The sequence below is a fragment of the Marmota flaviventris genome, chromosome 1 (assembly GCF_047511675.1).
Source record: "Marmota flaviventris isolate mMarFla1 chromosome 1, mMarFla1.hap1, whole genome shotgun sequence".
NCBI lineage: Eukaryota > Metazoa > Chordata > Mammalia > Rodentia > Sciuridae > Marmota > Marmota flaviventris.
This window is the reverse complement of record NC_092498.1, coordinates 202,959,345-203,084,851: the sequence shown is the minus strand read 5'-3', so window position 1 is coordinate 203,084,851 and position 125,507 is coordinate 202,959,345. Positions and strand designations below refer to the sequence as shown.

The 125,507-nt window shown below is 44.2% G+C and overlaps 5 protein-coding genes, 1 long non-coding RNA gene and 1 pseudogene across 16 annotated transcripts in view; 3 read left to right on the top strand and 4 right to left on the bottom strand.

Annotated features, from left to right (window-relative positions):
• Window positions 1-3,860: 3,860 nt before the first annotated feature.
• On the bottom strand, window positions 3,861-6,278 carry Cripto (cripto, EGF-CFC family member). Its single transcript, XM_027932210.2, has 5 exons — window positions 6,233-6,278; window positions 5,898-6,032; window positions 5,405-5,519; window positions 5,207-5,316; window positions 3,861-3,976 (listed from the first exon to the last, which is right to left on the bottom strand). Exons 1-5 carry the CDS (start codon window positions 6,270-6,272, stop codon window positions 3,861-3,863), a joined length of 516 nt encoding a protein of 171 aa, XP_027788011.1. The 5' UTR covers window positions 6,273-6,278.
• Window positions 6,279-17,740: 11,462 nt separating this feature from the next.
• Lrrc2 (leucine rich repeat containing 2) lies at window positions 17,741-39,681 on the top strand. The gene is made up of 9 exons (XM_027932619.2): window positions 17,741-17,816; window positions 21,946-22,089; window positions 25,896-26,103; window positions 27,410-27,566; window positions 29,256-29,392; window positions 30,998-31,143; window positions 32,806-32,961; window positions 34,339-34,475; window positions 37,818-39,681. The coding sequence occupies exons 2-9, from the start codon at window positions 21,965-21,967 to the stop codon at window positions 37,865-37,867; spliced, it is 1,116 nt and encodes a 371-aa protein (XP_027788420.1). The 5' UTR covers window positions 17,741-17,816; window positions 21,946-21,964; the 3' UTR covers window positions 37,868-39,681.
• A 3,094-nt stretch (window positions 39,682-42,775) lies between these two features.
• On the bottom strand, window positions 42,776-68,010 carry Rtp3 (receptor transporter protein 3). Of its 5 annotated transcripts, none has more exons than XM_071600462.1 (3): window positions 67,675-68,010; window positions 49,468-49,770; window positions 42,776-46,697 (listed from the first exon to the last, which is right to left on the bottom strand). In XM_071600462.1, the coding sequence occupies exons 2-3, from the start codon at window positions 49,632-49,634 to the stop codon at window positions 45,530-45,532; spliced, it is 1,335 nt and encodes a 444-aa protein (XP_071456563.1). In that variant the 5' UTR covers window positions 49,635-49,770; window positions 67,675-68,010; the 3' UTR covers window positions 42,776-45,529. The 5 variants fall into 5 exon arrangements, 4 of the variants coding, with proteins under 4 accessions (XP_071456563.1, XP_027788191.2, XP_027788192.2 ...); XM_027932390.2 differs by lacking the exon at window positions 67,675-68,010 and adding an exon at window positions 60,415-60,772 and having other exon boundaries at window positions 49,468-49,868; XM_027932391.2 differs by lacking the exon at window positions 67,675-68,010 and adding an exon at window positions 60,415-60,772.
• On the top strand, window positions 56,135-60,421 carry LOC139701532 (uncharacterized). Of its 3 annotated transcripts, XR_011704057.1 has the most exons (4): window positions 56,135-57,165; window positions 57,437-57,518; window positions 58,404-59,696; window positions 60,328-60,421. It is a non-coding gene; the product is annotated as an uncharacterized lncRNA (long non-coding RNA). The 3 variants fall into 3 exon arrangements; XR_011704058.1 differs by having other exon boundaries at window positions 56,135-57,518; window positions 59,565-59,696; XR_011704055.1 differs by having other exon boundaries at window positions 56,135-57,518.
• Window positions 68,011-80,533: 12,523 nt separating the features above from the next.
• Ltf (lactotransferrin) lies at window positions 80,534-109,316 on the top strand. Its single transcript, XM_027932252.2, has 17 exons — window positions 80,534-80,634; window positions 84,511-84,677; window positions 86,711-86,819; window positions 87,094-87,276; window positions 87,643-87,790; window positions 88,651-88,706; window positions 91,817-91,995; window positions 92,438-92,612; window positions 93,500-93,654; window positions 95,165-95,255; window positions 96,434-96,481; window positions 97,708-97,863; window positions 99,988-100,129; window positions 104,261-104,328; window positions 106,588-106,772; window positions 107,619-107,808; window positions 109,097-109,316. Exons 1-17 carry the CDS (start codon window positions 80,592-80,594, stop codon window positions 109,129-109,131), a joined length of 2,130 nt encoding a protein of 709 aa, XP_027788053.1. The 5' UTR covers window positions 80,534-80,591; the 3' UTR covers window positions 109,132-109,316.
• Window positions 109,317-117,498: 8,182 nt separating this feature from the next.
• On the bottom strand, window positions 117,499-120,033 carry LOC114090300 (ATP-binding cassette sub-family F member 1 pseudogene; annotated as a pseudogene).
• A 4,590-nt stretch (window positions 120,034-124,623) lies between these two features.
• Window positions 124,624-125,507, bottom strand: part of Ccrl2 (C-C motif chemokine receptor like 2) — a 2,143-nt gene continuing 1,259 nt past the window's right edge. For 4 of the 5 annotated variants that reach the window (XM_027932477.2, XM_027932476.3, XM_027932478.2 and 1 more), the window contains one exon: window positions 124,624-125,507. This exon is cut by the window's right edge and continues 255 nt beyond it. In XM_027932477.2, the coding sequence (XP_027788278.2) occupies window positions 124,677-125,507 (831 nt within the window). In that variant the 3' untranslated portion in view covers window positions 124,624-124,676. The other variant, XR_003582324.2, reaches the window with a different exon arrangement.

The following is a 125,507-nucleotide window of genomic DNA, read 5'->3' as shown; positions in this document are numbered from 1 at the left end:
TAAAATACAAAATAGGGTTGAGGATGTGGCTCACTGGTCACCTGCTCCTGAGTTCAATCCCCTGTACCCCCCCCCAAAAAAAAAAAGGAAAAGAATAAACTATGTAGTAAATCAATTGTGATAAATCAATAATAATGATTTAAATAATTAATAATAAAACCTTATTAATGGCTGTGTATTCATAAGTTTTACAGTAGGCGACGGAGCTCAGCTAATCACTATTTTTGCAGATCTCTGTAATTGTTCCGTAATATCCTCTGTAAAATCCATCTTGTTATTCTTCACAAATATGGTTAAAGATATACCTAGTTCTTGCAAGGGAAAATTAGTTATTTTGCTGTAACAGTACATTAGCTTATGGTTTGGGGTTACCCAAACATGTATCCATTAAAAAAAAAAAAAAGACATAAAGATAAAGGAGACATAAAAAGATGAAAAAGATGACATTACTTGTAAAACATCTTTCTGTAGAACAGCCAACATGGAAAAATCACTTCATTATAGTGAGGCTTGATGGCCTCTCTCAACTTTATGCTTTAATGCATTTATTCTGGAAACTACAAGGTCTTTAAAGTCTGTGGCAGATGACTACCTAGTTCTTTAGATGTAGGCAACATATATGGTGTTTTAGGCATTACATTTCTAAAGTTCATGACCGCTTAAGGCCTACTGACAGCTATGACAGCTTTTGAAATGTGGGCAAGGCCTGGAGTGACCAGTGTGTGGCCAGCGGGGACCAGGATACTTTCCCATTGAACATCATGAACTGACTGATTAAATTGGGGTTCAAAACAATTTCCTCCTGACCTCTCAGATGTATTAACTGTGGGTAGTATTCTTCTGGAAGCTTCTTCCACCTTCAAGATTGTTCTGTAGTTCTGATCTTGTCCCTGTCCTTTCCTTAGCAGAGTTTATGGGGACCCGATCTCTGAGCTGCTTTGCCTGGCCTTTACCTCTGTGCTGCCCTACCAAGGCACCAAGGCACCAGGGCTCCATCTCTGTCCCTGTTTCTTCTGTCTTCTCTTTAATGAGCAATGAGTCTTTTATTCTTTTCTTTCTTTCATTCCTTTTTTTTTAAAATTAGGGAGTGCAAACTGGGCACGATGTCACATAGCTATAATCCCAGCAACCCAGGAGGCTGAGTCAGGAGAATCACAACATGAAGTCCAGCCTGGGCAACTTAGGGAGACCCTGTCTGAAAAAAAAATTAATGCTGGGGATATTGGCACATGCCTGTAATCCCAGTGGCTCAAGAGGCAGAGACAGGAGGATCGTAAGTTCAAAGCTAGCTTCAGAATCTTACTGAGGCCCTAAGTAACTTAGCAAGACCCTGTATCAAAATTTAAAAAATAAAAAGGGCTGGGGATATGGCTCAGTGGCTAAGCACCCCTGGGTTCAATCCTTGGTACCAAAAAAAGAAGAAAAGAAAAATTAAAACAAGGCTTGGGGATGTAGCTCAGGGGTAAAGCACCTCTGGATTCAGTTCCCAGTACCACAAAACATCTTAAAAATACAAAAATTAAATTAAGGAATGCATATACACAGTTTCCACCTGGAAAGCCATCTTCAGCCCCCACTGTCTGGTAGTCTGAGGTGGCCTGAGCCACTTCTTCCTCTTGCCCCCTTTCCAGAGGGGAGGAGCCAGATCTGGACTCTCCACTCACACACTTCAGGGCTTTGTGGGTAGGAGGTGTTCTGGCAGGGGCGTGTGGGTCCAGAAGAAGAATAGTGACAAATAAATGGGAATAGCTCATGGTTCCTTGAATACTGCCAACTATGTGCTGAGCTGATCTGTGAATGACACATCCGGTTTCATTTAAAAAAAAAATGTAATCTAGAAGGATCAGTACTTATGCACCAGGGGAGTTGTAAGGATGCCAATCAAGCAGCATGAGCTGGGCGGTGCATATGGAAGGCAGTGGGTCTGGAGCATGAGGGTGCACAGGCAGGGATGGTCCCCTGGGGATGGAGCAGGGTTGGCTGCTGATGGTTTCTGTTATCTCTATGGGAACTGCCATTGGCTGAAGGGAATTGATGTGGCCAACTGTGGGGAGCCATTCTCACACGTGACTGGGCAACTCCCGGTTTGGGTCTGAGGCGCTCTGGCTAAACTGTGTCGGAGCTTTCCCGACCCCCTCCTGGTGCGAGAGCCTGTCCGTGTGGGGGTGTGACTTGACCACTGACCCTGGGGCCAATCACTGATCCTGACCTTGGAGTGCGGGCCCCCCTCAACCTTCATTGGATGAAATTCTCCCCTAAATTTCTTGTTCCCCAATAAAAGGCTACTCCCTGGTGTGCTCCCTTTCTCTCTCTCCTGCTAGCCCTGAGTAATCCTTGCTGCCCTACTGGGTGGTTCGAGGTGGGAGCCAGAGGGGGAGCCGTCTCGGACCTGGTCATAGAAAAAGGTAACTGAGTCTGTGTGTTTATGACGATCTCACTAGCTAACTTTTATGCCAAGAACCTCTTTAATGAAACCAGTGCGCTGGTCGCATGGTGGAATTGCCAACGAGATACATCCTCCCCAGGGAAAAACCCCTAGTGACTAGCTGCTGCTATAGGAGTGCAAGGGGTCAGCCCAGGTTCCAACTTGATGGTCAATGGGAAAACAGCCTGAAAAGAGCATGGGGATCAGGGGCTGAGACCCTGGAGGGATGAGGGTCTGGTCAACCTGCCAGTTAAGCCATATATATATATATTCTATTATTTAATAATAATTCTATTATTAAAAGCAATTCTATTGTGAAAGTCAGGGCAAAGTTTTGAATAAATTAAAGTCAATTAAGACAGTAATGTTATTTTTACCTTTTTTCTTGTTGTTTACCAGGGATTGAACCCAGGGGCACTTAACCACTGAGCTACATCTCCAGCCCTTTTTATTTATTTATTTTTTTATTCTAGACAGGGCCTTGCTAAGTTGCCTAGGGCCTCACTAAGTTGCTGAGGCTGGCTTTGAACTTGCAATTCTCTTGCCTCAGCCTCCAGAGCCACTGTGATTACAGGCCTGTGCGACCATGCCCAGCAAGACAGTCATTTTAAATGAAAGAAAAGAAAGCCTCTGAGCATGATGGTGCATGCCTGTAATCCCAGCAGCTTGGGAGGCTGAGGCAGGAGGATAACGAGTTCAAAGCCAGCCTCGGCAAAATCAAGGCGCTAAGCAACTGAGTTTGACCTTGTTTCTAAATATAATACAAAATACGCTGGGAATGTGGCTCAGTGGCTGAGGGCCCCTGAGTTCAATCACCAGTGCCCCACCACTAAAGAAAAGAAAACAGACTCTTTAAAGAAAGGCAATGGAGGTCAAGAGAGGCAAGCACTGGAGAGATAGAAGTGATGTGTGTGCCAAGGAGAAAACAGGAAGCAAAGGGGAGCGATGGACTGGAATAAAGAAAATGGATTATTTGATGGATGTTTAGATGGTTGTAGAGAAGCAAGTTAAAAAGCTCAGGTTGTAGCTCAGTGGTAGAGCACTTGCCTGGCACATATGAGGCTCTGAGTTCAATTCTCAGTACCCCATATAAATAAATTTTAAAAGTAGAATCCAACTATTTAAAATCAAGTATGTTTTAATAAGACTTTATAGAATAATACAAATTGAGAAACACAGGACTTGGGCACACGGTCAATAGGGATAACAATTATTATTTTTTTAAAGTAGCTTTCACAGAGACAGCAGAGCAAAGGTAAAAAGTACTGGGTGCTTTAAGGATGTATTAGGAATCAGAACAGAAACATGTGCATTATTTTAAGGCAAATAACAAATAATTAGACATTTAGTTAGGACATCGGAGCATTATAGTTTTTACTAATCATGAAATTCACATGTAACTAAACTTATATTTCCAGAAAAAGGCAAGTGTCAATTAACAGTAACTTTGTATAGAAAGACAGAGGCCAGCTAGCATGAGAGTGGTCCACGCAGACGGGGCTAATTCTGGAGTCCTAGAAACTGCAAGGTGCTCTTCCATCACGCGGCTCTCTAAAAGGAAGAGACACTTGGTCATTAAAGAAAATCCCTCTGGCAGTTCATCCTGCTGCCCACACATAAGACATATCTGCACGAGCCACAAATTAGTCAGGGCCCAACATTTGACGAGGACAATGTGCTTATAGGATCAGCAGCGCAGACTACATGAAATTCACACTTCCTGAAAAATTTTAAGTTGCCCCAGGCCGACTGTTAATTTGCCCTTCCCTGGATACTTCTCACCCCTGGTCCCTACTGCAGGGGAGACAGCTTCATTTGCAGGGATGGGATAGAATTTGGTTAAATGCTGATAAGCAGGCACATTTGGGGCCCCAGATTCTAGAAAGAAAACATGGTCCCGGTTCATCCAATTATAAACCCACACTTGCGGAACACCTACCCCAGGCCTGACACCCAGAATGTAAATGACAAAGACAGGATCCCTGTGCGGATGGTCCCACATTTTACTTGCTTTCAGGACTTGGAAATATTAAATTCCTGACATCTATAGGTCAGAACAAGATGCTGGGGGTGTAGCCTCACTGGTAGAACACTTGTCTAGCATGTGTAAGGCCATGTTCCATTCCTAGCACCATTTAAAAAAAAAATTTACAGGTTAGAATTAGGAGAGTCCTCTGAACTGGGTTGGCCCTAAAAACCCAGCTCAGGCAGAGGGGGAAACTATCCACTCTTCCTGTCTTTCTCTTGGTCCTGTCTTTCTTTCTATTGTCTTCTTCAAATCAGTAAGGTGAAGGCTACTGAGAGCAATCACCAGGGCCCTTTAAGGACCTAGGGAAAAGTTCCTAATGGACAAGAACAGAATCAAAGTGCTGTCAGGAATTCACCATCAAGGTGGGTTCTAACTGCGTGGCCTTCCTGGAGATTGTTGGGTCCCTTCCCAAAGGACAGGACACCAGAGAGTAGTACCTCCTGGTGTTTAAGGCACAGCCTTGTTCTATTTATTGAATGCCCTTTATAATAGAAGTTCACAGACTATCAGACTTGAAAGAATTCTGCTCCTGAAAGGCAGCAGGACCGCCATCCCAGGGAGCACCTCTCAAGGATGCTGGGGCAGCTCCCACCGGGAGCCCTGGATGCCCACAACTGCATTGGACGCTTTGATCAGCACAACTTTGGCTGTCAGCCTCTAGCAGGCCAGGATGTAGGAGAAGACACCAGGTAAGCTAAGCACCCCATGAGCAACTGAGCACCCCGAAAGGGAAAAAGAGAGAACACCCTTACCACAACCAGAGATAAAGGCCTGAGGAAAGCAGCGGAGCTGGCCGTGCCAGCATTTGCACAGGGAACACTTCTTGGGCAGCCAAGCGCCATGAGACAGGGATCCGCAGTTCCTAGGAAGAAACAGATGATGCCTACTTTAAGGTCTCACATTTCCTTCTCTCTCCTCTGCACCCGCTTCCTGCCCCTTTCACAGCTTACTCTTTTCGCACATCATGCTCACAATTCCGTCCATAGAAGGAAGCGGGGCAGGCACAAAAGGACCCCAGGATGCAGGTGCCCCCATTCAGACAGCAAGTTTTGTTTAGCTCCTTACCTGAAATGTAAGAGGAGAGACTGAAAAACCTGAGGACACTTCCTGCAAACCCAGTGCTTCATCTCCCCCAAATGTTTACAGATGTCCGAAAACCGTCAGCCTCACAAGTGGGACTCTGCTTTCCACAGTTCCTTTTTCGAGCTCTTCTTTTGAGCTGGGAAATCACTTTCAGGCACTTGACAGTGCCGGTTCTCAGGGACCCCAGTGTGAAGTGGAATCAGGGGAGGGAAACTGCATACCAGGGAAGTGAAATATGCCATGCCAGTCTCACCAACCCAACCCATCCACCCACCCACCCAGCATCACGTGCCCACCCCCTTAGGTAAAAGTCCACAAGATGGACCAGGTCAGGGGTGATCTAAGGCAGGTAGCTCTTACTGTCCTGTATTCCTATGGATGGCACAAACTGGAAAGACCGGGAACGAACTGCAGGTTTCTCCTGGGACTGAATGCTTCCATCTCTAAAGCCTGGGTCTCCCAGAGATGCATGTGCAAATTCATGGTGGCCCAACCCTTAATGATAAAAATCAATCCAGGAGTCTGTATTTTAGGCCACATAGAAATAGTTGGTGATCAAAAGAACAAAACAGTGAAGGATGGGGTGTGCTTGGAGATACAGCACTTGCCTAGCATGCGCAAGAACTTGGGTTCCATCCCTAGGACTACAAAAAAGGGGGAAAATTTGGTGATTAAAAGAACAAAAGCTTTCTCACCAGCAACTAATCCCAGTTCAAACATGTTGGAAATGGCCATGATGAAAATCACCCTAGGAAGAGGAAATAGGGACATCCCGTTAGCAAATCAAAGCAAATAAAACCCTTGGAATTAACACTTGGGTCCTCTCAACACAGAGCCAAGACCACAGACCACTAAAGAGGAATTACAGAATCTCACCTTTCTTCTTTATTTATTTATAGCTAACTCAGGCTAACAAAGAAAATGTTGAAAATATCAACAATATCCAACTCTTCATTATTTCTTAGGGCCTAACCTCACAAGCACATGAGTTAAAGAGGGAATAAATCTTATCTATTTCACAAAACCTACATTTTTTTTCTCTCTTGCAGAGTTTTCATATAAAAATTTTAAAATGGTTGGTTACAGTGGCACACACATATAATCCCAGCAACTCAGGAAGCTGAGACAGGAGGATCACAAGTTCAAGGCCAGCTTCAGCAACATAGTAAGAAAGACCAGCAACTTAGTGAGACCTTGTCTCAAAACAAAAAAAGTAAAAAGGGCTGGGGATGTAATGTTGCTCAGTGGTAAAGCACCCCAGGTTCAATTCTCAGCGCGCGCGCGTGCGCGCGTGCGCGACACACACACACACACACACACACACACACTCACGAATTTAAAAAATGACATTCTGTGTTATCAAATTACATTTCACAAACTATTTCAATTAAACCTGTAATTGGAAAGTTTTTCAGGTTAATTTTTTTTTTTTTTGCTGTCGTTCTTAACAGTTTTGCAAGTATAAAATCAGTCTCTCTATATATTTGACCTTTTCAGAAGCAGATTTTTAATTTGGCTATAATATTGGTATTCCTTATAAAAGAGTAGGAAAACATTTCATCAGCAGCATGATTAGAAATGTCAAAAGCCCATGGCAAAGTAGACTGTAAGTCTGAAGTACCAGGTTTTTCAGGAAAAACAGCAGGGCTGTTGGAAAGTTTTTAAGGTTCGATTAAGACAAAATCAGAGAGGTATAGAAAAATGATTTCCTAAGCTGGCAATCTCTAGCCATCCAGTCCACAGTTTAAGATTAGCTCCTACCTGGAAGAGAAGTGCTCCATCTTCCTGCAGTCCACAGCTCTTAAAAATTTAGGGGGCTGGGGATGTAAGCAGTGGCTTTAACTCATAAAGTCATTGCCAAAATACTTAAAGGAAAAACCTTAATTTTCAGAAGTGAAAAATGACAATTTAAAAAGTATCCCGGATGAAAAAGAAGCTTGTCCCAGGTCTTAGGAGAAGCAGGAGCTGGGATGTCCTGGAAGCTGGGGTATTCTAGTGAATACAATCTAATGAATGTTTTGACCTTGAGCAAGGAACTTCCGGGGGATCCTCCTTCCTTCAGGTGGCAAAAAGGACCCTCATGTGGGCGGGGAGGCAGGAGGCTCAGCCCCCTTAGAATGCCCTAATGCTGCAGGGCTGGGAAGTGAACTGCAAGACGCCTGAAAAGAAAGGAAAGGAAAAGAAAGTGACCATCCCTGAGGTCGGTTATCCTCAGTTACCCGTGAAAAATACCAGATTTACTCTCCCCCCACCCCCGCTCCCCGGGGGTGGAGATGGGGGCAACTCGATTATTCTATCAAGTTGTTGATCCCAACTTGAAGTGATGGAGAACCATTGTTTTATTAAGAAAAACCCAAACACCACGTATGGGAGTGTCTAAAGACCTTTGCATTTTATTCTCAAATTTTATTTCTAGAAAGTAGATTTCATCTTTGTTTTTTCCAAAAAAGGTTGTTGAGACCCGTGCTCCGCCCTAGGGAAGCTCGGGTGGTCTAGCAAAGGTGTGCCCCCTGCCTTCAGGAGTTAGGTGGGTGAGGGGTAAGACCAAGGTCGGAAGGGGATATGCAGGTGCTGGGCTTGGGAGAGCGAGCCAGCCTTGCCGGTGGAGGCCGGCGAGCAGCTGGCCGGTGGGATTGTGCAGCCCGGACCCAGGCAGAGAGCTCCAGAAAAATCTTTAGGAGCACTTCGGCCTTCCCCCTGGGTTTTCTCTGCATTTTTATCTTGATCTCCCTGTGCCCTTGCCCAACTCTTGTACCCGGGGCTGCATCTGAGACCACGTCAGCATCAGGGCCTCTGTGGGTGAATACCAGGATTCTATAGAAGCTAAGAGCCCTTTTTTACTTTTACACTTGACCTTGGTAGAATTAAAATTGAAATTACTTTTTTTGGGGGGAAGTGGAGATCCTTCTCAGCAATGGTAGGACACAGCTACATTTCCACCTCAACCACAGTTAGCAATTCAATTCCTGTTGCTACTTCAACTCCTCAGGTCTTCAGAGCTTCGGGTCACAGGCTGCGATTGGTGGAGGACCAACCACCAACCGGGGAACTTGGCCCTGAACTCTAGGAGGTCGGAGGTGGGGCCCAACTCCGCAAAAAAAAAAAAGGCCTTGTAGCTGCCGGGAGGCTCAAAGACATTACTTTCTGCAGCAAATTTTGTAGGGCACCTGTGCATCACGGTCCACCGCGGTCCAGTGTGCTAAGTAGGTAAACTACATGGACGTTATTAATATCAGATTATGAATAAGACAACTAATCGCTTTTGGGAGCTTAAATGTCTTTTTCTCCCCAGAGACTGGGCCGGTTTGTGTTAAAACAGGTAACAGAACATACCTGGGTGGTGCTTCTTTATCTGAAGGTGCTATTGTGGATCTTTTAGAGCTGAACTGAGGCCACAAGGCTGGCCCAAGGACAGTGAGTGCTGTGTTTAAAGTATAAAACCAGCATTTGATCTAAAACCAACAAAAGCATCATAATCAACGGACATACTTTCAAGTGTCCTTTTAAAATTCGGGGAAGATACTAAGAAATGAAATTGGCCAGATTTTGTGACGTGTATGTATGTAGAAATGTATCACAGTGAGTCCCTCTATTCTGTATAATTATAATACACCAATAAAAATGAATTATAAGCAATAAAATAACATTTGAGGAGGAAAACAAATCTAGAGTATAGGATAGATTTTAGCTTTAAAAAGTCAGCTTGACCTAGTTTCACTGGTTGAACACACATAGAATTAAATCCCAACTAAAGGGTTCATGAAAAGAACACCATTTCTGCTGCACAGTCACAGGATAGGAAAGGGAAAGTTCCAAGGAGCACTTTCTGATGCAGTCCTCGGAATATTCCATTTCGCCAGGCCACTAGATGTACAGAAGGGGTGGGGGAGGTGGCTCAGGGAATTCTGGGGCCCCTCTAATCCCATCAAGGCCAGATCCAACAGCTTCTGATAGCCCCTGAGAAGCACTGTGGCTGCTATCCACCCAGCAGGCCCTGGCCAACTCATTAACAAGTTAATACTTTCTGTTTTCACTGGAGAATTTAACAAATAACAACTGGGAAACTATTCAACATTTGCCACAAGTTTCTGTGCCGGCTTTAAGAGGATAGATTCCTGCATACATAAATCTGCAAACTCAAACAATAAATGGTAAAGAAGGAATGGGGAAGGATTTAGAAGAGGACACTTTTTTTTTGGGGGGGGGGGGTGGTATTAGGGCTGGGCTTTACCATTGAGCTTCACCCCCAGTCCTTTTTTTATTTTGAGATAGGGTCTCACTTATGTTCCCCAGGCTGATGTGGGATCCTCCTGCTGAAGCCAGATTTAAAGTTAGGTAGTCAGTGTAGTTAGGTAAATCGGGTCTAATACCGAGTGAAATCTAAAATGGAGGCCATGCTGGCAATGATTCCGGGAAATGCAGGACAACTCATGGAATGTTAATGAAGTCCTGAAAAGGCCCTAGGCCAAAGTCCACCTCAAAGAAATGTCAATGAACAGCCTCCAGCAAAAAGGTGCTGACTCAGAAGTCCTTCCTGACCAGATTACTTCTTTGGCCCACCTGTGTCCCACCCCTCGGGCCTTCCCACCTACATTCCATCACTGAAAGAACTATAAAAAGGGGAGACAACATCCCTTCCACGGATTCCACCTCTTGGGTCCCCTTCTTCCTCCGGGAGAAGTCTTTTCTGCTGTCCTTTAATAAACTTCTAATTTCTACTCTGACCTTGCCTCGGCGTGCTTCTTTGGTGTTATTCTTCAACATTGGGAAAGCAAGAACTCGTCACCGGTCAACAGCGGTAACACTGCCTCAGGCTCCCTAGTTGCTGGAATTATAGGAGTACACCACCGCTCCTAGTGAGGACCCCATTTTTCCCTTCCTATTTCCGTATGTGAAAAATAGTATTTTGTTTTCATTTGGACTTGCCTGGTTCCCTGTGTTTACTTGATGTTTGTATTTCGTTTTCTGTGACCTGCTGGTAATTTTCACTGTCCCTCACAGTGAAAATTTACTGGGGCTTGAACCCAGGGGTGGGTTCAAGCTACATCCCCAGCTCTATTTATTTATTATTTATTTGGAAACAGAGTCTCTTGTTAAGTTGCTTAGAGCCTTGCAAAGTTGCTGAGGGTGGCCTTGAACTTGTGATCCTCTGGCCTTAGCCTCCCAAGTAGCTGGAATTACCAATGTGTGCCAATGTACAGCCCTGGCTGGTAACTGTCACTGGACAGGGGTCCAAGGAAGCTGCCACATGGTGTAGGTCTTTGAATCTGGTAACATTTAAATCGATGGTGTGTTTGTTCTTAGTTGATCTCATATAAGCATACGTCAGAGGTTTTGTTCATCAAACTAAAAAGACAAGCAGGGCTGGTCATGCTCATAGATCCAGGTCTCCATCTAGTGAGGGGCTCTTTTTCTCTCTCTCTCAGAGCTCATCACTTGGACTGACTTCTTTGATTCTCAGGCTATATGCCATTGCCCTGGGAAGCACTTGCTGATACTGTCCTCCCTATGTGGGCTTCCAAATGTGGAGCTGAGAGCCTGTTCTGGCACCCATAGCCCAGCCCTGGAATTTACCTTATCACTCAACATTGTGTTGTAAAAGGCTTGTTTTTCTGTCTTTCAGGAACCCTCCCCCATCTCTTAAAACCCACCCCCCACCAGGAGGTCCAGAAACATGGACTTTCAGAAATCTCAGCTTCCCAAACTCTGCAGCATCTGCCTGTGCTGATAAACTTTTGGCTAAATCTTAGTCCATCTGCCACATCTCTGGCAGACAGGACTGGAAGTCTCAGCCCTATTTTCTGAAATGGGGATGGGACCAGGGTAAGGTTTTTAAGAAGTGCCACAGGAAAGCAACTTGTTTCTCCAAATGGGAGAGAGAACAATGCATGCTGCCCTCTCCAACTAGGAAGGAAAGAAAGGCAAATCCTAAATGCTTCAAGCCATTATTCATATGCAGAATTTTGGGTGATTTATTCACCATATAGAAGTTTTTTTTTTTTTTTTGTTTTTTTTTTTTTTTTTTTTTTTTTTTAACCAGGAATTGAATCCAGGGCACTGAGTTATATTCCCAGCACTTTTTATTTTAAGACAGGGGCTCACCTAGTTGTCCAGACTGGACTAAAATTTTCAATCCTCTTGCTTCAGCCTTCCCAGATGCTGGGATTACAGGAGTGTACGATCATGCCCCGCTGGACAAGATAATTTTGATGCATTTACTGGGAACCGTGGTTGATGAGGGAAAGTCTGAGTTAGACTTTAGGAATAAATATGACATGGAATTTAGAATATGATTTAAAAATTTTTTCTTTCCCATCAAATTCAACAACTAAAATGGGCATGGTGGCACACTCCTGTAATCCCAGCAGGAGAGTTAAGGATAGCAAGTTTGAGGTCAGTCTGGGCAGTTTAACCAGAACCTGTCTCAGAATAAAATGTAAACAAGGTGCAATGGTATACATCTGTAATCCCAGCGACTCAGGAGGCTGAGGCAGGAAGATGGCAAGCTCAGAGCCAGCCTCAGCAACTTTGTGAGGCCCTAAGCAATTTTTCAGATCCTGTCTCAAAATAAAAATAAAATAAAATAAAAAGGACTGGGGATTTAGCTCAATGTTTAAGCACCCCTGGGTTCAATCCCCAGAACCAAAAAATAAAATAATATAAATTTAAAAAGGCTGGGGATGTAGTTCAATGATAGAGTGCCCCAGGTTTAATCCCTACTACCAAAATGCACCAACAAAACAAACAAACAAAAACCCCCAAACCAACAACCAACAAACTCAACAGTTGAGGTGTCACAGAAGAGATGTCTCTGGAGAAGGATCCAAGGAGTTCCAGAGGGAAGGGGACTTGAACTCAGGGCCAGTGGGGTTCTTGGCATAAGAAGTGATGGAAAAGAATTTCAGCATGAGCCAGACAGAGGCATAGACAGAGGCTTATTTAGGAAGGTAGATTCAAGGGAGAACCCGGCTATCTAGCCTTTATAGAAGGGCTATAAGGGGGACCTAACTGGAGGTGGAGCCAGGTTGGAGCTGCACAATTTCATGTCCATTTTTCCTGGGCTTGTGAATTCCCCTCATTATACAAGGGCATGAGCCAAGGGCCTGTTGTTCAAGATTTACAACTGTGCTTTGTGCATCTCAAGAGCTCATAGACGTTTCCTTTCGGACTGAGTATATCTCTTTATCCTAAATCCCTATGTCATACTGACCAGCTATTCTGTGCTGAGCAATGAAAGAGCCAGAGATTTCCAAGGTTGGGCTCCAGCCCTCCTCTTAGACAAGCCCAATAATCTAAACCAAGTGCTTGTTTTAGTGTGATCCAAACACTGCTGATAGAGAAGGTGTGATCACTTCCTGATTCCCCACTGACCAGGTCAAGGCCAACTGGCCCCAGCAGACAGATGGGCAGACAAGCTGCTAAGAGTTACACTAGGAGGGCAAGCTGAGGTCCATTTGTTTTTCACAAGACCTGGCCCATCTCATTTAAAAGTGTTTCTTAAGTGGATTTTGTGCTTCATTACATTCGGGCATTCTTCACAGCTCTTAATGGTTTTGAAATAGATTAAATGCAAGTGGAGGGTGGGAGGCTGGGGCACAATGCCCAAACTGCTTTCAGAAATGGATTAAAGTTCTCTAGTGAAGAGATATCCTGTGCACAAATGACCTGGGTACTTTGTAATGTACCCACTGATGGGATTTCTGACCCATGGAAACCAAGGTGGTGAGTGGGTATTGAATAAGCCATTAAATTTGTAAGAATTTGTTCCGCAGAAATATAATGAATATAAATACTTTTAAACTTTTTTTTTTTTTTTTGAGGTGCTGGGGTTTGAACCCAGGCCCTTGGAATACTAAACAAGTGCTTTATCACTAAGCTACATCCTCAGCCCAGTGTGATACTATTTTCATAAGGAACAAATTGTTCCTGTTTTTCTATGTCATACTTACTTAGATGTTCCATTGGTCTATTTGTCTCTTATACTAATGCCAGACTGTAGCTTTTTAATAGTTCTGACATTTGGCCTAATAAGTCCTCTCTCTCTCTCTATCATTTTAAAAGAAAACTTGGTGCATTATAGTTGTACATAGTGATGAGGTGTTTTTTGTTGCATATTCGTACAAGCACACAATATCACAGTACAATGTGGCCAGTATCACTCCCCAGCACTTCCTGTCTCTATCCCACCTCCCACCCCTTGATCTCTTTCCTCTCCTGATCTCCCTTTGATTTTCATGAAACCCCTCCACAATTTTTCTTTTCCTTTCTCCTTTCTAGCTTCCACATATGAGAGAAAACAGATGACTTATTTCACTTAAACATGATGGTCTCTCGTTCCATTTATTTTCTTGCAAATGACACAATTTCATTTTTCTTTATGGCCGAATAAAACTCCATTGTGGATATACCGCATTTTCTTTTCCCATTCCTCCGTTGTTGGTGGACACCTAGGCTGGTTCCATAGTTTGGCTGCTGTGAATTGTGCTGCTGTAAACCTGGGTATGCAGGTGTCACTGTAGTATGATGGGACCAGCTGCTCTTGATCATTTGTTTGGCTGAATGGGAGTGAACAAAGTGCCACTGGGTTTCCTCATAGATCTGGGCCATTGGCAAAGTCTTCCTCCTGCAGGGGGTGACACTGAGCATTATGTTCCTATTGTTGGTGTACCAGGTGGATATGAGGTCAGCTTTCAGAGAGACACATCCATTTATCATCCCAACTCACAGGGATGAACTGACTCAGCTCTGAATTCTGGCCTCTGCCAGTTGAATAAAATTGTGTTGGTTAAGAAGTTTGGCTTTTTTTTTTTCCTCCAGAGAAAAACTAAATAAAATATGAATCTTAGAACAAATGACAGAGCGTTCTGTTCTGAACCAGGATTTATTTATTTATTTATTTATTGGTACCGGGAATTGAACTAAGGAGCACTTAACCACCAAGCCACATCCCCAGCCCTATTTTGTATTTTATTTAGAGACAGTGTCTCACTGAGTTGCGTGCTCCTCGCTAAATTGCTGAGGCTGGCTTTGAACTTGCGATCCTCTTGCCTCAACCTCCCTAGCTGCTGGGATTACAGGCATGTGCCACCGCACCTGGCTATGAAAACCATATTTCTACATGTACACAATATAATAATGTAATTTAGCTAAAATAATTTCCCAGTTTTCCTCTCCCCCCTTTCCTCTAATGATCTTCCTTTGATTTTTAGGAAACTCTCACCACCCCTCTTTTCCTTTTTCCTCTTGAGCTTTCACATATGAGGGAGAAAACATATGACCCTTGACTTTCTGAGAGTGGCTTATTTTGCTTAACAATGTTCTCATCCATTTTCTTTTCTTTTCTTTTTTTTTTTTTTTTAAGATTCTAAACAGGAAGGCAAATCCTTTTTCCTTTTTTCTTTTTTAAATGTTTATTTTTTAGTTTTAGATGGACACAATATCTTTCTTTTTATGTGGTGCTGAGGATCCAACCCAGTGCCTCACGCATGCCAGGCAAGTGCGCTACCACTTGAGCCACATCCCGAGCCCTCATCCATTTTCTTGAAAATGACATAATTTATTGCTGGGAGCCATTAGCCAAGTAGGTATGACAATTTCCTTGCCAGCGTACCCCATGTTGCTTAGTGGAAGGACTCGTGGAAATAGGACATTTTGCAGTGACATTGCATGTAGGTGACCTTGCTCAAGGACCAGGGCGGATCCGGGTTTAGGGCGTTCCCGGTTTAGGACAATCCGGGTTTAGGGTGGTTCCAGGTTTAAGGTTATTCCTGCTGGGAATAGGGTGTATCCTGCTGCTGGAGTTCCCCTTGAGTTCTCACGGGATTCAGACAGTATTTTTTGGGAGACAGAAGCCCAGTGGGTGTGGATTTGGGCAGAGAACGTGGATTTCCCCAGAACGTGATTGTAGACGGCTGGTGTGAGTTCGGGAATAAAGAGTTGCTGTTTGAATCTACAAGCTGTGTGGTGGCTCGTGATTTTGTGCCCAGCCAGACTGCGGCAATTTATTCTTCTTTATGGCTGAATATTTTGTTTATCCATTCATCCATTGATGGACACCTAGGCTTCCATAGTTTGGCTGTTGTGAATTGTGATATATGTATACACACACATACATGGGTATGTGTTTAGTCAACTGTGGGCTCATGGTTTCAGATGTCTCAGTTCATAGATAGCTGGCTCCATTCCTCTGGGCTCAAGGGGAGGCAGAACATCATGACAGAAGAATCTGTTGGAGGAAAGTAACAGGGGAAATGCCACTAGGAAGCAGAGAAGGAGAGGGAGAGGGAGAGGGAGAGGGAGAGGGAGAGGGAGAGAGAGAGAGAGAGAGAGAGAGAGAGAGAGAGAGCGCGAGAGCTGGCACAGTGCTTTACTCAACAAGGACAAAACATAAACCTGAAGGCACACTCCCAATGATCTACCTCCTCCAGCCACACTCAACCTGCCTATAGTTGGCACTCGGTTTATTCATTCAAGTGGATTAATTAATGCACTGATTTGGTTAAAGCTCTTATAATCCAATCAGTTCATCTCTGAAATTTCTTGCATTGTCTCACACATGAACTTTTGGGGGACACCTAAAATCTAACCATAACAGTATGCATGTACTATTATAGTAAGCTGACTTTAATTCTTTATTACATTATTTAGCAAGAGAGAAAAATAATTTTAATATTCTACTCTAAGTAATATAAAGCACATCCCTGCTGGGGGGATATAACTCATTTGGTAGAGTGCTTGCCTTACATGCACAAGGCCATGGGTTCAATCCCCAGCACCACAAAAAAAAAAAAAAAAAAAAAAAAAAAAAAAAAAATCCAACACATTAGTGGTGAGATTTAATATAGTTGCAAAGATTTATTTGTGCCCCATCAATAACTTAGTATACAATTAAAAATAATTGTTATTAATGTCAAAAATTTTATATTCAGCAAATAGAATATATTCCATATAGAAAATAATTTAAAAATAAAACTTTGTAATTATAACTATGATGTATACATGACATAAAAGCTGTGGTTTTCAGTTTTAAGGCAAAGGTATATTAGGAACCATTGCTGTTACAGGCAGGAAGGGGTTGAATTCTTGGGAGCAGCAAGGAGTTCCATGACTAATTATTACCTTATTGTTGCATGTCATATTGGATAAGACAAATTTGCCCAATTAATAAATTCTCTAAAGAGAACCTAAATTCATGAAGGTCTAAAGCTCTGTCCTTGTCCCCAGTGCCAATCCAATTAACCAGCACATGGTTTTGATAAAAAGGAAAAAGATTTATTGCTTTGCTAGCAAAGGAGAAACACAGGGGACTGCTATCCCAGAGGCTGTGGTTCTGCCCATTAGCAGGAACCCGCGTGTGTGTGTGTGTGTGTGTGTGTGTGTGTGTAGGGGGGGTGGTGGTTAAAGAGGTGATTCAAAGGCTACATTCCATGTGTTCTCTGTTGGAATTTTAATTAACTTGTTAATTTGGGAGATAGTCATCTCTGAGATCTTCTGGTGCCATCCCTGAAGTCTGGATTACTACATTCCTATGGTGGGTGACTGCTCAAGGACAGATAATTCCGCCTAGGATGGGGAAGAAATGTAATCTTGTTTCTCCTGAGATTAGGGAGGGGGCGAGATCAGGGAGGAGCAAGGGAACGGGGGGGGGAGGGAGAGAGAGAGAGAGAGAAAGAAACTTGTCCATTTAAAAAATAAATTGTAGTAACAGAGCAGCAAGTTCTATATTCAAAGCATAAAGTGGACCATTGCTATGTTAGGAAATTAAAAAGAAAAATATGAAAGGATGAAATCAAGACCTTCCACTTGGCCTCAAACACTGAAAAAACTTTTACATTGCCATGTGTTTTAATCCTGCTTCTTGTTGGGTTCCTAGACTAGAGTGCCAAGAACATGCGACCCTTTCTCCTTTCTGACCTTATTTTGCTTGTTCCACTTCGGGATTTCTAAAGTGAAAAGGTCTGGTGCTTTCGGAGGCGTGCCGACAATCTTGCTCTGGGGCTCAAACTGGCGGGCTGGTGCCCTTTGCCAAGCCCTCCCCTACCAAATCTGTTTTGTCTCCTGCTGGGCTGAGTCACATAGAATAGATAGATAGTTTATCAGCACATGTCCTCCAGATCATATTATCTGCTTACAAATATAGCCTGTTAGCGCACAGGCCCGGGAGGCTCCGGGAAGCGCGGCCCTTCCACTGCGGGTGTTGCTCGCGGGTGTAAACAGCCTTGAAGCCGGATCGGCCCTGCGGCCAGACCGCAGACTGTCTGCGCCACCCGCACCAGGGAGGTGAGTGGCGGCCGGTCTCTGTGGCGGCGGCAGAGGGATGTTAGAGGAGCAGGTGGGTGGGCTGTCCTGCTGCGAGGGGAGAGGCGTGTACCCTGCTGGATGGTTGCCGGTGGCCGCGCGCTTAGTGGCTCCGGTCTCCCCGGTGCACGGTGAGCTCAGCCAGATTGCTGAGGGGACATCATCCCCCCAAACACTGCGGAGGTAGTCATCCATGTCTATTTTAGTTCAAAAACTAAAATTGAGTTGGGCACTGGGAGAGCGAATGGGGCTCGTAGGTGCCATCCGTGGGGCCCATCCGTGGGGCTGCTCCCGTGGCAGGGTCCCCACGAACCCTGCTCCTGGATGATGGGTTACTCTGAGCGCACTGCCCTAATGTCCAAGGCTGAGCTCAATCTGCTCCAAAGTTCTGTCCAGGAGTGATAAATCAAATTTGTTTGTGTCTTTTTCAGGGCTTTGAGAAGTATGATTGACACCTGATGGGAGCGGGGGTGGGGAGGCCGGGCAGTCTTTCCTTCCGGAAAGCTTCTCCCGCCCTCTGGCAGGGGGCGCGGAAGGGGTGGGGCGAGGGTGAAAAGTGATCCCAGGAGATTTAAGCAGCCCTGATGTGCCCACTGCTCTGCCGGGGTCTACCTACCAATCTCGTCTTGAAACTCACTAACCACGCAGGGTGAGAAAGCCCTGGATGGATGCCTATGGACCTTTAGGCTTTTATCGTACATTTGATTACTAAAGGTCTGTTATAATTTCTTTTCTTTAAATAATTGACCTTCCTGGTGCTAGACACCATCTAAAGCATTGAACTCAAATGATCACAGTTAGCTCTCTCACTAATTCTGTGAGCTGATGCTGTTGTTCCATTGTGTCCACATCAGAACGGGGAGGACAAGTCCTCAGGGACAGGCGACCAATAAGCCAGAGGCAGAATTCCAACCCAGGCAGTCTGACTCAGACTTGGTCTTCTTAATCCCATCTGTTCCCTGGCCTCCCCTGGCTTGAAACTCTAGTTTAACAAATTACCATCAAAATAATCTGGTGTTTTTTGGGGAAATTTGGATCCTGTAGCATAAAAGTTCATTCAATTCAGAATGTGGCTGCATTGTTTTGACTCTACTGACCTCACTTGGGTGTCATGTCCTGTCCCCCGCCCCCTTCGCCCTGCCTGTCACTTACTCCACTGTTTCACTTTTTCTTTTTTCTTTTTTGGTATTGAGGATTGAACTCAGGGGCATACGACCACTGAGCCACATCCCCAGCCCTATTTTAATAGTATTTTATTTAGAGACGGGTCTTTAGTACCTCCCCGTTGCTGAGGCTGGCTTTGAACTCGTGATCCTCCTGCCTCAGCCTCCTGAGCAGCTGGGATTACAAACGTGCGCTTCAGTGTCCAGCGCACTGTTTCTATGAGGAGCACATTCTGCCATCCAACTCTGGGGTCCAGGCAGTGGCTGTGTGTGAGGGAATGGAATTTGTGAGTTACACAAGCTCCTCTTATGGTCCCTGTTACACCTTGGTGTCCCTAGCAATTCCTGGAGGCTACAGTCATTCTCTTGAGCTCAGCCAGGCTGTTGACGGGGTCTTCTCCATATGCAGGACACCCCTGAAAGGATGCTGTCGAAGGGCTGGAGCTGCTCAGCCTGAGGGAAGTGGGGAGAGGTGCTGAGGGCACCAAGGGACAGGTGGGTGGGGAGGTGCCTGGTTCAGGTGAACCCTGGTACCTGCTTTGTCTCCCTCCCTTCCTTTCTTTGCTCTTTTCTCTTTCTCAGCTTCACATAGGGAGCACCAAAAAAAATGGTAGACTTGGTTGAGTCTCCTGTCAGACTCCCCCAGATTTTTCCTGTGCTGTCTGAGGTGCTAGCCTGACACCCACTCCGCACCCTTCCCCCCTGCAGCCCAGTCTGTCATTGGACAGAAAGCCTCCCCCTTCCCCTGGCATATGACCTCTGAGTGAAGATCACAGATCTGGTGCCAGGGGACATATTTTTCCAGTCATGCCCTCTGGCTCCAGAGTGCAGATGGCTCTGTAGGCAATTCTGATATAACTCAACTGGGGAGGTGGGCAGGAAAGTCCTTCAACCAAACTTGTATGGATGGCCCTTTCCCCTTCCTGCTGGGTCTCTCTGGACCTCTCCTGTCCCCCACCACAGGGCATTGCTCTTCTGGCTCCTGCAGCAGTTGGTTCAGCCTCTGATGTCTAATCAGCATTTGGAGCTGAAATATTCCCTAGTGCACATATTCTCCCTAGATTGGGAACTTGGTCCTGTGGATGGACCTGCGCTCGTCTTTCTGCATTGACATACATGTCAGTTACTGAGGGTTCCCAGGAATGGAAGGACAGAAACACACACCAAGTCACTGGCTCAGTGCATGTGTCTCTGTACTGAGGTTCAGAAACAGGAGCCTGGCATCTGCAGCCCTTGTAGGGCTCAAGCCTCCCTCCCCTCCTGGTCTTCCTATCTGCTGCTGGGTGATCTGCTTGGTGTTGACAGGGGACTCCTGTCAGTGAGCTGTGGTTTTTCTATGGTTTGGTTCATGGACAGATAAAACGTAACAACACCCACAAAAATCAAATAATTTGCATTAAGTTCTGTGAAGTAAATAAATAACAGATGGAGAAAATAAGAGGAGACTCTCTCCTTGAAATGGGGAGGCCGGGAAGGCCAGACTGAGGAGAGATCCCCAAAGTTTAGAGGGTGTGTGGAGGAAGCCATGTGTGTAGGGAAGGGTGTGGGGAAGGGCATCCGAAGCTGAGGGGACCTTGTAAACAGGGAGGAATGGAGGAAGTGTGGGGAGGACCAGCACTTCCAGCGCCTGTCTACCTGCCAGCTGCGCCTTGTGCAGACTGAGCCCCGTGCTGGTTGCCATCTACACACTGGAGACTGTTGTTGGCAACTGCCAGGCAACGAACAATGAAATCTCAGCTCAGGAGTTGGGACTTAGGAGGTGACCTTGCCTCCAGCCAGCTGTCCAACTTGATTGAGATGCCTGGAGGGGAGATCACATGGTCACCTACCTGGAGGTCAATGGGGCAGAGGGTGGGAACTGACAGCAGCAGACATCCTCCAACCCCCTCCCCACCTCTCTGCCCACCAGGTCTGCCAAGGCTTTCCCCACAGGGCTCACTGCCCCTGTCCTGAGAATGTCTCTAGCAGGTGGCAATTGGCGGTCACATGTCTAGAACTGGAGTCCTGAGAGTGTGGAACAAACCGTCATTGCTGTTTCCCTCTGCAGCCCTTTTGATGCTTCTCCTCAGAACAGGTTTTCTGGCTGGAGGACTGAAAAAGGGAGGTCCAGGAATCTGGAAAGCATCAGAGAGAAAACGGAGCCAGGAAAAAGCAATTTTGTAAGGTTGTTTATGAACTCCTGGGCTGCTCATGAACCTGAACAGGAAGCAGGTCACCGCCCACATTCCAGACTGGTCACTGGATGGTGCACACGGAATTTAGCTGAGTGCATTGCCAAGACTGAAAGTGAAGGGACATGGGAATCACAGGAGGCAGATTGGAATTGTGCCTTCACTCAAGTATATTCATTTATTTGGTACCGGAGGCTGAACCCAGGGATGCTTAACCACTGAGTCACGTCCCAACCCTTTTTGTTTTAAGACAAAATTAAATTGCTGTGGTTGGCTTTGAACTTGGGATCCTCCTGCTTCGGCTTCCCAAAAGCCTTTTTTCTTATGGAGGTTTAATATAACTAAGGAGTTACATCTACTATTCTACTGAAGAGACTATGTCTGTGTGTGCGCATGTGTTTGTGTGTGCTGTGATTAATTCATTTAACTTATCGTATAGTATATGACAATCTGATGGAAAGATTAGATGCATATACCAGAAAGTTCCATAGAGTGTGGAGCCATGGGGCTTGGAGAATGCCCGAGGGGCTTTGGGAAGCCAGCTGAGGTGTAGGGGACAGATGTGATGCCCTAGAGGAGCTGGCTTAGGGTGAGTGTTGAATTATGACTTGTGTACAAAGAGTATTAACTGATCATAAGAAACTGCCATTCTGGAAGTCCTAGGGCATGCCATCATTATTTAAGGCAGGCAATTTCATTCATATTTCATTTTTAAAGTTCACGTTAAAATTATTTTCTTCTGTGTGCCTGACATATGTATTTTTTTTTTTCAAATAGGTAATTTCATGCTGCCACAATGGGACATAAAGTGGTGGTGTTTGACATTTCTGTTGTCAGAGCCTTGTGGGAAACTCGTGTCAAGAAGCACAAAGCTTGGCAGAAGAAGGAGGCGGAAAGGCTCGAGAAAAGCGCCTTGGAAAAGTATGTGTTTTTGTGCCTGTTGTTCTTGCTTGTTTAGTGAATGACTTTCAGGCAGGCCACTGTCGCCTTGGAGGAAGATGCTTTTCCTCTGGGATTTCTCCCTGTCTGCAATACTTTCCTCGTTGAACTTCAGAACCCTGATGCTGTTGCTGAACACATGCACACTCAGCTTCTTAACAGAAACACCCATAATTGCAAGAACCTACATATAATCCAAGCACCATGTTAGACCAGGGGAGACAGGGATGCCCTGGCCATTCCTCTACTGCCAAATGCCATAGACGGTGCTTAGCCAGCCTTCACTGAGCTCACTCACGTAGCTCTCTGATGCTCTCGGCTCTAGCTATGTCTACTGGTGCCCCTGGGGCATCTAGCTCTCTGTCATGCCTCACCTGTTGAGCTGGATCTAGGTAAGATTCATTTGGCACATTTACTTAAATTGAAGTGATGCAATCGGATGAACTTTCATATAAACTCCTAAAGTATGAGTCAAAGAAAATTATGGACACAAAAACTAAGTTGAGTTAGTGTTTTGGAAAAAGTGCATTCATGGAAGATATGAATTTATGGTGTTGTAGGGACAGATGAGGCAAGGCACCGAAGATAGCAGGAAACAGTTTTATTTGGCTGTAGCCAGGTTCAGAGGGCACAGCTTTTGCTGTAATCAATCAGTCCCCTGAACCCTTAGTTCAGGTGGTTTCAGAATTTTATACCCAGCATGTAAGGGGAGGGGCTCAGAAGTTCACAGTCTGCAGAAGTTCACATAAAAGCAGCTTTTTCTGTCACTGTTTTGGGCAAGTTAACCATTCAAGGTAAACACTTGAGAAGGGGAGAGCTTCTTCTCCCCTTTCTTTCCTCCCCCTGCCAGCTGTTACCGTGGAGCCCAATTTGTATCTTCTCTTATCTTAAAAATGTAGACATCTCTGTGAAGCCCAGCTCAAGGCCAGAGGCCTTGTTTACACATTTCTACAAACTACTATACTGGATACAAGTTTGTGAAAAACCAGTAAGGGGGTGTCCAGCACCTGGAGTGTTGATTTCTTCCGGCCGGTGGCCAAGTAAAACAGGGCGACATGAAAATAGGAAGTTTATCCACGTTGAACTCTTTTGCAGTCAATCCCAAAATCAGCCATGGTGAAGATTTCTGGAGAATCCCATTTAAGACTTTTCTGTGAAGGAAGGGGGTGCCACTACAATGGTAGATTATATAGTGCCAATTAGCAGCGTACAAGATTGATAAATGTATGAGAAGGCGAAAGGTGACTTTGCATATGTGTATAACTTTTATTCTGTGAAGAAATCCAAACCAGAACTCTCGGATGAGGCACTGTGGGTGTGGTTAAGGTGAAATGAGATTCTGATTGGTTGACTAGTTCTCAAAGAAGTCCAGACTCACATCTAGTTGGCAAATGGTGGTATATTTGTCCTCCTTAAGTAAGTGACAAAAGGTATAAACACCTCTACACAGTTCACACAGGTAGGATTGACTCTGAATTAGGCTCAGTGTCATTTGGTTTGTGCTGTGCCTCATTTCAATCTAAGACAAAAACCTTCTTGGGGATTTTTAGGCTTTTCCAGCTCAAGGTAAGAAGAGCAGCCCCGAAGTTGGTGGGGCAGGTGAAGAGGAACATGGTGTAGGAGTGTGGAGGGAAATGGGATGTTCAAGAAAGAAATTTTTAGTTTCACAGAACCTTTAGCAACGGTGGAAATAAATTTCTCTTCTTTATAGTTGTATTTGTGTTTCTATAATATAATTCATGATTGTTAGTACTATTTGAAAGTTAACTTAGTTTTTTCTTAGAGTCTGTTTCCTGTACAGAAATTAATATATTAAAAACACTGATAAACAGGGCGCGGGGGTGCACACCTGTAATCCCAGTGGCTCTGGAGGCTAAGGCAGGAGGATCTCAAGTTCAAAGCCAGCCTCAGCAGTGGTGCTTTGCAACTCAGTGAGACCCTGTCCCTAAATAAAATTCAAAATAGGGCTGGGGATGTGGTTCAGTGGTTAGTGCCCCTGAGTTCAGTCCCCAGTATCAAAAAACAAAAACAAACAAAAACCCCCAAAACACAACAACAATAAACTGATGAATGCCTGATCGTAAAAGGCAATTAACTTGTTAGCTTAAATTTACTAAAATATGTAAAATCCTCCAACTTGTTCTGCTACTTCTCTTCAGAGTATTTATTTCATTTTATACTGCTGTATTTGTCTCATGAATTACATATCAACTCTTAAAAGTTGTAGAGATAAAGTACAGAAAACCACTCCATCTAAATGAAACTTAATCATTTAGAGGGAGAAATAAAAGAGCTATTGCCAGGTTCTGAGTGAAGAATTTTTTAGCCAATGAGGGCATTTGCCAGCGGGGCTTGGATCGTGGGCTCATTTCCTAAGGAAAAAAATATTTCAATACACATTTATTGATTTAATGAGTAGAGCTTGCTGGATGCAGGGGCCATAATCCCAGACACTTGGCTGGCTGAAGCAGGAGGATTGAAAATTCGAGGGAAACCTCAGCAACTTGGCCAGGCCTTGTCACAACATAAAAAATTAAAAGAACCACATCCCCAGCCCTATTTTACATTTTATTTTATTTAGATTGTTGGTGCTCAGTGGTAGAGCACCCCTGGGTTTAATCTCCAGTATCAAAAATTTAAAAATAAACAAATAAATAAAAATTAGTAGAACACTCTAATGGCATTTGTTTTGTAAATTTATCTCAAATTTGAAGTTCTATGAAAATTAATTCTGGAGAAGATTTCAGATTCAATTATATGGGTGATAAAGCATAAACTTAATGACATTTTATTTATTTTAATTACTCAAGGAAGAGAATGGAAATTTAAGAAATAGTTTATATTCTCATCGTGACTTTTCTTTCATTAGGTTTCAGAAGCAATAAGACAAAACATTTCAAAAAGAAACACAAAGTGTATTTGGTATATAATCCATTCTGAATGGGGTTTGTCTAATTTCCCTTTCTCCATTTGCATTGGCTATACAAAATCTGTGAAATATTTATATCAATTTGCAATTAGTGACATAGGAAAGATGTATTATATAGGGCTTAACAGCCGCCATCTCATTCCATTGCCAAAATTTACCTTAAAGTTCGGTTTAACACAACAGACACTAGTATGGCAATATGTAAATCAATGGATGTGTAACTGATGTGATTCTGCAATCTGTATATGGGGTAAAAATGGGAGTTCATAACCCACTTGAATCAAAGTGTGAAATATGATATATCAAGAAATTTGTAATGTTTTGAACAACCAACAATAAAAAAATTAAAAATAAAATAAAAATAAAAAAAAAAAGTTCGGTTTAAGAAACAAGGCAAGAAAAGTTAGAGACATGAATCGAGAAGAGTTCTGTGAATACAGCAATTTACAGTGGTGGTGCTATTGGTCATTAACATTTTGGAGGGATCACTTTTTTTTTTTGTATTGGGAATTGAACCCAGTGCTTAACCATTGAGCCACATTCCCAGCCATTTTTTTTTTTTTTTTTTTGGTGGTGCTGGGAATTGAACTCAGGGCTTTGTGCATGCAAGGCAAGCACTCTACCAACTAAGCTCTATCCCCAGCCCACCAGCCATTTTTTGTATAATATTTAGAAGCAGGGTGTCGCTGAGGGCCTTGCTGAATTGCTGAGGCTGGCTTTGAACTTGTGATCTTTCTACCTCAGCCTCCTAAACTGCTGGGATTATAGGCATGAACCACTGCTCCAGGCCCAAATTGCTTCTCAAGACTGTGGTGGCCATTCCCCCAGAGAGTGACTGTGGCCTCTGCTCCTGTTTCAGGATAAAGGAGGAGTGGAACTTCGTTGCCGAGTGCAGGAGGAAGGGCATCCCCCAGGCTCAGTACTGTAAGAATGGCTTCATAGACACCAGCGTGAGGCTTCTGGAGAAGATCGAGAGGAACTCGCTCTCCAGGCCGAGCTTACTTGCCAAGGACAAAGGCAAGCAGAGCAACCCATTTGTGTTTGAACTTTCGGGGGAGCACTGGAAGGTGAGTGCAGCCCACTGTCTGCAGGAAGTGGGAGTAACCTGAGCCCCAGGCCTTGGCCTTTAGACAGCTTTCCAGTGGGTAAGCAGGAGCCCATTACCTGCTGTGGACTGGGTTTGCCCATCTTTTCCTCTGAGAAATGGCAGCATAGAAAAGAACAGCAGGATCCTCTTGGACCTCTCTAAGGCTGGGCAGCTGGGACCTTGTGGCCCTCCCTAGGTCAGCATAGTCCATATTTAAAAATTTTTTTTTTTTTTTTTTAGTACTAGAGATTGAACCTCATGGTGCTTAACCACTGTTCCACATCCCCAGCTCCCCCAGTTTTAAAAAATTATTTATGTATTTATTTTACAGCAGAGTACATTTTGACATATTGTACACAAAAGGAGCACAGTTTCTCATTCCTCTGGTTGTACATGGTTCAGGTTCATTTGGCTTGTGTAATCATACATGTGTATAGGGAAATAATGTCTGTCTCCTTCTACTGTCCTTCCCATCCCCTGACTCCCTCTGTACAATCCAAAGTTCCTTCATTCTTCCCTTATCCCCACCCCCCTTGTCCCTGCCTCCACCAAATGTTTTCTGATAAACTGATGTCCCTGGATCAGCATCAGTTTATCAGAAAACATTTGGTCTTTGGTTTTTTTGGGATTGGCTTATTTCACTTAGCATGATATTCTCTAGTTCCATCCATTTACCTGTAAATGCCATAATTTCATTTTTCTTTAAGACTGAGTAATATTCCATTGTGTATAGGTACCACATTTTCTTTATCCATTCATCCATTGAAGGACATCTAGTTTGGTTCCATAGTTTCGCTATTGTGAATTGAGCTGCTATAAATATTGATGTGACTGTGTCATTGTAGTATGTTGATTTTAAGTCCTTTGGGTATAAGCAGAGGAGTGGGATAGCTGGGTCAAATGGTGGTTCCATTCCAAGTTTTCTGAGGTATCTCCATAGTGCTTTCCACAGTGGTTGTACAAATTTGCAGTCCCACCAACAATGTGTGAATGTACCTTTTCCTCCACATCCTCACCAACACTTATTATTGCTTGTATTCTTCATAATTGTCCCCAGCACTTTTTATTTAGACAAGGGTCTCTCTGTGTTGCTTAGGACCTTGCTAAGTTGCTGAGACTTTGACTTTGACTTTGTGATCCTCCAGCCTCAGCCTCCTGGGTGGCTGGGATTACAGGCCTTGTGCCACCGTGCCCAGCATCGCTTTTTGTTCTTTAAATAAGAACTGGTTTCAGGGGCTTTGTGCACACCGAGGACTGGTTCTGATCTACGTCTTTCATTCTCTTAGGAGCTGCCCGACTCGTTGAAGGAGCAGACACACCTGAAAGAATGGCACATTTGCAATACCCTGATTCAAATCATTCCTACATACATTGAGCTGTTTCAAGCAATGAGAATTCTGGATCTGCCAAAAAACCAAATCTCATGTCTTCCAGCTGAAATTGGTATGTGTAGCAGGAAACTCCAGCGCTCTTGTCTGTGGTAAGCAGGAAGCTATTGGGCAGGTGACACTGTGCTAATACTGGGTTTCCTCCTCTAAGTGCTTAAGTATGTCACTTAAGTATGTCATTGGGCTATTCCAGGGGTCTCAGAGCTTTGTGTTCACAGTGTCCCCATGGGCTTCCGTGCTGTGATCTCACCTGCACCACTAAGCTCATAGAGATGTTGGCCAATTGCTCAGAAGGTAGAGGTCTCATAAGTGAACAGAGATTTGCTTAGGAAACTTTTGTTTATCTTCTTTTAGTTTTAGAAATACAAATGTACAGAATTGTGGTTATTGTATAAAGAATTTAAATGTATTTTTTCGATATAAATTTAGTTTAGATGATGATGATGATGATGATTCTGGGAATTGAACCCAGGGGTGCTTTACCACTGAGCTACATCCCTGGGCTCTTTTATTTTATTTTTTTCTTTTGAGACAGAAATCTTGCTAAGTTATTGAGGGTCTCACTAAGTTGCTGTGACTGGCCTCCAAGTTGCAATCTTCCTGCCTCAGCCTCCATTGTCATTGGGATTACAGGCATGTGCCACGTGTCCGGCATTATTGTGTCTTTTTGATAGGTTAGAATTTTATAATTCTCAATAATTTCATTGCTCAGTTGCATTATCTTCAAATGAAGACAACAGTGATCATTTTTGCCCATCTTTCTCCTGGCGTGTGAGAAGCAAAGGTCTCGGGGCTACACTCTCACAATCCACACTGTAGGCCCAGTGAAGTGACATGGTCACCTGAAAATTTGTTGGAAACGAAGACAGAATGGGTCAGAGGTGGCTTTTCAGGCCTCTGGTGTTTGCACATACCTTACCAGGTGTGTCAAGACCACAAGGCCCCTGAACACCCTCTTACCCAGCCTGATCTCAGGATTATTTATGCTGCTGCTAACTTTGAAGGATGAGGTGACGTCTCCCCCAGAGAGCAGGCTTGCTGTCTGCTTGCTGTAAAAGCCCTGTGTTTCCTGAGCTTGGTGTTCTTTAGTGTTACGTGTGCAGAATCTTCCTGGGTCATCTGTATCACCCTGGGTGGGCTTGATTATAAAGGGAACCCACGTGCGTGTGCTGTCTCTTCTACTAGTGATCCACAAAGCAGGGGAATAGTGTGAAGTCAAAGTCAAGACAAGGCAAGATCAATGCCTCTATTCCTTACCTGGTTTCTGGAAAGGCAGACAGGAGCTTAGAAGTTTTAGTGCTGAAAAGTTCTAACTTTGACATAAAGGGCCGTTTATCTCCTGCCCCTTCATCTTATAGATTGGAGAAAGCAAGTTCTAGGGAGGTCAGATGACTTGGCCACCATCACTCAGCTTTTGACTTGAGGACTTCTTGAGAGCCTAGTCCAGAGGCCAGATTTTACTATTTCCAGCTCATTTGGGGTCAGGCTCACAGTGCTTATTAGTGACTTAATATAGTTCTTTTTTTTTTTTTTTTGGTGGTGGTAGGGCACTTATCCACTGAGCCACATCCCCACCCCTTTTTAATTGATTTATTTTGAGACAGTTGCCCAGGATGCCCTGGATCCTCCTGCCTCAGCCTCCTGTCTCTGGGATTACAGGCGGGTGCCAACAAGCCTGGCTTGCTTTTGTTCTTAAAGACCCTGAAGGACTGACTCACGGGAGCTTATTTTTTTCTGATGCCAGGTCGTTTGAAGAACCTGAAAGAACTCAATGTGAGTTTCAACCATCTGAAGAGCATTCCTCCAGAACTAGGGGACTGTGAAAATCTAGAAAGACTGGACTGTTCTGGAAATCTGGAATTAATGGAGCTCCCATTTGAAGTAAGATGCAAACATTTCTGCTTTATGATTTAAATTTCATTCAGTTCTCCATAGGAATGGTCCATGGTGTGGGCAAGAATATTTAGAAGATAAAATCCATCACATTTTTCTGACATTTCAATTACTTTATGCCCATAATCATAACATCTTTAAAAATGTTATGAAACTAACCCAGGGCCTACATTTAAGTTTAGAAATGCTATTTTCACACAAGCTATTTTAATTTTATGCCTATTTAATATCTGATGCCTGTCGTCTCTGATGCAGATCCTGATTTATTTCTCCACCACGGCTAAACTGCAGATAAATCCAGGGGTAAAACAATTTTTCATATGCTCCTAGCTGAACTTGTAGATGTCTAGAATTGTCATAGGATTCAAGAAATGTACAGAATTTTAAAAAAGATTCATTTATTTCTTTTGGTCTGTGTTCAGGGAGAAATGATTTTGAATAATTTTTTGATAAAATGGAGAAGATAAAAGTATACAGGTTTTAATTGTCAAATAAAACTCAATGAGTTTCCTGTGCTGAAACGGTGAAAGGGTCATACAATTCTGCCAGTGAGGAATGGGCTAAAAATGATTATTACTAGTGAGGTCCTGACAGCCCAGCCACCCAGGAAGCGTGTTATTTCCTTTCCTGGGTGGGAGGACGTGGCTGCTTCTGCTGTTAGTACCCATCTCAGTCCAGACAATGTCTGATGCGTGTCCCTGTGAGGGTGCAGAGTTTTGGATTCCCTGCACAGATCTGCTTATCCTCTAGTCTTCCCCAATCCAGGAATGGCTCATTCTTCACTTGGATGTTCTGGCTAAGTACATCAATTCATCCTTGATCTCTCTTGCTCCCATGAGCCATGTATAATCTAAACAAATCCCGTCCAGCCGATCCTTCAGAGTATATCATGTCTGACCACTGCTCATTCATAACCTTTCCCCTAGCACCCTGATCCACCCCAGAGCTGTCTATCATCTGGACTGGGGCAATACCCTGGTAGGCTGCTGTCTCCACCCCTTCTTCTACTCCCCACCCCCCTTCATTGAGGTATGATGTACATGTCATAAAATTTACCCATCCTAAGTGTATAGTTCACCATGATTCAGTTTTAGGATATTTCCTTCACCTATCCCCAAATTTTCCTTTTGCCTACTTGCTATTATTCCCTGCTCTGCCCTCAGCAGTAGGCAACCACAAATCTGTTCATATTTCTGTGAAGCTTATCTTTTCTGGAAATTTCCTAGAAATGGAAATCATGCTGTAGTTTTCTGAGTCTGACTTCTTTCCCTTAGCATGATATTTTTGAAGTTCTTCATTCATGTTATAGCACATATGGATTGAGGGAAGGGTCTAGATTTTGTTTTGTTCCCACCCCTCCTTTTTTTATTTATGAAAGTAGAAGCTCCCTGAGGGCAACCACAGTGCGTCGTTTATCTTGGAAACCCAGGAAAAGATCCATAGGAGATGCTTCAAAATACATACTGGATTGGTCTGCTTTGCATCGATTCCTGGAGATGCCTTTGAAAAAGAAATGTCAATCTAAAAATTATCAATCGAACTTAATTCCCACTCTTATAACGGTAATTAGAATATTTTGTTATTCCTTTCTAGCTAAGTAATTTGAAGCAAGTTACATTTGTAGATATCTCAGCAAACAAGTTTTCCAGTGTCCCGATCTGTGTCCTGAGGATGTCTAATTTGCAGTGGCTGGATATCAGCAACAATAACCTGAATGACCTGCCACAAGATATAGACAGGTAGCTACTTGCCTGCCGAAGGTGAGGTATATGAATCAGTTACTAACGCCTTAACGCTGTGAACATTGTTAAGATGCATGACACTTGAATATGCTTTGAATCAATTAATTAATCATTTAATCAATCAATCAATTAATTTTTCAGAGTGTATTGCTCCTAGGAAATTATAGAATAAAACAATTTCTAATTGGCATCACACATGTATATGGATACATGCATTTGAGTACCTCTTCACTGTCTTGGCGAACTGTAATTTGCTTCATTCTTTCATAAAACAACACCATTACCTTTCCATTACTCCATAGAAGTAGAAAATGATTACATATAAAATAGAAACCTATCACTCTATATTTAGAATATTAGTGAGGACAATATTTATTATTTTCATTTACTGATTTTTTTATATACAATCTTTCAAACAACCAGTATGCTTGTTTTCAAACTGTATCCTTGTAGTTATTTCATGTTCACAAAATAATTATTATACTAAAATATATAAGACTGATTGATTGATCGATTAATTTCACCAATATTATCAGGCTCCCATGAGTGGGCTGTGTTTAAAGTGCTAAATGGAACACAATCTCTGGCCTCCTGAATCTACAATCTTATTTTTCAAGAGACAGAAGTAAGCTCTTAGGACAGAGGCCAGCAATGGCTGGGGCCTGAGTGCCACCCCAGATGACATTTCCTACTCCTGTACATACAATGTGTAGAATGCTGTCTATGGCATGAGAAGACAGAGCTCAGAGAATTTTTGATGAGAATAACTGGGGACAGTCTAAGTTTGAAACATGAGAGGAACTTTGTGAAATATTTGTGGGATTAGTCACGACTTTGCAAATGAATGAAAGAAAAATCCAGGCAACAGGATTTCTGGACAAATGGAGGGAGGGTCAGTGAGTTAGAATAAAATGGAAAACAGTTAAATATATTTGGAAAATATTTTGCTCATTTCCTTTTCACTCTGCGGTTGTCTTTCCATTTTAGTGTGAGAATATAATGGTGGGAGAAGAGTAACCATGCTTCTAAACTGTGCGAAAGGAAATCTGTTTCCAAAATCTGTTTGTTCTCATTCTAACACTCGTGTGATTTCTTTCCTGTGCTTTGTTGGCCCTTGGAAATCCAGGAGACACGGAGAGGAAGGGATATACTGTTTTTTGAGGCCCCATGGTGACCTACTGTGAATTGTACAATGTATTTATCCTGCTTTTTATTCATTTATTTTTTGGGTACCAGGGATTGAACCCAGGGGTGCTTTACCACTGAGCCACATCTCCAGTCCTTTTTCATATTTTATTTAGACACAGGGTCTCACTGAGTGGCTCAGGCCTTGCTAAGTTGCTGAGGTTGGCTTTGAACTTGTGATCCTCCTGCTTTAGCCTCCCAAGCAGCTGGGATTACAGGGGTGCACTACCATGCCCAGCTACCTTGCTGCTTTATCTGTGTCTTCCACTGGTGATTAAGTCAGCAAAAACTTAAAAAAAACAAATCATGTTATCTGGTGTGGTTTTATTTATTTATTTATTTAAAATGTAAAGTTTAGCTTGTTCTCATATCCATCACATAGATGGAATCCGCTCAGTAGGGGTTGCCTTCTGGAATCTGTAATTGGCTAGGAGGCCAAGCCCTTGTGTTCTGATCCTGTCTACTTCTCCTCAGGCTGGAAGAACTGCAGAGCTTTCTCTTGTATAAGAACAAGTTGACCTACCTCCCGTACTGCATGCTGAACCTCAAGAAGCTCACCTTGCTGGTCGTCAGTGGGGACCATTTGGTGGAGCTCCCAACTGCCCTTTGTGACTCCTCCACGCCATTGAAGTGAGTAGACCAGAGATCCTGGTAGACACAGTCAGACACAGGGAGAGAGCAAAGAGTCTCCAGAGCCTGGGAGCCTGTCTCCAGAACCAGATTAGATGGTTCTCCTCCCTAGAGAACCTGATCCCAGTTTGCTTTTCACTGGATTTGGAAGTTTGGTGCACATGGCATGAGAAGATAGAGCTCAGGGAACCAGGGAACAGGATTTCTGGACAAATGCTACTTGCTGATTGAAGGCATTGGGAAACGGATGCCAGGAGCCTCCTGTTGCTCAGCACAGACACGGCTGTTGTCCCTGCGGGGTCTAGCCACTGTTCACGAAACCCTCCCTGGGTGCCTTGTCCTTTTGATTCCCTAAACGAACCCATAAACCACCCCAAGCTAAGATAAATCATCCATGCAAATGTGATACAAACAGACTGGGATCTGGGGGAGACATAGTCTTTCTTATCCTGGTCGTGGAAGCCCCAGCTCCATCATTCCCTCAAATGACTCTGAGATACCTGGTGTGACTCCCTGGAGCACATCCTGCCAAAATTTGGAGCTGAGGGGTTTCCCCTATCACTTCTACCCTGAGACCATTTTGGAGCCTTAGCAGCTTGGAGCCTTTCCCGAACCTTCACCCGGGGAAGCTCTGGCGAGAACCACCTTCTCTCTGTGTCCAGAGACCCATCTTCTGTGAAGGCCACAGGTTCTCTCTCACTGGTAAATGCTCACTATCAAGTAGAGTTAAGTCTTCCTTATCTCTCTGTCACTGCAGTAAGACATGTGGCAAACAAATACAGAGGTTTAACTACTAGGAAGTGAGAGACCCGTTTCATGTCTGTGTAAATGCAAGATTAGTAGAGGTACAAGACATTCCCCACCTGTTCCCTTCTATTCCTTCCCCTGGAATAGGTCTTCCAGGGTCCTCCTCCACTATGTTAGGAATGTTGTTTGGGGAGAAGATCACTGGTGAGACAGGTAGGAGGATCCAACCCATTTGGGCACCAGGGAACAGTCTTGGCAACTTTGCATCCGAGAGAAGTCAGGGTAAAACCATCGCATCACTGAAATAACTTCCAATAGTGTAGTTGTAGGATTTGGCAATCTCAGAATAATGGATGAAAGCTCTTTGAATTGACGAATGTTCAATAAAAAGATTAGATACAGGCTGGGCATGGTGGCACACACCTATAATCCCAGCAATTTGGGAGGTTGATAAAGGAGCATTGCTGAGGCTGGCTTTGAACTTGTGATCCTCCTGTCTCAGCCTCCCGAGCTGCTGGGATTATAGGTGTGAATCACTGCTCTCTGCAAAGGTTGGCTTCTAACGTTAGGAATTTTTTGCTTAAACATGAACAGTTGGAAATGTGGTATTTTCCATGCTTTCTTGAATAGATTCATAAGTCTGATGGATAATCCTATTGATAAGGCCCAGGGTCAAGATGGTGATGAGATAATGGAAAGTGAACAGGAACGGCAACATTTTGATAAAGAATTTATGAAAGCCTATATTGAGGATCTTAAAGAAAGAGGTGAGTTGCTCATATTTAAAATTATCTAAAACAAATATGAAGAATTCCACTGATCATACAATATATTTATTAACATAAATCATATTGACAAAAAGTTCATTGATGAGGGAGTCAGGTTACTCTGTAACCATTTACTCCTCACCAAAGAACCCAAATGATAAATTTCCTTAAAAATCATCCTTGAATGATGGGCACATCATCAAGTACTGGGCAGAGAGGCTGAGAAACATACACTCGAGATGTAAGGGCTCTATTATTAACTATTTGTGGGTTTTAAACTAAATCATATTTGCAAAACAACATTCTATGCTAATGGGAAAATAAATGATTCCATTTCAAAAGTCTGCTTACATTTTTGGAAAAAGTTATATCATCTAAATCAATAAATACCTGTGTAAAGAACACAAAAAGAGCCAGGCACGGTGGTGCATGCCTGTAATCCCAGTGGCTCAGGAGATTGAAGTAGGAGGATGGTGAGTTCAAAGCCAGCCTCAGCAATGGTGAGGAGCTAAGCAACTCAGTGAAACTCTTGTCTCTAAATAAAATACAAAACAGGGCTGGGGATGAAGCTCAGTGATTGAATGTCCCTGAGTTCAATCCTCACTACCCACCCCCCACCAAACAACAACAACAAAACAAACTCACACAAGGAAAAATGCAAGATGCCTAATAATCACTGCTTAATTTTCCAGTTCTTTAATAGTCCAGGTGCAAGCCTCACAGAATTTAGGGAGGAGTTTGTGTGGACTCCACTGCCTTTGGGGATGGGCACTGTGGGCAGGTTGCCCTAGCCCCCCTCAGGAGACACCATGAATGTGAGCACTCTTCCCCCTCATTAGCAGGTGTCTGAATAATTAGTCATTCATACACTCAGAGATTTCATTGACATTAATGAAAAATGCCATTTATTTGGCAAACTAAAAAACTTTAACAAAATGAAGATAATTTCTATTGCTACCTCTAATCTATTTCTATTGCTACCTCTAATCTGGCTCTTCCTAATCTCAAGTGCTGAATTATTCTGAAATAAAGTAGAAATTTATGCAAAATATGAAACCTAAGCCCAGCACAATGGTGCACACCAGTAATCCCAGTGATTCAGGAGACTGGAGAGGGATGATTCCAAATTTGAGGCCAGATTCTGCTGGTGAGCCCTGTCACTAAAAAAAAAAAATTATATATATATATATATATATATATATATATATATATATATATATATATATATATATAGGCTGGACCAGGCTGGGGTTGTATCTCAGTGCACATGTGAGGCAGTAGGTTCAATCCTCAGCACCACATTAAAATAAATAAAATAAAGGTATTGTATCTATCTACAGCTGGACAAAAAGGGGTGTGGGGGGTGGTGATACTGGGGGTGTGGCTCAGTGGTTAAGGGCCTGTGGGTTCAATCCCTGGTACCAAAACAAAACAAAAAAACTTTATTGTTATCTTTATTATTACTTTATTCATTTTTTATATTTAGTGCTATTATGTAAAAATACAAGAAAGAACTAGAGGATATGGATATGAAGTTTTGAATCTATGAGAATAGAAATAATAATTCACTTCTAAAGTCAATCAGTTAAAACTTATTTATTATTCAGTAGTTATTAATAGTGACAAAAATATAGAAATGTATTTACTTAAATGAAATACCTTATTTATGGGGCTGGGGATGTGGCCCAAGCGGTAGTGCGCTCGCCTGGCATGCGTGCAGCCCAGGTTCGATCCTCAGCACCACATACAAACAAAGATGTTGTGCCCGCCGATAACTAAAAAATAAATATTAAAAAAAATTTTCTCTCTCTACCTCTCTCTCTCTTTAAAAAAAAAAAAAGAAATACCTAATTTATGAAAGATACTTGTTTTTTAAAATTACCTTTAGTGATGATGAGTTTTGATCCATTCACTTATTTCTGAACAATTGTAATAATTTGATCCTTTGTAAATATATTCATATTAGGTTGAATCAAATGATATTGCTAATATTCAGCTAGCTTTGACCTACGGAAATGGCAATTTCTTTTTCTTTTCTTTTTTTTTTTTTTTTGGTGGTGCTGGGGATTGAACCCAGGGCCTTTTGCATGTGAAGCAAGCACTCTGTTGACTGAGTTATATCCCCCCAACCCAAGAAATGGCAATTTCTTAAAGTCCAGTTAGATATGGTAATGTGTGTGCTTTGAATTTTTAAAAATTCTTTTGCATTCATTCATTCGTTTATTTTGGTACCAGGGATTTGATCTAGGGGTACTTAACCACTGAGCTACATCCTCAGCCCTTTTTAATATTTTATTTAGAGATAGGGTCTCCCTGAGTTACTTTGAGCCTTGCTAAGTTGCTAGAGTGGCTTTGAACTTGAAATCTTCCTGCCTCAGCCTCCCAAGCTGCTGGGATTACAGGCATGTGCCACCGCACCCCAACTGTTTGCTTTTCTTTATCTCAGTCTTCCCTTTTTTCTCTCCTTCCCCATCAGTCATAGAATCCATGTCTATCAGCAGAAAACACTAGAGTCTGCCAGTCCACCTGGACCTACAACCTCTGTGGTCTGAGGTTGATGAGGAGCTTGAAGCCCTCACTGTTCCTTGAACTCTAGAGGACCTTACACTGGAGTTTGGACTCTGGCTCTGTGGTGGGGTCTGCACAGGAGCATTTCTAACAAGCTCCCGGGTCGTGTTGGTGCCTTCGGTCTGAGACAACCCACATTTCTGAGAACCATTGGTACAGAACATCCTTGGACAAAATTTCGCTGTGAAGACCGAGGGATGGGGCAGTAACTAGTGGAAAGAGCAAGGCAGAGAGAAGGTGCACTTATTAAGGTCATGCTTGGATTAGGGATAGCCCAAATTTCTCTCATAAACCAGCCTTCCTTCCACCTGATACCTGTAGTCCCTGGTCTTTGCCCATCTATTTCGATTTTTATTATTTCAACTTTTATTATTATAGGGCTATATACTTTCTAAATCCTTGACACAGCTGTGTTAGTTGTTTGGAATGATTGCCAAGGACAAGATTTTTTTTTTTTTATATTTTATTTTTTAGTTTTTGACGGACACAACATCTTTGTTTGTATGTGGTGCTGAGGATCGAACCCAGGCCGCACGCATGCCAGGCGAGCGCGCTACCGCTTGAGCCACATCCCCAGCCCCAAGGACAAGATTTAATGATTTCATCTTACATGTAAACATTCCTAAGCTTGGCTACCCATTAGTGATGGTTAACTTAATGGTGATGGATTCATTATTCACCACTTAGACATTATCTATGCTTAAAATATTAAGTAGCAATAATAATAAAAGGGTGAATGACTAATGAAGTATTTATTTATTTTTCTCCTCATAGAATCTGTGCCCAGCTATACCACCAAGGTATCTTTTAGCCTTCAACTTTAACATCATCCATCAGAAGACTGCAAAATCTCACCATCCTGTGGAGCTTTACAACTTTGTGCATAGGTCATGTCACATAGAAATCATGGCTTGTGTTTTAGGACAAAGTCTATTAACCACTGTCATAGTCATTAAGAAAAATAATTTTCAAATTTCAAGTATATGAATATCTTCCTCTATGGGCTCAAGAATTGATAAATTAGTTTATATATTGGTATTTATAGGTTCATTTGCATACAATTGTTTCTAAATAATGCACATTTAATATTATAGAAGGTTTTTTTGTAAAATTATAACTTAATGACCAAATTCTGACACTGAATGCATTGTTTTCAGAAATCAAGGGGTAAAGGATCGTGAAAAGAGCCTTCATATTGGACGAGTCAGATCATAGTTTTGTTATTTGAAAATGTTTAATACATTTTTTCTTTTACTGAGAGTAATTAACGTTCCTTGGATTTAAATGAACTGTTACTTCCATGATGTTTTAAATTATATTTTGGCAAGAATATTTGGAGCTCTGTTTTGGCTCTCAGAAGAGACCCAGGGTGTGACTTGGGCCTTAGGGGTGGGAAAGCTGCCCATGCACGGGGTTCCAGACACTCAGATGGGGTGTGGCTGTCCCTCAAGGAAGAAGTGTGAGCCCTGCTGGGGTGGAAAGTTTTGAATGGCCTGCCTGGACAGCAACCATCCTTTCCTGAGTGCCACCTTGGGGGTCCTGGGAGCTACCTGAGTACAGAAAGCAGAAGCAGTGCCCTCAGGGGGTCTTTCCTCCCAGGGGTCCACTTAGAGTCTGGAGACCAACTGCATACACTGCTGAGTTCATCCTGGGCAAGGCTTCCCTGTGGGTACTGCAGGAAAACGCCACCCACAGTGACCATGGCCCAGGAGGCCCATGGGACTGTATGTTATAGCATAAAAGGTGGGATTCACTTCAGGACTTTGTGATCTTAGGTCACATCACATGATTTGGATAAATCTTACAAAGTTCCTATTTTTATACAATTGTCTTAGATTAAGATAAACAAGATGTGACTGATTGTCTTGAAGAAATGCTTAACTAGCTTTTGTGATTAAGAAGGAAAATGTGCACACATTCACTTTTATGGTCTAGCCTGGTGATGTCCAATAGTAGCTTTCAGCAGTGAAAGAAATGTTCTGTATCTTTGTCATCTAGCACAGTAACTGCCAGACACAGGGTTCTTGAACACTTGAACAGTGGTTGATGTGATTCAAGGACTGTATTTTAAGTGGAATTTAATTCAAATAGCCACAAGTAGTTGCCCTATGTGACAACAAGGTATAGCCAATTGGAGGTTTTGGAAGTTAATCACTTTTCATTTCTGAAAGGTGATTTTTATTTTTCTTATCCGAAGAGCTAATCTGTTCTCAGAGGCATGCAGTTCAAAAAGGTTACTTTTAACACCCCAGGTTTTTGTTCAAGTCAATATTTTGAACAAGTTCAAATATTTAATCCTCATCAGATAGAAAATAAGCAGACCATTCTAAAACCACCTGGTAATGCTTCAATAAAGGGTTGTTCCAACTTGAAAACAAACTCTTGAGAAGTTTAAAAGATAAAAGGAGTAGGAAAATGAAAAACCGCTTTCATTAACACTTTAAAAATATAATCAAGATTATTGGTTGCACTACTTGAAAGATTTTGAAGTTTTATCTCATGCCATCTATAGCCAAATGGAAACTATAAGTGAAAAGGGGAGTGGGTTTTCACACAGAGAGGCTGTCTGTAATTTATATCATTTTATTTCATTCACTAAAACCAGTTGTCTCAGTGTCACATATAAATAAGTGAAAAAAACTGCATTTACATATATTTCATGTTATATAATACTCTGAAAAGAAGCATGTTATTTGAATATGTTTATTAAAATACTACTTAATTATATAAGTATAAAAATGCAGAAAGTTCCAAAAGTAGAAAGTGCTTCTTAGTGGAAATATCCTAGAGATTTAAAATAAAAAATTTTACATGATCCATATGGACCCATGTATTATTATTATTATTATTATAAATTATTATTATTATTTTCGGGGCTGGTGATTGAACCCAGGGCCTCACACATGCTTGGCAAGTGCTCTGCCATTGAGCTCCAGCCCCAGGCCTTTTAAAAAATTTAATTTTGAGATAGAGTCTTACTAAATTGCTAAGGCTGGCCTGTAACTTGCTATCCTCCTGCTTCAGCTTCCAGAGACAGCTGGGATTATAGGTATGCACCACCATGCCTGGCCGCTGATGCCTAATTTGGAAAAGTTATTTACATAATAGAATATTTGTAGGAACATTAAAGGAATGAGAGAAGAATAAAATATTTCTTAGAAGAAAGGTCTTCTGGTTTCAAAATGGACAACAACATCCATTTTTTTCTATGAAGGAAATGTAGGAGAGGAAAGATTTCCTTTCTCATCCATTGCTAGGTTCATGGCTGAGACTTTGATAACAAAAGACAAATTAACAAGAAAAACACATTTAATGTAAGTTTTACATGATACGGGAGCCTTCAGAAATGAAGATCCAGCGGGGTGCGGTGGCGCATGCCTGTAATCCCAGTGGCTCAGAAGGCTAAGGCAGGAGGATCATGAGTTCAAAGCCAGCCTCAGCAATTTAGCAAGACCCTAAATAACTCACTGAGACCCTGTCTCTAAATAAAATATAAAAAAAAGGGCTGGGGATGTGGCTTAGTGGTTAAGTGCCCCTAGGTTCAATCCCCAGTGCCCCACCTCCCAAAAAATGAAGATCCAAAGAAACAGGTAAGCTTTTTTTTTTTTTTTGTAAGTTTGATAAAGAAGTAGATAGTTGTAGAGACATGATTGGAGGACCAAAGGGAATGACTAGTGGTGATAGACTTGGGGAATTTAGCAAGGCCTGTTCAGAAGCTTCTTGGCATCTCTATTGTTGTGAAGAAGAGTTTTCCTTTTTTTTTTTGCATATGGTGGGGATACTCTGGGATAAGGATGTTATAAACTACTTCAGAGAGGAAAAGATTCTTTCCTGGCCTGCTGCAGGAGAAGAGTCCCCAAAGGTTCATGTGTTACGTGGCTTGGTCCTCATCTTGGCACTATTGAGAGGTGATGAAAACTTTTTTTTTTTTTTAACTGGGGATTGAACCCAGGGGTGCTTTCCCACTGACCTACATCTGCAGCTCTTTTTTTGTTTGTTTGTTTGTTTCTTTTCTTTTAAGTTTTGAGACAGGGTCTCACTAAGTTTTTTAGGGCCTCGCTGAGTTGCTGAGGCTGGCCTCTAACTTGCCATCCTCCTGCCTCAGCTTCTTGAGCCACAGGGAATACAGTCCAGTGTCACCGTGCCTGGCAGTGGGTCTCATTGAGAGGTCTTTGGGTCACTGGGGAATGTGTTCTTGAAGGATATTGTGGGACCCAGATCTTTCCCTCGCTCTCATTCTCTTCCTGGGCATCAGGGGAGTGGCTTTGCTGTCCATGTGCTGCTCTGATGATGTGCTGCCTTGCCACAGATCCTAAAGCGACAGGCCAACCAGCTATGGACTGAAACCTCCACAATTGACCCAAAATAACCCTTTCTATCCACAAATTGCTCTTCTCAGGTATTTCTTATGGTGTGCTAGAAAGGTGACCACTGCATAAATCAGGAGAGAAGTTACGCTCTGTAAGAGTTGAAGTGGAGTGGAGGTTCCAGAACTTTATTTATTCATTTTAGTTTAATTAACTCACCCCTTGCAGGGGTCTAGTCTTCCTAAAATATATGCCATGTCTGTGGAGAGTCCTTTGTGGCTCTTATGAATTAGCCTTTGCTGGATTTGTGTGCAGTCAAGAATGTTGGAACTGAAGGCACAACACAGAGCCCTGTTCTGCCAAGTCCTGTGCAGAATCCTCCAGGTCCTTGCCAAACGGTATTCCTTGCAGCACAGGCTTAGTATGTTTGGGTGGCAATGTAATTAGAGCCCCAAAGAATTCTAATTATTTGTTAGAGGAGTTATTTCAAAATTGCCAGTGAGAAGCACTTGGTATTTAAAATTGAAAAAAATAAAATTGTACAGAGCAAACACTTCTCTTCAAGCTGCTTTTTCCAATATTCATGAGGCTAAGAAAAATGTCCATCCTGTAAAGGGAAATATTAACCTCATGGAGTGAGCTGGAAGAGACTTCTGATTCTTTAGGGCATCTCTCCTGGGATTCCTCAGCCAGCATGTTGCTGTAGGAGATATAGTGGTCAGGACAAAAGTGACTTATGTCTAAATCAGAATGTACCTGGTTTGAACAACAAGGACATCAGAAGCATTCCTGGTGCTGATGGTGACAGTGTCCAGTTCTAAAGCTCCACATGCCACTCTAATGGTTTTGTTTATTTATAGCATACTGGAAACTATGTAGGGGGAAACAGACCAGGGTTATTTGGGGGCAATCATAGAGTTTATGAGTCAAGATATTCTGCAGTTGGGTTGAGCTGGATCCCTTCAGTATCTGTCTTGTCTCATATAAGATTTTAAGTTTCTGGAGTTTGGCTAATACATTTAGACTGTGCTCAAAAGTTTGATGACAAATAGCGAATCTACAGAGAATTTGCACCTGCATTTTTGCTATTTTCCCAACAGTTACTTCCAATAGATATATCAATATTATTTATGATATTGCCTCAAAAGTATGAATGTGCACCACAAAAATTGCATTTTCTAGAAATGCAAATCAAAACCACAATGAGATATCACTTCACACCTGTTAGTATGGCCATGATAAACAAAAATCAAGAAAGAAATATTAGTAAGGATGGGGAGGAATTGGAACCCTTATGAACTGCTAGTGGGATTGTCAAATGGTGTAGACAATACGGTGGTTTCTTAAAAACTTAGAAATAGAATTTCCACAGGATCCAGCAATCACACTTGTAGGTGTCTATCCAAAATACGTGAAAGCAGGGTCTTAAGGAGATGTGCACACTTTTATTTTCACAGCAGCACAATTTACAATGACCAATAAAATATACATTGATAGATGAATAAACAAAATGTGGTATATACGCACAATAGAATAGCATTGAGCCTTGGGAAGGAAGAAGATTCTGACACGTGATACAACCTGGATGAACTTGATTGGGTGTGGTGTGGACATTGAACCCAAGGCCTGAATGCTCTACCACTGAGATCCATGCTCAGCCCTCATGGATGCACCTTGAGGACAATTATGCTAATTGAAATAAGCCAATCACAAAAAGACTAATACTGTATGATTCCACTTCTGTGAGGTATTTAATCAAGTTCATGGAAAGAGAGTAGAATGGTGATTTTTCAGGGGCTGGAGGGGAAGGAGAAAGAGAAAATTATTATCATTTTTTTTATGGTGTTGGGGATTGAACCCAGGGCTTTGTGCATGAGAGGCAAACACTCTACCAACTAAGCTATAGCCGTAGCCCAAAGGTTATTTTTTAAATGGGTGTAGAGTTCTGAAGATCTGTTTCACAACAATGTGAAAGTAACTATGTGATTCTATACTTTAAAGTGGTTAACATAGTCAATTTTATGTGTGTGTGTGTGTGTGTGTGTGTGTGTGTATCACCACAATTAAAAATAATTACATTTTGTTTTGTAAACTCCAATGTCAAGTCTGGCTTACAGTTACCTCTTCTGTGAATCAAAGCTCTCTGAAGTCTTGTGCTGAGTTTCTGTTCTTCAATAATCCTTTCCAGTTAACTTCTTGTTATCGTCACCTTTGCCAGTTTTACTCTAAAAACACTCTCATTATAGAACAGAGGACATAATGATCATTAACTAACACTGAAATTAAGGTGACATCATAATTTAGGTAATTAGAGTCTTGCAGAAGCCAAATTCTCTGGGGCTGAGAAATGACATCGGGGAAACTCTGTATGTAGTAATTTAATCTGACAAATTAAAATAGCACTCCTCCACAGGAGACTTCTGTTAGTGCACAGCTCCCACTTCTATATCTGAAGTTCCTCATAACCAGATGTTTCTTATTTGTTTAGGAACAATTTGCTGGATTCAAGGTCATCAGTCCAGCTTGCCATTCCCCCTCCTTGGTTCTAGGGGGGCTTTCCTATGACATTTCCCACTTGTGCCACTATTTTCAACATTTCTACTGAATAAACCTTTAGGAAAGAGCAGTCAGAAGCTTAGATTGTGACCCAAGAGGGGGCCAAGAGATTGTCCATTAGGACAATAAAGGACACAATACCTTTATTTTATGTATTTATTTTTATGTGGTGCTGAGGATCAGACCCAGGGCCTTGCATGTGCTAGGCGAGTACTCTACCACTTTGAGCCACAACCCCAGCCCTTAATAAGTGTTTTTAGAATAACTGGATAACCTAGCCAAAAGATAAAAGATAAAATTAGAGCTAGTCTTCAAACCATATATCAGAATAAATTCCAAATACATTAGAGATCTAAATGTAAATAAAACCTTACAAGTATTAGAAGAAATTATGGGTGAATTCCTCCATGATATGGCCTCAAAATGTCCACATCCAATCCCCAGCATCTGTGACTATGTACCCTATATGGCATGATATGGTTAAAGTTAAGGTGGTGAGATTATCCTTGGTTATCTTGGATCTCAGCTGGGTCCAATATAATCACGTGAGTCCCTACAAATGGACAATTTCCCTGGTTCTTATCAGAGAGACATGACTACAGAAAGGGGTCAGAGGTGTATCACTGCTGGCTTTGAAGATGGAGGAAAGAGGTTGGGAGCCTAAAAGAACAGGGATGGCTTCCAGAAGCTGGAAAATTCAAGGAAACAGATTTCCTCCTAAAGCCTGCAGGAAGAAACACAGGGTTGCTGAAACCAGTTTCTCCACTTCTGCTGGAAGGTGGGGTCTGCATAAGCTGCTGCCCTCTGCAGCCAAGAAAAACCCCATTTTAGTGTTAGCAGCTAATCAAGGCAAGAGATGCCTGAAGGCATCAGCTCCCAGGATTGAAGCCAGCAAAGCCAGACTCTTCTCCACATATTACTGAGTGGCATGTTGCAGCTCTTAATGGTGGGCTATGCCCTCCAGTGAGTGTCACAGCAGACCCCAGAAGCTCGCTACCAACTTCTTTCCAGGTTCTTATCTCAAGCAAAAGTGAAAAGAGTAGGATTTATTCAAGTGGGAAAAAGAGACAGAACTCTTAAAGGGTGAGAGGGGACCCAATAGCAGTTTGCTGCTTGAGTGTGCTAGTGTCCACTTGGGTCAATGCTATTGATCCAAATTTATATTAATCAGGTCTTGAAAGTCTTAATGCTATTGGTTGGTCCTGCCATCTCCATTTGGGTCTGCCCCATTTGTTTTCCTGCCGTGCCTTAGGACATGGGATAAGGATGGTGGATTGTGGCTGCTTGGAGTGCTGGACTGCCATGATGTGTGGAGGGACATCCACACCAGGTTGGGTCAGCTGCCTTGGGTGCGACAGGTTGGTGCACCTGGCTTGCCTTGGCCCTCGCTCACCATGCCTCAGACCTGCACCGGCATGGTGAGCTCCATGCCTGTGCTTCAGGCCACCCGGCTGCATCTCCTGGGACTAGGGATTGGATTCCCTGTCAGTGCCCTGATTTTAGCCCAGTGAGAACTATATTGGACTTCTGGCATACAGGATTGTAATATAAGACCTTTTTATTTTAAGCCAACAAATTTGTTGTTATTTGTTAGAACAACAATAGGCAATTAATACATCCTGCTCAGAAAGTATTTTTTACCATAATCATTGTGACAACGACAACAATGATTAGAAGGAGACAACAGCAAGAAGTGCTTAAGCGCCCTGGTACGCAATTCTGGAATGGGCTGGAATAGAAATGCCCCCTGCTGGAATAGAAATGCCCACTTTCAGGGTAGATCTGGATTCTACTCTCCATCTGGCAAGTGGCGTTTGCTTCTGGGCTCCAAGAAGTGGGGAGGTTTGTAGTGCTTGTGGGCATAGCAAGCAAGGAGGAGGAGGGTAATGGATTTCCTGTCTTTGGTCTGGTGACCCTGGCTGCTGCATCTGTTGCTGTATTGTTTGTGGGAGAAGGCATTCGAGTGGCCCGCATAGGGGGAAGTGAGCTTCTTGGTGGCACCTGCTGGGTTGGAAATCTTGGAGCAGTTGGTGGTTTTGAGCTGTGTCTGACATTGGGGTCAGCCTTGGGAGAGTCAGGGACTTTGGGATTCACTGTGGACCTGGGTGACACCTGTGGGGTTAGAAATCTTGGAGCAGTTGGTGGTTCTGAGCTGTGTCTGACCTTGGGGTCAGCCTTGGGAGGGTTAGAGATTTGGGGGCTCACTGTTGACATGGGTGGCACCTGTGGGATTACAATTCTTGGAGCAGTTGGTGGTTCTGAGCTGTGTATGACCTTGGGGTCAGCCTTGGGAGGGTTAGAGACTTTGAGGCTCACTGCTGGTGTAAGGATCTTGTCCACTCTAGAGGCTGATTGTGAGCAGGGGAGATTGGTACCAGTAGCAGTTAGCCTGGGTTCCCCAGCATCCTTGGAGGGTGTGGGCACTGGTGACTCCTTGGCCAGGCCCAACCCACTCTGAGCACAGGATCCCTGCAGACATGCCTCACAGTTTTTACTGTCATGTGGCCCTTGAAGACAGATATCCTTGATTGCAGGAATCTCCTCTACAATCTTAAATCCTTCTCTGTAGCATTTCTTCAGAATTCGGATCACCAGGTTATTCAGGACCCTTGAGATGTTCTCCTGTGTGAACTCAGGGACCTCAAATGGAGGCTGGGGACACTTCTTACATCTCTGGGCAAAGACCCTCATCTTCACCTGGCCCCTGTGCTTCTTCTCACTCCAGTGCATGTGGAAAAGGACCTGGACATGGGCAGAGGCCCAACTGCGAGAGCAGGAAGAACACTGGAACCTGTGGAGATAGAAGATGGGAGCTTCAGCCAGATTATGGGCTGCTGCTGAGGGAGGAAGGAGTCACTGAACACAACAGAGACATGATTGGGTTGGGGTCATGGACTAGCAATGGGAGAAACCACTGAGCTCCTTGTTGTCATCTCCAGTGCACAGGTGCTGTGATCAAAATAGTCTATCACAAACTGTCTGGGCTGGGAATGGGACCTTGGGCACCTTCTAAGTCCAATGTGCCCTGATTAGAGATGAGGGCACCTCTGGGAGCTCCATGCTCTAGAGCCCAGTGGAATACAAGAGGCTGGACTGGAGCTCCAGTCTCTTGACCCTGAGCCAAGGATCCTTCAAATAGATTCGAACAGGTCAAAGGCTACCAGAGATAGATAACCCAAGATCCCTCTGCTGAAGTCCACGAGTGACAACAGTGGGTATTGGTTAGGTCACAAAGCTACAGATAGATCAGGGAGAGAGACTGAAAAGTCCTTGTCCTAGAGAGAAGCTTTGCCGGCCCTTGGTTGCCCAGGGCCACTGATCTACAGCATCAGGGGAGATCACTGTCTGCAACACTGTCTTCTTTTGCTCCCCTCAACCCCATTCCTTTGCTCAAGGTAGTCTGGAGAATGTTGCCTTGGCCTCCAACAGGGTTCAAGGAAACAACACCGTGTCTCAGCAAGGAGGGTAATTTTCGGAGTTAAGATATTTGCACAAGTACCTCTTAGGACTGGGAGAGAAAGAAGGCAGGAAGCACATGGTACACCCATGACAGGAATTACAGGACAGGCAGAGGGCCACAGCATGGCAGAGACATCTGTGCTCACCCTCCCACTTCCAGCCCCGCTTGCAGTTAGGTTGGGGCCATGGGACCAGATGGTCCATGGAGTACGGGCAGCAGTGATGTGCTCTTTCTAACTCTTCAGCTCTCCCCTCAGGGAACTTGGGAGCCATGTGCAAGGTTAAATCTAGGTGTATTGTCACAGCAGCTGAGCCTAGCTTTGCTGGCCTTGATGCAGGGGTGCCGGCAGTCTGAGATGGGGAATTAGAGGGGAATGAGCAGCATAAGTTAGTGTGGACTCTCCCACACCTCTATTCTAACCTGCCCTCTCGGAATGGACCTGAGGATGAGCCAGGGGGAAGACTCCTAGAAGCTCTGAGCCTTGTGATGTCCACAAGCTGGAAGTCAGCATGGGTTGGCCTTGCACAGGGGACTGGGCCACCTTGAGCTGCCCGTTCACTGCCTTGGCCTGGTCATGGTGTTCTGGCTTCACTTCACAATGTGCCAGCCCAGAGTTCCAAGTTCTTCCAAATAAACAGATTGAAAGTTTGGTCAGGGGCTCCCCATGCCTGCTCTGGCCTGGAGAAGCTCCGCCTCCTCTGCTTGGACCCTCCCAGAGAGGGCAGGAGGCAGGATTTATCCCAGGACTCCACTCCTTGTGTAGTGGGCAGGGCCCTTCTCCCCTCCCCCCAGGTCTTGGGGCTCCATTTTCCCATCTATAAAAGAAAGGGTGAAATGTTGGGTGATTTCCCAGAGTCCTATTTTTAAAAGATTCTATCAGCATAGAGTAGAGGGGGGGCAGGATTGATGTGAGTTGCTCAGTACCCTGCTCCTCTGGATTCTCCCTGAGGGGTCTCCTTGGTGCAGTCCACTAAACCCAGGTGGGCCCACAGTCTCCCAAGGTAGGGAACAAGTGTCACATCCCTTTAGTGAAACAGCTGCCATTCCTCCTCCCAGCTCCCATCTCCCATCTCCCCTGCCACCTCTGCAGACTGAATTCTTTATCTGAACATTAGCCCAAACCAGTGCTGAGGCCTGAAATTATATAAAGAAAAATGATTTTTGGTGTGTGTGGGGGGGTGGTACTAGGGATTGAATCCACAGAGCCACATTCCCAGCCCTTTTTATTTTTTATTTTGAGACAGGGTCTCACTAAGTCACTCAGGCTGGCCTTGAACTCATGATCCTCCTGCCTTGGTTTCCGGAGTTTCTGGGATTACGGCATGCACCACTATGCCTGATGGGAAAGAAGATATTTCATGAAGTCAAAACTTGATGGATGGACTTCTTTCTTTCTAGTCTTTAATGTGCAAGCGAGATAGGATAGAATAAAGAAAAAAATAAACAGAAGGAAAAAGAGATTAACACTTCAAATCTAAGAAGGTCCACGAATACCCTCACTTTTGCTCCCCAGGCCAGAATTCTTTAAAATCCCCTGATTCTTAGAGTATTAATGCCTACATACATTGCTAGCTTATACAACCTCTTTTTTTTTTTAGACTAAACAAAGACAAAGGAAAAATAATGTTAGAGACCTATGATATAAGTACAAATTCTATTAACCAGATATCAACCAGATGTCAAGAAGATGAGAACTAGACCACCACCAACTGCCCTCTTCTCTGTAATTAGAAGAACTGAGCTCACTCCTATATACTTCTCACATTCATACAGTTTCCTTTGAAAGAAGAGTCTTAGACCCCCAAAGCAAGTCTTATTCTTGAGACAGCCTGTACTCTTTCTCTCTCCCTGTGTATCCCTTATTTTCTTAATCAAATCTCACTTGGGTCTCTTTCTGATTCATCCTCAAATTCTTTTCTGTGATGTAGGTCAAGAACCCGCCAGGGTGGATTTGAGATCGTCCTCTCTCTTCTGGGGGACCTCCTTGGACCTCTATCAAGTGACACAATTTTGAGGTGGAACCAGAAGAGCGACAAGTGTGCACAGTCAGAAACAAGCAAGGATTTTTTCTGGCACATGTACCACAGCATTCCCCTCTCACCTGGCGAAAGTCCACAGCTGGTATTGCATCCAGCCCGGCTGCAGGACGTTGGGAAGAAGGCCCTTGTCTGCTGTGAGGGTCCATTTGTGCCATGGTTTCACCTCCTGAATTAACGTCTGGAATACTTGCCTCCATGCTTCTATGTCCTGACCCTTCTTGTCCCCCATGGTGTGCCTGAACGGGTTGGGGTCTCCGGAGTCCTGACCAGGTGTGTGGCAGGAGGCGAGGTTGTCCACTTCAGAGAATGAGGGCTCCGAATGTCTCTCCCTGTGAAGACCTAGATTGGGACCATGGGACAGATCTCTGCCCCAGGGGCAAAGGTCAGTTGAGTCAGTTTCCAAGTTCAGAGATTGGCAGCAGGTTCCACAGGGCATTTCAGGACACAGAATTCATGGCTTTATCTATCAAAATATGACCAAAGAAGACAGCTCTGGAATCAGTCTCAGTCTGTCTCTGTTGCCTACCTACCTTTCACCTGGAATGCACCTTTTTACCTCTGGAGTCCCTGTAATGGCAGAGGGAGGTCACAGTTGCTCTTCTCTGTCCTAATATTTGAAAATCCTTAAACACTGGGATGATGTGTTCATGCTCCAGGAGGAGAGACACAGAGAAGAAGGACACGGCCATTGTGGGACCTCGCAGGGATCCCAGCGTCATTGTTCCATGCCCTCTAGGTCCTCACTCATGACTAGTCACAGTTTAAGGGTGTTTTGCAGACACTCAGTGGCCTCCAGTTTCCTAGCATGAGTGGGAGAATGGAGATCCCAGGCCCGATCTTTCACCCTTTGGCAATCAAAGCTGATGTTGTTCCAGGAGATGAGGTGACAATTCTCCAGGTGGGTGAGAGGCCACTGGTTCCAGACCAACCAGAAGCCACCACCCTCTTCCCAGAGGTGCTCTGCTATCACCCCACTTCCTCCAGAAGAGGCAGAGGAGGAGGAAGGAGGGGTGGGCAGAGTAGGGGGCCAGCGCCAGAGTGGCAACAGCCCAGGGAAGGTGGACGAGATTCCTGGAGGCCACACTTCAAGGCATTGTCTATGAACATGGTGGTTCTTCCTGTAATGCAGCCACTGACCTGTGTCCTTGGCTATCTCCCAAGAGGAAAGCTGTACTCTTGGCTGGGAGGAAAGGAAGGAAAAGAGGAGGGGGAGGAGAAGGAAACTTTCTGAGGTCCAGCTGCCCACTGCCTCTGCCCGGATGCAGCTCCTCCCGGGGAAGGCTCACACGGTGGCAGTCTCCCCTCCTCCCTCACCAGTTTTGTTTCCCAACATTATTTGCTCAGTTATAAACTAACTAGATTTGGGAAGCCCTTTCGATTTCTCTCTTTTGATCTTCTTCCCTCTTCAGTCTCTTTCTCTGTGCTACACTTTGCCTGATTATTTCAGCTTTTACTAAAAAAGTGTTCTTTTTGAGGTCCATTTTGCCATGTTCATATTTTTTGGGCATTTCACGGGGGACTTCGCTGTTTCAAACAGCTCCCAAACAGGCTGTTGAAGTGCCATGTACTGTTCCTAACAGCAAGAAGCCTGCAGTACTCCTTACAGAGAAATGCAAGTGGTGGGTAAGCTTCATTCAGCCCTGAGATATAATACCGTTGGTTGTGAGTTCAATGTTAACGAATCAACAATATATACTAAATAAAATGTCTTTAGACAGTAAAAACACAAGGTCATGCATCAATCAGATTACCAAAATGTTGTGGCCAGTGGTTCTCAGGAATCCAATTCTACATTTCCCTCAGGAGCGCCAGGTAAGAGCCCAGAATGACCAAATAACAAGAAGCAACTGTCTTCTCCTTTGTCTACCTAGTGATTTGCCTTCTCCCTCATTTCTATGGGTAGAATTGGGGTGTTGAATTTAAGTCTCTGCTGTTACCCAGTTTTTGTTCAGAAGGTTACTAACTCCTAGTGTCATTAGTGAACAGTCCTAGATCCCACAGAATCCCTGGGCCTCTGCTGTCCTCTGTCTCAAGTCTATGTCCCCAAGACCAAAGTCCACAGTTGCACTCTTTCACCAGCCAGTCTCCTAAACTTATGGTTAAGAACTGCTATCAGCCTTCTCAAAGAGGGTGCCGTGGGTTGAAATGTAGCACCCCAAGAGACATGTCCACCTGCGAGTGTGTATTTGGAGACAAGGACCTTTGCAGATGTAATTAAGGATCCGGAGAGGAGATCTATTGTGGAAGATTTGAAGTTTCTTTTGATGATAGAACATGACACAATGATATGAAGATCGATGGAAGGCAGAACTTTTTAGTATTTACAGCTCTGAACTAGAGAAGCCTGTGAGATGGGCCACACTGGGTGTCTGGAGATAGGGTACAGCGAGGAGAACTCATGTGTGGCAAGTGCCCTGGAGTTAGGTAGGTCTCATGGGCTCCCTGTGGATTGGCTAATTTGAATAATTTCAAGGGTTCTGGGGACACATGGGTTCTCCCCAGTCACCTGGTATCTGGCCCTGGAGCTGTTAGGGCAAGTGTACAGTGGTCTGGAGTGTGGGCTTCATCTGCTCAAGAAGGGAAATGGATCTACCGTCAGCCAGGGCCTCAAAACTGGGTTAAGAACTCATCAGGCAAAACTAAACACAACAAGTAAACTATATTACCAGATCATCCCAGACATAGGGTAGGCCCTAAACCCAAGGACAGGTATTCTTATAAGGGAGAGGCAGAGGGACATCTGAGACACAGAGGCATAGGAGAGGGCCACATGCACATGGAGACAGAAGCAGAGACTGGCTTAAGGCTGCCACAAGCTGAGGAAAGTCTGGTACCCATAGAAGCTCTGAGAGGCAGGAAAGGATTCTCCCGAGAGCCTTTAGAGGAAACGTGGTATTGTACTGCTGACCCTTCCAGAAATGTAAAAGAATAGGTTTATTACGTTTTTTTTTTTTTTTTTTTTTTACAGCAGCCCTAGGAAATAAAACCTCCTGGGCCTTACCAGCTGTCCTGAAGGCTGGACTCCCCTGCCTGCTTCTCCATCAGGTGCAGGGGACAGGAGGAGACCTCAGCACATGCCTAAACTCATGTGGCCTTCTTTCTCCTACTTACTATCCCTTCCATGTGTTCAGAGCCTTACTATTTGTTGATTGAACAATTTTCTTAATTCCTTAGTTCATGTTCTTCCCTTCTCTCTTAAAAACCATGCTTTACAGAGTTGCTGAAGAATTCCTCCAAAAATTCAAATGCCACCGTTGGCTCTGGTGGCCTCTTTTCCCTAAACACGATCTGCTGGAATGTTGCTCATATTATCTCTTCTAAGTCCCTCAAATATCCTTATTAGACAGGACTTCTTTAATTTCCTTAAATAAAATAATAATCCTTCCTCTTAGCCTCCCCCCACTCTCTTATCTTCTCACTATCCTGTTTTTTCATTTATTTGCTTTTAAATCACTTCTTGCCTTAGTTCCTAGGAAACTGCCAGTTCTAAGACAGAAAAGGAGGGAATTCTGATTTATCTGAATAGTGCTTGGGTATTTAGTAATTGCTTGATTAAGTGCTGAATGAATTCTGTCCCAAACTGTATTATGGCTCCGTAGAACTATGCCAGCTTGGGGTCTGGACGTGGGAAGAGAGAAGTGGGGTGGGATGGTCTTGCAGTTGTCTTATAGCTTTTAGGAAGGCAACTGTCCATGGTTTTCTGGGTCTGGGCTTTGGAATTATCTCCATTTTCCTCTGATAACTGGCCTCTTTTTCTGCTGAGTCTTTCTTGGACTTGGCATCATCCATGATCTAGTCATACTAACATAGTTCTCTCAGATTCCCAACTTTGAGTTTATTCGAGGTAAGTGTATTCAAGGTAAATCTCTTTCCCTTTCAAACTTGGTCAATCTTAACCTCTATGATCTTCTTATTGCTAAGCTGTTTAATAAATATGGCTTCCCCTGTTTTTCTTTCATTTTCCACTGTCCCTGTGCTGAATGCAAGAGCAAAACAAAAGAACAACAACAAAAATCATTGACCCAAACTCACCAACCACCTGAGAGAAGATTCACAGCCCAGGCCACGGCTTATGTAATGAGCAATTCAGAACCAATAGGAAGCCATGTGATTTCAGAACCTGTGGACTCTCCTGCCACCATCCAGCAGGTGCACCTGTGACATCTCGACCAGATACACAGGTCAGGAGGCCAAAAGGGTCTGAGGTCATGGAGCTCAGGGGCCCTGGTTCTGAACACCTCCAGCCTCGCTGCTCTGAGGCTTAGTGTTTTTTGAAGCCTTTTCTTCTTGTGTGTTTCAAGCTTGTTTTCACAATTCTGTTGTAAATGGTGAAGAAAGTCTAAATATAAATAATTGTTATTAAATGTTCTTGGTCCAGCACAACCCCCGCCCCTGGGGGTGCCAGGAAAGTTGTCTCTGAAGGAGAGTCCAAGTAGTTTCTAGGGAGAAGGGGGAACTGACAACTAATGATGATGGATTTTCAGCATGCTCCAGTCAAAGGCATAGACAGAGGTTTATTTATGAAAGTAGATACATACTCAAGGGAGAATGGGGCTATCACCAGGGGAAAAGACAGCAATTCCTTCCTGTGGGGTGTTAATACTTATGGAGGGCTGTTTCTAGGTTCTGGACTAGAGGTAGAGCCAGGGTGGAGCTTAATTTGGGGCTAGTTGAGACTTGGGAATGAGTCAAGGGCACGTGCTCGTGCTCGTGCGTTCCAGTTGTTCCTGGCTGTGTTGGTTCATCGGTGTTTCCCCTGGGACTCAGTATTTCTACCTTTATCCCCCAGTTCCTAATTCTGGCAAACAGTCAGCAGCTCCTGGGGCTGCCTCAGGGCGGGGGCTGGCGGGGGGCTGCAGAATCACAGCTGCATTTGAACTTCCTCATCAGTGAACTTCCAATTCGATCTTAGTACAAGTACCCTAAAGTCAGTATCATCTACTAATAGTTTGTTCCTGGCGTTATCTGAAATGCGAATTTAACTGGGCATCCTGGATTTTATCTTTTGCTAAATACCCTGGTCCGGGTGCCTGAATGCTCTGCCGTCTGCCCTCTGCCCAGCCAGACGCTGCAGGGCCCCTGGCTTCTGAACTAGCATCCCCTACTATGAAGGTTCGAAAACCAGCAGCATCAGCTATAGTGGTGTCTATGCCAAATATTGTAAATCTCGCGAGAACGCTTAGGGACCGGAAGTGTGGCCTGTGTCCCGGAAGTGTGGCAGGCGTGCCAGAATTATGGCCAATGGCTGGCGTGCCTCTGCACCATCTGGACGACAGTTCCTGGGTCTGAATCTAGGGCCAAGTCCTCATTTGGGGGCCTGAAGTGAGAAGAGTTAGGCTCCCTCTGCCCGAACTGTGTGTGCATGAGTTTACAAACTACATTACAGAACCTTCACAAATGATTCTCTAAATTATTCAAGTTTTATGTTTTATATCCTCCTACCCCACAAAATATACCTCAAGCCCTGGTGAAGGGAAAGGGAGAAAGTAGCGGCGAGGTGACCTGCAGAGGGGAGACTGGCCTGGGCTGGCTGTGCTGCCCTAGGTCCCTGGGAGTCTCACTGATGAAAGACCCAAGTGAGCCAAACCCTGGCTTAAAACTCTATGTTAATCCCACCCTTGCCTGAGCCGGATCCTCCTCAGTCCCAGTGTATTGTCTAGAAGTACAGTAGACTTCCTGAATAAAGAGTTATGCACAAAACCAGCAAACGCTTTTTCACAGACACTATACACTATGCAGAGACAGTGGAGGGCATTTTAAAACGTTTAATTAGGGAACTATTGAGTGCTGGCCCAGGGTCTCACCACAGACACCCCTGCTTCATCTGTTACTGACTCCTGGAAGGACTTCCAGCTTACTCTTTGATGTATTTCCTTAAGTTTTTTTTTTGAACCTGCAGCTATTCTGATAACCCTAAGTACGGCTCAAATATTTAGGCCACATTAAAAAAAAATAGACATAAGTACACATCTGTTTCTCTTTCATATCTGTTTATCCTGGTTTTAAGATCTTGAACTTTGATGTTTTATTGTAAATGCCATATACCTATAGAATAGCAGGTAAAACACATATGCTTATTGTCAGCCGAATTATAAAGCAATTACTCATATAAATACCATTAGGTTCAAGAAATAGAATATTGCAATCATTGTAGAAGTCCTCAAGTGTCCCCCCGCTCCCCTCATCAAAAATGCTTCCTCATCTCTAGAAGGAAACCATTTTTCTAAGTGTTGGGGTATGAACTGATAAATACAGTCAATAAGAGTGTAAGTTATAGGTTATAGATTAGTAAAAAATTTAGAGATATAAGATTTTGATAAGTGAGATAATTATTAAGCAAGAACTGTCATATACTGGCCCAAGACTCCATTTTGCTGCCTCCTATAAAAAACTGTTCCAAGAGCTCTTTCTGAGAAACTGAAATGAAGGCTATTTTCTTATAATATATTGTTTTCTGTACTTTGTACCTCACAAAATGTACTCAACCCAGGATATGGTGGTCTTGGTGACCCAAGACTTTGAAGTAAATTCTCGTCCCTGCTAACCACCTGCTTGAACTCAGGATACAGTTGTCTAACACTTGCTCAAACCCAAGATGCATGCGATTGTCTTGAGTTGCTGTGCTAATTGCTGTCTTAGCTTCCATGGTTGGCTTGCTTGCATGATGCTAAGGAAAGTCCCTGAGCTGTGGTTTTTGTCCTTAAATTCCCAAGCCACAGGCCAGGAAATTGCTGTTCTCTTACATAGCTTCAGTCTCTATGGGTGGGTGACAGTCCCTGGCTAGGTAAATATAGCTCTCTTTGATTTGAATTCTGACATAGAGTGTTTTCTGAAGCAGCTCCCAATAACCTCTTGGGGGCCTGTTCGGGATGAAAGAGATATTTCTCTTCTCAGAAATGGGAGAATGCTCAGAAACACCCAAGAGACCTGGTGAGTCAGAGACTAGCTGGGGAAGGCCTCTGAGGAGAATTCCCCAGCCCTGGGTCCTCTCCTCATTGGCTCCTGCCAAACCTGCAAACTGCCTATTTGAGAGCATTTGCAGTTTGCACCTGCGACTTAGTTCTCCTGGGAAAGGTAAGCTTGAAACTTGGAACTTGATTTGAGTGGCTCCACAGTCTGGGGTCGTCAGGTAAGGCTGGATGCAGCACATACTTCCCGGTCCAGGGCAGTGTCGAGATGTTGCTCTCTGGCCCATCTGGGTTTAAAAATTGGGGGGTGGGGTGGGGTGGGGTGGTGGAAACTCCATCTAAATCTCTGGTCAACTAGGTTTGTTTATGGCACCTTGTCTGTTGTGTGTCTCACTGTTGGTCTCAGTCTCATTATGGGTCAAAATCCGTCCACTTCATGTTCGTTTTGTAAACCCCTTAAATGTTTTTTGTCTAACTTTAAAGAGTTTTCAAAGAGAATAACTAATGATAAAACATCATGTAATGCTTCCTCTCTCAGAAAACTTTGTGAATTAGACTGGTCAGGCTTTAAGTCGGATGGCCCCCAGAAGGGATCACCGGCCTCTCCACCGCCTATCAAGTTCATAGTCATCTCCGGGTGGCCTGGCCATCCAGATCAGTTGCCCTATATACAGATTTGGATTGAAATCCTCCTAGAAGAGCCAAGATGGTTAAGATTTTGCCTTACAGGAACAGCTAAAAAACCAAAACCAAAACTTGTCTTGCTAACAAAACCTTCCTCCCTGAAGAAGAGTCCAACAAGAGAGCTCCTAGGACCTGGATCTTCCTCCTCTGGATCCCTCTGTTCCTCAGGTGCCTAGTACCCACTCGATGCCCAAGCCTTCCCATCCTATACCCAAACTCCGGTCCCTATACTTCCCCTCTGTCAGGCTCCCCCTTCCACATCGGGAGAAAGAGGAAACCCTTTCATAATATATGTTCCTTTTTCTACTAATAATTTCTCTGTTAAAATCAAAAGAAAAGCCCCCAAACTACTCTCTCGGCATTGATGGCCAACCCTCTGATGATCCAGCTCATGTGGAACTCATTTTCCCTTCAATTCGTCCCAATTGGACAAACACAGGTATGGAGGTGACTGATCAGTATGCCAGGCTCCACTGAGAGAGATCAAAGCAGCCAGTAGAAACCCCACCAATTTGGCAAAGGTAAGTGAGATATTTCAAGGACCAGATGAACCCCTGGCTGCTTTCCTGGAGTGCCTTCTCAAGGCTTATCATGTGTACACACCCATAGACCCAGAGGTTCCAGAGAATAGAAGGGCTCTTAATATTGCTTTTGTAACATAATCGGCCCCAGATATTAGGAAAAAGTTACAGAGACAGGAAGGATTTAAGGGAAAGATGCTGTCAAAATGGGTGGAAATAGCCCAAAGGGTCTACAATAGCAGAGATCCCCCAACAAAGAAAAACAGGCTAAAAGGTTGACAAGAGTCACGGTGATGGCTATGTCAGAGTCTCAAGGCACCTTAAGGCCTCAAGCCCCTGGACAACAACCCCCAAGGGCTCCACTCCCTAAACAACAATAGCCCCCAGGAATGGAAAGTAAGGGGCCAATTTCTAATGAGAACTGACTTAAAAAAGGGAGGATAACTCACTTGTTCCTTGTGAGGCACAGCCAACCTGTCATTAAAAGGGCCAGAAGCTTTTATATGCATATATATGTATACAACACACACACACACACACACACACACACACACACACACACATACTTGTCCAATTGAGGAAGAATACCTGCTCTTAACAAAAGACCCCTGTACCCCACCTTCTGATGTCCTCACCAGATTCCAAAAAAAAAAAAAAAAAAAATCCCAGGGGTTTGGGCAGAATCCAATTCTCCTGGCTTAGCGGAGCACCTGCCACCTAGTATAGTGCAGCTAAACAGCACTGCCACTCCTGTGCAGATCCGCCAGTATCCTATCAGACTGGAAGCTAAAAAAGTCATAGCCATTCATATCCACAGGTTGCGGGGAAGCTACTATCCTGATCCCCTGTCAATCAGCCTAAAACACGCCATTGCTGCCTGTCCAGAAACCTGAGACAAAAGACTACGGACTGGAACAGGACCTAAAAGAAGTCAACAGGATGGAAAGCATTCATCCCATAGTACCAAATCCCTACACTCTTCTCAGTTCATTGCCTCCTTTTCCCCAAGTGTACACTCTCCTGGATCTCAGAGATGCCTTCTTCAACTTGCCATCAGCTAAGCTAAGCCAACCAATTTTTACTTCTAAATAGTCAGATCCAGAAGGGAGATTTTTAGGACAATTGACTTGGACACAGTTGCCATAAGGATTTAAAAACTCTCCAACTCTATTTGATGAGGCCCTAAGCTGGGACCTCACAGCTTACAGGCAGCAACACCCTGAGACTGAACTTTTACAATATGTAAATGAACTCCTGACAGCAACCCAAACTATGACTAAATGTGAACAGGCCACCAACAACTTGTTAAAAACCTTAGGGTACCGGGTGTCAGCTAGAAAGGCCCAATTGTGCACCTCAACAGCCACCTACTTGGGCTACCACCTGAAAGAAGGAAAAAGGACTCTGTCGCAGGACAGAATTAAAGCAATCATGCAGATTCCTCGCCCCAAGACTAAGTGTCAGGTACGAGAATTCCTCGGGGCCATTAGGTATTGCCACCTTTAGATCCTTGGTTTTGCTGAACTAGCCCAGCCCCTGTATGTTAGTACAGGGGGAAAAAAGGACTCTCTGACTTGGACTGAAAAAACAAAAACAAACAAACAGACAAACAAAAACAAGAGACATTTGACAAACTGAAGCAAGCCCTAGTCTCTGCTCCTGCATTGGACCTCTCAGATGTTCTGAAGCCATTTCAGCTGTTTGTACATGAAATCAGGGGAATAGCCAAAGGATGCAAACTCAGACTTTGGGGCCATGGAAACATATCTATCCAAAAGACTGGACTATGTTGGGGCAGGATGGCCAAACTGCCTCTGAGCCATCGCTGCCACAGCAATCCTGGTTAAGGAGGCAGATAAGCTTACGTTGGGGCAAGATTTATAGGTGGTAGCTCCACATGTGGAAATCTTACTCTGGAGCCCTCCAGAGCACTGGCTCTCCAACGCTCGTACCACCCAATACCAGGCCCTTCTTCTAGACCAGCCCAGAAAAAAAATTCCTAAAAACTTCAGCTTTTCACCCTCATCCTGATGATGATCCCTCTAGGCCACTGCACGACTGCCAGGAAATCTTGGAGTCACTCCAGAATGTCCAGTGGGACCTGATGGACACCCTGTGGCCAGACCCAGATGAGACATGCTACTCTGATGGCAATAGCTACGTCCAAAATGGAATCAGGTATGTGGGGACAGCTGTAGTTACTTTAAATGAAATTGTCTCGGCTCAGCCTCTGGGACATGGAACTTCTGCACAAAAGGCAGAGCTAATTGCACTTACCTAGGCTCTCAGACCCGGCAAAGGAAAATCTGTTAATATCTACACTGACAGTAGGTATGGTTTTGCTACTGTTCATGTACAGGGAGATCTCTATAAAGAATTTACAGGAACAGACTACAAAGAAAAACACCAAGAGAAAAATAAGAAGTGGACTTCACTAAAGTAAAACCCAGACAATATGGTTATAAATATTTGCTGATATATGTGGACACTTATTCAGGAGATAATTCCTCAATTTGGCCTCCCAATAGCCATGGGGTCCGATATGGCCCAGCTTTCATAGCTAAGATAACTCAAAATTTATCTAAAATCTTTAGAATTAAATGGGACGTACATTGTATATAGGCCTTAGAGTTTAAGACAAGTAAAAAGGATAAATAGAAATCTAAAAGACACCCTTACTAATTACACTTGGAGATTGGCATAGACTGGACGGGTCTTCTTTTTCCCTTTGTTCTAAGACCACCCCTGCTGGTTCCCAGACTAAAAGATAAAAAAACTAGCTGAAATAAGTGACCACTCATTTCTTAAGTCCTTACAGGCTCTCCAGCAAGCCTCCCACAGACTCAGGCTTTAACAAAGAGTCCGGCAGCTAGCTGCAGGAGAGAACTTCACTCACCTATTCCAGCTGAGCCATTATCTATTCACCTTGGAACCTTGCGGGCACAGACCCTTTCCAGCCATCCTGACCACTTCTACTGCTGTAAAAGTCACTGGAAAACAACATTGGATTCATCACTCCCAAATCAAGAAGCCAGCTCCAACAGAAGATACAGCCGAGGACAACCGACGATGAACAGTACCCTAGATTTTTACTTTCTGTTTTTGTTTCCCTTTCAGACATGCACACTGCACACAGCTGTACTTGGAAATTCTTGAGGCCAGAAAAAGACAGGAAGCCTGCTTCTAAAGATTAGACTGCTGGTCCTTGAAAAATATGATTATGACATGGTCAACTTAGATAACACGAAACTTAAATAAACAATGATTTGATTTAGTCTCATAAAACCAGTGGGGAATGTTGTGGTGTGAACTGATAAGTACAATCAATAAGAGTGTAAGTTATAGGTTCTAGATTAGTAAAAAATATAGATTAGAGATATAAGATTTTGTTAAGTGAGATAAGACAATTATTAAGCAAGAGCTGTCATAGACAGCCCTAAGACTCCATTGTGCTGCCTTCTATAAAACACTGTTACAAGAGCTGTTTCTGAGAAACTGAAATAAAGGCTGTTTTCTTATAATGTATTGTTTTCTGTACTTAGTACCCTACAAAATGTATTCAACCCAGGATATAGTGGCCTTGGTGATCCAAGACTTTGCACTAGATTCTCGCCCCCTACTAACCACCTGCTTAAACTCAGGATATGGTTGTCTAACACTTGCTCAAGTCCAAGATGCGATTGTCTTGAGTTGCTGTGCTAATTGCTATCTTAGCTTCTATGATTGACTTGCTTGCATGATGCTAAGGAAAGTCCCTGAGCTGTGGTTTTTGTCCTAAAATTCCCAAGCCACAGGCCAGGAAATTGCTGTTCTCTTACATAGTTTCAATCTCTATGGGTGGGTGACAGTCCCTGGCCAGGTAAATAAAGATCTCTTTGATTTGAATTCGGACTTAGAGTGTTTTCTGAGGCAGCTCTCCATAACACTAAGCTTGATGTAATGGTGTAAACAATACAGTTTCACTTTGTCTTTTAAAAATGCTGCATAAATAAAATCAAATCACATGCATCATTTTGTCTTGCTTCTTCAACAGTATAAATATGTGAGATTCACCCAGGTTGCTCCACATAACAGTAATTTATGCATTCTCTATTCCTCAAATTCCATTGAATTAATATTACAATATATTTATCTATACTATTGTAATTAAGCATGTGTATTGCTTTCAGTGTTTGCCTGTTGTAATACTGCAAATTCTTAGATGTGTCTTCCAAGAGATTTGTCAGTTTTTGAAAGTGGTACCAATCTACTTTTCCTCCTGTATTGTATGAGCATTTCAATTGCTCTGCATTGTCACCAACAGTTATATTACTATTCTTTAACATTTAGCCTTTCTAGGGGGGGCATGTAGAGATTATCTCATCATTGTTTAAATTTATGTTTCCCTGATTAATGTTGAGGTTTAACATCTATTCATGGTGACTACCTTTTGTTGATGCTTTATTGTATAGTATCAAGTCTTTTCTGGGGATCTTTACAACAATAAATTTGGAAATATAGAGGAAAAGGATAGCTTTCTAATAAGTAGAACTTATTGAAGAGAATTTAACATCTGAACAGTCCTATAATTATTAAAGAAAACTACAGAGAATGGTAGTAGGTTCTGTGTTCTAGATTCTTCTACAAAGTATTCTAATACTTTGATAATTCCAATCTTACATAATTTCTCCCTCCATGTGTCATAGAAAGAATATCACAGTTGGTAAATAATTTTTATTGGGCTAGTATAACTTTGATCCTAAAAGCAACCTAGAAAACAAATTACCAATATCCTCTAACAAGTTAAGTCATTAAACAAGACAAAACAAATTGGCAAAATGACTCTAGCTATATACTTAAAAATATTTCTTGATCAAGTTAAATTTTTGCAAGGAATGCAAAAATATTTAAACGTTGAAAATTATATTATTGCAATTCATCATACTAATCTGTAATGTTCAAAACTGTTGGGAAAAAAAAGCTTTTCAGTAAAATCCAAAGTCCATGTAAACCCAAAATCAAACAAACCTCCCCTACCGAAACCAAAAAAAGCAAACTTAGCAAACTAGGAATAGAAGGGAATTACTTAGTCTGATAAAGAGTCCCTAATAAAAACCAATAGCAAAACCATTCCAAAAGGTGAAATAGTAGAAGCTTATTTATCCCTTTAAAATAAGAAGGGAGTCAAGGGTAGACATCATTATTTAGCTAAACTATTCAACCTTAGAGTCCTAGCCAGCCCAATTAGTTGTTAAAAGAAAGATTATAGAGAAGAATTTAAAAGTGCTACTATTCACAGAGAACATGATTACTTACTAGAAGAAAACTCCCAAAAGAATCTAAAGAGAAGTGAGGAAAATTTATAAAAGTTCAAGTTATAAGAGGCATATACCAAAGCCATGTGCATATTTATATACTGACAACAATTAGAAAATGAAAGATATTTTAAATGACATTCACAATAACAGTTACAAAAAAAAAGGACCTAAGAGTAAATCTAACAAAAAATGTTGAAAAAAATTCAGGGAAAAATTATTTAACTTATAATAGACATTAACTAATAAGATCCAAATCTTTCCCCAAAGAAGAGCTGTACTGTGTCCATGGGCCAGATGATTAAACATCACTAAAATGTTGATTTTTTTCAAACATAGGTTCAATACTCCAACATATGGGGGCAGGCAATGACTTTCTCAATAGACCCCTAAAGCTCAGGAGATAAAGCCAAGAGTTAATAAATGGAATGGCATCAAATTAAAAAGCTGATGCACAGCAAAGGAAACAGTTAAGACTGTGAAGAACCCATAGAATGGGAGACAATCTTCACTAGCTACTCTTCTGACAGAGGATTAATATCCAGAATGAAAGGAAAGTGACCAAGACACTCAGAGCGACCAAGAGATCTTTATTGCAGTGGTGTCTGATCGACAGGGAAAAGAGAGAGAGAGAGAGAGAGGGAGAGAGAGAGAGATGAAAGAGTGAGAGAGAGTGAGGGGGGCCCGGCAGGAGAGAGTTTTTATAGCCAAAATCTAATGGGGTCTCTGGGTCTGCAAGCTGCCTTGTTGGTGTACAATGATTGGATCATACAGTAGTTGCTAAGGGTGTCATCTTCTGTCCTCAGGCTGACCGGGCAGATGTTGGTCGTGGGTTCCGTTGCACCAGGCGGGTGGGAGTTGAGTGTTCAGCCTTGAGTGGGGTTGAGTGTTCAACCTTGAGACAAACAAGTGATAAGGAACCAGACAGATGGGGGCTGAATGTCCAGGCTACCCTGCAGCTAACATTCGGTCAGCCTGCTCCGCAACTAACACAAAATGTATAAAGAACTCAAAAACTTAACAACAAAACAAAACAATAATAAATGGGCAAATGAACTAGAACGACACTTCTCAAAGGAAGAAATACAAATGGCCAGCAAATATGAAAAAGTATTCAATATCATTAGCAATTAGGGAAATGCAATTGGAAACTACACTGAGGTTTCATCTTGTCCTAGTTAAAAACATCAATTAATAAGAATACAAACAATAGCAAATGCTGGAGAGAATGTGGAGAAAAAGAAACATTTTTATACTGTTGGTGGGATAGTAAATTAGTACAACCACCAGGCATGAAACCACCATATGATCCGGCTGTCCCACTCCTCCTTTTTAAAGAATTAAAAAGCCATCATAGTACAGTGACACATGCATACCCATGTTTATAGCAGCAAAATTCACAATTAGCCAAACTATGGAACCAGTCTACATGTTCATCAGTGGGTGAATTGATAAAGACAATGTGGTGTGTGGAGTTTTATTTAGTCATAAAGACGAATGAAATTATGTCATTTGCAGGAAAATAGAACTTGAAAACAGTATGTTAAGCAAAATAAATTGAACTCAGAAAGCCAAGGGTTGTATATTTTCTCCCACATGTGGAAGCTAGAGAGGAAAAAGGGAAAAGAAAGGTGTGTGTGCGTGTGTGTGTTGGTAGGTATCTCCTAAAAACCAACAGGAGATCAGCAGAGTAAGGGACCAGGGGGAGGGAGGAGGAGAGAAAAGGAGGAAAAACTGGGATATGATATTAGTCAAATTATATTGTTATATTGTGTGCATGTACAAATATGTATCCACAAATCCCACCATTATGTACAACTATAATGAACCATTAAAATATGCAAAAATGTCAATTCTTCTTCAATTAATCTTCAAGTACTGAAATTTCAGTCAAAATCATGATGGATGTTTTTAAAGACTTCATTGTCATGCTTGGTTCTAGAATTTGAACAGAAGAGCAAAAGGCCAAAGTAACCAAGAAAATTTTAAAGATCAAGTTGAGGTGGGATTTTCCCTACTAAACATCAAAGCTTGTTTTTAAAAACAAAAACAAAACAAAAAAAAAAAAACAAAAAAAAAACTATAGTAATAATAAAAAAAACTATAGCAATCAAGGCAATGTGCAGAAATTGGCCACCTAAATGGACCAATTGGTACCCAGAAATATGGTAAGTGAGGGTGATATACTGAAGATTTTTAGAAAAGATAGAGTTATCAAAAATTGTTCAAGGATTATAAACCATCCAATAAACAACAGTTAGTCCCCCATCTTAATTTCCTGAAGAATAAAGGAAAACAAAATTTAGAAACCTTTTAAGTACATACTTAGAGGACATAAAGATCTATGTGGTTTGAAAAAGGAAAACACAAAATAGGAGAAGGTGTCATTAACCCATTTAAACTAAGAAAGGGTTAATAGACTATATGAATCACTTGTACAAATCAGTCAGAAAATCATAAACAACCCAATAGAAAATCATAAACAACCCAATGGGTGAAAGATATGATTCAGCAATTTATAGAAGAGAGAATATTAACTTTTTTTTTTCTTTTTGTGTACTGGGGATTGAACTCAGGGGCACTCAAACACTAAGCCACATCCCCAGCCCTATTTTCTATTTGATTTAGGAACAGGGAGGGTCTCACTGAATTGCTTAGTGTCTCACTTTTGTTGAGGCTGGCTTTGAATTTGTGACCCTCCTGCCTTAGCCTACCTAGCTGCTGGAATTACAGGCGTGTACCACCGTGCCTGGCCTGATGAGCTTTTGAAAAGTTGGGGTTCAACCTCACTTGTAATCCAGAAATGAAAATGACAGTCAAAATGATGTGGCACTATATGGCTGTGAGATTTGCATATTCTGGAACTTCTGAAATACCAAGTATTGATATACACGTGGACCAATAGAGACAAATGTTACTGCTGCTATCGGTAGAAATTAGTACAACCACTTTGGAAGCAGTATGGCATTAAAGATTATGTTCTATTTGGCAATTCTACTTCTATGTGCACTAACTAACAGAGAAACACGTATATAGAACACTGATATGTACTGGAATACTTACAGAAATACCATTTGAAAACAAAACCAAATGGAATCACCTCCATCTGACCTCAGTGAATTATTGAACAAATTACACTACAGCCAACCTGTGGAATTCTATATAGAAGTGAAAATGAATGGACTAGAGTTTGGCAAACTTCAGCTTTCAGCCAAATCTGGCCCATTATTTAATTTTGTATATCTCAGAACTAAGAATGGTTTATAAAATGGACCTTTGCAATAAGATAAGGAACTCTAACTTTAGTATTATTCCATTCAAAAGGACTTCACTCTTCTAGACCTGTATTACCAACAAAAATTGTATTATTATTGTTACATTTTGAATTTCATCAATAGAGATTTGTGGAAATTTTTCATTCCCTCTTATCATATAAGTGCCTACATAATATTGTTAATTTTCTTCTTGGTCCACAAAGCCTAAGTATTTACTATTTTACTCTTTACAGAAGGAGGATTTACCATACACACACATCAGATAGAGCACTAATCTTCAGGATATAAAAAGAACTCGAAAAACTTGGCACCAAAAAGACAAGCAACCCAACCAATAAATGGACCAAGGAACCACACAGATACTTCTCAGAAGATATACGATCGATCAACAAATATATGAAAAAATGTTCAACATTTGTAGTAATTAGAGAAATGCAAATAAAAACTACTCTAAGATTTCATTTCACTCCAATCAGAATGGCAGTTATTAAGAATACAAGAAATAAAAAGTGTTTGCGAGGATGTGGGGGAAAGGGCACACTCATACATTGCAGGTGGGACTGCAAATTGGTGCAGTCAATCTGGAAAGCAGATTGGAGATTCCTTAGAAAACTTGGAATGGAAGCACCATTTGACCCAGCTATCCCACTCCTTGGTCTATACCCAAAGGACTTAAAAACAGCCTACTACAGGGACACAGCCACATCAATGTTTATAGAAGCACAATTCACTATAGCTAAACTGTGGAACCAATCTCGATGCCCATCAATAGGTGGATGGATCAAGAAACTGTTATATATACATATGGAATAATACTCAGCAATAAAAGAGAATAAAATTATGGCATTTGCAGGTAAATGGATGGAGTTGGAGAATATAATGCTAAGATAAGTAAGCCAATCTCCCCAAAACCCCAAAACTGAATGTTTTCTCTGATAAGTGGATGCTGATCTATAATGGTGGGCAGGGCATGGGAAATATGGAAAAACTCTGGATTGGGCAAAGGGGAGGGAAGGGAAGGACAGGATCATGGGGATGGGAAAGACGGTAGAATGAGACAGACATCATTACCCTAGTACATGTATGTTGCATAAATGGTATGACCCTACTTCGTGTACAACCAGAGAAGTGAAAAATTGTGTTCCATTTGTGTGCAATGAAACAAAGAGCATTCTGCTGTCATGTATAACTGATTAAAATAAATAAATTAAAAAAATATGAGGGAACAATTACAGAGCCTCTTTAAGGGCCCCAGTCCATTGGGCTACTGGGTGCTGCTGGGTGGTCTGGTGCTGATTTGGGCCTTTCCTTGGGGAACCAGGAGAGCCTGTGGCTGGGCATGTGGCTGCAGACTATCTTGGAAGCAGCACTAGTCAGTATTTTCCAGCTTGGGCCCGAGAGAGTGAAGGCTGTCTATCCCCTAAATGCTGCAAGAAGCCTCAGCCAGCAAAGGATGCCACGGTCAGCTCAGGGAGTAGAGAATACCCCAGACTCAGATGAGAGTTTATTGTAACTTGGGGTTTCTTTTAGTCTAGTTTCCTTTTTGCCCCTACCCCCTTATGCCTGAAGGGTCTCAGAGAAGCTTACCTGGTCCAGGGGCATCAGACACACTCTCCAGTGTCACAGAGGAAAACCAGGAAGAGCCACGAGGAAGGAACCACATGGGACCAAGATCCAGGTGAATGCTCAAGGCTGGGGTTGGGGGTGGGCCACTAGCCAGCTGCTGCTGACACCAGCCCAGGTGCACACAACACTAGCCCCAGCTTGCATTTCTCATCCCACTGACTTTTTCTCAACCCCGAGGTGCTGCAATTGGGCGGCTCTATTAAATTAGGACACACTCCTCTAGGACCAAGGCACACTTTCTGTCCCAGAGAGAATGTTCCTAGAATAGTGGAGGAGTTAGTAAGGAGACTCTGCATTGTACCCTAGGCTGAGTAAGAGTCACTGAGAAAGGATTGAAAATGTCACACACCCCAAACAGACTGGGAACCACGAGGCATGAGACCACGGTCACATAGGTCATTTTGACCTAGTGTGGTAGGTTTCTGCAGACTGCTTAATGCTATGAAGATAATAAATAACCTCATTAAAAGCCTTTTCCTTCTTATCACAATTTCTAACTGGGTCATACAACATAAGTGACCCACCGCTGATTAATATCCTGTGTTGTTATTGTCAACGAATATAATTGCAACAACCAGTTTGCAGTTTCCTCATTCTCCTTTTAAAAAAATCCCAGACCTGTGGGACACCACTTGGAGGAGTACCAATTCTAAGTTGTGGAGAGGAGAGGAGACTCCCGTCATTGGCTGATCCTGTGGTGCTGGCAAAAGCCAAGCCTGGGAAACATTCCTTTTCCAAAAGGCGAAGATGTTAACAGCCTTGACACTTGGCTCTGACACTAACAGTTATCACACATTCTAGTACAATGGGCTTCCTGGGTACAGAGGGATAATTGCAGGATGTTCCTAGCACTGTTGAACAGCAGGATAGCCACAAAGAGTTTCTAGCTCTGTAACTTTTAGTGCACAAAGAAGCCTCTTGATAACTTCCAAGCCTTGAAAACTCACAACTTACAATGTCCCTATAGTTTCACTTCCTAATTATGAGACTCTATATATTAAATGTGTGGAGCTAGTTCTAGGTCACTGTTCCTCCATCAGAGTGCTGTGTCCCCCCTGGCCCCAGCTTTACTTGAAAATGTGTTTTCTTTGTGTTTTTCTCCATCTCCCGTCACCCTTACTCAGGATCCTTTGTTGATGCTGCTTGGCACTAAGTATCTAGAGTTTGTCCCCCACCCTGGACAATCATCTACCCATTGGCTGGAATAAACTTTATCCTCGCTCACCTTCCAGGTTGACAGCCCAAGGAAGGACAAACTTGGAGAAGGTTCCTATTGATAGGGGTGTGGTCAGACTAGTCCTCACCTGGAGTTGCTGAGCCAGCAGTAAGCAATCCTGGGTCAAAAACCAGTGGTATGTGTATTTGGAAGGACAAGAGGCCTTCTGAGCACCTGAGCCATGTGCAGGTGGTGTGGCAGCTCAATATGTGATCGTAGGGGCTGCAAGCTGGGCAGAAGTTTAGAGAGAGACTTGGACAGCAGGCATGCAGAGCACATAGGCTGCTCCAGGACTCACTCATGGTGCTGAAAAGGTAGCCAGCACACCCAGGGCGCAGAGTACCCAGCGGGTACTTGCACTGCACTGCCCTCTGCTGGCCCATGATGGAAACTGCAAGAGTGTCCCTCCTTGCAATGTCCTTCCGGCCCCTTGTACCAAGACAGTTATCATCGTGCTCCTTATAAAGGAGAGATGCTTCAAGAATTTATGCCAGAGCATATATACTCAAGTGCTGCTTAAGGCTGGGACACTTTCCAAGAAGCGCGTGTCGTGGGGTGATTTCCTCGTGTGAACATCATAGAGTGTACCCTATGACATGGCCTCTTGATACAATCAAGAGGTAAGGAAAACATAAGGTCTGGCCTGGCAACACAGCATATTGTTTTGTAGTAGGTCACCTTGATCCTGCCCTTGGGGCTGAGCTGGACTTTCTTGGCCCCATAACTTTCTTTATCCCTCCATGTGGGCCTTGCAGGAATTGAGGCTGTTGGCCAAGTCCCCTTAGGGACTTCCAGCTCAAACACCTGTGATTCTAGGACTGAGGCAGAGTGAGTCCTCAGTCAGGCCTAGTGACACAAGCAGAGTTGTGAGAACCCAAAACCCTGCACTCACTCCCTTCCCTTCCAGGGGACAGGCCAACCTCCTTCTCTCCCCCCCCTTTCTGACTTTCTTCTCTCAGGCAGACCTTAAAAGATTCTGAGGAAGTTTCTCTGGGTTCCTACCTGGGCCCTTTCTGGGGGAAGCATGGAGAGTGGAGTTCTGGCCTCGGTCTCTCCAGAATCCTCCTGGTTTCATCCAATCTGTTGCCTTGGTTCCTCCTCTGGGAAGAAGTGAGTGCCCAGCTATAGCCTGAAGGCCACCTCAGACATCTGCACAAAGCAGAAGGTCCTTGCTCAGTGGGCTCTAGCACAGGTCTGGCCCACATCCAAGGCTGTTCCAAGCTTCAGCCTGAGCAACGATTGTTGAAGGGTGGATTTGACTTTGCCTTGGTTTCTGCAACCAGCAAATATAGTGCGCCAGCGACTGATGGCATGACAGCAGTGAACGTGGATGCCAAAGCTTTGAGAAGACGACTTTACATGTGAGAGTGGTCAAGACCTCTGGGAAGCAAGGGAGTTGGTCCATGTCAACGGTTCTATAAGGGGTGAAGGTCTGGGCAAGGGGAGAATTTGGTTTGGGGTGCCTCCTGTAGGCTCTTATAACTCTTCCTAGGAGCCATATTGGGGCCTCTGCCTACTCCTCCCTCCCCAGCTTGGCCTGTGACCTCAGAGTCCCTGTGATTACCATAAAGTGAATACATGGTCTCTCACTGACAGCTGGCAGCTGCCACACCACACTATACCCTCTTTCCTACCAGATTGTCCTATTCATCCCTGAGGAAGAGCTTCCCACCCCACCTTCCCTCCCTCAGTACATGGGAGTTTCTGCTCATTCTTGCTCCTCAGCAAGGTGCTCTGCCTTGGTCCCAGTGAGCAGTGTCACAATTCGCACAGCTGGCTTGGGCCCAGAGGACTGTGGGCCCAGAGGAGAACAAAGCTGGAGGCCAGTCAGCAGCCCTTATGGTGACCTTCTGTCACCTGCCTCTGGTTTGGCTAGGCTGTACCTCTGAGCTTTCTGCTACCAGCTCCCTTGATCTTTGAAACTCCAACTGGGCCCTGGATTGCAGTCTAACTGGGTCGAGAATTTAATTAGCAAAGGGAAGGAAGAAGGTCATTCCCCCCTGCCCTAGCAGGTGCTGGGGAGTCAGAGGGGTTGGCTGGGTACAGAGGGTAAGGGTGGGCACTTGGCCCAGGGGCCAGGCTTCTACATCCTGTGAACTTTTCTCCCCAGCCCAGCGTGGGAGAGTTTACCTGTCTGGCCTCAGGCAGTGGAGAGGAACGGCCAGGAGACAGACAGATTGGGCAGCTCCATCTATCAGCACACACTAGGAATGTTTGACTTCACTCTTCTTTATTTCCTTTTTCCTCCTGCAGACACCTCTGATTTCCTGCTTCACCAACCACAGCTAACTGATGGACAACCGCTTTCTCATTTCAGTAAACTCTTTTGTTCACTGAGGCCTGCAGACAACGCAGAGTGACCCGTGAGGCAATGAATAAACAATGTTCCACACTGCACACAAATCCTTCTGAGGTTTGTGAATGTGCCTATTGTCCTTGAAGCCAGGACATAAATTTCCTGCTGGGTCTCTCACCTAGAGGCCAGGACGAGGTCACAAATCAATCATGAAGTTTAGCTAACACCCATAGGCAAGCTCAGTACCAGATATGGCCAGGGCAGAGAAAAAAGAATCTCAGCCCCCTCTGAGTCTATGTGTAAGGATGGAATCATGCAGGAAGGAGGGCAGGTGATCTTCAGTCCTTGGAGCAGAAGGCTTGAATGGAAGTTTGGCTACACATGCTGCTTCCACAAGTACAGGGCAGGAGTATGACAGAAAGGTTAGAGTCCGACTCAAAGGGATGGTTAGGAAAATTGTGGGACCCCAGACTTCCACAGATGTAATGTGAAGTATCCCACAAACCCCCCCAGAGTTGGACCCCGCATTTTGTGTAAATAGATACGGGCATGGTCCTAGGGAGGTAATGGAACCATGATTCACATAATAATTCTCACTAAAGTTCCAGACCTCTCCCTTTGACTTCTGCAATGTCGGTACCACCCTGAGTGGCACCCAGGGAGCTTGTTCCCTCACCTGGGTGTCCAAGATCCGCCAGTCTCACTACGTCCAAAATGGAGCTCTGGATTCACCTCTTCCCCATTTCAGCACTGCAACTCCCTCCTTCCAGTCTCGGCCCACACACCAGGTGCCATCTCCACTCCTCTCCTTCATACCCCAGGTTTCTCCACCTTTAGAATGTCTGACATCCAATCTGTCTCACTACTTCTCAACTCCTGTCCTCATCTAAGTTCCTTACTCTCTCTCCTGCATTATGGATGAAGCCTTGAGAATCACCTTTCTGCTCCTCTCTGCCCCTTCTTCTCAGTCTTTCCTTAGCCCTTGTAAGGGCTCCACTTCCCTCAGGGTAAAAGCCGAAGTTCTGTTGCTACCCACCAGCTCCCACAAATCCTGTCCCTATGATCCCTCTCTCAATCCTTTGGTTCCAGTCAAGCCCATCTTGTGGAGGTTGCTGGAGGATCCCTGGTGGGGGGGAGTGGGGGAGTTTTTCCTGCCTGTTTTAGGACCTGTTATCCCTTCTCCAGAGCTGTCACTGGTGGAAGGCAGGGCCCCCACCATTTACAGAGCACTGGGTACAAGTGTGGTCCTTCATGCCTCTGGAATCCCTATGGTCAGTGGACATCCCCATCTCCTCTAGCAGAAATTGCCAGCTCCCTTATCTGTTGTCCTTAAGGTCAGGGATCGAGTCTGACTCACACTGGTGACCTCAATACTCCACAAAGACCTGGGCCACAGTCAGTCTTCCATGAGGATGTGTTCAGGTTAGGGAAAACCCCTCAGTGCCAGGAATCAGGGAGCCTGATTCTACCTCCCCCAAGAGAGGTCTGGGTCGGCTCTCTGCTGCCCTGGACTCAGAGACCCTGAAGGAGAACTTCAGCTCTGAGAGAGTTTGATTTTCTTGGTCAAATTATGTCATAGGAGCAATCTCAAGCCAAGATGTTTCCAAATATCCTGGAAATTGCTGACTCTTTCCTCCATTTCCAAATAGCCACCAGGTTGTGCTTCATCTACCAGGTCCACACTCCCCCAGTTCCTCATTGTAGGAGTGTGTTCTGCTGTAGGTCTCATCCTGGTCCTCTGGCTTCCATGTTACACCCTGTGTGACTTTCCAATGAGGGAGAGTGCTGGTGAAGACCCAGGCAGGCTTGGGCTCACCTCTGGGTTGGCACTTTCCATGGGTCTGCCCATGTCTGCTGCTGGGCCTGCAGAGAGGTGAAGTGTATCACTTCCTCCTAGTTTCCAACCCAGTGACCTTCAGCTCCTGGGGAAGAAGCTTGCTTTGAAACCCCGAGGACCCTAGGTGGAGAGACGTGGAGCAGAGGCAGGACTAAGGGTTAGGAGGCAGCTGACTGGGAGACAGGGCAGGTAATGCCAAAGGGGGCACTGAAGCGGCTGGGGAGGGGTGGTGCTGCAGGAAGAAAGCTGCGGAGAGAGATGAGGGACAGAGACCTGGCGACTGAGAAAGAGGTGGAGGTCACAAGAGAGCGCCACAAAGTTACAGATAATAGGACAGAGGAAGAGTATGGGAAACTGAGTTGGGGATGGGTGTCCAAAGATAATAAGACAGATGTCTGGAGTCCGGACTCGGAACACACTGCTTGGTTCAGTCTCAAGAAGGAGACTGTGGGGAAGGTGGTCCCCACTCTGCAAGGTTCCTCCTCCCTCCCTGTCCTCCCTTGTAGGTGGGCTTGCCTCTGTCTATTCTGTCCCCACGCTGGATCATGACTTATCTGGAGCCCATGGAAAGGGACCCCCTTGCAGATCCTCAGGCATTCTGCATTGGCACTGGCTTGTAGCAGGGCTCAGAAATGTCTGGAAACAATGGCAATGATAACATATTTACTAAGGTTTCAAAATATGGCTTGGTCTTGTATTGAACATCCTACATTCATTCATGTATGAGTGAAAAATTATTCATTCCCCACCTGGATGAATTAAAAAATATAAAATATATACTCTGTAACTATAAAAAAAGAAAAATTATTCATTAAACATCCCCCATATGCTAGGCACGGTTCTAAGCAGGTTTATGAATGACTTCATTAAATACTAATGATTTTATGAGGAAAGTATTTTATTCCTATTTTCATATGGGGAAACCAAAGCTCAGGGCAAAAGGTAGAGCTGGTTTAAAACACCCATTCCTGTGAATTTTAACCACTCTGGTCACTCTCCCTGCCTTTCAGGGTACTAGACCATCTAGTTGAATGAAAGAAGGGAAAAGGAATCATCTGAATGCAGGTGCAGGGTTGGGATGAACTCAGAGAAGCTAGACTATATTTGGATTTGAAGGAAGTGAGGGAGGAGAGCAGCAGGCTCATGGAGGGAGATGGTGGTACCTCCAAAGAATATTTAGAGGTTGCAGGTCAGTCAGGAAGAAACAGACTGAACCCACCAAACCAACAAATCAACCAAACAAAACAAAAACTAAAGACATGAGCAGCCCCATCCAAAAAGAAGCTATCTTAATGCTCTCCTCAAACAGGAAAAGGTGATCAACTTTATTAGTCCTCAGGGAAAGCTCAAATTAAAGTCATCATGCAACATCACTACATTCCCCCAAAGAGTGACTAAAATGGGAAAGAGAGGATTCTAAGCCTTGGCAAGGATCTGGAACTCTCTTAACGTTGGTGGGAGAAAGAATTGTCATGACTACTCTTTGAAAAGTGTTTGGCAGAATTTTCTAAAGCAGAACATGTGCACATGCTGTGCAAACCTACTTCTTGGTGTAAGCCCAGTAGAGATGAACATGCAGGTTTAACTCAGCACTATGTAATAGCCCCCCAGTTAAAATGACCTAAGCGTTTCATCCAGAGAAGGGACAGATAATGGACAGATATGATAGATTCACCATAAATAAGAACTACATAGCAATGAGAGTACAAGAACTACTTCTACATGGGAAAACAAGGGAGAATCTCATAAGCAAAATTTCAAATAAAAGAACTCATGTACATTCTATACAATTTCATTTATAAAAACTTACAAAAAATAAGAAATAATTAATTGTGTTAGATGGCAGAACAATGGTTATCTTTGGGATTGACTGGAAAAACTCCTGTGTGGGGTTTCTGGGGGGCTGGTGCTAATTTATTTCTTGAATTGAGAGCTGTTTTATAGGAAGGTATTAAAAAACTTACAACCCATCAAACTATACATTTATGATTTGAGCATTTGTTATATTACATATGCTATATATAATATGTATGTTATACTTTAATAAAAAGTTATTTTCAAAACCAAATATCACCATATTAGAGACTGAATGAATACACACGTGCACACACACATGTTCAGAATATATATATATATATATATATATATATATATATATATATATATATACACACACACAAACACATTCCGGAATATAAGTCTGGCTTGGTATTTGGAAAATAAGTCATTGCAATTAATCACAAAAAAGAAAAATCAATGATCTCAATAGCTGCTGAAATTCAACATTCATTTATGTTCAAAAGTAGGTATCTAAAGAACATTTTAATCTACGAAAATCTACAAACCTATAGCAAGCGTATACCATATTTAATGCAGGAAATGTTGAAACCTTCCTTCTGGGATCAGGAACAAGACCCGGATGCTGTTATCTCCACACCTATTCAAAGTTGTACTGAAAGTCCCATCCAGCACAAAGTTATTGGAAAAAAAGTAACAGAGCTCTTATTCTTGTGTTCATGGAAGTTTCTAAGTAATTAGACTTTATAGGTGAACTGAACAAGGTTACTAGATCTAAGGATAATACAAAATACAGGTTGTATTTCTAATAGTAGCAATTATTACAAAATGAAATCAAAATTAGAAAATTAAAAATAGAATGACCTCATAAACATAGTGGCAAATGAAAGAAATCAGATACAAGAGGGCACATATTGTATGATTTCTTCTATATAAAATTCAAACGAGGCAAAACTAAATTGTAGTAGCTCTCTTGGCATAGAGAATGGAGGAGCAACTCTTCACTCAGGGAAATGGAGGAAACTTGAGGCTCCTGACTTTTCTGTGTCCATCTCAGCCTCCTTAGTGAAGGGTCCTCCTGACCTTGTCTTCACGGGGTGTATGTAGAAAGCAGGCCCAGAGCCCTCCCTCTCCCTGGCCAGAGTGCAGCCCCAAGAAAGGGGGACTGGGCCTTCCTGGCTGGGGCTTTCCCTGGGCCAGGGCTTCATTCCTTCTGGGAAGAAGTTTTAATGATTGGCCCTAAGCCAGCCATTGATACCCTCCAGGCTGCCCTTGGCTGGTGACTTCCTTCCCAGAAGACTCCCCTGAACCTGACCTGCTACACATTCTTCATTCCAACAGATGTGGTGATTATGTGCTCATGCAGTTCAGATTTCTGCCAGGGACTCGGGGCGCTACCCTAGCCAGGAGAATGGAAATCTCAGAACTGGGGAAGGGATGGAGACCTGAGCTGTTTCCATCACTGGGGAGTTGCTTAGCAGGTTTTTTATTTTTATTTTTAAATCAGGTCCAAGAAGATTGATCCCTGTGAAGAGAGACCCCAGAGGATAGAGGGTCCCGATTATGAGGAGAAGTGGGCAAGCGGAGGAGAAGCAGGAACAGGAACAAGAGGGCTGAGCCAAGAAGACAGAAGCTCTTTGTTTGTAAACCGGGTGACATTTGGCAATGAGACCTGTTGGTTAACAAACCAGTGTTTTCCTGCCTATTGCCCTTCAGCCGAGCTTCCTCCTGATGGTGGTCCCCCACCTCTCCATCCTCCACAGAAACATATCTAGACACCCAAGGGCCTTTGGATCTACTCAAGGGACTGATGATGCAGGGCCACAGGCTGAGGTGTCCTCTGCAGATGATGGAATCTCTTGAGGACTTGGGGTTGGTAGAGGAATAGGGAGCTCTCCATTTCTCTCTCAGTTTTGTCCAGTCTCTGCCCTTCTGTTCAGATGACCAGCAAAGAAATGATCAATACCAAAGCACCAAGTTCCCCAAGGAGTCACTGGATGGATTTCTCCATCCTTCACCAGTTGTATGACCTTAGGCCATGTTGTCTGCATCCCCTTGTCTGATGGGTACTTCTGCAAGGATCAAGAGCAGCAGAGACGTGTGGAAGGGGTTGGATGTGCCTGGGCCCTAGAAGGGGTACAGTCCTTGTTGGTTTCTTTCCTGCTGGGATTCACAAGGGTTGTGTCTGTCTATTCCTGGGTCTTGGTCTTGGTCTCTGCATCCTGAGCTGTCGGTTACCAGTCCCCATGGAAGGAAAGGCCCCTGGCTGAGGGCCTAATGGAAAACTCAGGGAAGTCAGTTCTGCCTGTGTCCCATTCACTATGTGACCACAGGCAGCTCTCAGCTCTCTGTCTTTAGAATGGGAATTTTAAGCTGCAGTTAGTGTCATGTGAAATGGTTCCTGACAGCTCTGTTTGGAGTTAAAAGCACCATACAAACACCAAACAAAATCTTCTCTTTCTACCAGGGATGGCAGAGCCAGGCACATATGAACTTACCCACATTTAACATGGGCACCGTGTGCCACCTAATGATGATGAACTCGGGGAATGGCGTGCTGGCAAACTGCTCTCATGGGAAGAGTCCTGTTCTCTCATTTGCTGGTTTCCATGGTGTGAATACATCCACCATGACTGATTGCAGGCTCTGCTGGGTTGAGCCACCAGGCAATCTCAGATATTCATCCCACTGCGTCAGCATTTGGTAACCTGCACTCTACTTGCCTTCATGCTCTTCAAATCTGGCCCACCTCCTGGCACACTGAAGGTGAATTGATGGATTGGGGAGTAAGGCCATGTCCACAGGCTCTAGGGTGGCCTGGCTTAAGTAGCCCAGCCATTTTTTGTTCTTCAGGCTCTACAGAACACAATCTTTTGTCCCTATCTCGGCCGGCCAGTACATCCTCCTGATTCATTCATTCCTTTGACTGATAGTGATCATCAACTGTCTACTGCATGCAGGGAACTAGCTGGTGGAAGTTTTTTTTTTTGTACCAGGGATTGCACCCAGGGGTGCTCTACCACTGTCTACCACTAAGCCACATCCCCACCCCTTTTTTATTTTTATTTAGAGACAGGGTCTCGCAGAGTTCTTAGTGCCTTGCTAAGTTGCTGAGGCTGGCTTTGAACTCGTGATCTTTCTGCCTCAGCCTCCCGAGCCACTAGGATTATAGGTATGCGCCACAGTTCCCTGCTGGGTGAAGATTTTTGAGGAAGACTTTGCGGCCTTTGTCTGGCAGGCTTTGTGGAAAGAGGTAAGAAATATGAGAGATGCCAGGCTGAAGGGAACAGATGAGTTGCATTTTAGATGCATTAAGCATCCAAGGGACCTGCAAAAGTTGCTGTCCAGAGGCATATGGACATATGATGTTGCGCTCAGGGTAGAGGAGGAGGGCTTTATTTATGCCAGAATTTTTGGCTGCAAGTCCAGAGTGACATTTTGTTGTCCCTCAGATAATTGATAATTGGGCTCATGCTCTCAAGCCTTCATTGGGTTGTCTATTCTATCTGGAATACTCTACCTGTAGGAATCCTGCCTGCCTTTCAGGTACCCAGGTCAAATGCTCTTTTTCAAACTCTTCTGGAGTTCTCATGGTGGGACCTCTTGATCCTCCTCTGGGATCCCACCCTGGCTTGGTTTATGCTGCCTAACCCTTCCCCAGGTGGGCCGTGTGCCAGAAGCCCATGCTTCTACCTCCTGAGGGTAAGGGCAGACCCCTCTTCTCTGTGTCTCTTATGACACCCATCATTTCTGGCATGAATGAACGAATGAATGAATGAGTGTTGAAAACAGGCCAAAAGAACCTCAATTTTCTTTCTGCAGACACATCTTCTAATCAGCTTCTTGGATATGACCTCAGAGGCTGGAGACTGCTCTGTCCTGTATCTAGAGGAGAGCATCTCTGCCCTGGGGCTGGCACAGCAGATCCAATGGGAAACAGACAACCTTGTTGCTTGACTGGTCCTGCCTCCAGGCACCCCTCAGCTCAGCCTCTTGATTGTGTTTCCAGCTTCTCTGTTCTCACTAACACTAACATACAGACAAGCCTCTAGGGGCTTCTGACCTCCCAACTCATCTTTTTTTTCTAACTTGTACTCAGAGAGAAACCTGGGTTATAATGTTTCTTAATACTTTTATATGAAAAGGCAAGGCCTAGTTGCTAATTCAGGTACAAAAGATGCTTCGGCACTCCTGAGGGTTAGTCAATTTTGCATTTCCTCATCATTTTTTGAAATGACTTATTGCAATTATTGATGAAAGAAACTTTCAATGTTGCGATATCTTGTTTCCAAATGAGAGGTCCTGGATCTATCACCACAAACCCCAGCAGGTCATTCTAGCACCAAACCCCAAACCGCATTCTTGCACCAGGCAAGCAGGACCCCCTGATCAGACAGCACCCTTGTGCCTTGGTGGGATCCACATCCAGGGATGGCCTCTCAGACTCAGGCTGGACCTGTTTCTCCAGGCTGAGTGCCTACTGCACACCTACCCGTGCAGTGCCGGCTCCCTGGAATATGGCTCTTCTGCTCCAGGAAACACTTTTACTATCGAGAAGTCAAAGCAAGGTCAAGACCTGTCTTTCAGGAGAAGCAAATTTTAGAGTCACATATTGGCCAGATGGAGCCATCTAGCCTAGAGAGTTGCTCCAGTGATCTATGACTTCCCTCAGGGTTAATACCTGGCTTCTTCTCTTGCTGATCTCTGTATGTACAGAGTTGCCATGTTCTTGACAAGGCTCCCAGTGTTCCACTTCATGCGTGAGCACTCCACTTTAGGTGATGCTCTCCAGAAGGCGTATTTAGTTTTCTTCTAATCAATGACATGCATCTGTGCCCTGGAGACTTTTGTGCTGAGCCCTTGTGTACGACATGGGTGCATTTACAAGCAGCATTCTAGCTTCTGAATTTTAAAATGGCTTCACCCCAAATATGACATGGATGAAAATGAGATTGAGGTTCCCATCTCACCCCTCATACCATTATTACATAAAAAGGAAGAAAGCAAAGAAGAAAGAGGCAAAGAAAGAAGGACAGACACACAGAATATGAGAATGCAAAGAAAGAAGGGAAGAAGAAGAGGAGGAGGAAAGAAATTCAAGCCATAGGGCATCTTTCTCATTGGCAAATGATGTGACAGGGAAGTCAGCACTGGGTGGTGGGCATTCTCCTCTGGGGGTTCCTGGCTCTGTATTCTGGGAGTTGAGAGGGAACCTGCGGGAAATCTGTGTCCCCTTCTGTCCCTGTCAGCTTTCCCTGCGCACTGCTGATCTGGGGCTGGAGCCAGGGTGGAAGCGAATCCACCTGCGAGCTAACTGGGTCCCAGTCACTTTGAACGCTCTCACAGGTGTCTTAAGTCGCTCCGCAAATAAAGGTCCTCTTGCTGTGTCCCGCCTTTCACAAGGCACTGAGACACAAGAGCAGCGACTCCCCAGGGCTTGCAGTGGGAGGGAAAGAACATCGCCAGAGGTCGGAGAACCCGGGCTGTGGGAGCGGGCTGGGTCTCCTTTGGCTGTGTGGAGTCGCCCAGGTTCCGCTTCTCCCCTCCTCCCCCCAGCGCTTTTCCTTTCGGAGCCCGACGCCTCTGGCAACAGGTAACCTGGTGGGGAGGAAAGGAGAAGCTTATTGGGCAACAGGGCGGGACCCGGTGAGGTCACCAAGCCTGGATAAAGGGGCGCAGGAGAGCGCGGAAGTCAGAGCCTTGGTTCTCCAAGTCGCCTTAGGTCCGCAGACATGAGGCTCCTCTTCCTCGCCCTGCTGTTCCTTGGGGCCCTTGGTGAGTGCCCGGGGGCGCGCACTGCCGGGACTGTGGGCCTCCGGGAAGCTGTGCGCTTTGGCGATGGGCGCGCGGGTCCCTGCGCTTGAAGCCAGGAAATCTGCGGACTTGTGGGATGGGGTCCGCCTGTCTCTGCCTGGGACAGTTTGGTCCTGGCCAGGCCCAATCTGCCTTAGGAAAGAAAAGGATGTCCAATATTTTGGGGAAGGATTTGGAGAGGTGGCAGAGGTCAGAGACACAAGGATGGGCTCATACTCCTAAGCTTGGGGTTGTGCGATTGCCTCTTGTTCTCAGACCTGCTCCTGGAAGTTGGGATGGGGTATCTGTGGGCTTGATCAGAGATCCCAGATTCACAATGTTCTTCTGGGAACTTTGTCTTCTTGTGTGCATCCATCCTACTGTTGCACACCTTTTATACAGGAGGAAAGTGAGGCTCAGAGAGGGTGAGCAAATTACTTAAGACACAGGAGACCTGAGTTTAGATCCTAGTTCCTGCAAGGACTGTGTGTCCTTGGGCAAGAAAGAACCTCTCTGAGCCTTCCTTTCTTCGTTTAAAAAACGATTTAACTATCTTTTTCCAGGGTTATGAGGAGGAGGCTGGGTACTAATGCTAAGCTAAAGTGTATGCACACCTCCCATGGCAGAGGGGGCAGAGGGAGTGCAGGACTCCTCATGAACCCCTTGTGTGAGTCAGTTTGAGAGGGGAATGACTTATTTTCCCCTTGAAATGTGCCCAGAATAGAAGAGACACAATAGAAGGGACCAGAGAGAAGGCTCTAAACAAATGTTCTATGCCAGGTATTGCAGATATTCCTGGGGCGTTTTAGGGGGCACTCAGCAGGGGTTTAAGCTATAACTGAGGGGCTTCTCGCAGTGCCAGAGGGGAGGGTCTGAGGCAGAAGCTGCAGCAGAAAGGGCTGTATCAGGCATCAGGACCTAGGCAGTGGGTGGGGTGGAGTGGAATCCCAGGTGTCCTGTTTTCTCCTGACTTAGAGCATCCCCTTGGGGCTGGAACTTCCTGCATAGGAAGGGAGTTGTGTTGGTTAGAGGGCAACGGTGATGGTACACCCCCAAATGCAGGGAGCGTGAGCTCACCCTGTGCCCCTGTCCTTCTGGACTCTTTCTGCCAGTGGATATTGATCACCCCTCTCTTCTCTAAGGCAGATTGGGTCTGGCCAGGACCAAACTGTTCTCGTTCCCTCATGCTCCCTCCTGTGTGCCATGCTGTACTGGTTAGGGCCACCTTGAGAGGGGCTGGGCAGGAGGGAGGACTTGCTTGCCCAGTGATAGTCCAGGACTCCAGTTCAGTGTTGCAGCACTGGGCTTCATTTTTATTTGGATTTTTGGTTCTCTTGGCCCCTACAGAGAGGTCTGTAGTTTAAATGATATAATCAGTGGGATGGTGGCCTGCACTCTAAAGCGCCATTGAAATCCTCCTCTTCAAAAGAGGAGGTGGCAGCTGCTCTGTGGGATTCCTGCTCTGCTCCCCAGGGGTGTGTGTTGAGGCTGGCAGGGTTCTGGTGGGGTGGATCCAAGCTGGATGCAAGCTGTGGGAACAGCGGGTGGGGAGCCCCTGGAATCACGGGTTAGAAGGAGCCAATGAGGATTCCCATCTGGCCCAGCAGTGTGCCTGGGCCCTCCTGTGAGCCACGGGTGAGTAACTCCTGCCCCATAACTTCAGCCACAGTTGCCTCCCTTGGAGAAAAAGGTGCTGGCAGAACTCACAGTACAGTGAAACTGGAAGGATGAATGGGAGAGAGGGTGTGAAACGCTGAGTAAGCACCTGCCACCGTACACACTTGAGACATTAGCTGTGCGCATGCGCCCATCATTTTTGCTTCCTGCAATGCCCCCGCTCTAATCACTAGCTGGACCTCAGGACCGCCCTCGTGATTTGGTATTTGTTGTTGTTGTTATTATTATTTTTAGAACACTCGCCATACTTGGGTCCCTCATTAAAAGGGCCTTTTGCCTCTTCAGTGAGAGGGGAGGTGCAGTTCTGTTTATTTACGTTTTCCTCTGTGTGACACAGAGAGGTGTGTATACAGTAGACATCCAGTTAATACTCATTGAGTCACAAATAGCTGAATTGGATTGGGTCAGTTCTCACTGCAGAACAGTTCTGTGGAGTTTCCAGGGCTAGGTGGCCTCCTCTGGGATTTCCCAGGGACGGTGGTGGTGGAGGAGTGTGCCACCTGGTGCCCCTGCTGAGTGGGCTTGGGAGCTGCAGGTCTCCTGCGGCAGTTCCCAGAGTTCCTCAAGGGCCTTGGGTGAGTCTAACTGTGAGGGGATGGCTCAGAAATAGGGGGCGTCAGAGGGCAGAATATTCACCTCAAGAGCATAACCAAAGGAGAAGAGGGCTCTTGGAATCACGTTTGCTTTCCTGAGTGTACTTTATACATCATTAAGTTCATCATTAAAACTGTTTTGGGTACAATTCAATGATTTTTGGTAACTTTACTGAATGCTACAGTCTTCACCATAAATCCCTTTTAGAATATTTTCATTTATTTCCCCCAATAAGAATCCTTCAAATCCATGTACAGATAATTCCCATTCCCACTCCATATCAGGCAACTACTAATCCACTTCCTATCTATAAATTTACCTTTTCTGGATGTCTCATGCAAGTGGTCTTAGCATAAATGAGGCTCATTCATGTTGTAGCACCTATTGGTAGTTCTTCCTTTTGATTGTTGAATAATATTTCATTGCATATATGTACTGCAATGTCTAGCCATTCACCCATTGCTGAATGTATAGTTTTTTCCCTATGTTTTTGCTATTCTATTTTTTGGGGGTGGGGGTACTGCAGATTGAACCTGATGATACTCTACTACTGAACTACATCTCCAGAAGTTTATTTATTTATTTATTTTTATTTTTTAAATACATGACAGCGGAATTCATCACAATTCTTATTACACATATAGAACACAATTTTTCATATCTCTGTTTGTTGACACCAATTCATGTCTTCATATATGTACTTTGGATAATGATGTCCATCACATTCCTCCATCATTGCTAACCCCCTGCCCCCTCCCTTCCCCTCCCACCCCTCTGCCCTATCTAGAGTTCATCAATTCCTCCCATGCTCCTTTTCCCTACCCCACTATGAGTCACTCACCTTATATCAGAGAAAATATTCTCCATTTGTTTTTTTGGGATTGGCTAACTTCACTTAGCATTATCTTCTCCAGTGCCATCCATTTACCTACAAATGCCATGATTTTATTCTCTTTTATTGATGAGTAATATTCCATTGTGTATATATGCCACATTTTAAAAATACATTCATCTACTAAAATACATTCATCATTACTGAGGTAAATGGCAACAACCCAGGCTTGGTGACTCATTTGGCCCTGCTTGTTGAACCACCGTTCGCTGTGATTATGGATAGATTCAGATGTATTTTCCCTTGTTCTCTTAGCATCTTCTGGGGAGATGCTTATGGACACAACAGTCAGCCTCCTTAAGAACCAGTTTCTATATCTGTAAAACATGTATAATGATCTCTTTCCTGCCCAAGTCCCAGGTTCAAATGGGACAAAGCAGCTAGAAAGATCCATAAACTGATTTGAGGGATGGATCGTTATCATGTTTTCAGAGCTAGCAAACATGTCAAAGTCATAGGAAGGAAAAGGTTCTATTGCTTTTAATTTATTGAGAATTACAGACCTCTGGCCAGGGCAGAGTTTCTGTTACTCCAGCAAGGTGTCTCCTCTTGAGGAGGACAGCTAGACCTAGCCATGGTTGCAAAAGGATATGGAGCTGCTGAGAGTTCAGAGTCTGGAAGATTCCATCAGAGGGTGATGTGGTCACCTCCACAGACATTGGTGGCGCCCTAATACCTTGGCCTCTTTCTCCCAGGAGTGTGTTTGGCTGCCTCTAGGAAAGGCAGCGTTCGATGGTGCACCATATCACAACCCGAGGCAACAAAATGCTCTCAGTTGCAGAGGAATATGAGAAGAGTGCGTGCCCCACCTTTGTCCTGTGTCAGGAAGAACTCCTACCTTCAGTGTATCCAGGCCATTGCTGTGAGTCAATGCTATGGGTTGGGTGGGACCAACCTGGAGGGAGGGAACGGCAAGGGCAAGGAATGGAATGTGATAGAAAAATGTGCTTGCCCTGTTTCTTCTGCTTTACTTCTCAGACACTTGTAGGTTGGGAGCAATTTGGGTTAATAGGAGCCTCTGAGAAAGAAACTAGTATTGAGAGGCCATGTGTGGGGCAACTGAGGTCTCAACATACGTGGTTAATAGCTGTTCAACAGTGAAGCATACGCAGTTCTATTTGATGAATATGTAACATGGACAAAAGTCAAGGTTAAGCCCTTGAGAAATAAACCTGTTAAGGTCACATGTAAGTGCCACATCACATTGCTGGGTCAAGAGCCTGCCAGGGCACTGGGCATTAGAAAGGTATTTTCCCAAGACAGATTCAAAGAAAGAGAGAGAGAAAAGGATATCACGAATGGTGCATGGTTTTTTGATTCTTTTTGTTTGTTGAAATATAGTAATTTTTAAGCCGAAATAATTTTGACTCACTCATTCAATAGATGTGCTCTGTGTGCCAGCTGGGTGCGAGAGCCATGTATGTGTGACTCCAGCACAGAGTGGACATAACTAGTGTAGGATTATTTTGTAAATATAATATTTATTAGAATTCTTGGAGGGGGAAAAATCTCTTTGGATGGATGTATTAGGAGATTTTTTGACACTTTGTAGATGAACAGCACTGAGGCCCCCTGCTTATTTAAAATGAAGATTCCCAGGTCTTTTATTTTAATATCTAAATATCTGTGAAGGGGGACCACAAAATCTGCCCTTTTAATAAGAGTCTTATTTGAAATCAGTACAACATACCATTCATCCAAATGCTGTTGAGATAGATTAAATGGTTAAAAATAAAACATATTATTGAAATGTTAGGGGACAGATTAACCTAGCAGAACTACAGGGAGAATAGAAATTTCTTAGCTTTTAAACATTGGGCTAAATCATGAAAGAAACTGACATTATAAAATATAAAAAAATAATTCATAGCCGATAAAAGCAAAATCTTAGAAAGCACCAGAGTGAATGAATATACACTGGCTCTGACAAATGGTTACTATTCACACTTGGTAAAGAACCAATTCAAACTGATAGGAAAGAGAAGCCTCTAGAAAAATGCATGAGCAGAGCATCAGTTGCAACATGTGTCCCTTAATAATCAGACCTAGGTGATTTGTTAGCACTTGGATTTTCTAAAGTAATAACAGTTTGTAGACTGATCTCGGGTCCTGCTGGTGATTCTACAGTGCCCCCTGGTCCTCACAGGGCATTATGGATCTTCTGGAAGACTGAATGGCAGCAGCATCCAGGGCCATAAAGAGAAATACGCTCACTGCCATGGTGACTTCCACCCTGCCGTGACTATCCCAAGGACACATGTCAACAGAAGGAAAAATCTGAGGGCAAAATATTCATGAAAATAGTTTCCCAGTCAAAAATTAGAAATAGTCCAATAATTGGGGGAATTACTTAATAAATTTGGGACCATCCACATTATCATACAATAGTATACAGCCAATAAAATCCATAAAACTCTGCAGAAGTAGAAAATGCGTGCAGTTTCAGATGACCAAAGTGGGTCACAAAATGTGATTGGAACCACATGGCAACCAGGTAAAACAGGTGAGCTGTGTCAAGAAGGAAGAACGTGGCTGATTACAGTCATCTTAAGATATTGTCGTAGTTATATTTTCTGTTCAATAAAGAATGTAAAAGAAAGAAATATGAAGCATCTAGAGGAAGCATCGAGGGTGAACGAGTTTAAACGAGGGAGTGATGATACAGGTGGGCAGGTACCTAAGGAAGTGGGCATAAGCCAACCCCCTGGAGCTAATGGGCTTGGGTGGTGCTCACTGCCCAGAGAGAGGGACCCTTGATTCATGCCATCTCTTACAGGACATGTGGACATGACACCCTTTTTGAAGACTCTTCTGTCATGGAGCCTTTCTGAAGTCCTGAGATTCCCCACTTTGGCTGGGTTTTCTCCTGAGCTGATCTGGTGTCTTTTCTTTTAGAAAAATAAGGCAGATGCTGTAACCCTCGATGGTGGTTTGGTGTTTGAGGCCGGCCAGGACCCCTACAAACTGCGACCTGTAGCAGCAGAAGTCTATGGGACGGAAGCGAGTGAGTTGTCCTCAGGGGGCTGTGGCTTTAAGCCTGGGCTCTGTGGAGTCAGAGCAGGACAGCAGGCAGAGGTGGGGTCCTGCTTGGCTCTGCACTTCAGGAAACAGAGTCTCTAGGCTTTTGGGCTGGATGAAGGCTGTTCTTGCAGACACTGACCTGACAGGGGAGGGGGAAACGTGTCCGGCTCCCCACAGAGGCTTGATGGTGGTGGGCGGGGGTCGTTTTTCTCCCTCTGGTCTAGACTAAGACCTTTCCATTCTCTGCCCCTTTACAGAACCGCGGACCTACTATTATGCCGTGGCCATTGTGAAGAAGGGCACTGGCTTCCAGCTGAATCAGTTACAGGGCCGGAGGTCCTGCCACACGGGCCTTGGCAGGACCGCGGGCTGGAACGTCCCCATAGGGATACTTCGTCCATTCTTAAACTGGGAGGGGCCACCTGAGCCCCTGGAGGCAGGTAAGTTGGCTTGGGGATCATGGCTGATCTCAGGCAGAGGTGTCTCCTCCAGCTAGTTACACATTCAGGCCCCTTTGGGATCACATAGGGGACTGTGTAGGGTGGAATCAAGGTGTGTGTGTGTTTGTGGGGGGGGGTTAACTGCTGGTGCCAGGCACTGGCAAGTCCCAACCACCCCATAGCTCTTGGGAGGTGGCAGCTGAGCATGGGGTCTGCAAAGGTGTACCTCCCTGGGCTCCTGACCCCATGCCCGAGGCTGACTGTCCTGCAGGGTGGAGGAAGGGGCCCTGGGGACACCGTGGGGAAGTGTGAGTGCTGTGGCCAGGGCTGGCTTACATCTGTGGTCCACTTCTCTTTGTTCTACAGCTGTGGCCAGGTTTTTCTCAGGCAGCTGTGTTCCTGGTGCGGACGGAGTACGGTTTCCCAACTTGTGTAGCCTGTGTGTGGGGACAGGGGGAAATAAATGTGCTGCCTCCTCCCAGGAACCGTACTTTGGCTACTCTGGTGCCTTCAAGTGAGTGATGTTGTCTTCTCCCCAGTGGCCCATGGGCCACCCAGCATCAGGCCAGGGCTCAGCCTGCTGGCAGGGACCATAGAGGAGACAGAGAACCTGAGTCCAGAGAGGACCTGACCTCGTCCAGTGCATGTTCTTCTCCAGCCCCAGAGCCCCAGCTAGGCTCCCACCTCTACACCAGCCTGATAGGAATTTGCCTCAGCTGTGGCCCTCCCATCTTTCCAGAGCAGCCCAAAGCTGACAAGCTCTTCTGTTGACCTGGGTTCTCCTGCTGGCTGCTGACCCCTCCCCTAACCATGGTAGAGTCTTACTGTGAGATGTCCACTCTCAGGCTCCCAGCTGGGCAGGATGGCCACTGTATCCAGGCTGATGCCATTCTGCCCTGCCCAGCCTCTCCCCAGTGTGGAAGGGCGTGAGCTCTGCCTGACCTGTGTCTGCCTCCCCTGTGCCCCTGCCAGGGCTGAGCTGCCCCTTCCCCAGTCATCTTCTGGGGCTCAGGAGTATCTGCAGAAAGCAATTCCCTGGCTCCCCACTGGCCAGGACATGTTTGCACACTCAGTCCTGAGAGAAAGAGACACATGGCCAGGGTCACCAAGCTTTTACCCTCGAGGGTAGAAGCTTCGAAACCCTTTTACATAGAAAAAGGAAGTTACACCCTTTCAGCCTTCAGAGAAGGTAGGGGACTCTGGTTGGCACTGGAGCCCTTTTTGAGAAACTACCTGGAGGGGGCCCCAGAGCCCTGTTCCCTTTGAAGCAGAGGTCCTCAGAAGCCAAGGCCAGGGCCACCGTTCCACAGGGAGGAAAGGGTGGCAGGGAAGGGCACCCCCGGACTCACCCTCTGGTGCTTTCTCATTTCACAGGTGTCTGAGAGATGGGGCCGGAGATGTGGCTTTTGCCAAAGAGAGCACGGTGTTTGGTAAGAGCCAGGGCTCCTCCCCCTTTTATCTTATTTCATAATTCTGACTGTTCAGCTAATTAGATTCCTTAATTCGTGGCGCACTGTATCAAGTTCCCCTATGGGCACAGCTCTTATTTTATGCTCTTCCATATTTTAAACCATCAGTGTTCTTTCAATCTCCCATGCCCCCCTCTTTCTCTTTCCCTGCCAGAAGCCCACGCCAAAGTGTTTGACATGTGTCCTCCAGGATGAACCTGGTTTTGCAAAATAGACGGTGCTGGTTTGTGTCTCTGGGTTCAAGTTCATACTTGACGTAACATGAGTTACTGAGTGTTAGAAATCAAGCTGCCCCTGAGGTTTCCTACTCAGCATTTGGGTTTAGAGATGTATCCATGTTTTATCATGTATGTGGTTCTAACAGTTAAGGAATGTGCCCTGGAGCACACCCACTAGATTTTTACCTCTCTGTCACCCTAGCGAAGGACAGACAGGGAGTGTGTCTCTTCTTTGGCACACACAGCTACATGTATGACCTCTTACACAATAAAGCATAATTGCTGGGTATATACAGGCTGATCACTCTACTGAGGACTACCAGGGACAGGCCACTTCATTCCCCAGGACCACTAGAGACAGCCCATCACAATTCACCCTGGCCCACCTGGGTGGACTTTCAGGATCTCCCAGGATTTGTGTTCTCATCAATCCTCTGCACATATTCTCATTTCCCCACAACAGTTTTTTCCCCCCATACATATATATTTGTTGTTCAAATGAAGGTTGTAAAGCAATCTCGTTGTTGGTTTCATTTGAACTTCTCTGACATCCAGTGAGTTGATTGTCTCAACATATTTGCTGGTAATTTGAGCTTCCTTTCTTACTTTGTAAACTTTGATATTTGCTGTTGAGTTTCATGCCTTCTTTCTTCATGATTTCAATTCACATATAGGAGGCTTTCTATTTAGTTATCAAACCACTGTTGGTTTTAGACTTTAGGAAGATCTTTTCTCAAAAATCTGTCCATATTGGGCTGGGATTATGGCTCAGCAGTAGAGTGCTTGTCTCGCACATGTGAGGTACTAGGTTCGATTCTCAGCACTACATAAAAAAAAAAAAGAAACACAAACAAACAAGTAAATAAATTAAAGTTGTCGTGTCCATCTACAATTAAAAAAAAATACATTAAAAAAAAACAAAAAAACCTCTGTCCATAGCGCCCTCTGTGGAATGGAAGTCTTTCATATTGACGGGCTCAAATCCCAGTTTTGCCTTGTTGATCTGTAGTTTTAGGGCCTTCTAAAGATGCCACCTTCACCCTAAAAAATCACAAAAATTTACCATAATAAGATTAAAGATTCCCCCACCCCATGCACATGTTTGTCTACATGTATACCTCCTAGGAAATTTGGCATGAATTTAGCTTAGCTTTTCCCTCTTTATGAATAAGATGATTTCCCCTATAGCAACAACTATAAAAAAATTTCCAACTTTTCCTTACTGGCGTGAGGAGCCAATTCTACATTAATTTTGTGTACATCCACCTGGATCTGTTTCTGAGCTATTTCATTTTATTGGTGTGTTCATATGTTCCTATTTCCCTGACTTGCAGAAGGTCTCACTACCTGGTAGAAAAAGGGACTCCCCTGCCCCAATAACCTTACTCTCTTTTTCAAATTTTCCTAGTTAAAATTTTTGAGATATTTATGAATTTCTTTAAAAATTATACTTTGTTTTGTTTGGGGTTATATAGAATTTAATTTGATCCATGAAAAATGGACTTATCTATAATGCTGAGGTGTCTGATCTATGATGATGTCAAATCCCCCCACATCTCTTTTTCTATCCTTTGATAGAGTGTAAATTTTTTCTCACTGTGTCATACAATTTTTAGTCTAATTACCAGTTGGTAATATAATGTTTCATGTTATTTTCTGTTGGGTTATTGCTAATAACACTTGATTTTTATGCATTGATATTGTAACTTGTTTTCCTTCTGAACTCTCTTGCCCTAAATTTTCTTCTTCTTCTCCTCCTCTTCCACCTCCTCCTCTTCCTCCTAAGTATGCTAAATTACTGAGCCACAGGCCTAGCCCATGTTATACTTAATTTAGTGATAGGGTCTTGCTAAATTGCTTATAGTCTCACTAAATTGCTGAGCCTGGCCTTAAACTTGTGATCCTCTTGCCTTAGCCTCCTGAGTCCCTGAGATTATAGGTGTGCACAACAGTGCCCAGCAATTTTCTTTTTTTTAAATATAATTTTGCTGTATGTATTTTGATTAAAAGCATTTGCCAAATTCAAGAACTTTACTAACCTCTTTAAATTACCAATCTCCTGAACTTCAAACAAATCACAAGTAGATGTTGAGCCCACATATACTTTTTTTGCATCTGTTAAAATTGAGATGACCTTATGTCTGTCCTTTAATCAGTTACTGGGGTGAGTGACTTTGGTTTTGTTTGTTGATGTTGGCTACTATTGTCCACAGAATCAATTGATCAATCTTAATACTGACCTATTAACACTGATTAAAAAAACCTGTTAGATTGAGTTAGCTAATGTGTTCTTTGGGATTTTTACATTTATATTCATAAACTAGGTCTGTAATCCTTCCTTCCTTCCTTTCACGTTAAATGACTTGGGCAGGTTTCTGTCGCTGTATATTCTGAAGCAGCTTTCATAGGATATAGATGAACAGCTCCCAAATCTGGCTGAACTCCTAAGAGCATTCTTTCCCCTCCTGTGAATGCCCCCAGTGTGCATAGTGAGTCAACTGTATTTTCTGCCTAAAGTGTTTTTTTTTTGGTCATTTTTACTCTTTCCAATGATGCTGGTAAGACAGCTTCCCCGGGCTTGTCTCTGAGAGGACCCTCTTGAGGCCCAACTGCCCAGCACAGCTGGGATCTGTTCTGGCCCGGCAGCAGCTGTGACCAACTGCAGGGCAGCCAGGATGATCAAGGAGGAGGATTGCGCCTCCCCTGGCCTTTGGGCTCTCTGGGGGCTATCTTTACCTTTCTGACTTATCTTTGGAACAATTCTATCTCTTCCCTTCTATGGGGACAAGGGCCCATGGTGGTGAAGAATTGGCTCACCCGGGCTGCTTCCCATTTCTCCCCTTCCCCCACCAGAGGACTTGCCAGACGAGGCAGAAAGGGACAAGTATGAGCTGCTCTGTCCAGACAACACCCGGAAGCCAGTGGACCAGTACAAGGAGTGCCACCTGGCCCGAGTTCCTTCTCATGCTGTTGTGGCCCGAAGCGTGGACGGCAAGGAGGACCTCATCTGGGAGTTCCTCCACCAGGCCCAGGTAGGCCCACCCACATCCTCCCCACCTGCTTGGGTTTGGGAGTGGGGAGGAAGCTTCCTTCCCTCACCTGCTACTTGCGAAGCCCATCAGTGCCCATCGCAGTTCACTGACTTATGGGACCACTCGCCCAGCCTCTGCCTTGGACAGAGGAGACTACAAAACGTCCTCTAGCATGTCCAACCAACAGCATCTCGGGCCCCAATGGAGGCAGGAGAGGGCAATGCCTATTCCCAGGACCTAGTAACTCTGCAGAGAAAAAGCTGAGGCTGCTCTTGTGTCTCTGGGATAGCTTGTCCCTCTGCAGGAGGGTGTCAGCTGAGGTCCCCACTCTCAGAATCTCTTCCTCCCCATTCCCGAAGTTCCCGATACTTATTGTCAACCTAGAGTTGTTGTCTCCTCTTTACTTATTGCTGATACTGTAATTCTCTTTTTCCTTAATTAGGAAAAGTTTGGAAAAAACAAATCTCCAGAATTCCAACTCTTTGGCTCCCCCAAAGGGCAAAAGGATCTACTGTTCAAGGACACTGCCCTGGGGTTCTTGAGGGTCCCCCCGAAAATAGATGCTGGGCTGTACCTGGGCTACGGTTACTTCACTGCCATAAAGAACCTGAGGGAAAGTGAGTGAGCCCTGGGCTGGGCCCTGAGGGTGGCTGGTGTGGGCTGTGACCTGTGGCTGTGGCCTCAGGGGTGGAGTGGCCCAGCTCTTCCTCTCTCAGCCACTCTGAGGTCTTCATCTTGGCAGTTCTGATGCAGGCGTGGGTGTCTTCTGCCGACCAAGTCAGGGCAATTTTGAGGTGTGTCTTCTAAAGAATGTCCTGGCTGCTGGATGAACGCTTTCATGTGCCCCTGTGTCTATCAAGATCCCCAGCCCCGATAGGAAAACCATTCAGCCTTCTATTAAGTGAGAAATAGGAATATGAACCAAGAGAGCCAGGGCCCCTGAGGGATGGCTCCAGAGGCCTGGTGGGACACCCGCTTATGCCACACTCTGAACTTGGCTGGGGACACTGCTATGGGAGAAGCCAGCTGTGGCTCTTCCTCTATGGGGGTTAGGGGTGGGAACCTGGGAAACCTGGGAGACTGTACTGCATGTAGTTCCTGATGGGACTCTGGTCCTTGGGGGGAGGTCAGGGACTGGAGGTCCCCTGGGTCATCTTTAGGGATGGACACTGGCTTCTGTGTCATGGAACTTTTGGAGAGGAGGGGCGGAGACATTAGGCATATCATTACACTAGATTGATGGATGGATTAGAAGCCAGGGAAGCTCTCCCAGGGCGTGGAAATGAGAAACACAGTGAGCTCCTTGGGGCCTGAAGCAGGGGTTGGGGAGGTGAGGGGTAGAGCAAGAGCAACTGTGTGGGCCTCACACATCCCCAGGAGGAGGCGGCTCCCACCTCTGAGCAGGAACCCTGCTCTGCGGAGGGCAGAGTTGGGATGGAGGTGGTGCTCGGGTGTCCCTGGCAGGCTGGGAGCTCTGCTCACAGGCTGTCACACCTCTCGACAGGGGAGGCAGATACGGCAGCCCGGCAGCGGCAGGTAGTGTGGTGTGCGGTGGGCACGGAGGAGCAGCGCAAGTGCACCACGTGGAGTGATGTGAGTGGCAGCACAGTGACCTGCGCCTCGGCTCCCACCACAGAGGACTGCATCTCCCTGATCTTGGTAGGTGGCCTGTGTCACAGGGTGCTCCTGAGAGCACCAAGGCCATGGGCATCTGCTTACGGTAAAGTTGATGCCCAAGAGGCCACTACAGGGCACTTCAAGGAAGGGATGCCAGGGAGAGCCCTTGGGGCCACACCTGTGGTGCTAAGGGGCATGGTTGTAGGTTTAAAAAAGCAGTTATTGTGGGGGTTCCACCTTTCTCATTGTAAGAACAATTTTGGATTATTGTGGGTAATTTGGAAAGTATGGAAAGGTGTGATGTAAAAACCTACACACTCACAAACACACAAACAAAAACAACAACCCCCAAACCAACCGTGGCCTCATACACAGATAGCAAAGATGGAAGTTTTGATAATTCTCCATCCAGGATTTCTATGAACTTTAAGTACACATACATGGTGATCCTGGATTGAAGCAGTTATGTAGTTTTTGAGGGTCTTCACTAAACATGGGTGTTTTCCCACTCGAACACTTACTCTTTGGAAACATTTTCTAAACAGTGTTTCAGAATATCTTTTATCCCAGCTCATTTTTGTCATGACCCTACTCCTTTTGGTCCCTTTGCTATTATCAATAATGCTATGATGAGAATTCTTGAATAGAAAGCTTCATCTCACATCTCCAATCATTGTGATATAGTTATAAAATATTATTACTGGGTCAAAGAGAGAACTTTATAATCCTGATGAATCTGTTCCTGTGTTAAGAGCATGGGCTCATCCAAGTTAATTTTAAAAAATTTTTTAAAATGATTTTTTTAAAAAAAATATTCTTTTAGTTGTAGATGGACACAATACATTTACCTATCTATCTATTTATTTTTTTATTTTTATGTGGTGCTGAGGATCAAGCCCAGTGCCTCACATGTACTAGGCCCTCACATGAGCCTCAGCCCCAGCCCCAGCCCCAGTGATTTCTGTTCTTTTATTCGGCACCTTTTTTCTGTGTTGCACTTTTTTTCTTTCTTTTTGGTACTAGGAACTGGACCTGGGGTGCTTAACCACTGAGCAACATTCCCAGCCCTTTTTATTTTGGGGCCCTGTCTTGCTAGTTGCTGAGGCGGGCCTTGAACTTGCGATCTTCCTGCCTCAGCCTCCTGAGATGCTGGGGTTACAGGCGTGCACCACACATAACAGGCACACACCTGGTTGTGTGTAGCACTTTGAGTGTAGTATTAATGAGCTGGGACCAGAGGGGCCCCACTGTTCCCATCTTTATCCCCATGAGTGAGGCTAGTTCAGGATGGTGTCCCTGGAGTACTTGGATACAGGAAGTGTTTTGCTCAGAGGACAGAGGGTTAGTGCAACGTGTCCTGTTTTTTTTTTTCCTAACTGAATTACCGGCACAAAGCATGTGGGGCTGGTAGAGAACAGTGCCCATGATGCCTCCTTTGGTTCAGTTCAAACAACCCGTTTCACTGGAATATCTGGCCTAAGGCCTCTCTCAGGGCTGAAGACAGCAACAAGGGAAACAGGCTCACTGCTGCTTATCTGCTTTGCCTCTGCAGAAGGGAGAAGCTGATGCCATGAGTCTGGACGGAGGATTTATCTACACTGCTGGCAAGTGTGGTTTGGTGCCTGTCCTGGCAGAGAACCACCGTAAGTGGAGTTAGCGTCCCTTCTTGGCTGTGGGGTGGGAGTGGGGTGGAGTGACTCTACTCACTGGGTCCAGAGAAGTCAAGATGGACAGCTACATTCAAAAGGAGAATCAGAGAAAGAATAAGCAAAAGGGGCCACGTTACCCAAGAAGCTCATTGCACTGTGAATTGACAAGGTCCATACTGGTTTCCTCTTCTTCTTCTTCTTTTTTATTTTTTTAAAGTTGTAGTTGGATACAATACCTTTATTTTGTTTCAATTAATTAATTGAACCCAGGGCCTCACATGTGCTAGATGGGTGCTCTGCCACTGAGCCACAACCCCAGCTCCTGGTTTCTTCTTCTTAATTAATTTTTTTTTTTTTAAATAAAGTATTGTGCACAGACAGGAAAGTGCATAGAAGCATACAACTCAATGACATTTCACAAACCGTCCCCTCCCCGGCCCTGCCTCACGGGCGCCCCTGTGAAGACACAGAAAGTTGCAGAAGCCTGTTGTGTCCTGCTGCCTCCAGCCCCCTTACCCCTTCTAGGTAGTCATTCTCCTGAATTAAAACAGCATCAATCAGAGCTTCCTATAGTTGCACAGAGAGTGTTTCATATCTGAGTTCTCCTGCTCAGTGTTTGTGATATTTATCCATGTAAGTGTGTAGTTATAGATTTTCTTTTGTTCTCACTGTTGCATAGTATTCTACTGTGTGACTCTACCTGGAATTATTTAACCATGTCACCGTGGATGGCATTTAAGAAATTTCCAGTTGGTGGCCATTGAGACTGGTCTCTATCAACATCAGCATCTGTGTCTTTTGTGGAAGCAAATATTCATTTCTGCTGCATGGAAATACTGGGACAGTATCTTTTTTTTTTTTTTTTTTTAATTTGATTCTGTATTATGGGGATTATTTTTTTGGGTACCAGGATTGAATTTAGGGACACTCAACCCCTGAGCCCCACCCCAGCCCTATTTTGTATTTTATTTAGAGACAGGGTCTCACTGAGTTGCTTAGCACCTTGCTTTTGCTGAGGCTGGCTTTGAACTTGTGATCCTCCTGACTCAGCCTCCCAAGCCACTGGGATTACAGGCATGTGCCACAGTGCCTGTCACGGGGATTTAAAAGTTTGTGACTTCTCAGTATATCTGAGTGTCTAAATGATGTGTTATTCATCCTCATTCTTTCAGAATCCCAAGAAAACAAGGACTCTGATTGTGTGAACAGACAACCAGAAGGTGAGTTGGAATCAGTCACTTTCAGGGTCAAGAGTAGGTCCTTGTTGCCGGAGGAGGGAGGATCTTGATAAAATTCACAGAGACATGGCCATAGAAACCATTATTTAGAGATACAAACAATTCATAGAGGAATGATTATAATTAATGTTTAGATTGCCCTTTAGTCTGGTGGAGAACTTTCATATAGTCCCTTATGGTACCTGATCATGTGGAAGACGCAGTATTACTCCCCCTTCTCATCAATAAGGAAGTAGTGGCCCAAAGAATCCCCAGTGTCCAGAGAATTAACAGGACACACAGTCTTTCCTTTGCTTGTTCAGTTCAAACAACCCATTTAATTGGGACACCTCTCTCCACGGCTGGAGGGTGTACCATGGCAGATTCTGGCTCTGAACCAGAGTCTCTTGTGCCACACCCAGTGCTCTGTGCACCAGCCCTACCTGCCTACTAGAGCTGGTGCTTGCTCAGCTTTAGAAGCCTCAACTCTTGTCCTCGTCAGGTCAGGTGCACTCTAACAGAGAAGGATGATGCCCTTGTGAACTCCCTCACTGTGCAGGGCTGGTTTTAACTCAGCACAGGGAGCTCTTTGGAGACATGCTCTCCTGCATCTATAAACCAGTTAATCTGGTGGCAGTCCCTGTTCCCATGTGATGCGTATATCGGGTTGTGATTTATGCACTGTTGGGGCTATTCTTGCAGTCTAAGGCTTATTGCTTTATTGATCCACATGTGAAGGTTTGTAACTCAGGGACATGTTGTGGCTGGTTGAGGACAGTCCCCTGTAATCACTTACAGGATCAGATTTTTTTTGGGGGGTGGTGGTACTAGGGGTTGAATTCAGGCCCCTTGACCACTGAGTCATCTCCCCAATCCTAATTTATATTTTATTTAGAGACAGGGTCCCACTGAGTTGTTCAGTGCCTTGCTTTTGCTGAGGCTGGCTTTGAATTTGCGACTCTCCTGCCTCAGCTTCCTGAGCCGCTGGGATTATAGGTGTGCGTCACCACGCCCAGCTTTTTTTTTTTGACTACTTCATTTCGGAGCCCAGATCAGTCTTCCCCCTGCAATAAGGCAGTGTCTTCAGCTTATTTTGGGCTACCTAACAATGCTAGTTATTTGGGTGAATCATTACCCAGCGATGCCTCGTGACCTGTGTTGGCCTGGGTTGCAGACCCTCCAGGCCTCCTGGAGGTTAAGATGTGCTCTTCTGTTGTCTGTTGTGCAAGGGTATCTCGCCGTGGCGGCGGTCAGGAAATCAGACACTGACATCACCTGGAACTCTCTGAAAGGCAGGAAGTCCTGCCACACCGCGGTGGGCAGGACCGCAGGCTGGAACATTCCCATGGGGCTGCTCTTCAACCAGACAGGCTCCTGTAAATTTGGTAAGGTGACCTGAGGGTGTCCTGGGAGGGTCATCTTGAAGGGCTGGTGCTGTGAAACCTCAGGGAAGGGAGCAGAGTAGGGGACTCACAGACTGTGGCCCACAGGTCTCTTTTGGTATAATTGAGTTCTCCCTGTGGCCACCTCCTGGAGTCATGAATGCTGAGAGCCATAGCCAAGTAGGAATGACATGGCATTTTTGGTTGAAAGGTGACCTTGCTCAGGGATTAGGGTGGCTCCAGGTTTAGGGTGGATCCTGCTGGATTAGGGTGGCTCCGGGTTTAGGGTGGATCCTGCTGGGAATAGGGGGGGCGTATCCTGTTGCCTCGGGCGCCCGCTCCTTGAGTTCCCTTGAGTTCTCGTGGGGGTTCTGAGAGAATTGGTACACAGAACCCGGTGAAGGGAGTGTATTTTCCCAGAACGTGCGTGTAGAGTGCGGGTGAGAGTTCGAGGAATAAAGAGTTGCTGTTTGAATCTACAAGGCTTTGTGGTGGCTCGGTTATTTTGTGCCCAGCCAGACTGCGGCTCATGGAGGCTCAGGGAGGTTTCCCACACACCTCTTTCCTGGTGCCATCTACCTCACTAAGGTAAAAGACTGGAGTATCATTTTTTTTTTCTCTGCACCATAAGAATGTACATAGATCATGAGAAGTACAATTGTTTTTTTTTTGTTTTGTTTTTTTTTGTACCTCTTGGAGACCCAAACCTAAATTCCTCACAGGCCCTGGCTTCCCATCTTGGGGGAAGGCAATTGTCTGCCTCCAAAAAAGGGGGTTTCTCCTTTTAAACAGAACTGAATTCTTACTCCATCCTGCAAAGGAACCTAAATAAGACCTCCAGAGCCTGGCTCAACCTGCTTCTGGGGTTTTCGCTGCCTCCCACATCCCACACTCACTTTGGTTGGCATAATCCATGCCCTGTCTGCTGTGGGCACAGTGATGTAGAGGTGGGTGGCCCATTGTCCCCATGGCTCACCTCTTGTGTAGGCGTCTCCTAGAGGAGCAGGGTCCTGGCTGTGTTATCACTGGGTTTTCGGTTCTGATGGGGGCAGCTTCATGTGCCTCTGCCCCTTCCCAGAAGTGCATGCTGTGGCTCCTTGTGCCAACCCCCCAGGTTGGCCCCTGTGCTGTAGGAAGCTAGGAGCTTCCCTAGGATGTGGTGGGAAGCTCCTAGCTTTTCCTGAGGCTGACACATAGTGTGGCTATTCCAGTGAAAGGGGCTGCAGGAATCTGATAATGGGTGACACGTGCTTACTAGAGCAGGGCTTGTCACCTTTATTTCCTCATTCCTTGGGTTAAATCACATCATGGGTTAATTCACATTAGGTTCAGCTTTAAGGAACAGAATCTCCCCTTCAAATAGCAGACACCTAAACAAGACAGAAATTTATGTCTCTCATATAAGTGAAGTCCAGAGGTGGATTGTCCAAAGCTAGTGCAATGACACACAGGGTCAGCAACCTGGTTTCAAACATCTGGCTACTCTGCCATATGTGGTTTCCATGCTCAAGGTCACTTCATGACCCATATCACAACTGGAGGTCCAGTCTCTGTTTCTACAGTCCAGGTTCAGGATAAAGAAAGGGAAGGAAAAGGGACAAAAGCACGTGCCACTGCCTTCTTATGATGTTTCCAAGGAGCTGACACCCAACAAGCCAGCTCAAGTGTCACTGGCTAGTACCTTGCCACATGAGCATACCAACCACAGGGCACCTGATAATTCTAATCTTTATATCAAAGGGTCCAATGCCCAGAAGAAAAGCAGGATTTCCATTGTTGACTAAAAGGAAAAATCAGATTCTGGAGTAGGCAGTCAGTAGGTTCTGCTATGGCACCATCATGGTCATCAGCTGAGTCCTCAGCTCAAGGCTGTGATGCTGGGACCCTCTGTGGTCATGACTTTCTTCCCCAGCCTCAATCAGGTTTCTTATCAGTCCTATAGTCTAAAGATTTTCTGATTTCTGGTGGGTCCTTGGTTGGTGGTAATATGTCACCTATTGTGACTGTGAATGTGTTCTTTCTGTCCTGGACCATGTGCTGAACTAAAACCAAGCTGTATCACCTGTTAGGTAAAGGCTGTGTTGATTCAGGTTGGAAGAACTGACTTTCCTTGTTTCTTTTGTTCAGGTGAATTCTTCAGTCAAAGCTGTGCCCCTGGGTCTGATCCAACATCCAATCTGTGTGCTCTGTGTATTGGTGATGAGAAGGGTGAGCATAAGTGTGTGCCAAACAATAAGGAGAGATACTATGGCTACACTGGGGCTTTCAGGTGAGTCTGTGACTGAGCTCCACCAGGAAGGGTCTGGTCTCTCATCCTGCAACACATTGTCACTGCAGTTCTAAGGGTCCAGGTGTGGCCTGACACAGCAGAGCCAGGAGCCATCCTGTGGGCATCAAATGGGCAGTACTAGTGAGGGTTCCCTCCATCACACCCAGAGTGGAGGCTGGACCAGGGTTGTCTGACCTCAGCTCTGCTATGCTCCTCCCTGTGCTCTGAGCCAAAGTCAACTGCAGCAGACCTCAGTATCCTCATTCTCAAAAAATTAAATGGGTTGAGTATGTGGTCTTCAAGTGCTTCCTACAATTCAACGTTGCGGGGGAGAATTCTCTTTCCCATGCCCTCTCTGAGATCTCTAGTGACTCTGGCCTTAGAAATGACAAAAAAAAAAAAAAAAAAAAAAAAAAAGTATTGCAGTGTAGTGAAGGGAAAAATCAACCAACACATAAGCTTCTCAGAATTCACAAGTTGTAAACCTAGAGTTGTCATAACAACTATCCACAGCCCACGTTATAGTTTTATTGTTTCACAGTGGTGCTATTGGAAGGGTGTAAAAAGGCTCTTTTCCCTGGCCCCTTTCTCCGTTCTCCTGGAGTATATTTCACCACCAGATGGCATCATGCGTCTAAGAAAGATTGGTCAAATGCTAGCCTTTGAGCTTTTAATGTGAATGCGGTAGCTTTTGCTGTAAGGATTGCAATACTCCGATTTGTAAAAATCAAACAAACAAAAATGTTTTTGGAATGTACAAAAATATCTTTAAGGATCTAAGGTTTTGCAAATGGAAAAGTTGTAATGGGATTCCACTCAGAAAATATTGAATAGACACATGTCTGATGAGACTGCGTCAGAATCATATGATCCTTTTTTCTTTTTCTGGACCTGTAGCAAAGTCTTATTCCATTGGAATTGTCTGCATTTTAGCATTTCTATGTTTACTGCTTTGTTTTTTATTCAAATTCTATTTATAATCTAGGCTGCAGGGGGAATTTTTTAACAAAATAATTGGAAGCTGGAACCAGAGGTCCTATTCACCTTTGCATTTATAACAAACACCCTATTACTGCTGGCTCTTTATTTCTAGTCTCTCACATGGCTCCCTATCCCTCTTCCACTCCACATCTTCACCTCCATTAGCATCCAATACGATTGTGTCATATTCATTATATTATTATGACTAACCAAACATTATTATCATATTAAATATGAGATATGATAAGACTATATTTCCCTTATTGGGCAAAGTTTTAATTTACTTTGGAGTTCATACTGTCCCCTTTCTTATTTGCTGAATTTTCTGAGCTTTCTTTATTCACTAATTCAAATTCTCTGCCAGTAATGTAATCTCTTACCCATGCACAAAGTGTACACACACTGGGTGCTGTCTTGCTTTCATCCCACACTTGGAGATGTTGCTCCTGCAGACCTCTACCCTCTGCCACAATCTGATTGGGTGTTCTTTAGGCCACCTTTACATGCGTGGTCTTAGGAATCCTCTTGGCCATCATCTGGGACTTCGCTCTGTGTTGTTTCTTGTTAGATGGCCTGTTTCCTGGATTTTATATCATCACCTTTCTTTGTCTTATTGGAACAGAGCACACCCCCCATCAGCTTCTTGACTAAGGATGAATAGAAATTGCTATTTTTTTTGAGTATTTGCCTGTCTGACATTTTTATTCTATTTTTGAATTGATTTATAGTTTGGGTAACTAGATCTAGGTTGGACATTTTTTTCCCCCTAGGAATTTTGATAAGATTTCTGAATTTGAGAAATAGCAACATTAGGATATTTTCATTAAACTTGCCTCCTAAAAACAAGCAAAAATGCTGGATTAAGCACATACACACCTACATTCAGACACACAAATTCTTAAAAGCACTAGATAACTGACAAAATAATAAGGAATTATCAGACTAAAATCTAGGGAGGGAATAGGAATTCAGAGAGTGAAGTGGAACCACTTCTATCCTTATTTTGGTAAACTTGACCCTAAGAAATTACCTTACACCCTTAAGGTGAGAGAACCAGAAGAAGCTTCCATGTCCACTCTCAGTGGATTTTAAGTTGCCTGGAAATTTCCTGAAAAATTTAAGCCATGGACCAATTCTTGCATGGATTTGCAATTCAAACTTTTGCCTCCTTGGATGGTCCAGAAATATATATATATAAAAGTGGTTCCAGATTAATTGTCTCTCTAGAAACCTATCTGGAAGACAGAATCCTCAGATTAATTCTCAAAATCTACTTAAAAATTCTCTTTCAATGGCAATGAGCAGTACATGGTAAAAAGTTACTATAATAATATTAACTGAACACATAAGAGAAAAAAATTGCTTGATGTAAAATTCAACAGAAAAAAAGTATTTTTTAAAAGGAATAAATAGAACTTCTAAAAAGGAAAAAAATATAAAAATAAATATGAAAGAAAAAAATGAACTATGTGATCCATTAGTTTAACAGGAAATAGCTAAAAAGGAAGTTAGTAAGGTGGAAGATATGAAAAAAATAAATTATCTGGAATGTATCACAGGAAGAACAAACAATGGAAAATATAACAAATTTAAAAATTTAAAACCACTAGTACATTGTCATTATTTCTAGAGTTGCTGTTGAGAAATGAGGTATCATTTTTGATTACTGGTTCTTTGTATATGACTTTCTTCTTGAAAATGTTTTGAGCTACTTTTTATGGCAAGTTGTTTGAAACTTCAGCATGACATTTCTTTATGTGAGTCTATTCCCAATTTATTAGATTGGGTTTTTGGTTGACCATTTCATCTGGAAACTCAAGTTATTTAGTATGGGGAAATTCTTATTTCTTTGACTATTTCCATCCTTCTATTTTCTCTTTAAACTTTAATTTTTCTGGATTATCATCTGATTTCCTTATTATTTATTTTATTATCTTTTCTTTATCTTACAGTTTCTGGGATATCTGCTCACTTTAGTTTTATATGGTTGAAAAGAATTTTTATGATGATGATTATTTTTTTACCTTCTAAGAACTCTTTTTGTATTCTGACTATTCTTTTTTAGAACGTCCTATTCTTGTTTTATGAATTTCTTTCTTTCATATCTTTAATAATATTAATTATAGTTAAAAAAAGCTTTATCATCTCTCCTACATTGTTTCTGTATCCTTTGAGTGTAATTGTTTTGATCTCCATTTCTTGTGGTTTTCCTTCAAATATTTGATGGCCTCTGACTGTCCATATTAAGAGTTGAGGAAAAAAAAAAAAAAAAGAAGGAAGCTCTGGTGCTGACTGTTAGCTCCTATCAGTTACCAATCTCGGCAAGCACTGGGTCTTCCTGTCGGGTTACTGGTTCGAGTCATTTCATTGTGAGCAACCAATTATCAGATTCTATGGTTATTGTTCTTGAGTTGATCAGATTCCCCAGAACAAAGAAATTTACTATCTGCTTCTTGGGGGAAATCACAGCCCCGACAACCAGCCTTCTGCAAGCTGAGTGGGGGAAAAGGGCTGTGACTTAATGTTCTAGAATATAAATTTTTCATTTCACTCTTTGTTTTCAGTGTTCCATGTCTGCCTTCAGCTGTGTTTGATTCTCTAGACTATAGTACTCTTTAGGATCAGCCTCCCAGTGGACAAACCTTTACCCCTCTGCCAGGGTGAAGGAGGAGGTGCATGGGATGTGGAGGTGCCTTCCTTTCTCAGCCACTTTCAGTGATGTCTAGAGCACCAACTGCCATGCCCCCCACCCCCACCCCGCCCCGGGGGTTCTGCAGTGCACATTAGCTTTCTTCTGAGTTTCAACCCCTTCCAGCTTATGGTACAGCTTTCTTGGTTCTGTTAGGTCAGTAACTGCTCAGCTATTTGCCGTCTGACTTCTGAAGTGGATTATATTATCTTCTCTTTCTCTCTCTCTTTTTTAATGGGTTTTAACAAAATCTCATCAATGTCATTTCACTGGGACTTTTAGAGGAAGGGAGAGAACACAGATGTGTTCTATCTGCCATCTTAAAGCATAAACTCCCAGAAATATTTTCATCTTTTACATGTTTACTTTCGTGTTTCCGTTTTTGACATGCATAGTATAAATATTTACAAAAATTCTGTTTCTCTTCTCTTGTAATGTATTGTTTTTTTGAAACTTCTCAGGTGCCTGGCTGAGAAGGCGGGAGATGTTGCATTTTTGAAAGATGTCACTGTCTTGCAGAACACTGATGGTAGGTGAAGATATTTCCCTTCCTCTTTCAAAACAGAGTCGTTGGCATCACAACACATCTCAGTGTCTGGTTTTGCAGTGAGGAGGCATTCTAGCAATTCCCAGATTGACTGAAAGAATTCCAAAATTTGACCTTAGTTGGCAACATGGTCACATCTGTAGGTGATACAGTGATTGTGAAGCTGAATTCACACACATACACACACACACACACACACATATACACACACCATACTCAGTAGCAAAGGTCTCCCTGGCTTTGTCTAAGCTGAAGAAACTCACCATCTGCCTGGACCAGATCACACATACCTATGAGTGTGGATGATATGGATTTTTAAAACTGAACATATGAAAATAATATTTCCCTTTTAAAAAAAAGGAAGTAGATCTGGGCATAATGATGCATGCCTGTAATCCCAGTGGTTTGAGAGGCTGAGGCAGGAGCATCACAAGTTCAAAGCCAGCCTCAGAAACTTAGCAAGGCCCTGTCTCTAAGATATCAAAAGATCTGGGGGTGTTGCTCAGTGATTAAACACCCCTGGGTTCAATCCCTGCTACCAAAAACAAATAAATAAAAAATAAAGTAAAAAAGGAAGTAGAGGCCTCATTCAGCCTCATGCGAGCCTTTGTTCTGGAAGCTCCTTGGGAGAGAGTGGGGACAAAAATTACAGGTGGATGAGAAAGGTAATTCACCAGCCGATGGTAGAGCAATCACTCTTCTGCTCTCCAGTTGGGAAAAAAAAAAAAAAAAAAGCTTCTTCAGTTATTTGCTGTCTTCCAAAAGCATCTCCCTTCTTCAGCCCTGCTCTGCCTCCCACCCCTCAGCTTTAGCAATGGCTGGCTATATTGTTCCCTAAGAACAGCCTCCACTTCTGCCTTCCTCCTTCAGTGAGCCCTGTAGTCAGCCACTTCTCCCCTCTCTTCCTGCCTCTCCTCTTGTCTCCTGGAAAGGGATTAGAGGCAGACCTGTGGGTCCAGAAGGATGTCAATATCAAATAGTGGGATCTAGAGGACGGTGAGGTGTTTCCTTAAGGTGGGAGGGCAGGAGAGACAGACAAGCAGGGCCTGAACGTGAGCCCATATGTGCGCCCACAGACACATGGGAAATTGCATTTAGGATCTATGGCAGTCAATCAAAGTGGTCTCCAGGGACCAGATTGATGTCAAATTTAATTTCAAGGCCTCTGGTACTATCTTTTATTGGAACTGAGGAAACATATTGGATAAATCCTAGAAATTCCTATCCTTTCTCTGGTTACACTGAAAGCATTTGAAAAGGAAAGGAAATGTTCCTCTTGAATATAAATGAGCTATAGGTTGAGACACCTAATTAAAAAATCTGAAATGCTCCAAAAGATTTTTGAACACTGACATGACACCCCCAGAGGAAAATTTCATGCCTGACCTCATGTGATAGGTTCACAGTCAAAATTCAGGCTAGAAACACTGGAAACACCGTATGACATTATCTTCAGTTCATGGGCATCACAGGTATATGAAACATAAATGAAATTTGTGCTTCGATTTGGAACCTATTCCCCAAGATATCTCATTCTATATAAGCAAATACGACAAAATTTAAAAATAAGTTCAAAGCACTTCTGATCCCAGACATTTTTGATTAAAAAAAAAAACCTCAACCTGTTTTTTTTTTTTTTTTTCCTTTCTGGAATTCACTGGAAAATATGGCATAGATGGAGCATTTTCTTAAAAAAAAACACAAAAACTTAAAGAACTTTTAATATCTTTATTGATATACAATTTGCAGACTATAAGTTTCTCCCATTCCAAGTGTGCCATTCAGTGGTCTCCAGCCCACAGAGCTGTACAGCCACCAACAAAGCAAAGAGCACTTGAAAACCCCTTGAACAGCCACCTACCCCTAGTAGCATCACCCCTCCCCACTCCTTCCGCACAGGTGACTGTCCACTTTCTGCTTCTGTGGAGCTGCCTACTCATGCGAATGGAATCATGACTTGTGGTCTTTTGTGATGTCTTCTTTCACTTAGTGTTTGAGGCTCATCCGTGTGTGACCTTGGCTTCCTTTTATTGCTCAATAGTGTCCCACTATATGCTAATGTTTGGTTGTCTGAAGTTTGAGTCATTGCCCAGAACAAAGCTTTCTTTTCTCTCCCTCACAGCACCACAACCCCAGTGAATATATTTTTGAGAGGTCAGTGGGAGGGTCACATCCACCCAGAAAGACCCCTTGACCACGCAGGGCAGATGTGACTGATACCACCTTCTTTTGTCTTGGTAGGAAAGAACACGGAGGCATGGGCTAAGGACCTGAAGTTGGATGACTTTGAACTTCTGTGCCTTGATGGCACCCGGAAGCCTGTGACTGAGGCTCGGAGTTGCCATCTGGCGGTGGCCCCAAATCATGCTGTGGTATCTAGGAAAGATAAGGCAGCACACCTTGAACAGGTGCTGCTGGATCAACAGGTATGGACCACCGGGGCCCCTGGCTTGCTCTTAACTTTGTGGGCTCCTGTTAGGTTGGGCAACCCCTGAGCCAGGTGACTCAGCCCGCACAAGCCTTCTGGGTCCCTCCACTCGACGCTGGTGGGAGCACCATTTGCTCTGAGCCATGGGGAGTCTCAAGGAGAACCACAGAGGCTTCTGACTCTGGGCTTCCTGGGACGGACTTGACTTCTGCCCGAGTCTCTGTGCCCCTGGGCTCCCATTCCCTGCGTGGCTAAGAGGCAATTACCATCCTCTTCTCTCAGAGAGTGGTTACTGTGGCAGTTTCCCCGAGGCTGGGCCACTGAATAATGTTCTGGACAAGGTCCCTGAGACCACAAACTCAGAGCTTTTTCCATAGATGTAGGTCCATCAATGTCAATGTGATCTGAAGGAAACCCTAAAATTTCCTGAAAATCTGAGATTCTCTACTAGAACTTCTATTTTTATATCATGACATCATTACTCCAGGGGTGCTTCCAAGGCAATGACCCTGGGTATGGAGAAGAGGCTGTGTGCAGCTAAGGGAGGCTGAGTATCCTGCCCTGGGGCAATTGCCTGGTTGGTGGAAAGACTGATTCTCTGAGAAAGCTGACATGTTAGAATTTTCTAGGTGATCAGTTCTTGGAGGGCAGGCCTCAAAAATACTCAGCTGTCACCTAGTCAACTGCAAGAAGGTCTATGGAAAGAGGCCAGAAATTTAGAAGGGAGGAAAGGTGGCAGGAGGTGAGATCAGAAGTGGTGTGAGAATGGAAGAAACAGCCTCCCAGTTCATACATTCTCCTGTTTCCCTTGGCTACTCACGTACTGTCTGACCTTTTGACACAGGTTAAGTTTGGAAGAAAAGGCAGTAGGTGCCCAGGAGAATTCTGCCTGTTCAAGTCTGATACCAAAAACCTTCTGTTCAATGACAACACTGAGTGTCTGGCTAAACTCCATGGCAGAACAACAAGTGAGAAGTATCTGGGACAGCAGTATATCACAGCCGTTGCTAATCTGCAGCAATGCTCAACCTCCGGTAAGAGGACCCTAGAGAGCATCACTGAGAAACCATCGCTGGTAAAGGTCAAGATTTTAGGGTCAAAATGCATCTTAGAATGCACATTCTCAAAAGATTCCAATGTAGGGCCGGGTAATCCCAATGGCTCCGGTGGCTGAGGCAGGAGGATTGCAAGTTGAAAGCCAACCTGGGCAATGGTGAGGCCCTAAGCAACTCAGTGAGACCCTCTCTCTGACTAAAATACAAAATAGGGCTGGGGATGTGGCTCAGTAGTTGAATGCCCCTGAGTTTGATCCCCAGCACCCCTCCCCAGCAAAAAAAAAAAAAAAAAAAAAATTCAAATATAGGGAAACTTAACCAGGGAAATGTACCGATCATAATTAAATCCTTTAAAAATATTTAGAAGATATTCCAGAGTGTTGTAAGTCTTCCAGTGATGATTCTCAAGTTCCAGCAAGCTTGACACCTCTGTGCACGGTGATCAACCAGATTTGTATTCCTGGTCCCTCACCCAGGGAGGCAGAGGCTTGTTCTCAACTCAGAACAAATTTGCCTGTGAGGGAACATTTAGCAATGCCTGGAGACATTTTTGATTACCACAATTTAGAAGATGCTGCTGGTATCAGATGGGTAGAGTCCAGGGATGCTACTAACGAATATACAGGACAGCTCCCCACAACAGAGAGTTATCACCAGGCTCCAAAGGTCAATGGCGTCAAGGTGAGAAATCCTGTCCAGGACTGAGGCACATTTCAGGTCATTTGATGCTGAGGAGGACCACATTTTGATAACTACAGCTTCAGTCAGCAGGGGATTATGGAGACTGTGTGCCCTTGAGGGATGCTGTCTCTCCCTGCTGACCCCAGGGGCAGTTCTCAGCATGGTGACTCATGCAAAGTGGGAGCTCGGGAAGTGTTCGCAGAGGGATGATTGAGTGGGTAGAAGAACGTGGTTGCAAACAAATTTGCATTAATGGCTCACTTTCTGGAACTTAGAGGACCACTACTCGCCTTGTGAACCTGAGAGTGTGACAACTGATCACTTGGAGATAGTAGGGAGGGGTGGCAGTGTCCCTTAGGCCAGAGCAGGGGAACGCCCTCGCTGGTGAAGGCTAGACATGCCTGTGTTCTCTGGACACTGCAGTTGCTGAGAGAAGAGATGGGAAAAATGTGGGAGAGGCCCGCACTGACTCACGGGGGTGGGAGAAGGCAGAGGAAACCGTTCCAGTGCCCTCCTTGGGTTATTGACTTAAAGAATTGATTTAAACCATCAGTTTTTGAATCTCCTGCTCTGTTGTATCCCGCAGAGCTCCTGGATGCCTGTGCTTTCCTCAAGAAGTAAACCCCAAGAAGACAGACCAGCCTCCCGGAGGGATCTGCAGCCCTTCAGGGCCCACAGCCCCCGAGCCTGGCTGTGCAGAACCTTGTCCTCCCCTGGCTAAGGATGAGGTTTGCCAATCCACAGCTTCCACAATTCCCTGCTATCATCTTAGGAAGAAATAAAATTAGAAATGCTTTTTGGTTTTTTCTCTTTGTAAAGCATCGTTCATTTTTTTTTTTTTCTAGAATTTTATTCTGAAGCCATGTGCCTTTCTTTCTTTTGCAGTCTTGGGCACAATGCCCAGTGGTCTGGAATCTGGGGACAGGCCAAGTGACTGTTTTTCCCAGGGAGATCTGATTCATTCACACAGTTGTCTCTGTATGTGTGTATATGTGTGCCTGCAGTCCCATGTGTATGTGTGTGTCCAGGCCGTGTGTGCACATGCGTACATGTGTATGCCTTAGCATTTGTGTGTACACGTGAGGGTGTGTGTGTTTTCTTTTTTTAAATTGATTTTTTAAAAAATACATGACAGTGGAATGCATTACAATTCTTATTACATGTATACAGCACAATTTTCCATATCTCTGGTTGTATATAAAGTATGTTGACACCAATTCGTGTCTTCATACATGTATTTTGGATAATGGTATCTATCACATTCTACCATCCTTGCTAATCCCCTGTCCCCTCCCTTTCCCTCCCACCCCTCTGCCCTATCTAGAATTCATCTATTTCTCCCATGCTCCCCCTCCCTACCCCAATATGAGTCAGCCTCCGTATATCAGAGAAAACATTCGGTATTTGTTTTTTGGGGATTAGCTAACTTCACTTAACATTATCTTCTCCAACTCCGTCCATTTACCTGCAAATGCCATGATTTTATTCTCTTTTACTGCTGAGTAAAATTCCATTGTGTATACATGCCACACTTTTTTATCCATTCATCCACTGAAAGGCATCTAGTTTGGCTCCACAGTTTAGCTATTGTGAATTGTGCTGCTATAAACATTGATGTGCCTCTGTAGAAGGCTGTTTTAAAGTCTTTTAGGTATAAACCAAGGAGAGGGATAGCTGGGTCAAATTTCCAGGGAATCTCCATACTGATTTCCATATTGGCTGCACCAATTTGCAATCCCACCAATTTGCAATGTATGAGTGTACCTTTTCCCCCACATCCTCACCAACACTTAATGTTGTTTGTCTAAGCACCAAAAAAAAAACAAACAAACAAACAAAAAAAACAAATAACCCAATCAACAAATGGGCCAAGGACCTGAACAGACACTCCTCAGAAGAGGTTATACAATCAATCAACAAATATATGAAAAAATGTTCATCATCTCTAGCAATCAGAGAAATGCAAATCAAAACCACTCTAAGATATCATCTCCCTCCAGAGTGTGAGTGTTTACAAGGTAGGACAGAAATAGAGGATATAAGAATACAAGGATGAGTGAAAGAAACTGGATATAAGGAAGATTCGAGACTATTTGGTATTTAAAGTAAATATCATCTGGTAGAGTAAATGTGTAAATTTGGACCAAATAGGGAAATGCATGAAGACTTCTATACCTTGGCCTTATTGGCTCTCACCCTCTGGTTAATCTCTAGTTACCAGCTTTCTATCCTTTGGCTCCCCCACGCTCTTCAAGCTGACCATCTTTGCTTTCTTCCTTTCCCTTCTCTCTCCCCTCCTGTGATTTGCCTCTGACCTAGTCACTGCCCTGAAGTGGTTCAGGAAAAGGACCCCATGTCTTCCCATGATCAGGTGAGGGACTTCAGCCGTCTTCCTGTGGCCCTCTGCTGCTCACCCTGCTGGCCGTGTGCTCCTGGGAGCCCACTCTGCCACGACACCTTCCCTTCCTGCCCTGCTGGCTCACATTCCTTGTGATAGAGTCGGTCTCCATGGCCCAGGTGCCTCCCCCACTCCAGGTCGTCTCTAAGCCTGGCCACACACCTCTACTGGGGTGGCTAAGTCCCCACCCTTTCTCTAAGTTCAATTCCTCTTCTCGCTTATTTGCCATATTTTCTCGTGTTTGTTTCCCTCTTTCCCTGTGGTTCTGTGAATTCTACAAACAAAATACCTTGTGGATTCAGAGTAATCCAATTCCTACTGAATAATAATAATAAAAAAAAATTCCTTGAATTTCAAACAAATCCTATGAATGTTTTTTCCCCAGGGTTTGTATACACCCCCTCCACCCCGTGTCCTGGACTCCATTTCTTTTTACCAATGCAATCATGAAATCCAATTTAACGTTTTTCATTGAAAACAGTCTTTATTTCTTATGTCCATAAAAATTACTGGACTGAACTCATTAACAGGCAGGAGGAATCGAGGAGCTGAGGAATGGTGTGGGAATTGAGAGGAGGTTTTCAGAGTGATTTCAGTCGCGCTCCACGCCTCCCTAGGCTAGTTCCATGTTAGTTCCCTCCCATTTCTTTCTTTTTTTCTTTGCAGGGAGGTACAGGGGATTGAACTCAGATTGAACTGAGCACATCCCCAGCCCTATTTCATATTTCATTTAGAGACAAATTCTCATTGAGTTGCTTAGTGCCTTGCTTTTGCTGAGGTTGGCTTTGAACTCAGGATCCTCCTGCCTTAGCCTCCCCAGCTGCTGGGATTACAGGAGTGGGCTACCATGCCTGGCAAGAACATTCTTTTTAAAAATATATTCATGTCATGATGTGTTGCAGGGCCTGATCTTGAACCCTCATGGAGGAATGCTTACCTTGCTCATTGTGCAGCAGCGAAGTCCTAATATAGAATGCTATGTTTTGGAGCAGAGTGCTGTCAGAACACTGGCAAGCACCATTTCCTTGTTCCTTTCACAAGAAGTTATTCCCCTGTTGGTATAAGGCTGGCCTACGTGGCAGTTTCTGGACTCTTGGTGTCTGGATCCTGTAAAATATGTGGTGTATCACCTCTGGCCTATCATGACTGTTATATGTAAATTGACACACACACACACACACACACACACACACACACACATATATATATATATATAATTTTTTTTTCCTGTGCAATAAAGCAGACACAGTTCTCAGTTCTCTGAAACCATCTCCAGAAGTGTTTCTCCATGCCCTCAAGATCCCCATAGTTGATGCTGGAAGGACAAACCCCTCAGCAATGATGCATTATTCTGACTTTTTTTTTTTTCTAAAGAGAGAGAATTTTTAAAATATTTATTTTGTAGTTTTTGGCAGACACAACATCTTTGTCTGTATATGGTGCTGAGGATCAAACCTGGGCCGCATGCATGCCAGGCGAGCGCACTACCGCTTGAGCCACATCCCCAGCCCTCTGATTTTTTATTTTGACAAAATTCTTAACTTATTAACAGCCAGGAGGAACTGAAGAGCTGCCATGACACCTTTCCAATTTTATCATGGAAAAACTTGCAGAGTTGCATGATGAAGTAAATATAAGGAAGTTCATTTTCTGTATTAAAGAACATGACACAACAGTTGGAAAAACATGCAGACCATCCACATGTAAGAACAGAGACAGATCTCTAAGATACATTGTTTGTTAAAGCAAATTAAAGAGTAGGACATTCAATGCAAACATTTCTGTTGAAAACATATATGTCCTTACTTTTGCAAAAAAAAATGTTAAACTAGACAACAATAACATAAAGTGACCTGCAGGACTGGGGCAGACAAGTGGAAGGGGCAAGAGGAGAGGGAGAGCACTCACCTGAACTCACCTTTTTTCTGTGGCGTTACGTTTTGGAAGCATGTTAATGTTTTACAACAGTATTCAAAAATGGTGAGAAAAAAAAACCAAAACTAAATTCAAGTAAAAACAAATGAACTGAAACTCAACATAACATAACCACTGCAAAAACAGGGAAAAGGGAATCCCTGTAACATTTGAGCATGGTAATTTAACTAGAAAGCTGCAGTCTAGGAAAAAAGAACAAGAAGTGCAAACAAGTTGTGTTTGAAGGTGATATGAGGGTAGCAATTCTGAAACCTTTATATGTGTGTGTAGAATTGAGAAAATGAGCGTTGATTTGGGGACCTCCAGTTACCATGAAAGAAAGAAGACAGGACTATGGAATGGGCAAAGTGAGGCACAGCCTGCCTCTTGGGCTGGAATGGGAGGTGTCAGTGTGGACTCAAGCACTTTTTTTTTTTTAGTATCACAGGTCAACTAATGAGAAGATTGGAAATTTTTTTGGGGGGGTTGTTCTAAACATTTTGCTTAATTGGGGCTTCCAAGTTGGTATCCTCCATTATTATTATTATTATTATTTTAAATTTTTAGTTGTAGATAGGCACCATGCCTTGATATTTATTTATTGATTCTTATGTAGTGCTGAGGATGGAACCCAGGGCCTCACACATGCCAGGCAAGGGCTCTACCACTGAGCCACAAACCCAGCCCACTAGTACTCTCCATTATTACCATTAATTGCAAATGTTCATCTGTTCATGCTGATATGTAGTGAGATTTTACATATTTCATCTTTGCAAATGTCTTCACATAGTTAGGTGCTGTCAAAGGCTAATGCCAATTTGCAAACATATGATTTTTTAATTGTTTATTTTGTCTGTAGTTTGCACCTTAAATGTCCCCTAAAGACCTGGCTGCCAAGTGTTAAAGACATGGCTGCTAGCTGGTGGCTCTGTTGGGAGGAAGTGGAACATTTAAGATGTAGGTCCTAGTAGAAGCTTGTTAGGTCACTGGGGTGTGCCCTTGAAGGGGATTTTGAGGCCTGGCTCCTTCTTGTCTCTTTCTCTTTCATTTCCCAGCTGTGATGAAGTGAGCATTCCCCTCTGCCAAGTGCTCCTGCCATGATGTGCTGTTCTGCCACAGGCCCAAAGCAACAGGTCCAAGTGACCAGACATCAAAACCTCAGAAATCATGAGCCAAAATATTTTTTTTTATTTGTTCCAATTAGTTATACATGACAGTACAATGCATGTCGACACATCATACACAAATGGAGTATAACTTCTTTTTCTTCTGGTTTTTTCTTTTTATAAGTTGTTTACCTCACTTCTTTTGTCACTGTGATGGAAAGCTGACTAATGCAATATTTATTACTTGAAAGATACTTAAAAAATTCTATGAGCTTCTTTTCTGTTTCTTTCTAGCATGGCATGTCATTAGATTTGAGGTCACTTCCACTTGAAGTGCTTCAACTTCACAGTTTAGTTGGTTTTGAAATATGGAAATCTTTATTGTCCTTGCATGGAGGTTTAAAAAACACTGACACTCTAGTCTGAGCTTAGATAATAAGTCTAATGCAAACATATATGCAAATGGGATCTCATTTCTAATGTTAACTTCGCAGCATGGGATAGCACATAAGACGGATAAACATTCTTATGATTCAAACGTTGGTTATCAAATTTACTGTGGTATGTTTCATATATAAGTGACGTTCTGTCTTGTGATTTTATGTTACATTTCTTAAGAAACATAATCAAGTCTAATCTAATCTAATCTAATCTCCAACCATTTGGTGTTCTAGGAGGCAGGTGAGTACAGTTATTTTTGTTTCATTTTTTTTTGACTGCTGTAATCAAATATGGTTTAATTAACTCATCCTAAGAAAATGGCTTTCCTTGCTTGCCTAACAAATGAGCCCTTCAGAAAATCATTTTCAGTTTCTGTTTTGGGGAAGAATTTCTGTTGTGATGAGCTATTCCACTTTAACATTTCTAATTTTTCTGACTTTCCCCCCTGTGAATTGGGAACTGTGTGTTGAGTGCTTATTGTAAACATGATAACACACAATGTGTTCTTTAGCATCACATCTTGAGTCTGTTTTGTGTTGCAATAATGGAATTTTAGAGACTGAGTGATTTAAAAAGAAAATGCATTTTTTTCCCTTATAGTTCTGGAGATTGGAAAGTCCAAGGTCAAGGAACTGGCATCTGGTGAGAGTCATTGTGCCATGTCACCCTATGGCAGAGATGGAGAGGCAAGATGGCCCAGGAGAGCAAGAAGGGGCCCATCTTGCTTTATCAGAAACCCACTTCTGAGATAACTAACTCACTCCCGTGATAGTAGCATTAGTGTATTCATGACCTTTGGGAAACCTAATCACCTTTTAGGGTCATCTCTCAACACAGTTGTATTGGAAATTTAGTTTCTAACACATGAACTTTGGGGAACCCATTTTAACCATAGAACATAATAGATACAATGCTTTGCCATGTAATCTGATGACAAAATAATCCATGCTCCCTAGTGTCATTCCAAGTTCATGTGGCATTCTAAGTCCATGTCTTTTCTCTTGTTGTCACTGGATCTACAAACACTGCTTATAAACATAAAATGAAGTCTTACTGATTTCATGACGTATCGACTGGGAACACTGTTGCAGTGAACCTGTTCCCTGTGGCTGGTAATGTACCAAGCAGCAGCTGGAAGCCACCAGAGTGGCACATACAGACTGTCTCAACTCCTAACAGCCGTTGGCCATACACATGTAAATGAACACGGCTGTAAGCCAATAAAACTGTCTATGGGCACTGAAAAGTGAATTTCATATGATTTTTATGTGCCATGAAATATTATTATTTTCTGATTGTTTTCCTGTTTGAACATGTAAAAGTCATTTTTTGATCATGGGCTGCAAATGGGCGAGAGGCTGAATGTGGCCCCAGGGCAGTAGTTTGGTGACCCCTTTTCTAGTATCTAGACATTGGTTGTCTGTCTCCTCCCTTCCACTCCTTGAGGTGGGCTCTGCTCCCTGATGTGCCAGGTCCAGGTCCTCAGCATATTCTTTTTTTATATTTTTTTATTGGTTGTTCAAAACATTACAAAGCTCATGATATATCATCTTTCATACATTTGACTCAATTGGGTTATAAACTCCCATTTTTACCCCAAATACAAATTGCAGAATCACATCGGTTACACACTCACATTTTTACATAATGGCATATTAGTGACTGTTGTATTCTGTTACCTTTCCTTTCCCCTACTATCCCCCGCAAACCTCTTGTCACTCCAGGAGGGACATTGTGCTTTCAGGTCTGGGGAGAGTGGAGTCACAGCCTGAGGTGATGCCTGTTCCCCACCCCCACCCCCACCCCCAGGAATTGGCTTTCACCTATAAAGGGCATTCAGAATCATTTATTTGATCATTGTTTTCAGAAATAACCACAGGCCTGTCCTGAGTGGGTGAAAGAGGAGGCCTGGGCAGTGGGACACCCGGGGCTTCACCCAGTCCTGCTGTGTGTGGCTGAACAGCCGTCCCTTCACTGCATTGTGGGTAAAATGAGGGGCTTAGATTTGTTCTATCGCTCCACTACAGACTGAGTTTGACCCCAATTATTAGAGACTGGGGAAGATGATTCTTTTAAAATATGTCCTGTGGACAACCGCTATGGACAGAATATTTATTTCCTCCCAAATTAATATGTTGAAACCTAATCCCTAATGTAACGATATTAGAAGATCTGGTCGATGGAGGTGATTAGGTCATGAGAGCGGAGCCCTCAGGGTCAGGATTAATGTCCTCATAAAAGAGGCCCCAGAGAGCTCCCTCCTTCCTTCTACCATGTGAGTTTATAGTGAAAAGACAGCCAACTATGAACCAGGTGTTGGCTCTCACCAAACACCTGGGTGATGCCTGCCTCTCTATCTTGCATTCCCAGCCTCCAGAACTGTGAGAGATACCGTTCTACTGGACAAAGACACCAGCCTCTTCTTTTGTTCTTATTTAGACAGTATCAAAATCAGTTTCCCCTTCAACTTGGAAATTTCTATTTATACCAGATAGGTCAAAGAAGGGTTCAATGAGCATCCGTCTCTCCTCCCTCTGGATTTACAACTGTTAGCATTTTTTTTTTTTTTTTTTTGGCAGCAGCAACTCCTTTCCTTTATTTCTTCCCTGTGTAAAAGAAAATTAAAGTTTTGCAGCTTTCCTTTCCTGCCCTCAGGTCCCCAATCAGTCAAGTGACCACAGGCACCAAATCTTAGGCTGGATAACAGCACAGGCCTCAGACACCTGCCTCCAATTCTGAGGTCCAAATGGATATTTGTGTAAGTCAGCATTAAATCCATCAAAAAAGAAAAGCGCCACTCAAAACCTGTGGGGGCAGCTAGGCCTGAAGCTTTAGGGTAGATCAGAGGCAGTCTTCTGAGGAATGAGTCTCAAGACAAGAGGCCACCTAAGCTTGGTTGGATGGAACCCCACAATAATGATGGTCACCTCTTTTTGTGTAGAGGGCTGCTGAGGGTAAGTCAGCTCAGTTGTCTGAAGAAAAGTGGCACACACAAATCTTTCAAAGGAAGCAATCAAAGTAGTATCCTGGTCACAGCTCCACCTTCATGTGCCCAAGTGGTTGCTGGGTCAGCAGCAGAGCAGAGGCAGGCTTCCAAGGAGAGGGAGACAATGGGGTACTTCTAGGTCACATAAGCCTGTCTCTCAGGAGATTTCCAGGAGGGAAAGCTCATTCTCGGGGTCGATTGACCATGACTTCGCCCAGGGCTTCCAACACCTCCCGCTTGTAGTCTTGGAAGTCCCCATCAATTTGGCTAACACTTTGCTCCTCCACTACCCACAGTTGGCAGTTGGTTTCTGTGATGAGTCGGGCATCATGGCTGACGACAATCACAGCACCCTTGTACTCATTGATGGCCTCCCCCAGAGCATTGATAGATTCTATGTCCAAGTTATTGGTTGGCTTGTCCAAGATGAGGACGTCGGGCTCCCGACAGGCCAGCTCTGCAAAGACAACTCGGGCTTTCTGCCCACCAGAGAGTTTGCAGATCTGGATGGTGTGAGCATGACTCTCAAGGCCAAAGCAGCCCAGGCACTTGCGTGCATCCTGGTAGGCCAGGTTGAAGCTCCTCTGCAGATATTCAGTGGGCATCTCCTCCATGTGCAGCTGCTCTGCATATTGCTGGTTGAAGAAGCCAATTTTCAATCGGTGGTTCTTTCTCATTTCCCCATGTGTCGGTGTCAGCTTGCCTGTCAGCAGCAGGAGCAGTGTGCTTTCCCCCCACACCATTAGGGCTCACGATGCATATCCTTGAGTCCATGTCGATGCCAAAATCCAGGTTCTTAAAGAGTGGTTTCTGCCCCTCATAGCCAAATGTCACACCATGCAGACCCAGCACAGGAGGGCTGAGTGGCGGGGGATTTGGGAAAGTAAAGCGCACAGTGTACCCCTTCGGGCGCACTTCAGGAGCTCAGGGGCTTCCTGGGATTCCTCATCTTGGTTTTTCCGACGGCATTTCTGCTGTTTTCGAGTCAGGGCCTCCTTTGTTTGCTTTTCCGCCTGCTTGGTGGACTTGCTCCTTCAGCTTTTTTTCCTGCTTCTCATACTGTTTCAGCAGTTCTTTCTGCTTTTGCTGGTACATCTTCTTGAAGGTCATGTAATTGCCTCTATAGTAGTGGAGCCGCTGAGCATCGAGATGGATGATATCAGTGCACGCATCATCCAGGAAGCCCTGGTCATGGGAGACAATCAGCAGCGTCTTCCGCCAGCCCTGAAGATAGTTATTGAGCCAGATAACAGCATTGAGGTCCAGGTGATTAGTGGGTTCATCCAACATCAGCAGTGTAGGCTCCATGAACAGTGCCCTGGCCAGAGAGACACGCATGCGCCAGCCCCCTGAGAACTTCTGTGTGGGCCGATTCTGCATCTCAGGGTCAAAGCCCAGATCAGCCAGGATCCGTCGTGCTTTGGCCTCTGCAGCTGCTGCCCCAGTGGCTCACGATTCCTCATATACCTTCTCTAGCCTCTCAGCAGCTGTGTCATCCCCCTGTTCCAACTGCCTCTGAAGTCATCGTTCCTCTTCCAGCAGCTTCAACCGCTTGGTGTCAGCTCGAAGAACAGCCTGCTCTGCTGGTGTTTCATCTGCTACTACCTCCTGCTCACACAGCAGCACATCAATGTTAGGAGGGATGCCCAGGGCACGGTTGGCGATGTGCTTGAGGAGTGTGGTCTTGCCCTTGCCGTTAGGTCCCACCAGCCCATAGCGGCGTCCAGCTACGAGGTATAGATCTGCATTCACAAACAACTCCTTGCCGTGGGCCGAGATACTGAACTTCTCCAGCTTGACATCAGATGCATTTTCTAACATGGCCTGTCGGGAGGACACCTCTGCCTGGGATACAGAGAAGTCATTTTCGGCAGCATTAGCTGCTTTTAATGAAGCCACCTGGCGCTCATAATCCATCCGTTTCTTGAGCTTTTTTTTTTCTCCGTTTTGCTAAGGTGAGCATAGGGATCATCTGCCTTTGACTCTCCCTCTTCCTCCTCTCCTTCCTCTGAACCCTGCTCTGACTTTTTGGCCTTCTCTTTTCCTTGTTTGGGAGGCTCCTTTTCTTTCGTCATTTCATCTTCTTCATCTTCCTCTTCACTATCCAGAGCAGCAAATTTATTTTGACGCTTGGCCTTCCCTTTCGACTTTTCTTCCTTTTCCTTTTTTTTGCCCTTGAGCCCAGACTGTTGCTCCTCAGATACAGCCTTATTGATCTGATTCTTCTCTGGCTTAGCAGCCTTGGGAGGATGCTTTTCTTCCTCCTCCTCTTCTTCACTCTGATCCTGAATCAGGGCTGCAAAAACATTACCACCCTTGGTCTTCTTTCCTGCTCGGGGTATTGGGGCAGGTATCTCATCCTCTTCATCACTGGCAGGTACAGAAAGGCGCTCCATAAGCTCTTTTTCCTCTCCATCATCATCCACATCCTTCTTCCGCCGGCCTTTTCCAGCATCTCGCTTCTTCTTTTGCTGCTGTTGCTGCTGTTGTTCCTTCTCCTTGAGCACTTTCTCTTCTTCCCCAGCCTGTTTATCTTCTACTGCCAGCTCCTCAAAGAATGTCTTTTTGGTCTTCTTGTCCTTCTTCCCTTTTTTCACCACCTTGTCTGCGGGATTTGTGCCGTCTCCGTCCCCGATCCACTCGGCCTCCGGTGGTTGCTGCTTGGGACCCTTCGGCATTGCCGTGGCAGTTACTGCTACCCTGGCGGAGCCCTGTGCTATTTCCCAACTGTTAGCATTTTGACATATTTTCCCCTCTTTCTTTTTATGTGGGGTGTGTGTGTGTGTGTGTGTGTGTGTGTGCACGCGCGCGCGTGTGATGCAATGATTTGAATGACATTTGTTATGGACCACATGTTTGTGGCTGCCCTCAATTCATATGCTGAAATCCTAACCCCCAAAGTGATACATAGAGATGGGAATATGGTGGGGGATGATTAGGTCAGGAGGTCTCCCCGCCATGATGGGATTAGTGCTCCTATGAGCAGAGACACAGGAGAAGGTCTGCTTGCTCTCCCTCAGCCATGGGAGGGGACGGGGAGAAGACAGCTGTCTGCAGGTGGAAGTGGCCCTCTGCCAGCACAGGACTCTCTGGTACCTCCACCTTGGACTTACCAGCCTCCAGAACCGTGATAAGTAAGTGTTGTTTGAACCACTCGTCTATGGAGTTCTCATTGTAGTTGTCTGAACTGACTAGGACCGTATTTCATAGGACAAGGACATTCTTCTTATCATCAAAATTTCACTGTCATGCTTGAAAATGAAAATTCCGTGACATCTGACTCCCTGCTCACGTTCATATTCCCCCAGTAGTCCTAGGATGTCTTTAGGTTTTTATGTTAGAACTAGGTCAGGGAACCTACATGATAAGCAGAAGCCCTTCTTGTGTGTTTTCCAATCCTGCCTCCTTTCTCCCCCAAAGTAACCACTATCTTGCCTGTTTTTGAATTTGATGTCAATGGGATCATACAGTATAGATTCTCCTGTCTGCCTCCTTCCTGGCCATGTCGTGTTGGTGACATGTTCCTTTGTTGATGACATAGAGCAGAGGTCAAACTTCATTTTTTTTTTCTCATACTGACGGTCAGTTGACACAGGACCTTCTCATCTCTCTGTGGTTCTGGGGCTGGAACCCAGAGCCTGGTGTAGGTGAGACAAGCACTCTACCTATGAGCTGCACCCCAGCCTACAGTGCATTTTAATGAAACCACTTCCTTTGCCTACTCAAGCGCTGAAGACCTGTATTCTATTCTGATCTTTAAAGTCTTGACCATCTGGAGAGCTGGTAACCTTGTGAAGCTGGGAGTGTAAATGGTGCCATGTGGAAGGGTCTGGAAGCTACAAACACCTTAGAATCTAGTCATTTTATTTTTGAGGAGACAGTCTAGAGCTCTTCTCCATGTGTGAAACTTTCAGGGGGGTCCTAGAGGACAAACTAGTTTCATAAGGATGCCAAGAAGTTATTTCTCTTTCTGATTCCCTCATAAGTGGAATTCTCTAGGGGCTATCTGACAATGGATACTCCCACAGTTTGGTTGCAGAAAGAGAAAGAGAATCCAGTCTCTTTTAGTGAGTCAGCCATTAAAAGAACATGCAAAAAAAAAAGAAAGACTTATTGTTAATTTTTTTTTCTTTTGAAAAAATGAAGATCTTTTTTAGAGAAATATTTATGTTAACATGCAATAGGTTTATTATTTTTTTAAAAAATCTTTAAGATAAATATCTAAATTTTCTGTGTCTAAATTTCTAATATAATAAACAGAAATATCAATGCCTGATACCAAGGAGAAGTTTTTTTTTTTGGTACTGGGGATTGAACTCAGGGGCAGCCGACCACTGAGCCACATCCCCAGCCCTATTTTGTACTTTAGAGACAGGGTCTCACTGAGTTGCTTAGCACTCCACTGTTGATGAGGCTGGCTTTGAACTTGCAATCCTCCTGTCTCTGCCTCCTGAGCCGCTGGGATTACAGGCGTGCGCCATTGCACTTGGCTTCATAAAATAAATACTCTTTAAAAATATATCTGGCTTTCTTCATGTAGCATTTTGAGATTTCATGCATGTTGTTGTGCGAATCAGTACTTTATTCCTTTTACTGGTGCACAGTATTCCATTATATAGATATGCTCCTGCTTGATAATGTTTGTTGATGGATGGTGGAACTGTTTAAATGCAGCAATCATGAACATTCATGAACAAGTCTATGGATGGCTACATGTTTTCATTTCTCTTGGGCAAATATTCTTGAGTGTAATAGTTTAACTTTTTAAGACCCTTTAAAGTTTTTCCAAAGTGGTTGTACCATTGGATATTCCCACCAGTGGTAAATGAGAGTTCCAATTCCTCCATGTTTTTCTTGAAATATTTGGTACCATTTTGAATGTCACCATTGGTTTCATTCTCTCTTTTCTTTCTTTCTTTCTTTCTTTCTTTCTTTCTTTCTTTCCTTCCTTCCTTCCTTCCTTCCTTCCTTCCTTCCTTCCTTCCTTCCTTCCTTCCTTCCTTCCTTCCTTCTTTCTTTCAATGTCAGCTAGCATTCACCTTTGCAATGGAAGGTCCTTTGTGCAGAGAAGGACGCTTCTCCCAGTTACACCTGTTCCCTGTGCTCACTCCAGTTCATCTTTATCTTTTTTCTTTATAGTGCTAGGGATGGAACCCAGGGCTTCACACATGCTAGGCAAGTGTTTTACCACTGAGCCACACCCCCAGCCCAACTCCAGCTCATCTTGAGATGATCAGACTTAGACTTAGAAAAGTATATGTAGCCAAAACGTCTCAGTGAATGATGCAGAGTACCAGAGAAGGGTTTACTAATCCTTTCTCTCCCTAATTTCTCTGCAACTGACAGCCATTTCTTATGTCTTCCCCACCTCCCCCACTGCAGCCCCTGCCAATGCCTCCCCATTCCCTGTTACATTCCCAAACAATTCAGCCTTGGCTCTAAGTTCCATACTATAATGGGGACAAAACCAAACACCTTAGTTGAGTTTCTTCTCCCTAGAACAGTGGTTCTTAGCGAGGTCCCAGGGCCAGCAGTATCCATATCCCTTGGAAATTTGTCATCAATGCACATTCTCAGACCTAATGGATCAGACACTTGGGGCTGAGGCCCAGAATCCATGCTTCAACACAGAGGTTGTGATGTGTGCTCGTGTCTGAGACCACTGCCATAGAATTACTCTGGAGTCATTTATTGTTTTTTAAGCCTGGTCCTTGAGGGTCTCATCCCATGTCCTAATAGGCTTTTGAAATACTTCACCTAACACAAATGGGGAGTCTTCAGGGTGACATGGAAAGAATTCTGATGCTTGGAAAATAAGATTTTCTTCACCTTATTTCATTGATACAAATTACCTATCTATTCACTGTTTTGAGACAAAATCAAGGATGCTTTTTGGTTGGCCAAAGATTTGGCCTTTCCATTTGTTAGAGGTCCCTGTGCCTCCTTATTCATACCCACCCATTTAGCTGTGAAGGAGGGATGTGGACCTGCTGCTTTCCACGGAGGTTCAATGGAACAAACATATGGCCAGTGCTGGGGAGCTGTGTTGGCTGCTGCTCTGGATCGCAGCAGGAGCAGGTGACCAGGTGACATCTTTAGCAAGTGTCAGTGCTGTGCCTCTGGTGCAAGCAGGATGTTGGACCTTCTGGATGATGCCCTGTCCCAGGCCCTTTGTCTACAAGACCTGGCCACTGCCCACGTCCTCAAGGACAGGGATGGGGTTAGCAAGAGACCAGGGAGTGTGGAATCTGTCTCTGAACACAGGTCAGGGAGAGGATGATGAGACCAAGACTGAGCCAGACTTGCAGGACTCAGGGTCCTGGGGGAGGGAACTCTGTGTGGGGAGCTAGCTTTCTGCTGGTGTGGCAGGTGGGGCCTGTCCTGTGTGGTATCATTCAGTTGTAGAAAGGAAGTGGGACATTCTGTAGTCAGGGGCTGGTGAGGCCTGAGGTGTGTGGTATAATTAAAAGGTCAAAGCGTTTATTTTGTTAGACCTTTCTTTCTTTCTTTTTTTTTAAATGTTTTTTTAAGTTGTTGATGGACCTTTATTTAATTTATTTATATGTGGTGCTGAGAATCAAACCCAGTGCCTCACACATGTTAGATAAGCGCTCTACCACCGAGCTCTAACCCCAGCCCCTTGTTAGACCTTTCTAAACAGAAGTTTGCACTTATATTCCCTAAGATTCCCTCACCTTTATGATAAAGTCAGAGGAAATATTAGGAACCTTGAAGGCGCATGGGTTTGGGAGACCTGGGGGCGTTGGGGTGCTGAGTAGCCAAGGGATCTTGGAGAACTCCTACAGAACAGGTCACTGTGCCTTGCTTTCCATAGCCAGACCTTCTGATCATCTGCAAGAAAATGTGCCTGAAAAATTATATTAATGGGTTGTTTCTTATTGTGGAATGTGCCCCCAATTGTTTTTTAAAAGCTCATATTTATTTCATGTATTTTGTTGGATAATTCCGGGTAGTTCGGCCTGCTTGGATAAAACATATAGGGTCTGGGGCAAACGATACTGGGTTTGTGTCTCACTCCTGCCGCTTTCTAATTTCTGAGCCTCAGTTTCCTTCTCAGAGAAATGAGATGAATCCCATCTACACCGGATGGGACTGAGGGAGCAGGGAGATAGAGCACATGTTCATAAAGAGCCAGGGACAGTGCCCGGGACAAATCCAAGGCTTAGTAAATGTTCCTTCACCCGCCCCTTTTTCTTCCATATTCTATTTCATATACAAATGAGTAAAAAAAAAATTGGACAAAATAATGCAAAGAGACAAAAGTCAACATTTATTTGTCCCGCAGTTGGTGCTAGCTGGTTTACATTTCAGTGCTGTGGACTTCATCTTGCCTTGATGTACCTGGGTCTGACCCCTCGCTGGGTTGAGGCGAGGTGTCGTTACACCAGAGGAGCCGCCTGCAGAGGTATCTCCTAAGTGTCCTGTTCCGAAACACACAGAGAAGAGGGGTGAGGCAGCAGAGGGTGATGGCCACGATCTCTGTGACCTGAACGCTCTTGTCCAGTCGGTAGATGCCCTTGCAGTCATGGAGGGAGAAGTGTTCTTTGAAAGCAGACAGGAAAAGCACGATGTTGTAGGGTGCCCACATCAAAAGGAAGAGGGCGGTCAGGGCAAATGGGAGCTTAGAAAGGTCAGGCGGACTCTCCCTGAACCTCTGTCGGTTTCTCATTCGCACGTAGCAAAATACAAAAACGAGCAGCGGGAAAACCAGTACCAAAATGTTCATCTTCAGAGTCAGAAAATGCTTCCAGAAGGTCTCATCAGCTGGCAGAAAGTGGGATCTGCTCAAGGAGCACCACTGGTCTTCCTGGAATCCCATCTGAGGTTGATAAAGCACGTATTCAGGCAAAGTGACCAGAAAGGCCACTACCCACATCAGAACACTTGTGATCACAGTGCCTGGCATCGTCCTGAAGGCTGGGGACAACCATCTCACGTGGAAAAACACCACGTACCTTTGCATGATCAGGAGGGTGTTGAAAAGCGCCTCACTGAATACACCCACCGAGCGGAGTCCTGCGAAAACCCAGCACAGCGGCTCATCGGCACTTCTCCTCTCCAGAGCAGTGTGAAACCAGAAGGGCAGGAAAAGCAAGAAACACATCTTGGAAATGGCCAAGTTCAGAAAATA

Excerpts from the sequence above, each read along its gene's own strand:
- Cripto (XM_027932210.2), bottom strand. The coding sequence starts at position 6,272 with ATGGCCATTTCCAACATGTTTGAACTGGGATTAGTTGCTG. Across the intron at positions 5,520-5,897 it reads ATCCATAGGAATACAGGACA|GTAAGGAGCTAAACAAAACT; the intron begins GTAAGAGCTACC and ends CTTACATTTCAG. Across the intron at positions 5,317-5,404 it reads GAGCATGATGTGCGAAAAGA|GAACTGCGGATCCCTGTCTC; the intron begins GTAAGCTGTGAA and ends GTTTCTTCCTAG.
- Lrrc2 (XM_027932619.2), top strand. The coding sequence starts at position 21,965 with ATGGGACATAAAGTGGTGGTGTTTGACATTTCTGTTGTCAGAGCCTTG. Across the intron at positions 29,393-30,997 it reads TAATGGAGCTCCCATTTGAA|CTAAGTAATTTGAAGCAAGT; the intron begins GTAAGATGCAAA and ends ATTCCTTTCTAG. Across the intron at positions 34,476-37,817 it reads TGAGGATCTTAAAGAAAGAG|AATCTGTGCCCAGCTATACC; the intron begins GTGAGTTGCTCA and ends TTCTCCTCATAG.
- Rtp3 (XM_027932390.2), bottom strand. The coding sequence starts at position 49,841 with ATGCCCTGTGGAACCTGCTGCCAATCTCTGAACTTGGAAACTGACTCA. Across the intron at positions 46,698-49,467 it reads CAGCTGTGGACTTTCGCCAG|GTTCCAGTGTTCTTCCTGCT; the intron begins GTGAGAGGGGAA and ends CTATCTCCACAG.
- Ltf (XM_027932252.2), top strand. The coding sequence starts at position 80,592 with ATGAGGCTCCTCTTCCTCGCCCTGCTGTTCCTTGGGGCCCTTG. Across the intron at positions 87,277-87,642 it reads ACCTGAGCCCCTGGAGGCAG|CTGTGGCCAGGTTTTTCTCA; the intron begins GTAAGTTGGCTT and ends TTTGTTCTACAG. Across the intron at positions 88,707-91,816 it reads CAAAGAGAGCACGGTGTTTG|AGGACTTGCCAGACGAGGCA; the intron begins GTAAGAGCCAGG and ends TTCCCCCACCAG.